Genomic DNA, 134,157 nt, shown 5'->3' with positions numbered 1-134,157 from the left:
AGATTGCCTTTCCCAATGTTTAGTGCAGAGTTTTCATCCTTGAGGTCATCTGACTACTGAAATGTCAGCCATCACCTCTACCTTCCAGATAAGAGGAAGGGTAAAGACAAAGGTCAAATCACCCTCCCTTCCAGCTGAGTCATCCCCTTTGGAGTGATGCACGGAGATTGGAAGCTCCACTCAACGTTTTGCGTAATTCCATTGTCCATCCCTATCTGTAAGGAGGGCTGATACCCAGGATAAGATTTGAGTTCTAAAACTAACAAAGAAAGGGAGCCTGGATGTTGTGGGCAACAAGCAATGTCTGCCCACATAGTAATTACTACCCCTCAGGTCCCAGCTCAAAGTTCATTTCCCAAAGACATTCTTTTTTTGTTTTTTGTTTTTTGGCAGCGTGGCATTTGGGATCTTAGTTTCCTGACTGAGGATCGAACCCACGCCCCCCTGCAGTGGAAGTGCGGAGACTTAACCAGTGGACCACCAGGGAAGTCCCAAAAGGCATTCTTTCTTGATGGCCCTCCTTAGATCAAGTTCCCTTTGGCTATACTTCGTCGTAGTGTGTGGGCTTCTCATTGTGGTGGCTTCTCTTGTTAAGGCGCACGGGCTCTAGGCGTGTGGGCTTCAGTAGTTGTGGCTCGCAGTCTGTAGAGCACAGACTCAGTAGTTGTGGCACACGGGCTTAGTTGCTCCACGACGTGTGGGATTTTCCCGGACCAGGGATCGAACCCATGTCCTCTGCATCGGCAGGCAGATTCTTAACCACTGCACCACCAGGGAAGACCTGGCGGTACTCTTTAACACTGTAGAGTAGATAAAATTTCCCCTCTACCTTTCTAGGGTCTCTGGCTAGACCTAAAAATTAAGCTGACATGACAGACTAACAGGAGGAAAGTATACAAATTTTATTTAGTCATTTTTACACGTGCATAGGAGGCTTCACGAGGAAAATGAAGACCCAAAGAAGCAGTTAGGGCTGAGAGCTTATATACTGGGTTGTTAATGTTGAAATCAATGCAGCTGCACTGTGTATTATGTATGTTGGGTAAATTCATTGTCATGTACAAATCTAAGCTTAGTGTTCTAAAATCATATATGTGAATTTTGTGTTTTAATAAAGTAGTCCTACAAGACACATTCCAATTGGAAGGAATCTCATGTGCAAAGATCACTGACAAATTTATTTTCTGAATGAGATAATAGCTACTATATATTAAGAGTCTACTATGAGCAGAACGTATGCTTAACATAGATTTTTTAACATTGATCTTTTTTCCTATCTCCTGTCTTTTCGTTCTATGAATTTCTTATTTCTGCTATCAAATATTTTAATATTTGATTTTAAATATCCAAGAGCTCTTTCTTTTCTCATTGATGCAATATTTACTATTATTTTCTATACATATTAATTACACGTTCTCTGATGTTTCTTCTGCTCTCTGAATTGTCTCTGTTTCCTCTGAGTCCCTATTTCTTCTTTGTTTGTTTTGGTCTTTGACTTTAATGTTGGTGGATTTCCTCAAATGCCTGCTGATCTTTGGCTGTCTAATAATATTTAAAAGTGGAACACTGAAAGTCTAAGTGGAACTTCATGAGAAGACTGTGGCAATTCGTAGCCATCACCTTAGGGTGATTAGGTAGCACCCTGTCATTTCATTGTGACATCCCCAAATGTCAAAATTTGTAAGCTTTTCCTCTTGGATCCTTTTTCCTCAAAAAGGATCCTTTGGAACTTCCTAGTGGCACAGTGAAGAATCCGCCTGCCAATGCAGGGGACATGGGTTCAAGCCCTGGTCTGGGAAGATCCCACATGCCGCGGAGCAACAAAGTCCATGCGCCACAACTACTGAGCCTGCACTCTAGAGCCCGTGAGCCACAACTACTGAAGCCCGTGTGCCTAGAGCCCGTGCTCCAAAACAAGAGAATCCACCTCATGAGAAGCCTGCACACCACAATGAAGAGTAGCCCCCGTGCCCCGCAGCTAGAGGAAGACTGCGCTCAGCAACAAAGACCCAATGCAGCCAAAAATAAATAAAATTAAAAAAAGAAAAAAAGGATCCTTCCGTTGCTTCTCTGTCCTTCAAGAGCCTGACTGCTAGTATTTTGGAAGCAAGTCAGAAGGAATGTCTTGACTCATATAATTCAGTCCATAGATTTTTGACTTAGTTTATCTATTTTTATTTAGGTGTCTCCTTCCCCCAGTTGGACTTGGGACCCCAACATCTGGAGCATCTCTGACTCAACCCCTTTCAAGAGAAAATCCAGTCTTCTGCTGAGTTGGAGATGTGTTTATGTGGGGGAGAATGAATATAATATGTAAAGATCTATTGAAATATTATTTCAGGTCTCAGATTATATTTTCTTCATTTCTATGTAATTTGGTCTCATGATTGCTCTGTCAATTAAGAATTAAGAGGATGGCTCTCAATGTAACTGGATCACAGACTGAATAGTTTATTACTCCTCAGACCACTGGAATGGAATTTCACTATGTGTAATGATTCACTTGTTCAGCAAATGTTTATTGAATGTCTACTTTGTGTCAGGCCCTAATGTAGGTGCTGGGGATGTAACAATGAACAAGACAGGCAAGAGTGATCTGAGTTATATGAGCCCCAGATTCTACCTATTCACTTCTTCCATTCACTTCATAAATATTTTGAGGGCTCACGATATGACAGGTAATGAGCTGAGCTCTGGGGATACAAGATAAATAAGAGACACAATCTCTGCCTTCACTCAGCACATCATGCAGTGAGGAAAACAACTCAGCAAGGCAATGCCAAGGTTGTGTGCTGAGTGAGGGCTGTGACTGGGGAAATAAAGGAGAATTACGAGCAGAGAGTAGGGGACTCTTCCCTGATTCATGAATCAGGAGAGTTCTCCCAGAGAAATGAACACTGCAGCTGAGACCTGTACAATGAGCAGGACTGATATAGGTGATGAGAATGAGTGTGAGGGGCTTGCGGAAAGACAAGAGTATGTGGATGGTCTTTCAAGGAACAGAAAGAAGGTCAATGTGGCTGCAGTGTACACAGTGAGGGAATGATGGGAGCTGGACAGGTAAGCAGGGTCCAGTGGTAAAAGACTTTTGTTGTACCCTGGGGAAAGTTGATGGTGGCTTGTACCATGTGGTGGCTAAAGCAAAATAAAGAAGTGGAGAATTACCTTCATGTAGAATCAAGATGACTTAGCAATGGACTGGATTTGCAGAGCGAGAGAAGTGAAGTTTCAGAGATGACTCCTGGATTTCTAACTTAAGCAAAAAGGTGGATATGCTTCTTTTAACTGAGACTGAGGACCCAGGAGGAGAAGCAGTCCTGGTGGGGGTTAAGGAAAGAGGCAGTAGAGAAAACAATTCCATTTTACACAAGATGAGTTTGAAGGACTTTGAGACATCCAAGTGGAAATATGCAGTAGGCAGCTAGATGTGTGGGTCTGGAGCTCAGCTGAGACATCCTGGCTAAAGATACTGATTTTGCAAACATTAGCATATAGCTGGAATGAAACCAGGGGAAAGGGTGAAATTGCCCAAGGAGAGTACATGTTCTTAGGGGATATGAGGGCCACATACACAGTCTTAAGCAAGTCAGATGCTTATGGGACAGGTAAAGGAAAAGAGACTGAGAAAAAGCAGCCCAAGAGGAAGGAGGTAAACATACTGATTAGATGACAAGAGTGGTCCATGTGGTCAGGTGCTGCTGAAAGGTCACTCAGCAAGAATAAGGACTGGGAAGAATCCAGTGGATCATGCAAAGTAGAGGCGATTATTTACCCTGGCCAGAGCAGTTTCAAAGGTCTCTTCCATCCTCAGCAGATCCTGTAAAAGTGTAGGTTAGATCACGTTGATCTGTTCAAAACTCACCAAGGTCTTCATATTCTCTCACCTTTCAGACTGCAGTGTTGGACAAGTGATCTGGTCTCTCCACTTCCAACCAGTTATCTCCTGGACCTCATCTCCTTTGACTCTCCCTCCCCCATCAGACTTGCCTCCTTGCTCTTTTTGCAATAGCCAGGATGGCTCCCACCACAAGGCCTTTGCATTGGCTGTTTGCTCTACCAGGAATAACGCTCCCAGACTTCTTTCAAACTCAATCCCTCGTTTCCTTCAGGTCTTTGCTCAAATGTTACCTTCCAGTGCGGCATTACCTGACACTCTATTTAAATCACATTTATTTCCACTCAAGTGCTATCCCTCTTTCCAACTTTGTCTTCAAAGCATTTATCACTATTGAACATACTTTCTGTTTTACTTACTTACTTTATTTATTGTCTGTCTCCCCACCTTCCCCCAAATGTAAGCTACATGAAGGAAGAGATTTTGTTCACTCATATGTCCCAAGAACCTAGAACAGTGCCTACAGCATAATAGGCACTTAACAAATATTTGATGAATAAATTAGTGAATCGAGCAATGGTGTAGAAAAAGGTAGACATGGAGAATATAAGTTAAAGAAAATATTTTCAGGACTTCCCTGGTTGTCCAGTGGTTAAAACTTCATGCTTCCACTGCAGGGAACACAGATTCAATATCTGGTCTGGGAAGTTCCACATGCCACGTGGTGCGGCAAAAAAAAAAAAAAAAAAAGTAAACATTTTCAATAAATTTAGCTGCAAAGAAGTGGAGAAGGATGTTGTTGTACTTGGAGGGGAACATGGGGTCTAGGGAAATTTATATGTTTTTATCTGTTTAGTGTACACTGATATCTTTTCTTTCGAAAAAATTACTGGTTCATGGAAAGTTGGAAAGAAAGTACAGAGAGTTTCCATTTACCCTTCACCCAGTTTTGCCAATGGTTACTTCTACAGCTATGTAACTACAGTACAATATCAAAACCAGGGAGATGACATTGGTATAACATGTGCATATAAGTCTACGCTACTTTATCACATGTGCAGATTTGTGTAACCACTACTGAAATCAAGATACAAAACTATTCCAGCACCAAAAATATCTCCCTCATGCCATCCCTCCTCCATCCTTAACCCTTGACAACCATGACTTTGTTCTCCATCTGTGTAATTTTGTCATTTCTAGAACGTTATATAAATGGAATCATATAGTACGTAACTTTTTGAGATTTTATTTTATTTATTTATTTATTTTTGCGGTACGCAGGCCCTCACTGTTGTGGCCTCTCCCGTTGCGAAGCACAGGCTCCGGACGCGCAGGCTCAGCGGCCATGGCTCACGGGCCCAGCCACTCCGCGACATGTGGGATCTTCCTGGACCGGGGCACGAACCCATGTCCCCTTCATTGGCAGGCGGACTCTCAACCACTGTGCCACCAGGGAAGCCCTTTGAGATTGTTTTTTCTCACTCATCCTATGCTCCTGAGATCCGTCCATGCTGTTGTGTGTACCAATAGTTCGTTCCTTTTTATTGCTGAATAGTACTCCATGGTATGGATGTACCACAGGAGTTTTTAGCCATTCACCCATTGAAAGATATTTTCATTGTTTCCAGTTTTTGTCTGTTCCAAGTAAAGCTGTTATGAACATTTGTGTATGGGTTTTTGTGTGAACATAAGTTTCATTTCTCTGGAATAAATGCCCAGGAGTATGATCACTGGGTTTTATGATACATGTATATTTCACTTTTTAAGAAATGTCAAACTGTTTTCCAGAGAAGCTGTACTATTTTATTTATTTACTTTTAATTAATTATAGTTATTTTTGGCTGCTTTGGGCCTTCGTTGCTGAGTGTGGGCTTTCTCTAGTTGCTGCGAATGGGGGCTACTCTTCGTTGCGGTGCGTGGGCTTCTCACTGCGGTGGCTTCTCTTGTGGAGCACGGGATCTAGGCATGCGAGCTTCAGTAGTTGTGGCTCACCAGCTCTATAGCTCAGGCTCAGTAGTTGTGGTGCACGGGCTTAGTTGCTCTGCGACATGTGGGATCTTCCCGAACCATGGCTTGAACCCGTGTCCCCTGCATTGGCAGGCGGATTCTTAACCACTGCGCCACTAGGGAAGTCCAGCTGTACTATTTTAAATTCCTCATGGTCTTTTTTTTTAAAAGGTGGGGCGATGTAAAGCCTGTTTGGGTGTTCTGGGGAGGAGCCAGCCCCCAGGAAGTGGAAGGATGCAGAGGAGAGAGCTGAGTCCAGAGGAAGCAAGTGAACATGGAGTGAGGTAAAGAGATGCTCCTTCCTCTGGAGGGTGTGCACTAGTTACCTGCTGAAGAAGGAGCGAGGTCGGATGCTGGTGGCTTTATGGGTATGATGGCAGGAACTTAATGGCTTCTCTTCTGATTAAACAGTGAATGAAGGCCATGCTGAGAGTGAAGTGTTTTGACATCAAAGGTCTTTGTGGTCACGCTAGGTTGGGAAATGTTTCTTAATGTCACAGCCTACTTATTAGCACATTAAAAGTTTAGAAAAATCCTAGGGTAGAAAAGAGACCAGTCATACTCTGTGGCTTGAACAAATGAATTTATGTGGTGAAGAATTAATTTTGTTTTGCTCTCCACATGTATTTCTAAACCCTCCTCTCAATTCCCCCACACCAACCCCCAAAGAACAATTTTTCTCTTCACACCAATTTGGAAAGCTCTGGAATAGAATATAGCTACAATGGAACATTGCATGTATTCCATGCAATACATGGAATTTCACCCTCTCCACGAGAGGCATACGTCCAAATTTAAATATGTGTGGGATCAGAAATTAATGATCAGATTTTTAGTAAAATCTTCTAATATGTAAAAAGTATTCCAGTATAATTTAGTTGTTGCACTAATTATGCCAAGCTGATATTTAAAAATGAATTAACATTCTTAGATGAACGCTTGATTTATTATAAAAGTAGAACAGTGGAGAAATGGAGAAAGAGCAATCTTTTAAATAAACAAAGTCCTTCGATTTCAATAAATGAAGCTGGATATCCATATGGGAAAAAGGGAGTATTGACCCTTACCTCCTTTCAAACACAAAAATCATTTACAAGTAAACGTGAAAACTAAAACAATAGAACTCCTAGGAGATAACATCGGAGACTATTTTGATGAATTTGAAGGTAGGCAAAGATTTCTTAAGTAGAGTACAAAGAGCACTAACAATAAAGGAAATGGTTGATGAATTCAATTACATTAAAATTAAGAACTCCTGTTCAACAGAAAGAGAGTGAAAAGACAGACCATATTACCGGAAAAGACATTTGCTATCCATGTAATCAGCAAAGGATTTGTATCTAGAATAAATAAATACTGTAAACCAGTTATAGACAGTGCAGAATGAAAACTGGACTATAGAGCTAGACTGTTACTGACTTCGCTCTGCTTGCTGCATGACAGGCCAATAAATCGGGAGAGGAGGTGTTGAGGCAAGGCATAGAGACTTTATTTGGAAAGCAAGCGGACAGAGAAGATGGCAGACTAGTGTCTCAAAAGAGCCATCTTATTGGGGTTTGGAGGCCAGTTTCTTTTATAGAACAGGGAGGGGGAGGAGGTGGAGAAGTAAAGTAAAAGGCCATAAGTCTTGCAAATATCTCCTGGAATGGCCAGCCTCAGGGATGGGATGTGTTAATTTCTTTTTTTCTTGCAGCCATTCACAGGTGGACAGGGTCAGGATGCTTCCCTGAACAAAGGCACTTTGGTTTACTGTTCAGGCAGAGGGGCAGTGTTCCCTGAGGCAGGCCATTATGTATAGACAGTATCCTTTTAGTGAACAAAAGCAATGGGAAGCAAAGGTTAAAGTAAGAGAAACAGATCCAACATGTAATGAGATTTGGTTCTTCCCTGTAACAAAACTGCCTATAGCTACTTCCTGGTGCGACTTTGGACACATTATTCAATGCTTTCTTGCCTCCATTTCATCACTGTAAATGGGAATAAGAGTATACCCACCTCCTACAGTTGTTGTGAGAATTAAATTAATCAATACAGATAAAACACTTTGAGTACAGTTTTGCACATTAAAAGGGCGCAACTGAAGTTAGCAATTATCATGTGTCCTCTGTGTTTTCAAAGAAAGGTGAAGCCTGATGCAGCGAATTTAGCATTTAGTGTGCTTTCATTATCAGAGTGAGTATCACTGATGTCCCTGACATGTTGCGCCATCACATTTCTTGTTACACAGCAGCCATGTGTGCATGCATGTGCCCACGAGTGAGGTGTAATGCCATTAAATGTCACCCACCCCTTCCATAGTAACTGAGAGGCATTCTGTTTTAACCACCATGCACCTGCAATGAGCTTGGCTGTGTTCTCCGTCACCCAATAACTGTGACTTCTTCTACCAGTATTATATTTGGACAGTTTTCTTACAGATACATACATAATTACTGGAGAATATAAAATCTCTTACATTTCAGGTCTAACGTTACCTTGTTATGAGTTTGCATTTGTACAGATGTTTCTCTGTCTTAAATAAAATGCTTTCCTCAATTTTATCATTTCCAAATGGGTTGTCCTGTGAGTCACTGTTCTCCCCTCTGGGTGGCAGAGAGTCAAGTTCAAGGTACCTCCTGCCAGGGCAGTTTTCTCTAAGTTGTGGCCTAGCTCAACTGGATTTCATTGGTACCAGAAGCACTTGTAAAGCCAGCACATCTCTGGTGCTGTTCTAATTAACCCATCATAACTCCTTGGGAGGTGGTCTGTGTATGAGTATGAAATGATCATTAACAACCAGACCCATGATTCTCAAAGTGTGCTTGTGGTTCAAGTTCATAAAATTCACCTGGGATACTTGTTAAAAATGCAGATTTCCAGGTCTCATCCCAGACCCTCGGAATCAGAGTCTCTGGGACTGTCAATTGAAAGTTTACATTAAAAAAAAAAAAAAAAACTTTCTAAGTGAGTTCTAAAATTTGAGAATTATCAAAATGTATATTACTGAGTCTCACAGAATCTGGTTCTAGAATTAGAGTATGAATGCCCAACAATTCCAATAGGATACAGCAAGATACAAGCTGTGAAAATGGACACTGGTTGAATATGTAAGGATTAAATTCGAGGAAGAAGGGCTGTGTGAAGAGGGTGGAAGAGTGCCCAGAACACTGAGCACTGCACATGTTGTAGTCATGATTTTCTTAGAGCTAACGGAGTATTTTAATTTGCCTCTGAGAAGTGAATTACTCAAAAATAGATTTATTTCATCTTTATCAATTCCAAAAATGAAGAAAAATATGACTGTTTCTGTATCTCAAGCACTTTGTTTAAGATCTGGTACTCTTCTTATCTGTTGGGAGTATGTGATAAGTGTATAGATTCGGGTAATTCTGCTCTTGCATCTGAGCCCCCAGGCTGAAGGTCCTTCTAACCTTATGAACTAACAAGTCTGTCTTGGTCATTCTTGTTGCCATTCACTCGCCGTTCACTCACCGTTCACTCATCTAACTAGCGGTTAGGTGGTCTAGGAGACCTAACTACAAGTACATTCACTGCCTGGGGGTGTCTTGTAACATGCAGTATAAGATTCAACAGGTCTTGGGTGACACCTGAAATTCTGCATTTCTAACGATTTCTTTGGTGATGCTGATGGTGCTGGTCCTGAGGGGGCTATGTTCTAGTTTGGTGAGAATAGGACTGAGTTGACGCCCTGCATTCAATTTGTGCTTTTCCTGGAATTTCTTTTCTGTTCTTTCCGGAGGGGAAGGGCCGAAAAAGGACCATTCCAGGGCGCGGCGCTGGGCTTGCCACATTTGGGAGCGCCGCCTGAAGTTGGGCGCACAGCCTCCCGACGCCCTGCCGTTGGGCTGGTGGAGGCCGCAGCACTGCTAGGGTTGTATCAGTCCTCCTGTTTGCACTATTTCTTTTTGCGACCATGGCCCCGCCTTAAGTATTTCTAATTAAGAAATACAACCTCAGGAAACCGAAACTTAACCAGCCGCTCTCGCTTCTGTAATTACGCCTGCTGACCCCCCCCCCCCGCAACCGTCCAACCAATCAGACGGCGACTAGTGTCTCTGTTTGAAAGTCAACCAATTGGCGACTAGTGTCTCTGTTTAAAAGTCAACCAATCGGCGACTAGTGTCTCTGTTTAAAAGTCAACCAATCGGCGACTAATGTCTCTGTTTAAAAGTCAACCAATCGGCGACTATGTTTGTACCGGTCTATAAAAGAGCTGTACTAAACTCCGCCAGGACCTCTTAGCGTCACCGGCAACGAGTGCGCGGAGGTCCAGGTTCGAACCTGCAATAAATGACCCTTGCCGTTTGGCTTTGACTCTCGACTCTGGTGGTCTTGTGGAGGGGCCTCGCGACCTTGGGCATTTCAGTCCATGGACAACATTGATAGCAGTATTGCTTGTTTAAGAAGCACTGTCTTCTTTCTGGCCTCCAGAAAGGCTTTTCTGAGACTCTCTGGTCCCTGGATATCTCTGAGCTGGACTGCTGGTGGAGGAGGTGAAGACTCCATACGGGCAATGCAGCACTGGACTTTGCTCTCAGCAGCTCCTGACATGAATGCTGTGTTGGCTGCCGATGAATGATAAAGATCCTCTCCCTTTCGTACCTGATCCAGGTCTCAACTGTGAACCTTTTAAACCAGCTAGTTCTTTCTCTGGGAGCATAAGTTTGGAATTCTGGCCTGGCTGCCCCCACACATCTCCTGAACTGTTGATAATGACCATGACTGCCCTTAAACATCTCGTAAGCCTTCAATGGCTCAGTGGTGTCTGAATCCTACAGTAGTTGTTTCTCTTTATTTTCCATTTTTTAAAAAAGATTAAAGTATAATTGACTTACAATATTATGTTAGTTTCAGTATACATCATAGTGATTCGATACCTTTATACATCACAAAATGATTAACATGATAAGTCTAGTTACCATCTCTCACCATACAAAGATATTATCTAATTATTGACTATATTTCATATGCTGTATACTACATTTCCATGATTCATTTATTTTAGAACTGGAAGTTTGTACCTCTTAATCTCCCTCACTTATTTCACTCATCCCCCCACCTCTTGTCTCTGGCAACCACCAGTTTGTTCTCTGTATCTATGAGTCTGTTTGTGTTTTATGTCTATTCATGCATTTTGTTTGTTAGATTCCACATATAAGTGAAATCATACAGTATTTTTCTTTCTATGTCTGACTTATTTCACTTAGCATAAGACCCTCTGGTTCCATCCATGTTATCTCAAATGGCAAGATTTCATTCTTTGTTATGACTGAGTACTATTGCATTGTATGTATATATGTATGTGTGTATCTATCTTTATATATACATTTTCTTTATTCATTAATTTATCAGTGGGCAAGATATGGGTCAATTCTATATCTTGGCTAATGTGAATAATGCTGCAATGAATGTAGGGATGCATATATATTTTTGAATTGGTGTCTTTTTTTTTTCAGAAAAATACTCTGAAGTGGAATTTCTAGATCTTATGGTAGTTTTATTTTTAATTGTTTGAGGAACCTCCATAGTGGCTGTACCAATTTACAATCCCACCAACAGTACACGAGGGTTCCCTTTTCTCCACATCTTCACCAACACTTGTTATTTGTTGTCTTTTTGATAATAGCCATTCTGAGAGGTGTGAGGTGGTATCTTTTTGTTTTGATTTGTATTTGCTTGATGATTTGTGATGTTGAGCATCTTTTCATGTGTCTGCTGACCATCAGTATGTCTTCTTTGGAAAATGTCTATTCAGGTCCTCTGCCCAGTTTTTAATTGGGTTATTTTTTCTTTTGATGTTGAGTTGTATGAGTTCTTTGTATGTTTTAGATATTAACCTCTTATAGGAAATATCTTTTGCAAATATCTTCTCCCATTCAGTAGGCAGCCTTTTCATTTTGTTGTTAGTTTCCTTTGCTGTGCAAAAGCTTTTTAGTTTGATAGAATCCCATTTCTTTATTTTTGCTTTTGTTTCCCTTGCCTGAAGAGACATATCCAAAAAAATATTGTTAGGACTTATTTAAAAGAGAAAACTGCCTCTGTTTCCTTCTGGGAGTTTTATGGTTTTAAGCCTTATATTTAAGTCTTTAATCCATTTTGAGTTTATTTTTGTATATGGTGTGAGAAAGTAGTACAGTTTTATTCTTTTGCATGTAGCTGTCCAGTTTTCTCAGCATCATTTATGAAGAGGCTGTCTTTTTCTCATGGATATCTTGAATCTTTTTTTGCAGATTAATCGACCATCATATGACTATAGGCTTGTTTCCAGGCTCTCTCTTCTGTTCCAATGATCTATGTGCCTTTTCTTGTGCCAGTAGCATACTGTTTTGATGACTGTAGCTTCGTAGTATAGTTTGAAATCAAGGTGCACGATACCTCCAGCTTTGTTCTTCTCTCCCAAGATTGCTTTGGCTATTTGGGGTCTTTTGTGTTTCCATATAAATTTTAGAATTATTTGTTCTTGTTTTGTGAAAAATGCCATTGGTATTTTGATAGGGATTGCATTGAATCTGTAGCTTGTCTTGGGGAGTACAGTCATTTTAACAATATTAGTTCTCCCAATCCATGAGCATGGTATATCTTTCCATTTGTTTGTATCATCTTCAATTTCTTTTATCAGTCTCTTATAGTTTTGCAAGTACAGGTCTTTTACTCCTTTGGTTAGATTTATTTCTAGGCATTTTATTCTTCTTGATGCAATTGTAAATGACATTTTAAAAAAAATTTCCTGGTAATATGTTGTTAGTGCATAAAAACGCAACAAATTTCTGTATATTAATTTTGTATCTTGTAACTTTACTGAATTTATTTATCAGTGTTAATAGTTTTTTGGTGATATCTTTAAGACTTTCTATATATATGTAGTATCATGTCATCTGCAAACAGTGACAGTTTTACTTCTTCCTACCAATTTGGATGACATTTCTTTTTCTTGTCTGATTGCTGTGTCTAGGACTTCAAATATAAATAGAAGTGGCAAAAGAGGGTATCCTTGTCTTGCTTCTGATCTTAGAAGAGACACTTTCAGCTTTTCACCCTCGAGTATGAGATTAGTTGTAGGTTTGTCATATATAATTTTATTATGTTGAGTTATGTTTCCTCTAATCTCACTTTGTTGAGAGTTTTTATCATAAATGGATGTTGAATTTTGTCAAAAGCCTTTTCTACATTATGAGATGATCATATGAATTTTATTCTTCAGTTTGTTAACATGGAGTATTACATTGATTGATTTGCAGATATTGAGCCATCCTTGCATCTCTGGGATAAATCCCACTTGATCATGATATATGATCCTTTTAATGTATTGTTGAATTTGGTTTGCTACTATTTTGTTGAGGATTTTTGCATCTATGTTTATCAGAGATATTGGCTGGTAATTTCCTTTTTTTATGGTGTCTTTGGTTTTGGTATCAGAGTGATGCTGGCCTCATGGAATGTGTTCAGAGCATTGTTTCCTCTTCATTATTTGGAATAGTTTGAGAAGAATAGATGTTAACTCTTCTTTTAATGTTTGGCGACATTCACCTCTGAAGGCATCTGGTCCTGGACTTTTGTTTGCAGGAAGTTTTTTTGTTACTGATTCAATTTCATTACTGGTAATTTGTCTGCTCATATTTTTTCTTTCCTCAGTCTTGGGAGATTGTACCTTTCTAGGAATTTATCTATTTCTTCTAAGTTGTCCATTTTATTAATGTATAATTGCTTGTAGTAATCTCTTATGGTCCTTTGTATTTCTGTAGTGTTGGGTGTAACTCTCCTCTTTCATTTCTAATTTTATTTATTTGAGCACTCTCTCTTTCCTCAATGAGTCTGGCTAAAAGTTTATCAATTTTGTTTATCTTTTCAAAGAACCAATTCTTAGATTCCTTGCTCTTTTTATTGTTTTTAAAGTTCAATTACATTTCTGTTCTAATCTTGATTATTTCTTTTCTTCTACTAAGTTTGGGTTTTATCTGTTCTTATTTTCTAGTTCCTTTAGGTGTACATTTAGATTGTTTATTTGAGATTTTTCTTGTTTCCTCGGGTAGGCTTGTATCACTACAAACTTCCCTCTTAGATCTGCTTTTGCTGTGTCCCATAGATTTTGGATCATTCTGTTTCCATTTTCATTTGTCTCCAGGTATTTTAAAATTTTCTCTTTGATTTCTTCAGTGAACCATTGGTTATTTAGTAGCTTGTTGTTTAGCCTCCATGTGTTTGTGTTTTTTGTAGTTTTTTTCTTGTGGTTGATTTCTAGTCTCATAGCACTGTGATTGGAAAAGCTGCTTGATATGATTTCAATCTTCTTAAATTTAGTGAGACTCATTTTGTGGCCTAGCATGTGGTCTATCCTGGAGACTGTTCCATGTGCACTTGAAAATAATGTGTATTTCTCTGCTTTTGGATGGAATATACTATATATATTAAGTTCCCTACATATGAACAAGTTCCATTTTGAGAGCGTGTTCATAAGTCCAATTTGTTTGTAAGTCCAGCAAAGTTAGCCTAGGTAGCCAACTAACACAATCCGCTATATAGTACTGTACTATAATAGGTTTATAATACTTTTATTATACACAAAAAATGCATAAAAAACAAACACAAAAAATAAACATTTTTAATCTTACAGTACAGTACCTTGAAAAGTACAGTAGTACAGTATAACAGCTAGCATACAGGGGCTGGCATTAAGTGAACAGGCAAGAAGAGTTACTGACTGGAGGAGGGAGAGGAGGTGGGAGATGGTAGAGCTGAAGGATCATCAGCAGTAGGAGACGGAGGGCAAGCTGCAATTTCACTCACTCCTTATGTGATTGGACATGAGAACACACATTTGCACCTTTGAAAGTTTGCAACTTGAACGTTCATATGTAGGGGACTTATTGTACATCTACTAAGTCTGTCTAGTCTAATGTGTCATTTAAAGCCAGTGTTTCCTTATTGATTTTCTGTTCAGATTATCCGTCCATTGATGTAAGTGGGGTGTTAAAGCACTTACTTTGTTGTGTTACTGTCAAGTTTTTCCTTTATATCTGTTAATATTTGTTTTATGTATTTAGGTGCTCCTATGTTGGGTGCATTTATATTTACAATTGTTACATTGTCCTGTTGGATTTTTATCATATAATGTCCTCTTTGTCTCTTGTTACAGTCTTTGTTTTAAAGTCTATTTTGTCTGATGTAAGTATTGCTAACCCTGCTTTCTTTTCATTTCTATTTACATGAAATAGCTTTCTCCATCCCTCTCCTTCAGTCTGAGTGTCTTTAGATTTGAAGTGAGTCTCTTGTAGGCAACACATATTTGGGTCTTCTTCTTCTTCCTCTTTTTTTAAAAATCCATTTAGCCACTGTATGTCTTTTGATTGGAGCATTTGGTCCAGTTACATTTAAAGTAATTATCAATAGATATGTACTTATTGCCATTTTGTTAGTTGTTTTCTGGTTGTTATTTTCCAATTCTTCCCTCAGCTTTCAGTCCTAATGAGCTTTCTGTGCCTCAGACAACTCTGGTTTTAATTATCTATTTTACCAGGACTCTCACCTGGGCAACTGGCCTCCCTTCCATGGCTGCTGTCATTCAGCCTTAGCAGGGAATCCAGTCCTATGGTTTGTTTATAAGAACCAAATTCCAAGTTCTCTATACTTGAACGTGTGTCCACATGCCTTTTAAAGAACTTCCTTGGGACTTCCCTGGTGGCACAATGGTTAAGAATCCACCTGTCAATGCAAGGGACACGGGTTCAAGCCCTGGTCTGGGAAGATCCCACATGTCGCGGAGCAACTAAGCCCGTGCGCCACAACTACTGAGCCTTGCTCTAGAGCCCACGAGCCACAACTACTGAGGCCCATGCACCTAGAGCCCATGCTCTGAAACAAGAGAAGCCACCACAATGAGAAGCCCGTGCACCTCAACAAAGAGTAGCCCCCGCTCACTGAAACTAGAGAAAGCCCGCGTGCAGCAACAAAGACCCAACATAGCCAAAAATAAATAAATAAAATAAATAAATAAATAAAAAGAACTTCCTTGCATTCTTCTGCCTCCATGAGCTAAGAGTAAAGAAGATTAATCCTTTTCTCTTATTCTCATATCTATCAGGTCTGAGATCTTCCTTCAGTAACCCCAGAACTTTATCTTCTTGGAGAATAATCTTCCTTTGTAATATAAGTGACAGTCCTGTGAGATGCTGTAAGGTGCATTTTTTTGTTTGTTTGTTTTTACTGTGAGGGTCTTTAGTGAATAAGAACTCTCATTTCTTTGTTCAACAGTTTGTTCATCTTTATACACTTCCAGAGAAAAACTGTTCTGAGTAGTTGAGTAGTTTCAAATAAACTGTTTTTCTTTAAAATATAGATTTAAATGTATTATTAGAGTTGTCAATGTGTCAACAGTATGCCTTTCACAATTTTTCTTATTGCAAAATGATTTTTTTGAAAAGTAGTTTAATTTCAATTTGGTTTCCACAAGTTGGGTCAATTAAATTTAAGTTCTTAACCATTCAGTTGCTCTATATTTTCCATGGCATCACCCACATGCCGACTCTAAAGTATCAACTGGGGGACTCAGAACAAACATGCACACACACACACACACACACACACACACACACACACACTCAGGGATCCACTGTCCTATTCTTTTCCCTTTCCCTCAATAAATTCTGATTTAGTTTTTAAAAGCTCACTAGGTAATTTTGACTATCAGCTAGCTTTGGAAACTATTGAGATGGTTTCTTGTGTATCTAACTCTCTATCTCTCTATCTATCCATCCATTATCCTCCTTTCCTTATTCTAAAAAAGATTTAAGGTACTGTCTTAATTAATATAGTCACGTAGGAAAGTAACCATTTAAAAAAATAGACAAAAAGATCAATAATAGTTTAATCTTTATCTACTTTCTCATAGTTTTATGTTTTCCAAATTTTCTTACCATGTATTATTATAGCGATAATAACTTTTAAAAAGACTGAGTTTTTTATGGATTAAAAAATTGATCCAGTTACTTATCAGGGTTGCCCTGCTTGTGTACTATTTTATGGTTAGTGAGTTGTCAATTAACCAAGTATTTTAATTTTTAGGACTGTCTGTTCCCCAGAGGACTAGAAAGGAAAACGTTCACACCTGTTACTTTACAGATTCCTGGTAAGGCAGGAGACCTCTGAAGTTCTAACATTTTCTGTTCTTTAGGGTTCTGCAACACCCCTGGAAGGATGCGTATTATCCTCAGCCAGCAATGTTATATAAAACATTGGAATTTGAAATTGTAATCTAGCATATTGGAATCTGTGTTGGAAGAACCATTTAAGGCTCCCTGCCCAACCAGTAGTAACACCCCAAGGGCACAATTTATTTATTTCAGTGGATTGCTTCCCTCTAGTGGTGAAAGGTGGTCATACCACTTCAATTTTAGTGTAAAGTTTTTAGTCTCACATAGTTTATAAATTATTTTACACCATGGATTTCTTTGATGACAATGATTGCAATCTATGCTTTTGTGATAATATCACGTAATATCTATGCTAAAACCATTAGCTCATGATTTTAACAACCAAAGCAACAACATCTAAGAAGTCGTAGCCTGTTCTCTAATTTCTTTCTGACTCACTAATTGTTTCAAATGAAACAACTTCTCTCTGATTTATAATACTCCTACTATTAAGAAATCTTACATAAATGCATGTAATTGTTCTCAGTCAGCCCTTATCACTAGACAGCATTATAAGTCAGTATGATTAAGTTTCTAGAAACACAAATTTCCATCATGTGGTTCTAGCCTTTGGTGACAAACAGAACAAAACCAAAGAAGGATTGTGACAGTTTTCTACCAGATCCAGGATTTGATCAACAATTCATGCCTAGAAAACACTTTGTCATTTTGAGACAAATTGCTTTTAAGAAACTCAATGAACTCAGTAAGTTTTCTAGATCATCCTTTGATGTCCTTTTCTTTTTTTTTAAACATCTTTATTGGAGTACAATTGCTTTACAGTGGTGTGTGTTAGTTTCTGCTTTATAACAAAGTGAATCAGTTATACATATACATATGTCCCCATATCTCTTCCCTCTTCTGTCTCCCTCCCTCCCACCTTCCCTATCCCACCCCTCTAGGTGGTCACAAAGCACCGAGCTGATCTCCCTGTGCTATGCGGCTGCTTCCCACTAGCTATCTGTTTTACACTTGGTAGTGTATATATGTCCATGCCACTCTCTCACTTCGTCCCAGCTTACCCTTCCCCCTCCCCATGTCCTCAAGTCCATTCTCTACATCTGCGTCTTTATTCCTGTCCTGCCCCTAGGTTCTTCAGAACCATTTTTTTTTTTTTTTTAGATTCCATATATATGTGTTAGCATATGGTGATGTCCTTTTCATCTGAACTCTCGACAACTCTCCAAGGTAGAAGGGAAGGTATTATTATCCTACCTTATTTTTTTTAATGGTTGAGGAAACTGAGGCTCAGAGAGCACACAACAAAACAGTCTCAGAAATGGGACAAGAATAAGAACCATGGTTGTCCCGCTCTTTGTGAGATGCTTCAGACTCAACATTCAGTGTTTGGCTGTGCATTTTTATTTGGACGTCCACTCACATGCTCTCAGATGTAACTCAGCCTGAGCAGCTCCTTCTCCAGGATCTCTGTCACACTGAGTGGCCTTGCCTCCACTAATCTCATCAAACGAGAAGTCTGGCAGGCCTCCTGGCCTTCTTCCTCTTCCGTCCCCACTTGTAATCAACAAGTCTTGCTGAGTTTCGTGACCCTCGTCCACATCCTGTTTCAACTTCATGTTACTGTCCTAGAGCTGCCATAGCGAAGCTCCACAGACTGGGTGGCTTAGACACCAGAAATCTATTTCTCGCAGTTCTAGAGGCTGGAAGTCTGAGACTGAGGTGTCAGCAGGGCTGGTTTCTTCTCCTTGGCTTGTGGACGGCCATCTTCTCACTGTTTCTCCACATGGTCTTCCCTCCATAGGTGTTTGTGTCCTAATCTCCTCTTCTTCTTTTTTTTTTTTTTTGCTGTACGCGGGCCTCTCACTGCTGTGGCCTCTCCCGTTGCGGAGCACAGGCTCCGGACGCACAGGCTCAGCGGCCATGGCTCATGGGCCCAGCTGCTCTGCGGCATGTGGGATTTTCCCAGACCGGGGCACGAACCCGTGTCCCCTGCATCGGCAGGCGGACTCTCAACCACTGCGCCACCGGGGAAGCCCTAATCTCCTCTTCTTAAGAGGACATCAGGCATATTGGATTAGGGGCCACCCTAATGACCTCATTTTAACTTAATTACCTCCTTAAAGACCCATCTCTACGTATGGTCACATCCTGAGGGTCAGGACTTCACCATAAGAAATTGGGGGAGGGGTGCAACTCAGCCCCTAACGACCCTGTTACAGCTCTGGACTGGCTGAGGGATGCCTCCCTTCATCCCTGCACAATGCAACCTATTCCCACCTGGATCCTCTGCCCCAATTCACTGTCCACAGGTCTGATCCAATATACAGGTCTGATCGTGCAAGTTCCCCTGCTTCTAATCCTTCAACCGAGCCCCATTCTTTCACAGGACAAGAGAAGACCTCTTGGACCTGGCCCTGCCTTTCTCACCTGCCTCTTTTCTCTCCGCACCTCTTGTCTCACACTTGACCTCCACTGATGCTAAAATGCTTCGTGACCAGGCCATGCTGCTTCACGCCTCAACGCCTTGGCTTATATTTATGCCCTCACCCTAAGACCTTCTGCCTGCCTCTTCCTCATTCTTCCCAATGGACAGAAAATGGAAGCCCCTTCTGGTTCCTTCAGGCGGATTAAAGCTCTGGCCCCCAGAGCAACCTGTGGGCATGAGTGCCCCTTGGTACATTATGAGGGACTGAATAGGGGAAGATCAATATCACTGATCGTTGGAACAGTTTGTTAAGGAAATGATGATCCAGGTCTGACACTGGGAACTCACCGTCCCAAAGAGCTGTCCCCCTCACTTCTGGAGGTGACAGCTGCCCTGGATCAGGTGGCTTGTATGAGCCTCTGGGCAAGGGAGGCTTCTTCATGGTTTCACATAGACGCCTCAGTTTCTTCCCATTTATGGCTGGCTACATATGTATTTCTATTTTATATACATTTTAACTTAGACTCATACCTGTGAGGTTGGTACTCATTTGTGGAGATATTAATTTATATTTCCTTTTCCCCAACCCTTTCTCTTTGTCCTTTCCAGCCGATCGCAGGCCCCAGATCTCCTGGCTTCAGGGGTGGATCGTGACAACATGGAACACAGGAGGGTTATCAGGGTGGATTTCCAGTCCGGGGGTTTTCCAGGCTGTGAATCATGCCCAAGCATTCAGTCAGAGAAATGGCTCTGCCTTCACATTTTAACCAACTCCTACCTCATTATAGTAGCTCCTTTAACCCCATATAACCTTTAAAACAATATCATGTAAACACTTCCACACCAGCAACTTTATCGGAAACGTTACCCCCTCTCCGGCATGTGATTACTATTAATGATTTTATTTACAAACCCCACTACCACCCGCGTGAAGCTGTGTCAGGAACCAACTTTGTCCATCCCCCAGCCTCGTGCTGTAATTAAATGGAATATTTGTGTTTTGTGTTCCTGGTGTATAAACTGCCCAGACAATGTCCTATTCATCTTTGTGTCCTCAGGACCCAGCGCTGGACACAGAGTAATGTTCCCCAAATATCTACTGCAAATAAAGTTAACATAACCAGAACTATGGGAGAACAGGGGTGTCCAAGTAAATATTTCCAAGGAGTTTTAGTGAGAAGGTTTTGGTAAAGGAGGTGGGGAGTGGAGGTGAAGGTACACATCGAACAAGGTTAGCTAGGAATTGATCGTCATTGACGCTGGGTAATGGGACTGCATTATAGTAGTCTCTCTGCTTTTGAATATATTTGAAATTTTCCCTAAAAAAAAAAAACCAGAAAAAAAAAAACACCCAAGAAAGACCTGTTTGTTCATAAATAAGCATGAGAAAGAAAGCTTTTTCTTTTCCTTTTTGGGATTTGTCATAATGGTCCTTAGTTGAGGAACAGGGCAGTGACTTCCATCTCTTCCGGGGAGAAGCCAGATCAGGATGTCGCTTGTGTGGCTAGTCAGCCCTTGAGGTGGTGTTGCTAATTCCTGAGAATAAAACCTTCATTTAGCTGTAGAAGGGAACAGTTGAGTAATACAGTGATCGCTGTCATTGGCTCAGATTTTGTAAGCAGCTTCATTTTTTTTTTTTATTTTTTAATTTTTACGGTACGCCGGCCTCTCACTGTTGTGGCCTCTCCCGTTGCGGAGCACAGGCTCCGGACGCGCAGGCTCAGCGGCCATGGCTTACGGGCCCAGCCGCTCCGCGGCATGTGGGATCTTCCCAGACCGGGGCACGAACCCGTGTCCCCTCCATCAGCAGGCGGACTCTCAACCACTGCGCCACCAGGGAAGCCCAGCAGCTTCATTTTTAATGATGGCGTGAATGGAAGATTACAGGAACTGGTGGGATTGTCTGAAATGTCAGGACTGGAATCTTTCATTGCAGGGGGATGCCGTGAGACTTGACACTGATATATTCATTAGAAGTCACAAAGAAGAAAGTGGCATAGAAATAAAAGAAGAGATTTGACATTTCTGTGTGAAGAAAGGGGGATGAAAATAAGTACATGATGACATACAAAAATTACAAGGTTGGGACATTATGTTACAACATGGATGAACCTTGGAAACATTAGGATGAGTGAAAGAAACCAGTCACGAAACCCACATATAGTATAGTTCCATTTATATAAAATGTCCAGAATAGGTAAATCCATGAGACAGAAAGTAGATTAGTGGTTGCCTAAGGTTAGGCTGGGAAGACAATGGGCAACTGACTGCTAACGGGTAAGAGGTTTCTTTTGGGGGTAATGAAAATGTTCTAAAATTGTAGTGATGTTCGTACAATTCTGTAAATTCACTAAAAACCATTGAGTCATACATTTTATTATTTTAAAGAAAGATTTTATTTTTAATTAATTAATTAATTCATTTTTGGCTGCCTTGGGTCTTTGTTGCTGCACGCGGGCTTTCTCTAGCTGCGGCCAGCGGGGCTGCTCTTTGTTGTGGTGTGCGGGCTTCTCATTGTCGTGGCTTCTCTTGTTGCGGAGCACAGGCTCTAGGCACGTGGGCTCAGTAGTTGTGGCTTGCGGGCTTTAGAGCGCAGGCTCAGTAGTTGTGGCGCACTGGCTTAGTTGCTCCGCGGCACGTGGGATCTTCCTGGACCAGGGCTCGAACCTGTGTCCCCCGCGTTGGCAGGCGGGTTCTTAACCAATGCGCCACCACGGAAGCCCCCCAATGCCACACTCTAGTAACCAGGGGAGCTGTGATTCAAACTGAGGTCTCTGTCTTAATGCTCCAAAGTCTGTATTCTTTACACGTTGAGGGTTCCATAGCTGGCAGGGGACAGTACTCTAAGAATTTTCTTCTGACTTTTTTTTGAAGCACTAAACGGGGCCAGCTGCATTTTTTGGAGTAATTAAGAAATGTACACCAGAATCACAGGGGCCACTTATTCAAAATAAATAGGACCAGGACCTAGGCACGTGTACTTTGCAAAAGCTCCTCAGTGGTTCAGATGCACACTCCTGGTTCAGTCCCCTGGGTCTCAAGCCTCTGTTTGGAGGCTTCTGAGGATGGTGATGAGTGAGTACAGAGCCTGGCACTTGATATATGAGAACTATCATTAAGGAGTCCACTGTTTGGTTTGCAGGGCAGAAATAGAGACACAGATGTAGAGAACAAAGGCATGGACCCCAAGGGGGGAAAGCGGGGGAGGGGTGGTGGGCGGGTGGTGGTGTGATGAAATGGGAGACCGGGACCAACACACACACACCAGTATGTATAAAATAGACAACCAACAAGGACCTGCTGTATAAAAAAACATAAACAAAACAAAATTCAGTAAAACAACAAAAGGAGTCCACGGTTTAATTCCCAGTCTTGCTATTAATTTTCTTTGGACAAGGCATTTCCCTGCCCAAGTCTCAGTTTCTTCATTTGTAAAACAAGAGGTTTAGATGAGAGAAACAGCTAAGGACTCTACCAGTTAGACATCCACTGATTATGGGACCAACAGTCTCTTATTTGCGTGAAGCAAATTACCTCTCCTCTCTTTTTTCTTGAATTAAAAAACCTAAATTTACCCTGAACTTTGTCTTGAAAAAAAAGGGGCTATGGGAAGAGGGCCAGGGATGGTGACACACAGACTTCTGATCGTGCTTACTACTTAGTGCACTCTTTCCCTGCAGAGACAAGGCCAGTATGCCCCTCCCCCCGGAGCCAGCAACATTTGGGGACTCGAGGCATCCGGACACGTGGCAGCGCTGGGGCCTGGCTGCCCGGGACACTGTAGATCGGGGACCCAGCCACGTTTCTGCCGCCTAGTGGCGGCCAAGCTCAGTATGTCCCTGTCCCTGAAGGGCTTCCCATGCCCATCGCGGCAGGACTGACCATACCCCAGGCTGCCACCACCCCAGAGGCCTGGCTCACCGCCTTCCAGCTGTTACATCTCTTGGGTGAGGGCCACCTGACCCCACCCTATGCTCACTCCATACAGCATGGTTCAATTTCTTCATGACTCAGCACCTGAAAACCCAGCAGTCCTGCAGGGCAGCTTTGATCTGGCCACTGAACCACACCCAACCCCAGCACCTCAGCCTACTGTACCACCAGTAGTATCAGGTCCTCATACTATGTAGCAATACTGAGGCTGAAAATCACGGTTAGCAGATAGAAAACCTGGAAAGCGCTGGATAGAAGACCTGTGAGCGTCGTCACGCCGTAAGCCCAGCAGTAGTCCCAGCTTCTCAGTCATGCTAAGCTTCTCTCTGGGAGCCCTAGCGCAGCAGAAGGAGCCATTCGATCAACTCTTTAATTCCTCCCCAATCCCACTGAGGCCAGCCAAGAGCTTACATGAGGGTCCCTGGCTTTGGGGAGCTCAGCCTAACTGACAAGACAACCATAGTGTTTGGAAGGGCGGCCCTGTCTCTAACTACAACAGAAGCTCAAGATGGGAAAAGTTGGTGTGGGCAAAGGTGGTCAGAGAAGGCTTTCTGGAATAGAAGGACTTGAAGGGTGGTAGAGCTGTGATGGACAGGTGGCATACCAAGATGGCCTAAGAGGGTCAGAGATCGGCTGCTTCACTCAGAAGTGAAGGATATCAATTATAATTTGTGAAAGATGAGACTGGGACTAGATTGTGGTAGCCTTGAATGGCAGGCTATGTGGACCGGACACAAAAGCCAATCAAGAACCAGTGGACATTTTGAGGAGGAAGGGACATATTGAAATCTCCATTTCAGGAGGAGCCTGGCGTCTGGGTGTGGTGTCTGGATTTGTGAGACTAGATGGAGGCCAGTTTCAGACTGAAGAGGGACTGGCTTCAGGTGGCGACAGCGGGAATGGTGGTTCTTCTTACTCATTCAGGTATAGGTCAGAGATACGTTTTGGTATTATTTCATAGGTAAAACAGAGATTATAGATGTGGCTGCTAATAACTCTGTTTCCAAAAGTTGTTTCCTACTTTGACCAGAGGCAATAAGACAAAAAGTCAATATGTTCTCTTAAAACAGCAAGAGGTTTGACATTTGGTGGTCCCAGGCCCAGGTGATCATGGTAGAACAAGCCTATGTGGAGAATGTGTAGCAGTTGCAAAGTAAAGAAAATGGTTCCTGTACTTTCTGTCACAGGAATTGTTCAGCCTGGAGACCCTGTGATAACCCATGCAGGAGCAAGTGATGTGGGCACAGCTGCCATCCAACTTACCTGGATGGCTGGAGCTATTCCTCTGGTCACAGCTGGCTCCCAGCACCAGCTTCAAATGGCAGAAAAGCTTGGAGCAGCCGGGTGCAGACCCATCTCTCACAGCTCTCGTGTTTGGTTTTCTAGCAGATGCTGTGCGGTCTGCTGAAGCCACCTTCTCTCTCCTCTGTTGCTTTGTCAAGGAAGAGGTTGGCAAGTAGAGTTCTCATGCTAGGCGGTCCTCCAGGGTGGATGATCCGTCCCTCATCCCAAATGGGAGTTAAGTCTGTTTCTCCAAATCACCACGGCAGCCCAGTCACTATTGTAATAGCTGTTCGCTTGAGGTTTCGTCTGGTGGCAAAATGTTGCCGAATTGCCTTCGTTCTCCTGATACCTGTAACTGCCTATCCAGCTTCTTGAGCTTCTGTGTCTCAACTATAAAATAGGTACAATGGTAGTAGCTCCCTCAAAACAGAGCCGTGCTGATCCCAGGGTTGGGGAAAGTACTACAAGATGAGATCTTCCTGTGCCGTAAAGAAGGGCTCAGAGAACAGTGTGGACATGTTAAAGGAGGAGGAGCTAGTCAGGAGGCCCTCTCACTGGCCACGTTTGGGACAATTGAGCATCAAAATAAACAATGAAATAGTAATGATTAATAAACCCTGGAGTAAAATAGGAATCCATGACTCTATACTGATATAAATATATGAATAAACACAAATAAATTCTTCCTTAACATTGGAATGCCAACTAATAAGCATAGAGGGAATAATGGAATTAGAAAAAAAAAAACACATTTTGTAACCACCATGGCAACAATTGTTTCAGGCAGGAACCATCAATGGATGTTAAAACTAGTGGGTGAGAATTTGATGGGAGATAAGATATTTACATAGTCTCAAGGTATCTCTCATCCAGATACAGATTAATTAGAACATGCAAAGTAGTAACTACAGTGGAGAAACCTGTCAATACCACTCTCCAAGTGGTCAAAGTTAATACCACCAGTAATAGGATATAAAGATAGCAAGTGACTCCTACAGGATTCTCTGGGACGGTCCCAACAGCACTTTGGAGGTATTCCTGCGAGGAATGCACAGCTGCATCGAATCTTGAGGAGACATCAGGCAAACTTAAATGGAGGGACATTCTGTAAAGGAAATGTCCTGTGTTCAAAAAAAATCAAGGTCAGGAAAGCCAAAGAGGACTGTTCCAGTTTAAAGGACACTAGAGAAACATGATGACTAAATGCAACCTGGACGCTATATCAAGGTTAAAACAGAAAAGAACTATAAAGGACATAAGGGGAATGATTGACAAAATTGGAATAAGATCTGTAGAGTAGATAACAGAACAGTGTCGATTTCTTGATTTGATCTTTGCATTGTAGTTATGTAAGAGAATGCCTTAACATTTTTTTTTAAAGGAAATACACATTAAAGAGGTAAAGCGCTAAGTTGTCTGCAACTTACTCTCAAATGGTTCAGCAAAAATTTATGAACACAGACAATGCACACACATGTCCCCACGGGGGACAGCACCCCTCCCCAGCTGTTCCCCTCTGGGGCACCCGGCCACCCCCCATGGGGGACAGCCCATTTACCATGTTACAGGGTTGTTGTGAGGATTAAAGGAAACCAAGAGGGCAGTGGCTCCCACCAGGCCTGGTACTTCGTGGGAGGGACAGGCAGCGTCTGCTGTGGCTTTTTAGTGTTACATTCATTCCTTCCTAGCTGCCCACACGTGGGAAGAGTTGTTATGTCCCAGGTACCCTGAATCCCCGGTCACCTCCTCTCTGAATCGAGCATGGTTTACTGAGTGCAGGTCTGCTCTAGCCCCTTTGGAGACTCAAAGAAGAAAGCAGCCCCTGCCGTTCTCCAGAGCATTAAGGATGCTGGGTGGCTACCTAGGCCATTGGATGTCCCAGGCCCATTCTCTGCTCTGCTGAGCCCTCAGCACGAGTGGCCCTCGCTTCCTGCATGTCTAGCTCCTGGTTGAGCTGCAGGCCCAGCTCGGATGCCTGCTGCTATGAGTCCCCTTCCCCCGCTTCAGCTGGGCTGGGCTGGGGCTGCTTTGTTCTTGGAGACTCCAAAGGGGCTAGAGCAGACCTGCACTCAGTAAACCATGCTCGATTCAGAGAGGAGGTGGCCAGGGATTCAGAGTACCTGGGACATAATAACGCTTCCCACGTGTGGGCAGCTAGGAAGGAATGAATGTAACGCTAAAAAGCCACAGCAGACGCTGCCTGTCCCGCCTACGAAGTGCAGGCCTGGTGGGAGCCACTGCCCTCTTGGTTTCCTTTAATCCTCACAACAACCCTATGACCTGGTGAATTCGTTTCCTGGGGCAGACGTAAGAAGGTACCAGAACCTGGGAGCTTCCAACAATAGAAATGTGCTCTTCACAGGTGTGGAGGCCAGAAGTCCAAGATCAATCCTGGACAGGGCCATGGCACCTTCTGAGGGCGTTACATCTGTTAAGACCTTATTTCCACATAGTGTCATACGAGGTACTAAGAATAGGAATTAAATATATATTTTGGGGGACACCATTCAACCCATAACAGATAAGTAGTGCTATAAATATCTCATTTTACACATGGGGAAAAGAAGGCCACAAACATAGGGATTCTGTGCACGACCACTCACTCAGGTAATAAACTTCTGGACAACAGTGGCAGGATGGCCAGCCGGAGTTATCAAAGAGGATCTGGGCTCTAGGTAGACAAGAAAAGTAGCTTTTTAATGAGCCCCTTCTGAGTACCACACTGAACATTGCTCACACTTCCTATGGCAGCTTGTTTCTCCTGCAGATAATTCTGTGAGCTGGGTGTGGCTTCTGGAGATTCATGTGCAGAGACCAAATCACAGAGGAGTAGATGAACTGTGTATGGAGCATGAGCTAGTGCCCATAGAAACAGGGTTTTATCCCTGCTTTGTAACCCTGAGCACTTTTTAACCATCAGAACTTGAAAAATGGACTGTACCCTTAGTGTGAGGTGATGAGCTCCCTGTGTCTGGGGGCATTCAAGCAGAGTTTGAGAGAGAATGGCTGGCAGGTCCTGGCAGACCGAGTCCTGCCTTGAGGAGGGGTGGGATGAGAGTGCAGGCAGGTGCCTTCTGGAAGGCAAGTTCCTCAACCCCCTGTGGCTTGGGAGGTCAGGAGGAATCTTGAGGAGGATCCCACAGGAGGAGATCTTATCCAGGAACCAGTGAGAGAGAGCAGAGTGCGGGCAGCCACGACACTCAGGTGGGGACTAGGGAGGGGAGCCAGGGCAGCTGTGTTGCCTCTGGGCCCTCACTCTGTTCCCTCCAGGTTTGCAGGCGCTGCAGTTCGTGTGGCAATGGTCCAGGTCCCAGCTGGCACAGCAGGAAATCTTTACACACGTCCTGGACCGGTACAGCTATTGCTCGTGAGCACTTGCCTTGGGCCAGGCCCTGTTCCAAGCACTCTCTTTGTATTACCTCAGCCACAGCGCTCAAGGCCACCCCTGAGGTTGACTCACTGAGCACTGATCTTACAGAAAGAGCAGCTGAGGCCTAGAAACCCAGCCAAGTTCCCGTGGTACCTGGGGCAGCAAAGCTGGGCTCAGGCGGCAGCTCCAAGGCCTTCGAGTCTCGGGAACAGCCCTCCTGCGGGCTGTCTGGTTGGACGACCCGGGGTTCCATCCCCTTCTGCTCCTTTGTACCTGTGAGGCCGCAGGCAGGGGGTGAGCCCCTCTTTGAACAAGGCAGGTTGACAGGCAGGATGAAGGGGCAGCTGGGAGAAGAGGCCAGGTGGGGACTTATTACCAGGCTCTGGACGCCTGGCAGGGTGATGTGCCCGAGGTCCCAGAGGGCTGAAACGTGGCGCCTTCTGTCCACAAAGCTCTCATCTGCCCACCACTGACCTGTCCGTCCAACTGATGGGAGGCGGAGTTCCCGAGCAGGGTCTGCAGTCTCAGATACACTGTGGCCTCGCAGGGCCTTGCCTGCTCTCCCGGCAGGGTGGCCCCCTAACACTCCTTTCTCTCTCAGTGAAAGGTTTTACTAGGATGGAGAACCTGTCTTCACAGATCCACCCAGGGTTGGGATGTACCCCAAAATGGAGGTATCCATCACTCAGGGTAACATCGAATGCTATGCTGACATCCTGGTTTACAATGTAAAGTGATGGGCCACCTGATTCCAGGCATCGTACGTCTTCTGGCCTTGGGTAAGTCGGGGGTCCCAAGCCCTGGTTCCTCAACTCTGCCCAGGGACTGCTGAGATGGGTCCGGCCCCTGTACCTAGGACCACCCTGGACTTGTGTCCACCTCTAAGCAGGCCAGTCTCCATCCAGGCAGTGGGCCAGGCAGCCATCCCAGACGTGGCTCAGTCCTTCCCTGCACCCCCCAAGTCTCCTCACCCACTCTACCAACTCCTTCCCCAACCCTGGATCATCCCCAGACTCTCCCACCTGAAATGCAGTTCCTCACCCAAGCGGGCCGCCAGGTTCTACCAAGCTCTCTCCTCGTTTTCCCTTTGCAATGCTGGGAACAGAAACCTCAGCCTGAATCCTGGCTCCCTACTCATCTGCTCTGAGACTTAGGACCCTCTGAGCCTCAGTGTCCTCATCTGTAAAATGGGTTGATGACAGGACCTGCTTCACAGGCTCAATTTGACGTCAAGTGGGAAAGGCATTCCCAGGGGACGCTGCCCGACACCAAGCAGTCATTGTTGTCATAGCTAAACTGTATGGTGCACCTATTGTGCACCAGGCACTGTTCTATGGGATATATTTGTCTCACCCACTTAATGTGCCCCACTTGGCCCAGGGCAGGCACTATGGTATCACATTTGCACATGAGGGAACCGAGATCCAGAGAGGTTAAGGAATCTTCCTGAGGCCACACAGCTACTTAGGAGGGCAGCTAAGAAAGTGGAATTTGTGTTCAGACCCCATCAGATAAGCTTCCCAGACTAACTTTCTTTGCTCTTGACTGCCATTTTTTTTATACTGTTTTAGTTTTTTTGCTGTTTTTGTTATTACATTTTTATATAGATGCGTATATTAGTAAAACATTTTTTAACCAATAAAATTCTATACATTAGGTCAATAGGCCAATTGGTATGACACATTAAGTCAAAATATATAAATTTATATAACTTTATCTGTGGTTGAGGCATAACTGAAAATATCTGTAGGCAGTAAAGACACAAAACAATGAAATATTTACTTTCTCAACAGTTCAAAATAGAATGTGATATTGGCAAAAGGAAAATAGAAACATCTCCCTAAAATAACTTGGGTCCAGATTATAAAATTTTATAAATACCATTGTGTGAGCTTCTACTTCTGATACATTATGAAGACTGTCAAAGTGGGGTCCTATAGGATTTATAAATCTAGGCTTGCCTGATCAATATATTATTCCAGTGCTTCTTTGTGGAGATGGCTCTGAGCACCCCTGCAGGCCTCCCTGAGATCCAGCCATGACCTTCTCTACCCTCTGACCAAAGCCCTTGACTTGGAGTCGGGCAGTTTCTCTGGGGCTGCTTCAGCTCTGTCTCAGGGGTCTGTCCACCTGTGATAGGGAAGGTAAGCTGTTTATCATGCTGTCCATCCTCATCAGTTTTTGTGATTAGCTCATAACAAAATTCAGAAGAAAGGTGATATAGACCTTATGAATTTATCTCTTTAGCCAGCCTGTGAGCCGATAAATTCTGAAGGTCTCATCACTCTGGCCACTCATAGGACTAATTTTGCCTGGGCTCACCTGTCAAAACCTAAAGAGAACTTTCTTTGCTCTTATCTTGTTGTACTCATGAGAGTCAGATAGAGATCTCCTCTGCAAAACATTTGTGAACCAAGAGTTGCAGATTGTAATATATCCAATCAGAGGTGGCTGGGCATCAGATTGGGTCCAAGATTTGAGGTACACATGCAATGCATATGAACAACTTTATCCATTGCATGGTTTCCTCTCAGTCAAAATTAAGACTTTGCCTCCCGTGAGCCCTGCCTCTTACATACATTCTCACCATAATTCTATTTTATGTATTCTTCTAAATGGCAAAATTTAAACAAAGATAATTTAGAATACTGTGACTATTTGGGGGAACCATTTTTATACTGTAGCTCTCTCTTTTTTATTGAGATATAATTAACATATAACATCATCTTAGTTACAAGTGTACATGATAATGATTTCAGACATGTATATGGAATACACGTATACGTGTATTCCATGTATGGCCACCCACCATGGGGGACATCACACCCGTTGATTCAATCGGCTTTCTTAAATATGGTGACTCTAATCTAATCAATCATCCTATTTAATGGGTGTCAGGAGACTTAAGAAACCAGATTGTATTAATGGGGTCAGGAAACCTAAGGGTGTTGGTTGTTTTAATGAAAGTCAGGAGATTTAAGAAGGCCAATTGATTTAAATGGGTTAACAATGTTTAAGGGAGCTGATATAATCAATGGGAGTCATGTGATTTAGGAGGCTGATTGAATCATTTACAGCCCATAATTTGAGGGGACTGACTGAATCAAAGGCAAACACATGAGTTAAGGGGGCCCTTTGTTTTAAGGGTGGTCAGGAGATTAAGAAGGGTGATTAATTTAATGGGGTTCAGGAGAATTAAGAAGACAGAATGACAATGCAGGTCTGGAGAGTTAAGAAGGCAGATTGATTGCTGGTGTGGGTTAGGAAACTTAAGAGGTTTAATTAGTAAAATGGGTGTCAGGAGATTTAAGAAGAAATCTTTAATGGGGGTAGGGATATTTAATGGGGCTGATTGAGTCAATGGGAGTCACCTGATTTATGGGGACTGATTTAACAATAGGAGTCATGTTCTCCAAGGGGCTGATTGAATCAGCCCAAGCACCCATCACCCCCAGCGGGACAGCACCTACCTATGTTTGCAACTGTGTATAGAATATGTGTACACAAAGGAACTTTGTCGTATACACGACAGTTTACATACTAGTGTCCACAAACTGTGGGTACACGCTGCATATACACAACCGTATACATACAATGTGTCCACAAAAAAACTTTGGGTACACACTGCATATACACAACAGTGTACATACTATGTTTCTTCAAAGGAATTTTTGGTACACAGTGCATATACACAACTGTGGAGATTCTATGTTTCTCCAAAAGAACTTTGAGTACACAAGGCATATACACAGCTGTGGACATACTATGTGTCCACAAAGGAACTTTGTTTACACAATGCATATACACAACTGAGTATAACAGGTGGGAGCCTGCGTCCCACTTCAGGGGCGCCTGGCCAGGGCGGTACCTGGGCCCCATCACCGGGGTGCCCAGCCAACCTCCATACTCACATAGAAAGAGGAAGAGAGATGGGGAGAGGAGGGAGAGAATATGATAAAGCAAATGTAGTGAAATGTTAATGTTTGGGGTATCTAGATAAAAGATATATAGGGATACTTTGCATGACTTTTGCAAATTTCTAGAATTATGTCAAAATAAAAAGTTTAAAAATTTCCATGAGAATTAAATGTGACAGTACAAGTAAAGCAGTTAAAATATTGTACTTAGCATAGTACCTGGCACATGGGAAATACTTGCTGCACAATAGCTAGTATTATAAATGTATCTTCCTATATACAACCTTCCAAACTTTCCAGTCCATCTGCCCACTGTCTGCAGAATACACCCTGTCATCTTTCCGGCCCTGCTTTCTTGGGTTTCTGACTTTGCCTGGCATGTACCCTGTAGTCTTCCTGGTTAGCATGAAACAACTTTAGCTGAGCCCTAAGAAATTCTTTCTGAAGAAACTATGGCTACTTTCTGTACCCTTCTCTCCCTTTCCTGAATTCCTATAGACAAATTATAGATCAAAAAAGCACCAGCTCACTTCCTGTCATATGTGATTTCCTCTTTGTAAAAAGAAAAAGTTATATTGTCCAACCTATTCTTTTCCGGAGAGGAGGTGCTTGACTAGAAATATATAAAATGCAAATTACAGAACAATATGTATACAGATAATCCATTGTGTAAGAAAAATAAAGTAGATGTATATTTAGAAATGGTTACCTTTTGGGAGTAGGATTGAGGGGGAAAGGAGAAACTTTCAAAAATGTTTTTGTGTATTTTAAACTTTTTGTGGTAATTGAAAAATAATTTTGTAAATAATTTAGAAACAGCTCTTGGTGCCTGAGATACATCCTGAACAAAAAACTTAGAAGGATCCTTGTCCTCATTAAGACGACATTCTCGGGCTTCCCTGGTGGCACAGTGGTTGAGAGTCCGCCTGCCAATGCAGGGGACACGGGTTCGTGCCCCGGTCCGGGAAGATCCCACATGCCGCGGAGCGGCTGGGCCCGTGAGCCATGGATGCTGAGCCTGCGCGTCCGGAGCCTGTGCTCCGCAACGGGAGAGGCCACAACAGTGAGAGGCCCGCGTACCGCAAAAAAAAAAAAAAAAAAAAAAAAAGATGACATTCTCATGGGAGAAGACAGGCAATAAGCAATAAACATAATACATATATAAACTATGCAGCATGTTAAATGAAAGTAAAAAGAAAATGTAGAGCTGAGTAGGGAGAATCAGAAATGCTGGGAAGATGCAAGACAGGTTTCAGTACTACACTGGGTGGTCATTTAGGAGATGATATTGGAGGTGAGACTTAAGGTCATAATGTGTCCTCAAGTCTTCCGAGAAGTCAATTCCCAAAGTTTACAGGAAGGCAATCCCTAAAATTGTGACAGGTGGTAAATTATTTACTTGGTGAGTAAGCATCTTTTGCTCTGACAAGATTTAGACTTAAGCACAGAAATATTCAAAAGAAGCAAAATCGAGATATTGATATTTTGGGGTTTAAAATCTGTGCATATTTATTATTTTAGGTATTGGTGATAATTAAGAGAGTTGGTCTGCTAGAGAAACAGGTCAGTCTCGCAATTTCTATTGATTTGGAATCATACTGTGTTTATAGACAGTGTTGGAAATTTGTCTAAAACAGGCACAGGGACCTCTCTTTGTGGCTGTGTCCCTCTCCAGCATTGTATCCCCAAATTGCTTTTCACTTTTGTGATTCCCTGTGTCTTGCCTAGCCTCCTTCTACCCACTTATGATTTCCAAATATATACCTGGCATAATATATAACTTTTTGAAATTCATATAGGTAATATAGGTAAACACTCCACTCCCAGCAAGAATTTTCTAAATTTTGGTGCCTATATATTAGTAATGATTAATAATACAATATTTTGTTCTTTTATTTGATATCAAACATTATATTTTCAGGAATACTGTTAGAACAAGAAACACTGAATTTGAGAAACACTGTTCTGGTAGGTAGAAAAATGCCCCCCAAAAGATGTCCTGGATTATCTGGGTGGGCCCAATGGAATCACAAGGATCCTTTAGAGAGGGAGACAGGAGGGTCCCAGTTATCAGAATCATCACTGTATGACCGAAGCAGAGGGTGGAGAGATGAGATTGCTGGGAAAGGGCCAGGAGCCAAGGAATGCAGGCAGCCTCTAGAAGCTGGAAAAGCAAGGAAACAAATTCTCCCTTAGAGCCTCCAGAAGGAACAAAGACTTGCCCACAGATGTATTTACCCCAGTGGCACATTTTGGACTTCTGACCTCCAAAACTCTTAAGATAATAAATTCTTGTTGTTTTTAACTATCAAGTTTGTGTAATTTGCTACAGTCAGAAGAGGAAACGTATCCAATTGTCATTAGGATTATGTCGTAGACTTTTGTTAAAGCAACGATTAGCCCTGTTCATTTATCACCTACTGCAAAGTGCCCTTATGATTTAGAAAATGAATTTTGTTTAGAATGGAAGAGCTAGTATTTTTTATTACATGCTTTTGTAAGTACGAAAAATTGTTTAATTAAATTTTCATAGTGTTTCATATTTTTCTCAAAAGAGAAAGAAGCATATTGTAATATGTCTACTCTGATTTGATATGGAAGGGTTCTTGCCATCCCAAGAATTAATATCCCAATATTAATTGTATATTTTATTGGTATATTTTTATTAATGAAAATGTGATGTGAATTGGGAGATTGGGATTGACATATATGCACTCATATGTACAAAATAGATACCTAATAAGAACCTGCTGTATAGCACAGGGAACTCCACTTCTCTGTACAGTAGAAACTAACACAATACTGTAAAACAACTATATCCCAATGTGATGTGGACTGTTTGTATCCCCCCAAAACTTAACCCCTAATGTGATGGTATTAAGGGGTGAGGCCTATAAGAGGTTAGGTCATGAGGGTGACATCCTCATGAATGGGATTAGTGCCCTTACAAAAGAGACATGAGAGCTTGCTCTAGCTCTCTGCTCTCTGCCTTGTGAGGATACCATGAGAAGGTGGCTGTCTACAAGCCAGGAAGAGGGTCCTCACCAGACATGGGATCTGCTGGCACATTGATTACAGATTTCTAGCATCCAGAACTGTGAGAAATAAACTCCTGTTGTTTAAGCCACTCAGTCTATGGTGATTTGTTAGAGCTGCCTGAATGGGCTGAGACATCACATGTTACCCAGATTTCACAGAGTGAACAGAGAGTAGGACTTCATCTCATGGATAACGAATTACTTCTCTGAATTACAGTTTAAGTTTCCTTGGCTTTGGTCCCTACAGTTAGTGTTAGTAATCATCTGACAATGTATGCATATGATAGTTACCTTTAAGGGACATATGGAAATTAATCATCATTATCACAAGCTGATAAACAATGTCATAAAATAATATTATGGTTAAGAGTTTGATTTTACATGGACTGGGATGAGGCACTGTGATCCCACCTGACACCTTGGTGAGCATGAGGAAAAGGCACCCTCTCTGGGTGGAAGCCTCTGGAGGGTTCAGGCCATGAGAAGCCAGGGGAGGATGTGCTAGATTTGAGCTGTTATCCATCCCTTGGATGAGGTGCAACCTGCACAGCCATCTGCCGGAGCCCTGGGAAGGCGCCTTAGAAGTCCCGCAAGAAGCGCAATCCTGTAGTGGGAAAATGGTGACCTTGACATTACATAGATGGGAGCTGACTCCTTTCTCCATTGCTTATTAGTAATGTGGCCTGAGCAAGTTACTTATGTTCTCTGAACCTAAAACGGCCCATCTGTAAGATACAGACAGTAATATGTATCTTGAATAATTGTGCTCAAAATTAGGGACAAAGTATGTCAAATGCCTGACTCACACTAGATGGTGGTCATTATCATGCAGTATAAGTTTCTCATTTAAAAAATGAGGAAATAGAAGCCTCGAAAGGGCCAGGCTCACCTAAGGCATATTAAGAGGTTTTCCGTGTTTGACCTACAGCCACTGTTGAGCCTCCTTGAAGCATTAAGTGAGTTTGGTGAGGCAGGAAGTGAGTTTGGTGCATTTTTTTTCTAAGTGTGGGAAAAATATAACCATCTCAATGGGCTGTGAGTCTGAGGTTTTACTTTATACCAATTATATACTTACAGCTCTTTCTGGTGATTTTAAAAAACAAAGACTTAATTTTTGTGTGTGTGTTTATTCTTTTTTATTTCTTTATTTTACTTCTTATTAAAATTTTCAAACATGAAGAAAAATAGAATAATATAATGAATATCCGTCATCTGAGTTTAACAATTGTTAATATTTTGCAGAGACTTAATTTTTTGAGTAAAGTTTATTTCATATTTAGACTAGGCCATATCAGCAGCAGGGAACCTGTCAAGTCTGCAATTTTGGGGGAAATAAGAGCCTATAAATCACGTTAGTTACTTCGTGGGAGGGAAGGGAGAGGTGTCTCCAGGACCCCCGGGGCAGGATGTTATGTTGACACCAGGTGAGGCCCCTAGGCTGCCAAAGCAGGTGGGCAGCTCTTCAGTGAAGCCTGGGTGTGGGCCAGAGGACAGGTGAGCCGGAGGGAGGACCTGGTGGTCACTCGGGGGTCTGCAGCTGGTAGGATCCAAGATGAGGACAAGCATTCCAGGCAGTGATCGGGCTCTGACCAGTTGAAAGAAAATTTCATACATTATTCCACCCTCAGGCTGCCCTGGGAAGGCTGGCAGGGCAAGCAGTACCCAGGGGGACAGAAGCCCAATGAGCCCAGCTAGTGCACCCTCCCGCCAAGAACCATCAGGATACCAGGGGATGCTTCCCAGAGATCGGGAGTATATATGTGCCTACCTTCCTCTCCCATAACCCCAGGACCTTCAGGAGAGAGGCAGGGGTGGAAAGCTTATCTGAGGAGCCAGCCATTTTATCCCAGAGAGGCTCAGCATTACCCCTAAGTATAAACAATCAGATCGGGTTAAATGTAAACTGAGTCAGGCATTTATTATTAGCTTTTCTTTATTCGTAAAATGACCAGATTAACTATAGTCAAAATAAATGAGCTACAATTTCTCCATATCTTTGAGTATCACGCGAGTGCATTGTGACCCAGATATGTATTCTCCCTCCCTCCTTCATCCCTTCACGCCTAACAGAAGTCGCTAAATTCCATGTAGGAATCTCTTCTACAGTATCCCTGAGAGATTCAGACCGAACCTGATTATCTCCAGCAACGTGAAGGTTACTACCTGATGGATCAGGGTTTGAAATTTTTAAGGTGTTACAGACGCTTCTGAAACATTTTGTGAAGCTATAGACTCTGTCACTGGAAAAATGCACACTCATACAAAAGCTTGCACTTTGACACCATGGAACGTATGCAGCTTGATCAAGGTTACCACCTTGATAAGATAATTCCATTATTAGAAGCAAAACCAGTTCACTCTGCCGTCACGCCACCTGATGGCCTGCACAGATCTGAGGCAGTGATCAGGGTGCAGGCTACGGCTGGGCTCGGATAACATTTTTAGTAGCTCACATGCCATCTCAGTATGAATCCCCCCTTCCCCCCAGCTGCTTGGAGAATGAAATCTCTGCAGCGCAGGAATTTTTGTCTGTTCATTCACTGCTCTACTTCCAGAAGTTTCAATACTTGTTGAATGAATGAATAAATGGACTAAGACCCTCAGATGTTTATCATATAAACTGTTGCCAGAGTCTTGTGTTTATGTTATTGATTTTAAAGGAAAACTGTCAGCAGGACCTTAGCTTAAACTTGATAGAACATTGACCTTTCCACTTGTTTTCAAGACAGCACTGCAGTGTGTCGTTACCTTTCGGACCCATCTCCTATCATGTTAACTCTCCCTTCCAGCCATGTGCCATCTGCATATTTGATGAGTGACATCAGTCTGCTAAGTAAGAGTGCAGCTGTGTCTGGGGTGGGGATAGAGGGCCGGAAGGGGCAGAAGAACACAGCAGCGAAGCAGAAGCAGTTAGAACAGAAGAGATTCCATGGAAACTTTCTGAAGCTCAGTGTTAAGCAAAGTAGAGTGAGTCCGAATCAAGTGTCATTTTAGATGAAGCTAATCTGGGGGGATTAGATAACTTTTTTTTTTTTTTTTTGCGGTACGCAGGCCTCCCACTGCTGTGGCCTCTCCCCTTGCGGAGCACAGGCTCCTGACACGCAGGCTCAGCAGCCATGGCTCACGGGCCCAGCCGCTCCGCGGCATGTGGGATCTTCCCAGACCGGGGCACGAACCCGTGTCCCCTGCATCAGCAGGCAGATTCTCAACCAGTGCGCCACCAGGGAAGCCCTAGATAACTTTTACTCGGCATGAAGACAGGAGAGCTGGGAAAGGATTCACCCCAGCTGACATGGTGGGAAAATGAATTGAGTTGTGGACCTGCATGAGCGAGGGTTCTCCAAAGAAATAGAACCAATAGGAATGTGTTTGCGTCTGTGTGTGTGTGTCTGTGTGTATGAGAGAGAGAGAGAGATTTATTATAAGAAACTGGCTCACATGATTGTGGAGACTGGCAAGTCCAAAATCTGCAGGGTAGGCGGGCAGTCTGGAGATCCAGGGAAGAGTTGAAGTTTGAGTCCAGTGGAAGTTTGCTGGCAGAATTCCCTCTCCTTTGGGGGAGGTCAGTCTTTTTCTTAAGGCCTTCAACTGATTGGATGAGACCCTCCCATACTATGGACGGCAATCTGCTTTACTGAAAATCAACTGATAAACCCCGTCCAAAAAAAATACCTTCACAAAAACATCTAGAATAGTGTTTGACCAATATCTGGGTACCATGGCCTAACCAAGTTGACACGTAAAATTAACTGTCACAGTACCACTCAGGAAAACCTAACACAAAACATCTGGGTTTATCCAACAGCTGCATTAGAGCAATATTCTAACCCCACTGGGTATTCACATACTTCCAAGCCCCCTTTGTAAATTCATGCCTTGTGTTTCCTCCTCATTACTGACTTATCCTGGAATGCCCTTCTCCAGCTTTGCTTCCTTTACCACTGGAAAAAGTCTCCTCATCTTTCAAAGTTCAGATCAACTGTCAACTCTGAGATACTTTAATACCACATCCTATCCGGAAGCATTAATTCCTTCTCAGGTCCTTTCTCCATGTGCTGTTATAACACGGATCACATTGCCTTGCAATTGCTCGTACACCAAACGTCAGATCAGCAAAGGGGTTAAAAATGTACACTCTGGCTCCAGACTTCCGTCCATTTAATTCCTGACCTCAGCAAGTTATCCAACTGCTTTATGCCTTAGTTTCTTCATCTATGAAATGGGACTAAAGTAGTACTATACCAACAGAGTTGTAGTGAGGACCTGATGACTTACTATATGTAAAACTTTTAGAACTGCATGTAGTAACCACTCCAAAGAATGGTAGTTATTTTCATTCTTACTGTTATTGTTTCTCTCTGATTCCTGTGTCGTGTGGAAAGACTAGGTGTTTCTGGAGGCCAGGGACATTATCATATTCCTTTTTGCATTCCTCCTAATATTGTGCGGGATATACCAAGGGTCTATAGACATTTCTTGGAGTGTACAGTACCTTATACGTGTAGGGTGCTCTACAATATACAAAGGCTGGCAACGTTATCGCCCATTTAAACCTCATTACAACCTTGCGAGGTCGTTAATACCCCCATTTTACAGATGAAGAAACTGAGAAGTAGATATTAAATGAATTGTCCAGTGTCACACACGGCTGGCAAGTGGCAGACTGTCTAACTCCAAGGTCAGTGAGAAAGAAGTGCAGGGATGCCAGAAATTCGGAAAGTTTTCTTTTCTGGCCCAGGTAACTACCCTTCCCCCTTCCACTTCCTTCTTCTTACTGCCAAAACGTAGACATTCAAGACTGTGCAAGCTGGAAAAAAGAAAAAGGAGGTTTCCATTCTCCTAAGAACTGATTTCAGGAGAAGGTTATTAATACAAGATATCCTCGGCCGTGACCGTGGCCTCTTCTATCTTGGTCTTAATCTCCGGGAGGGGAATCTGACTGATGGCCACCACAACCAGGTTAGTGGCGTGGGCTGAGGCGCTGGCCACGCAGATCCAGAACGACTCTTCATACTCTTCTTCCACCACCACAAAGCGGAAGAGTTTCTCCTGGAAGTTGGCGATTCGTTCTGTCAGGTCGTGAAATTTTACCGCGGCCATGAAGCTGGCGATGGCCAAGGCCACGACTCCTCCTGAAACCCAGAAAGGACACCCTCATGCTCAGCTCTTTTCCTTGCAATTCAACCACTAGATGTGAGGTGGCTTTTCTGTGGCACAGGCAACAAACTTGCGGTGTAAAACACGCTTAGGGCAACACAAATTTTAAAATGCTTTTAAAAGCAGCAGATAATCCACTGTGTGAGGGGCGAGAGGTGTGAGAATAAGCTTCCTATCAGATCTACTTTGAGCCTCGACTCTGCCACTTTTTCCCTTACCCACGGCGGGGCAGGGTGTGTGTGTGCACATGTGGATAAGCTCAGTCTCTAAGTATTTCAGCCTGTATATGTAGACCTTGAGGCTTCTGAGGGAAGAGACAAGAGCATCGTACTGGGCAGATTGGGGGATCAGAACGGAGGGCTAGACTGTTCTCTCCTCCTCAGTTATCCTCTTTCCAAGCTTAACGATAAGAGGAGATAAGAGAAGGAGGAAAGGAAAGGAGAAAGGAGAAAACTGGAAGATTCCAAACTTCATGCCGCTTCAGACTTTGGCCTTCCGGGTTCCCTCTGTTTCTCTTTCTCTCTCCATCTTTCTCTCTCTCTTTCTCTCTACTTCTCTCCTGCCCTGATTTTAATTAATATTTAAAAAACACATTTATTATGCCCTTTGTTTAGACTATTACTTCTTATTGAAGAAAATTTGGACGCCAGAGAAAATCACAAAGATGAAAAGACAAATATGCTCTTTTCCTAAAAGCCAAATATAAACACTTTGAACATTTTAGTATATTTCTTTACATTTCCATCTCTTTAATAAAATTAGTATTATGGTACTCTTACTGCTTTACACTTGATTTACTTCCCTTACTTGAATATTTTTCCATGTTGTTAAATATTCTGTTAAAGCACCACTTTAAACTGTGTATGATGTTTTATACTAGCGACACACCTAATTATTTTAAGTTTAATTAAGCGTGACCTAATTTCTGGATATCTAGATTGCTTCCAATTTTTTGATAGTATAAAGTGCTGCAGGAAACTCCTTTTAATATACATTTTTTTGTGCTCTTTTCCTGTTATTTCCTTAGCATAAATTAATGTTTGGAATTGTTTAATCAAAGGATACTCGTATTTTTATGCCTTTTGAGAGTAAAGTTTTTCAAATTGCGTTTTTTAAAATACTCTTGTCAATAGAGCTTGAGAGTACTGTCTCTCTGAGGAAGGGAATTGACAGAGATAAGCATTTATTTCAAAAGCGGCATTGAGCACTTTCTACATGCCAACCACTGTGAGCATTCAGGCAGAGATAAACAAGTCTACATGGGAGTGAGCCACGTTTATAAGAAATTCTACAGGATGGCCACAGTCTGCAAACATAGGCCAATACGTAATAATTGATTTACTGACATTACATTCCAATGCATGATAAAACAACATTACTTGTTTCTATACTTTATGGTCATCCTGTATAAAGTAAAAGGTAGTGAGGGGTTACTGCCATCGGGATATCTTGACCATTTGACCTGGGTTTTCTGAAATCATTCTTGGGATTTTGTTACTTTCATTACAGGTGATTTTTTCAGTGCTGAACTAAATGTGAATTAATTTCTGTATATCAGATACTCTTCCAAATCAACACACACACACACACACATACATTCACACACAACTTTTGTCTTGGAAAATAGGTCACGGTGGTCATAGACGATTAAAGAAAGGACAAAAGGCTTGGACTCAGTTATACCTGGGTTGGAATCCTGCCTCTGTTACTCATCGTTGTGTGACTTTGGGTGTATCTTTTTTTTTTTTTTTTGGCGGTACGCGGGCCTCTCACTGTTGTGGCCTCTCCCGTTGCGGAGCACAGGCTCTGGATGCGCGGGCCCAGCAGCCATGGCTCACGGGCCCAGCCGCTCCGCGGCATGTGGGATCTTCCCAGACCAGGGCACGAACCTGTGTCCCCGGCATCGGCAGGCGGACTCTGAACCACTGCGCCACCAGGGAAGCCCTGGGTGCATCTTTTAACTTCTCTGAGCTTCAGGTTCTTCACCTGTAAATATGGGTCTAATAATACCACCTCATAGAGAGGTTGTGAGGTTTACACAAAATAAGGCATGTAAGCCCCCCAGGTCCCTTCTCTTCTGTCCTTTGTGAGCTTCCTTCAGAATCACAGCAGCAGTCCCACATCCTCACTCATCCCATGGTCCCCTCTTCTTCACCCACAGCTCTCTGTCTTCTCTCTTCTCTCATCCCGACCTTTCTTCGCTGCTCTAAGTCCTCAGCCACTCATGCACGCTAATACTTCAGTTCTTTATGATGACAGAGATTCTTCAACTTTTAGTAAAAAGGATATTCATGCCCATCAAGGAAGTAACAGACCCAGGGAAGTGAAGGCTGAGGTGGGGCATTTTAATTCCTTCATGCCTTCTGCCCACCTACTTGGAACTCAGCCTCCTGATGGCATGGACAGGAATCTGTCTCCCCAGGGGCCTTCCTTACCTGCGAGAACGTTCCATAGACAGATGCCCCCGGGGCCGTTGACTGCCCGGTACGGAACCTGGATCATGTTGAGAATGGCAAAGCCCATGCTGACCAGAGCCAGCGCCAAGGCCAGGAAGAGGAGAAACAGAATTGTCACGTGGAGGCCTGCATTGAGCTCCTTCACCAGGTGTGGGAAGACTGGGGAGAGAAGACACAGCCAAGATGTCAGCCTCAGAGCTTGGCTCCAGTTCGTACGTCCCAGGCTTGCTTACCATGAAGGCTTTAGCAGAGGGGAGTGAGGGCAAGGCAGCAAGTGCTGGGTTTTCAAAAAGCAGGAGACTTCCTGAGATGAATTCATGGCCCCCAGATTTACCACTTATCAGTTGGCCAACAATCTTCGCTTCCTTGGGGTGGCTGCAAAATCAGAATGTGCCCCAGCTGGGCGTTTAAGTTGCATCGGCCTCGCAGCTCTGGGATCTGGTGTGAGCTAATCCGTACAAGCTCCAGATGGTGTTGCTTTAGCAAAGGAGGCTGGCAAGAGAGTCAGTCAAAGAAGGCTGATCGATCACAAAGTTTTCATCTGGGTCAGAGAGTAGCCTTCATTAAATCAGAAAGGTAGAAGCGGTCTCAGGTATATCATGAAGAGTATAGAGGGGTGTAGCAAAGTGAAGCCTAGATCTGGCATCCAAAGTTCCAGGTTCAAATCCCAGCTTTGCTGATTTGCCACAATTATAAAATATTTAGGATCATCTAAACCCTACTTCTCCTACCCATCTTACAATATTGAGGGGGTCAAGTGAAGGGCATAGGAATAATCATAGTGCCCACTTTGTGGGCACTAATGCAAAGCTAGGAGCATCATTTTGGATTCCCCATAATGATTCAGTAAGATAGACATTAATTCCCTGTGTATGATGGACATGTAATTCTCATGTTGCACTTTATTAGAATATTAATTTGCCATATTAATGTGGCAGGATAATTTAGTGAAATATTAATTTGGATTTGTCTTCTCTATATTTCTCTCTATGTGAAGATTACATGATATATCATAGTAGAGTGTTTAAATATTGTCTAGGAAAGAGTCCGTTCTCAAAAATGGCAACTGTGGTTGTTATTTTACCCTCTGACTTGGGAAAAGTCATGTGAGTTCTCAAGCCTCAGTTTCCTCATCAGTATAATGTGGATAGTAATAGTTGCATAGGAGTTGAGTGTAATCAACATTTACCGAGTACAGTCAGGGGCCAAGCCCTTTCCGTCTGTTATCTCATCCAATCCTTGTGACAAGGATATGAAGTAGATTTTATTAAACGCCCTTACCTTACCCACAGGCTTGGAGACACCAAGTTCCTTGTCTTTGGGCAAGGTGATCCTGAACTCTATCCAGGACCAAAGTCCTATATATCACATGGTATATAGAGTTTAGAGTCACTGATTTCAGTTATTGTAAATGAATGATTTAAAATGATGAAAGCTAAAAAACTCCTGGGGAAAACCCCTTCCTCTGCAACTACTCCAAAGTTTCTACTGAATACCTCCTGGTCAAATCTGGGTCCATCTTGTGAATTCCAACCTCCCTGCTTAATTACTTGATACAACTGACCAGCCCGTCTTTGGCCCCAGTTGGGAGCCAGGACTCAAAGCTTTCCGGGTTCCACTCACTCCCTGACCCCGTCCCGCTCTGGCTCCTTTGCTCGCTCACCTGCCCATTTTTATTCATAGAAGGCTGGTGTCTCCCAAGCCTGAGAACAAGAATTTTTGTCCTTCTTCCTTTGAAGTGTCCTTTCCACTCAGAAGTATCCAGACACTCCACAGTTATGTCTTCAGTTCTGATCTAGCTTTCTTTCCAGTTCTGTATTTCCATGTATATTTATCTCTATGTGGTTATCTCATCAGCATCAGAAACTTTACCCCAGAAAGTGAACTCCTTCCCGTGGGATTTTTTTCTGTAGGACTTCTCTCTTCCGTTTCTTGTCCTTACATTTCAGTTGTCCTTTAGATTTTTTTTTTTTCATTGCAAACTCACAGCACTTTTTCATTCCAAACATGGTAGCTTATGCCTGATTACCTAATTGTTTCATAATCCTGTTTCTTGCCATGCAGCCCTTAGGACACATAACCAGCATAATCCTCACCAAACACTTAAAATAGAAAATCATCACCTGTGTGATTGGCAAAGATCAAAAGGTTTGCTAATACACCATGTTAATGAAGGGGTAGGGAAGGAGGCAGTTGTCAACACTTGTAGGGATATTAATTCATACAATGTCCTTAGAGAGCAATTTGGCAACATCTATCACAGCAATTTCATTTCTAGGAAAAGCACTCCCACGTGTGCTCAGAGCTGTATATATCGGATATTCATTACAGTAGCAAAAGATTGGAGAAAAAACCAAATCACGAGTCAATAGGAGATTGAATAAATTAAAGCACGGTCACACAAAGCAACTTATAAAAAGAATTAATCATATCCATATAATGACATGAACCCATCTCCAGGTGTGATTTAATTAAAAAAATTGAGAAATAACCATATTATGATGATGGGGTGAGGGGATTTGGGGCATATGGAGTGATACGGAGAGGGATGGTGAAAGAATACCCAATCCTTAGCTTCCGCAGTAGGAAATGTATTGACTATATTAAAAAAAAAACAAATCTTTACTGATAAAGGGCTGAATCTCATTCAGCCTCCACAATCATGGGCCACACTCCAAGGCTCTAGATCTCCCAGTTAATTGAGATCTTATTATTTTTTACATATGTCATTATTTAGAAATTCAAATCTTCCCTCACGAGTTTTCATGCATCAGTTCCTTCTATTAATAATTTCTTTAAGGGGTGACTCTACTGTTGCTCTTGTCACACAAGTGCCATCCCAGGAGACCTGTTGCCTGCTTGCCTTTCATATTTGTACCCAGTTTCCAAAAGCTTGAGACACGTCTGACTTAAGGATTACATTTAAGTTTCCAGCTTGAAATCCATGACCATAAGAGGATACGATCCATGGTGACAAGTGACAATAGCTACACATATTGAGCGCAGACTGTGTGCCAGCACATATACACTTTCTCTCTTTCACTGCTCACGGCAACCTTCCCTCACGCCTACAGATGCGTAAGTTAGAGTCTTAGAAATGAGAAGTTAAATAGCTTAGTCAGGTCACCCAGCCAGGAAGTGCTGGCTTCAGGATTTTGCCGCAGATAACTTGGATAAGCAAAGATTTAAAAGTTTAATCCTAGTACAGCTGGAGGTCTAGAGGTCTTATTTTGAATTTGAATATATAGTCTTATGGTGTACATATTAAAGCTAACCCACTTGAATCCCAGAAGTGATTAATCATCCTGTCAGCAACTCAAATTAGATAACTATCTAATTATTAAGTAATTTGTTTGCTCCCTACTCCAGAGACGTCCAGCAGTCCCTTTTGCCCCAGCAAGGCAAAAATTAATTTTAAAAAAGAAATAATTGATAAATTGGATTTCACTAAAATGAAAAAATTCTGCCCTGTGAAAGACAATGTCAAAAAAATGACAACACAGCCACCGCAATGGGAGAAAAGAGTTGCAAAAGACACATCTGAGAAAGGACTGTTATCTAAAATGGACAATGGTAAGAAAAGCCTGAGATCTGAAGTCAGATCCAGGTCTGGCTGTTGACGGAATGCTTGGGGGTGGGAGATGAGGGGGGAACCAGTGAATTAAAAATTATCAAGCACATACTTTGTATCAAGCACCACATCAGGTGCTTTTACAGAAATTATTTCATTTATTGATTTCTCTGACCCCCAATTTCCTCATCAGTAAAATGGGCATAAATAAAATCTCTCCTCTAGCGCAGAGTGGGTTGGAGGAAATGAACAAAGAGGTGACAGCTTGAGACATTAATGTGTTACTGCCCAGTGCTCATTTACTGCCTTTCTCTTTCCCAGATGGAAAGCTTCTGGAGGGCAGACACTCCTCTGTTTAGTTTATCCCTGTTTTCCTAAAAGCGCCAGGCCCATAAATACAGTACGGCTGAATAGGTGAACACTGCTAAATTAGCGTTTGTCCCTTTCTTTCCCCAGCCGCTCAAACTGCTAGATTGATTTGTTTTTATTTCAGAAAGTCTGGCTATAAAAAAGGATCTTAATTAGGATTATGCTGTATAGTTCTCTGCTCTTCTCCATGATTGGTTTGGAAATTGACTCTCTTGGGTGATTCTAGGGGAGACCCCTATGAAGGTGCGAATTGAGGCTGTTTGTCCACGAGACCCAATCGAACTTTCCTACTCCAGTTTACAAAGCACTTTCACAACCCCCTTCTCCGCTGATGTGCACATGGGCCCTGGGAGCAGGGATTTTTTTTTTTTTTCTTTCTTCGGAACAACAGTGACAGTAGCAGGAAAATCCTGATTCCAACTTGGGGTTTGGGGGCTCTGATACACCCCATAGCTGCCTCACACAAGTAGGTGGTACTGGCTCTAGGAGCTGTACATCTAAAGGTAGAGAGACTCACCTCTGAGGCTAGAGAATGTGGTAACAGACGCGGTATCCCTGGGTGGCATTGGTGTAAAACCAGCCAAAGCCAGGAGGAACCTGGCCCCAGCTCCCCGTGCAAGTTTTCAAAAAGAATCACATCGTGGTTATACACCCTCCTCTGGGACCCCACCCAGGGCAGCCAGAAATAAAACTTACCTGCGTATTATCCTGCTCAGAACTAATATTAAAAAGTCCTTTATGATTCTTACACAGTTCTGATGTTTCAGAGAGCAGACCACGTTAGATGAACCCAGGGTTTTTTTTCCCATAGTCACCCCTCTGAGAAGGAAGAGGGCGGAGGGAAAGGAACATGTACTGAGTGCCTCCAGTGGGCAAACAGTAAGTGCTCATTTGCTTAGCTTATGGCTTCCAGGGCTAGAGGTAGTTTGCATTTCTGTGAGCTGGGATGGCAGGGGTTTAATTAGCATCACAGTGGAAGGGCCCAGTCTTGTCTTGCCCTCCTTTGAACTCCTCCTTCTGCAAAGCCTGTCTCTGCTTCAGCTGCTTCTCCAGAAACAGTGCTTGTGCTTGGTGACCTCCTTAATTATCCTAGGCCCACCATCTGCCACTCCACACCCTCTGTCATGGGTTGCATTCTGTACCCAGCCTCAAAAAATGTGTTGAAGTCCTAACCGCCATCATCTCAGGATACGACCTTATTGGGAAATAGGGTCTTTACAGAAGTAATCAAGTGGAAATGAGGTCATTAGGGTGAGCCCTATTCCAGTAAGACTAGTGTCCTTATAAAAAAGGGGAAATTTGGACACAGAGACAGTCATGCACAGAGGGAAGACCATGTGAAGAGACTTAGGGAGAATGCCATGTGTAGAGTGGAGTAATGTTGCCACAAGCCGAGGAATGTCTGGGGCTACCAGAAACTGGAAGAGGCAAGGAAGACTCCTTCTAGAGGTTTCAGAGGGAGAACGGCTCTGTCAACAACCTGATTTTGGATTTCTACCCTCTAGAACTGTGAGAGAATAAATTTCTGTTATTTAAGCCACCCCGTTTGTGGTACTTTGTTATGGCAGCCCTAGGGGACTAACACCCCCTCCCAAATGACCCCTCAGTCGTTTCTGACAGGAGCCATCCACCTGCATCCTCCCATCCTGGAGAATTCACATCCATCCACCACCTCCTCAACATCCAGAATTTGCTGAATTCTGGGAGAACAGTAAAGACTACTAGGGTAACATGCCGCCTTGGGAAAGTTGCCAGTCACAGATTCCCGAGGGAACAACACACAATGGAGGGTGGGAACTTTAGGGTAAGACCAACCAGGGTTGGAGACTGGCTCTGGCACTCAAGGCTCTGTGACCTTGATCAAGTTGCTTAACCTCTCTGAGCCTCATTCTTCTATCTGGCAGGTTTGTGGAAGATTAGTATAGCATAGGTCACATGTCTGGCATCTTGTACGTGAACATTCAGTATAAATGAGTTTAAAAGTACTTTATCGATATTCATTCAACCAGTGTTTTTGAATGTGTGCCAGGCACTGTTCTAGGGGCTTGGGATCATCAATGGACAAGATCCTTGCCCTAATGGTGCTATATACCAAAGGGGTGGAGACATAATAAATAATAAACATAACAGATAAATAAATGATCTAGTGTGTAAGAAGGTGGTTATGATGGTAACGTGGTATATCATGCTATATAATTACATAATTATATGGGCTATTTTTATTATGTTCCCTGAGCACTGGCTTGCTTATTAAAGTCTCTGGAGTATTGCTGCTATTGAATCTATTGCTCCCTTGTTCAAGCTTTGGAACTTCCTTCGTGAGGTTTGTTAATTTCAATTCCCTAAAACTTACACAGTACTATATATAAAGTAATCAACAAGGACCTACTGTATAGCACAGGGAACTTTACTCAATACTCTGTAATAACCTATATGGGAAAAGGATCTGAAAAAGAATGGATATTTGTATTCAGTGATACTGAATCACTTTGCTGTATACCTGAAACTAACACAACATTGGAAATCAACTATACTCCAATATAAAATAAAAATTAAAAAAAAACCCTATTATCTGCAATTATTCTAAAAATTGTGCTATTTCCCCCTTTTTTGTGTGTGTATTTGCGGGTTTTTTAAAAAATTTATTTGTATTTGGCTGTGTTGGGTCTTCGTTTCTGTGCACGGGCTTTCTCTAGTTGCGGCGAGTGGGGGCCACTCCTCATTGCGGTGCGCGGGCCTCTCACTGTCGCGGCCTCTCTTGTTGCGGAGCACAGGCTCCAGATGCGCAGGCTCAGTAGTTGTGGCTCACGGGCCTAGTTGCTCTGCGGCATGTGGGATCCTCCCAGACCAGGGCTTGAACCTGTGTCCCCTGCACTGGCAGGCAGATTCTCAACCACTGCACCACCAGGGAAGCCCAATGTATTTGTGGTTTTGAAACAACCTCAAACTTCAGAAAAATTGCAAGAATGGTACAAAGAAATTTTTTTTTTCCTTCTGAACTATTTGAGGGTAAATTGCCCCTCCAACCCTGGCACTTCAGGGTCAATTTCCTCAAAAAGGACCTTGTCTTTCACAACCATGATACAACTATCAAAATCAGTAGGTTAACACTGGCATATGACTGCTGTTTAATCCTGACACCCTGTTCAAGTTCCACCAATTGTCCCAGTGACATCCTTTATAGTAAACTGACCCAGCTCAGAACCAAGTACTGCATACAGCTGTCATCATCCCCTTTTAGCATGTCCTATTTCTTTGTTTTATTTATTTCTTTATGTTAAGTGTGTTTTCAGCTTTTTATGTTATGTTTTTAACAGAGCTTTTCAATATCCCTGGTCCAATTTAATTTCTGGGTAAATATAAATATTCCCAGCGATATTTTTTCTTGCTATACATAACAAATATATATATCCTTCATGTGTATAAATAATGCCAATTTGTATCATTATATTTGTCAATGGTTCCAGCTCTCTGTCTTTATACGTTTAATAAGATACCCTGGTCAGGATTCTAAAAACTACAGTTATGAAATATAGAAATCATATAATGAATAAACCCCTTATCCCCTTGCATTTGCATTATGTTGATTAATTATGATTTTGTAGGATACTGTTCTCACCAGCAATCTAATTGTATGAGTCTAAAGATGTGCAGAATATTGCCTTTTTTGTTTCAGTTGTTCCTTCCCAGAAGATCCTTCATAAGCTGGTCTTGGATTCCTGCTCTATCTACCTGCTGAGCAGCTCTGCCGTGACGCTGGATGGCCGCCCGCCTACGTCAGTACCTGCTCACGTTCATGGACAGCAGCCTCGCCCGAGGTCTCCTTGCCAGGAAATATCCGGGTTGAGCTTTGAACCCAGATAGTCTGATTCCAGAGCCCAGGCGCACAGCCCTTTTGCTTTTTCGCAGACTCTGAAGCATTTATGTAAATAGAAGAGGAAGGTTCATTTCAGCAGGTCGTCTACACCCTCAGGCCACACTGGCTGAGCATACCCAAGTTGTGTGACCTGGGTCTAAAGTTTTCCGCTGGGTGACCTCAGGAAAGCTTTTAACCTCTCCAAGCCTCAGTGGAGTCCTCTGCAAACTGGGAATGTTAATAATTCCTTCTTTATAAATTTGTTATAAGGCTTAAAAGAGACAAACCATGTAAAGCACTTAGTAGAATGTCTGAACACGTAAGCACTCAATATTTTTAGTGATTATTCACAGAGGTAAACTACAAAGATATACAAATCCCTATTTCTAATGTTTCCATAAGCCTCCACAGAAATAAAAGGTCTCTTCTGGGTGCTGAACAAGAGTAAGTCCATGGCTTACTGTGGATTAAGCCATTATGCCTTAGACTGTAGTGGCACTTGAATTTCGCATTCAGATACAAGCATCCTTACGAATATTTAAAAATAAGTGTTCTAAAGCAGGTTTCGTGCCCCCCAGTATACTCACTCGTGAATTGGGACTGGCGGCCCCCAAGCCCGCATTGCCGCACCTTACAACCGCGGAAGAGTCCGTAGTAAATGTCCCCAATGAATTGGACCAGCTCTGGATCTGTGGCATTGACAAGATCAACTCCAGTCTGACAAAGGATTTTCCCACTCAGCCAGTGGGGCAACGCCAGGGCAACGATGATCAGGATAAAGGAGGAGAGGCTGAGTAAAGATGCCAGCCCATACCACGTCTTTTTGAACCATCCAGGCATCCTGGTGGGTGCAGGTCATGCCCCAGGTGTCTGAGCAACAGCGGGGGTCCTTGACATCTTCCAGACACTCGGCAATTCCCTGCTCTAGGGTCAGCTCTTCCAAACACACTGTTTCAAGATTTCAGGTCCATCTCCTGGCCCTCCCTCAGCGCCTGCCTCCACAGCCCATGTTTACTACAACTGCACTGGAAGTCTCTACAGAGACGTCTTCACCTGACTGGAGTGTAGAGGAGTGTGTTACCGAAGGAAGTAACCCTATATCCCCCACTAGACTAAGGTTTCAGCAGAGGGCTTAATTGTTCCTCGTTTCAAGTATTTGAATAACCCTGGTGTGGACCTCTTAATGGCAAGGAAGTTATTAGCAGGCGTAACCAGGTAGATCTGACTATAAAGAGATGCTAACCGGTCTCAAAAAATGCATACGGTAGAAGGAAAACAAAAATGGAATGATTAGCACTTGAACATTGACAACAATGCACCGTATCAAATGATGATCTCTTTGATGCATGCCCTGGCATTTCTTTCTCTAAAATGTCACTGCTGTCAGAATCCCTAGAGGTGTTATTAATACCACAAAATGACCTCTGTTCTCAAGCCTTTTAATTGAAATGTGTAAACAAGGCTTTATGATTCTTAAATTTATCACTGGGTGAATCTGCTGCGGGTAAAATTGCAGCCTGAGTCAGAGTTAATTTGTGACTGTTGGGGAAACCTGGACCCCAACACGTACAGCCCCCCTTTATCTCCACCCTTCCCCCCTGCCCCCACCTGTTGTGTCACCTGAAACGGGAAAGGAAAGTGTTTTTCTAATGTGTTAGCAAATAATAATCTCCCATCACCCTGCTGGGGTCTTTGTCTCTCCTAAGAGTGAAGATCTGTCCTTTTCTTTTGATTTACTGGCACAAGGAATGAAATATTCCACGATTTCTATCTTATACTGTGGCTTTAAAAATTTAACTTTTAGTCTATTGCTGAATGTCAACTTCACATCATGTGAGACTGGTAACAGTCATTGTCAGTAGCTTTGGGGGCAAAGTGGGGCAGAAGTGGCAGTGAAATTCCTTATTTGGTCACAGAGCTCTGGAGGGAGTTCAGGAGGTTGCCCTGTTAACCAACAGGACTTCTGGGAATCTCACTTGGAGAGCACAGAGGGGCAGAGAGACATGGTGATGGAAATAGTTTTCTTCCCTCTAATGGGGGTTCACTTCTGTGGTCTCTCCGCAATGAAAATAAAGAGTGTCTCCACAGCTTGTGCGGTGTACAAAGGCTCTTACCGTATGCTTGCTCACCCCTGATGGTGCGGCAACCCTTTGTGGTAGGCAGGGGATGTGCTATTCCAGACATTTCTCTCCTGAGAAAACTGGATGTCAGGGTTGGGGCTGGAGATCAGGTCTTTGAAATGCAACAGCTGTCTTCATCACAATAACCTTGACATTACAAATGTTTTTCTAGTAATGAACAACAAAATACTTATAAAAGGCTTACGAGAGTGCTTGGCACATTAGTAAGTGATCAATAACATTCGTTATCCTTATTGTAACATGAAGCACGCTTTGAGAAGGCAGGCCATGTGTAATACCTTTGCATCCTATCTCTGCCCCAAATGATGGACCTATGTCAATTTTTGGTGTTTTAGGGGTTAAGCAGTTATCTTTCGAAAAATTCTGGGGGAATCGACGGATCTTCAACAAGCCCATGCTCCTCCAGGCTGAATGGAGGTGTGGTTAGGCAGAACCCTGTTAAAGACTTGGGTTCGAATTCCTACTCTTCTGGGCAAGCGGCTGAGACTCTCCTGTTTCAGTTTCCTAACTTGTCATAGGCTTGTTGTGCACACTAAAATGAAACGGCACTTCGAGATCACTTCTCGCCGTGCGTGGGTGTTTATTTGGGGCTGGGGCGGGGCAGCGGGCGGGGGATGAGGGGGCGCGGCCCTGCTCGCCGAGTGTGGCTGCGCGCTAGGCGGCGGCAGCGGGCTCGGCTGCGGGCGCGGCAGACGCGCGGTCCCTCTTGGCGGGGTAGGCGGCCGCGGCGGAGCGCCACGTTCGTGCTCAGGGCCTTTCAGAGCAGCGGAAGCCGAGCCGGAGGAGCGGGATGGCGGCGGTAGCAGGGGAGACGCGCCGGGTGCTGGTGTACGGCGGCCGGGGCGCGCTGGGCTCCCGATGCGTGCAGGCGTTCCGCGCCCGCAACTGGGTAATTCGGCGGGCTGCGGGCGGGCACCGTGGTGACTGGGGCCCAGAGGGGCGTGCCGGTGCAGCGCCGGAGCGCGGTCTGGAAGGAAGCTGGGGGCCCCCGAGCACCCCCAGACATGGGTGATTGCACATGTATGCACACGTCCACACGTCTGTTCTGTCTCCGAGTGCGTGCGTACCCCGGGGCCCGAGGTGCAGGGCCTTTGCTCTCCAAGGAGAAGGGTTCGGGGGCATGCGGCGGCTGCTCCGTCGGCCTCTTCCAGGCCCGGAAAGTCTGGCATGACTCGAGAGAACAGAGACGGAGGAAGAGGTAATGAGAAGGAAGGATCTGGAATCACACTGCTTGCCTGGGGTTACTAGCCCTATGACCATGAACGGATTGCTTAACGTCAGCGAACTTGAGTTTCCCCATCCGTAAAATGGGGATAATAATAGTATTTATCCCTTAGGGGAGTTACGAAGATTAAATGAGATGAATGGCGTCGTTGTGCATAAATTGTAAATTGCTTGACTCGTGGTAAAAGCTATTTAAATGTTAGCTATTATTGATATACATACATATATATTATTGATATACACCTCTGTTCCATTTGCTTCCGTTATATGTGATACTTTGAAGCCCTGCAAATGCCTTTTGTTTTGCAAAGATTACTTCTACTACTTTGCATAATCAGTAGGCACTCCCCAGAAAGCAGCAAGGAAGAGACGACTGAGCTTGTGGCGGGGTCAGGGACCCTGACCCCAGCAGCCACAGGGCTCCGCGCGCAAGCCCACAGTTTCTTCTTGCTGCAGCTGTTTCTTACTCAGGGACCCCACTCTGGGGAGCTTTCGTGGGTGTTTACTTAGCAGCAGCCTGAGCAAGGGTGCGCTGGGACCAGAGAGAAAGGGTGCCAGGGTTTTCTTCTTACTCACAGTCTGGTATAGGAATATGCTTTGAAGGATTCTAAATACATCACCTTCCCACCACTTACCTGTCTTAGGGTATCTTCCCAGGTCTGCAGCCGTGGATGGTGGTGACAATGGGAACACTTAAGGACTGCCAGCCAAAGGCCAAGCACTGTGCTCCTACATACTCTTAGTTTCCTTTCCTGTAACTTTAATACAGGGCTCCTGTATCCACCTACATTATAGATACAAGGGCTGTGCTTCCTCCCGGTGCGGGCACTTTGGCCCTTTGACTTGGTGAATCTGCGGAGCTGATTTACCTGTGACTCTCCTGTCTTTCTCTGCCTTTCTTCCTGGGGGCTCTGGGAAGGCGGGGATAGAACCTTTTCTTTGTCTCAGTATCCCCCATGGCTGTGACACAGAAGTAGTGAGTGTTTTGAAAGGATGCTGTGTTCTTCAAAGCTTGTGGCGGACATGCTTATCTCTGGGACCTTCAGTCCTTACCTTCAGTCCTTACCTTCAGTAGGAACCATGTGTCACCTGTGCCAGCAGCTGTAGAATCTTACATTTCATTTACCTCTCACACTAACACCGTTCATTGTTGACAACCCCCCATTTTACAGGTGAGGAACCTCTGCAGAGTGGGTGAACGAGAAAGCCGCTATAGGGCAGAACCAGGATTCAAAGCCTGATCTAATTTCTGAACCCACAGTCATCCCTTTATGCTCTGGGGCAGTGGTCAGAAAACTCCAGTTCTCCGTGGGTTGAATCCTGCCTGATACCTTTTTTCATAGAGCCCAAGAGCTAGAAATAGTTCCCCATTTTTAAATGGTTGAAAAGAAATCAAAAGAAGAGTAATATTTTGTGACATGTGAACATTATATGAAATTCATAATTCAGTGTCTGAAGTTTAATTGGCACAGAAGCCACGCTCATTCATTGATTCATTTACTGTTGTCTGTGGCTGCCCTCCAGCTATAATAGCAGAGTTGAGTAGTTGCAACAGAGGTTGTATGGCCAGCAAAGCCTAAAATATTTACTCTCTGGCTCTTTACAGAAAAGGTTTGCAGACCCCTGGTCTAGGGGGTCTCTGCACAATCAGGGTTTGGCTTTCAGAGGTGAGAGTGGAGGAGGAAAAGGTGTTTGGGGGGAGAATGGGCTAGCCTGGGGCTCAGTAAGGGGTACACTGGCTGAAGCCAGATGCCCTGCAAAGAGTGCAAGAGGTCGGTTGCTAGATCCTTTCTCTAGGGGGTTTTCATGTAAAGCCTCTTATGTGCCTCCACTCCCCGAGTTCCTGGGCATGGATCTTTAACAACTGACTGTCTCTTGACCGAAGCTTGTTTTCTCCTTGATCCAGTGGGTCGCCAGCATCGACGTCGTGGAGAATGAAGAGGCCAGTGCCAGCGTCCTGGTTAAAATGACAGACTCGTTTACGGAGCAGGCTGACCAGGTAAGTCTAGGGAAGGCCCTACCGCGCATGTGGTAGGGGAACGCTGGGGATAGGGTTCCACCGGCTGTGTGCTCTTCCTTTTTTTCAGGTATTATTTCTCTAATCATGAAAGCCATTTGTGCTCATGGAGGGAAATTTGGAAAAAATGAAAAAAACCACAAAGATAAATAGCCCATAATTCATGTCTAGTTAGCTCACTAGTTAGTTCACATTTTGGCCCATTTTCTTGTCTTACAAACTATGCGTACTATATGTTACTAGTTTTACAAGTTGAAATAAATTCGTATTTTGTATGTCATGGTCAGCTTTTTTTTAAAAACTTAACCTTTAACTTAGATACTTATTCAGATCACTTAATAAAACCTGTTGACATGTAATTTTTCTTTGTGTGGATTGGCCACAGTTTGTTTGGTTTGCACTTAATTATACATTTAAGTTTTTTGCAAATTTTTTTTTTACCATTATCAAGAATACTGTGGTGAACTTCTTCGTCTCTATCTCTGATTATTTATTTAGCATACATTCTAAAAAGTGGGCTCCCCCCGTTCAAAGCAAGAATACTAACAAAGCAGGTTGTTTCTAATTATAAAATCATAGGCTTTTGGGCTTCCCTGGTGGCGCAGTGGTTGGGAGTCCCCCTGCCGATGCAGGGGACTCGGGTTCGTGCCCTGGACCGGGAGGATCCCACATGCCGCGGAGCGGCTGGGCCCGTGATCCATGGCCGCTGGGCCTGTGCGTCTGGAGACTGTGCTCCGCAATGGGAGAGGCCACGGCAGTGAGAGGCCCGCGTACCACAAAAAAAAAAAAAATAAATAAAATAAAATTATAGGCTTACTGTAAAATAAGAAGTTAAACAAAACTATACAAATATATAGGTAAATTGTGAAATACCCCTCTTTCTCTCTGTGATAGTATCACCTCTCCCTGCCCAGAAGGAAGCACTGTTAACAATTTGATGGATATCTTGGTATAAATATCTGAGATGCTCTTAAGCGGTTCTGCCTTTCTGAAAGAGCTGTTCCCACCAGCTGCATGAGGATGTGCTTTATATGGTTCTCATGCCAACCCTCAGCTATTTCTTAAAACAAATTTAAAAAATTTTAAAAGTAGTGCATGTATGATATAGAAAATACAGTAAAGCAAAAAGGAGAAGGAAATCATTTCTGTTCTCACGATGCAGTTAATATTTTGTTATATTTTCTGACAGTCCATTTCTCCAAACATATACATGTATAAATCTAAAAATGTTTTAAAAACCCTGGGACTTCCCTGGCAGTCCAGTGGTTAAGACTCTGCACTTCCACTGCAGGGGCCCTGGGTTCGATCCCTGGTTGGGGAACTAAGATCCTGTATGCTGTACAGTGTGGCAACCCCCCCCAAAAAATCCCAAATAAATTATGACTATACTGTAACTGCTCATTTGCTCTTCCTAAAGCATCAGTTTGACATAGTTTAGAATATAGGAACCCAGCTGACTTATTCCAAAATGTAGATTTTTGTTGTCCTTACTTTTTATAATATGCTCTCAATGTTTCCTATATTTAATATTATTGTCTTTAATGGACCTAATAGTAAAACTTGACGTGGCTTCGTTGTGTGTTAGATACCATACTAAGTGCCGTATTTGCATTTGCATTAACTCAATCTCTGTAAAACAGTTTCTCATTTTATCTTCCTTTTAGAAATGAGGAGTCTGAGGCATAGAAGTCCCTGGTGTTTGCTCAAGGTCAAAGCTCGTAGGTGGCAGAGCTAGGATTTGAACCTGGGCAGTGGGGGTTTGATGTCTGTGCTCTTAACTGTACCTTAAGTTGATTCTCAGCAAAATAGCTTCATGTGAATAAAGTAATGAACACTAAAACCAAATGCTAGGAAGGCATCTGGGCTTGGATAGCAGCATCTCCTCCAGACGTGGTTCTCTGTAATCAACGTCTCTCCTGCTCCTTTAATTGCAGGTTTCTGATGTCTGTATCCCTTTTTGAATGTGAAGTTGTCCGCATCTGAGTCTTGACCATACAGTGCATCTTTACGATGAAGATTGGGAAATGCCTTCATTATTATAAGCTTAGCTTTTAAAATCTTTAACCATTCCTGTAGGATACTCTCTCATCCCCCAGTCACTCAATTAAGAATTTCTGGACAAAAACATGACATCCAGTTTTTGTTTCTAAAGCTCCAGAAGAGGAAGTTCAATCCTAATACATGTAAAATTGGCCCCCTGGATTGGAAATTCACGATGACAGTGATAAGATGAAGAAGTGAGAGAAGTACTAAATCTTTAGAAGACTATTGGGCAGAAAGCAGAATTTAAGGGGAAGGAGTTTTAAAATGCCTCGTTTTAATTTTATTATAAAAATAAAAGACAGAGGTTGTAAAAAAACAAATCAAGCAGGTGCATTGTTGGTACGGGCTCCATGCTTCCCTAAAAAGTAGAGAGCACAGGTTGTGTGCCTGTACAGAGGTCAGGGGAAATGATCCAATTTCTTGCAGCTGGGATCTGGGCTCTTGGCAGCAGGGTGTGGCTTAGAAATCAAGGGAGGGGCAGCCGGGGAACCAGGGTAACAGGCAAAAGGTCAACAAAAGCTAAATCAGGATTAGGTGAGATACTTGCCAAGGGATATTCAGAAATCTTCTTAAAATGAAAGCTTTAGGTATAGAATGTACGGAGAGAAAAGATTGATTTCCATTGCTAATGCAGTCTCTTTGGAAGAGTAATTTTTGTTTTTGGCTGGGCCTCATGGTTTGCAGGATCTTAGTTCCAGGGATTGAACCTGTGCCCTGCGTAGTGAAAGTGCGGAGTCCTAACCACTGGACCGCCAGGGAAGTCCCTTGAAAAAGTAATTTAAGGCTCGGAAATAGTTAGGGAAAGCAGTCAGAGACTGAAATGTTACTGCTGGGAGAATTACACCATTTACACTTAACACCATTGTGTTAAGTCTTAAGAAGATTGATCTTAACAAAGCTATTGAGAGGCTGTGGTCCTTTCAGCCATTCCAGAAAAAATATGGTATAGTGGTGAGCATAGATGCCTTCCAGAAAAACATGGAAAAGGGTCATGGGTAATGACCAGGATTGTCTGTCTTGTCAGACTTTTGTTTTAATAAATTGTAATAAAAGGACATGTATATGTTTTCAACACTTTAAACATTTTAATCAGACAGAAATAGAGAATTAAAATGAACCCCCATGTACTCATTATTTACCAACATTTTGCTGTCGACTATTTTTTATTGTTTTTTAAAAAAAAATAATTTCTCTTTGGCTTTTTTTTTTCTTGGAGTTGCAGTTAATGGGATACTTGTATTCCAAGGAGAGTGGAATTGATTATTTCAGATTATGATTCTGTGATTTGCAAAGCAAGTCGGCAAAGAAGTATACCAGAAGGCTAGCTGTAGGCAGTGAAGCCCTAGGTGATTTTTTTTTAAAACTTTTCCTACTTTATTTATTGTTTTATTCCAGGGATGCATATGTCTCCACCCTTTAGATGTTCAGAAGAAGACTGGGTTGTTTTATAAAAATCACACTGAAATGTAGTCGAGCTTCACTATCCAAATGTCCATTATAAATTGGTCCTGCATCTTATTTTCAAAGTATTAATTGCCAGGTACTGTGAACTGACTTAAAAAGAAGTGAAAAATAAATAGAGGTGACTGTAAAGATGTCAGCCTGCTGCGGTTTACCTGACTGTTTGTGCATCTTCCCAACCCTTTTATTTCAGGTGACGGCTGAGGTTGGAAAGCTCTTGGGTGCAGAGAAGGTGGACGCGATCCTTTGTGTGGCTGGAGGATGGGCTGGGGGCAATGCCAAGTCCAAGTGTGAGTCCTTTTCTGAGTTAGTCATTTTGCTCTTCTCTTTGTCCAGGTGCGTGGGGTTGGGTCTATACTACGTGTCAGGTCAGATGTTTTCCTGTATGTCTCCCAGAAGCTTTACTGTAGCTGTGAGGTAGGGATCAACACCCTGTTTTACAGATAAAGAAAAAACTTCCCATAGAAGGGGGTTAGGGCAGAGGGACCTTGAGATTGACATTTAAAAAGGAGACGAAATGAAATCAGCATTGTTTCTACCCCAGTCTTTCAGGGCTTATTACTGGGAGTTGGGGGATGTGAATGGAATGGAGAGATCATTCTGAAGGTCAAAAGGACTCAAAACTGAGCTTTTGTTAAAGCTGAGTATATTTTCCATTTTTTATTATGAACATTTTCAGATATACAGAAAAGTTGAAAGAACAGTTCAACGCACACCCTGATGTCCTCTGTCTAGATTCAATCCTTGTTAACATTTGCTATACTTGCATTCTCTTGCTTTCTTACATGTGTGTCCTCTGTGTGTGTATTTTGTTGTTGTTGTTGATCATTTGAGAGTAATTTGACACTTCACTATATTTCAACATGCGCCTCCAAAGATGAAGCTGTTCTCCCACATTATCGTAATACCATTCTCATACCTAAGAAAATTAACAGTGATTCTATAAGATTAATAGTATCAGCTCATGTTCTGATTACCTCAGTTTATTCCATATCTTTCATAGTTGTTTTCTCTAAATTTGTTCCAGTCAGGGTTTATGTACTGCATTTTATTGTTGTTTTTAGTCTCTTAATCTAGAATGGTTTTTTTTTCCTGTGACAGACTTGGCAGGTCCAGGGCAGTTTTCATATAGACTGTCACCCACACTGAATTTGTCAAACTGTTTCTTTAAGGTATCATTTACCTTGTTCCTCTGTCCCTGGTATTTCCTGTGAACTGGAAGGTAGGTCTAGAGGCTTGCTTAGATTCAGGTTAAATATTTTGAGGTGAGAATGCTTCCTGAGTGATGTGGACTTCACACTGCATCACATAGGGAGCTTACCATGTCACATGGCCTTCTCCATCCAGAGGGATGCCAAATTTCATGCTTGGTTAAGGTGGCAAGCTGATAGATTTCCATCATAAAGGTTCATTTTTCTGTTTGCAATTATAAGTGACCTATGGGATAGTACTTGGGCATCGTGTATGAATATCCTGTTCCCAAACACCTTGAGAACCCCAGATTCCCAAAACCTAATGGTTATAAGCATCCATTGGTAATCTCTACCTGAGTCAGTCATCCCATTGGGGATTGGAAAATGGTAGTTTTCTAATTCTATCATTCCTTCTACATTTATCAGCCAAAGCCATTTAAAAAGGAATTGATTTTCTGTGAACTACACTTAAATGTGAAATTGGTATTTTGTGTGGTGATCAGGTTGGCAAAACACCCTGATGGCCTTTTGTGTATTTTGGTAACAAGAAGTGATACATGTGGGTCCATCCTTTTTTTTCTTTTTTTTGTAGTTCTTTTTAGCAGGGAAATGCAGTACCTTGGTTGTCACCTACTGAAGACCCCTCCTCCTGTATCAGGAGGTCTCTCTTTCTGGGTCATGGGCGCAGCATCACTGGGTTCTGTGTGTCCTGTGAGGGAGGAAGGGGACAACTGTTCAGCTGGTGATGTGACACTCCTTACCACTTATTCCTCCTCACGTCTCTGGAAGGCCAGAGGGTTAAAACAACTGCAAAATGGTTGTTATTTCAGCTTTCTTTGAAAGCGTCTTTAAAGCTGACATTAAACTTTCAGCCATAAAAAAATGTAGCTCCCTAAAAGCCCTCTTTATGTCCAGATGGTAATAGTCCCTGAGATTTTCATCACAGATAAAACCTGACTTAGATATATAGGTTCTAATTATAGATCTAATGCCCTTTATGAAGTAGGACAATGTTTGAATTAAAGCCAGTCCTGCATATTTTGTCAACAGTCCTCATTTATCGGCTGACGTTTACCAGTTTACAGGTGAGGAAGTTGAGACTCAGGTGATCACGTGGCCTGGATTCGAACCCGTGTCTCTGACCGCAAGCCCTGGGCTGTTTGTATTAGATCTCCTTGTAGACACAGAGTGGCTGTGAGGGCTTCCTGGAGTGTCGGGCGCCATGAGCCGAGCTCACCTGTCATTTTCTTCCCTGTGAACGCTCACCTCATGTGTTTCTTTGCTCAGCTCTCTTTAAAAACTGTGACCTGATGTGGAAGCAGAGCATTTGGACGTCGACCATCTCCAGCCACCTGGCCACCAAGCACCTCAAAGAAGGAGGCCTCCTGACCTTGGCAGGGGCCAAGGCCGCCCTGGATGGGACTCCAGGTGAGCCTCCATTTCCCTGTCTGTGAAATGGGGATGCTAATACTTGCTTGCTGGGGTTGCTGGACACTTCCGTGAGATGAGGACAATTAAAGCCCTTTACCGTCTCAGGTGCTTTACAGTTTGATAGATTTTGCTTCCTTTTAGGCCCAAATTTTTTTAGGGGAAAAACTCCTGATCTTTTCATTTGCATTGTCCTCATGTTCGCGGTGGTGAAGGACCGCTGTAATCTGGCAGCCCCTCATCTTGTTTATTTATCTGTGATGCACCCAGGGAATGAATGGTGTTGCAGTAGCTATCAGCTAGGTAATAGTCACATTGTGTTCACGTGTCCCAAGGATAGTGTGAGCTGTAGAGCGAGAGGCGCTGAGGTAGATTCTTCACCCTAGCTGTGTGGCCTAGAACAATCATTTGTTCTCTTTGACGATATTTCTGCTGTAGTTTCCTTAATTGTAATGTAGTGACAGTAATATCTACTTTGAAGGTAGTTATAGGGTGTTAGAGGTATTAATATGTACAAAGTGCCCGGCACATGGTAAGTCTTACTATATATAGTCATTTAATCCTGGGGTAGAGGTCATTATTATCTTTTTCATTTTACAGATAAGGAAACTAAAACTTAGAGAGGGTAAGTAATTTGTCTGGGTTATGCAAAAAATAAGTTGCAAACGTACATTGAATTGAAACCCTGATCATTTTTAAATTCTGTGCTTTTTCATTACATCACGCAGATCCAAGTTCCCTTTGCATTTTGTACTCCCTGTGTTAGCTTGCTAGGGTTGCCATAACAAAGTACCACAGACTGGGTGGCATAAGTATTTTCTCACAGTTCTGGAGGCTAGAAGTTCAAGATCAAGGTGTCAGCAGGGTTGCTTTCTTCTGAGGCCTCTCTCCTTGGCTTGTGGATGGCTGTCTTCTCCCTGTGTCTTTGCATTGTCCTCCCTCTGTGTTTGTCTGTGTCCAAATTGCCTCTTCTTAGAAGTATACCAGTCATATAGGATTAGGACCCACCCTAATGACCTCATTTTAACTTAATTACCTCCCATCTCCAAATACAGTCACATTCTGAGGTATGGGGGGTTAGGACTTCAATATCTGAGTTTGGCTGGGGGGCACAGTTCAACCCGTCACTCTCCCTTTGAGATCGGGCTAAGAGAATTTAAGCAGGGGGTCAGGGAGTTAGCACAGGGAGGCAGAAACTGTCTTATCTCGACTACCTACATTGAACTCTTCTTAAAAAAAGGGGGGGGGGACTTTTTTGGGATCTCTTTAGTAAGTGGTGGAAACCTTGAGCACCTTTTTCGATTTTAATGTAACTAACTTAACTGTGAGGCTGTTACAAATTAATAATTTCTTGCCACTCATTTTCTTATCATGTTTCTCAGAGCATGTGATCTTACAAGTCCGTGGCTATTGCAATGATTAAAGCTGTGCATATGTTAGATGCTAGTTGGGTTAAGATCTGATTTTTATTAAAGGTGACATAGAGCAGAGGTACTAGAAAGTAAATAGAGAAATGAGTAATAGCTTGACATTGAAAAAAAACCCTAGGACTGAAAGACTAATTTTTCTGAAGGACAAAAGAGTCTTCTACTTGCCTTTGGTTTGTAAATATCATTCTTTGCTTATAGTTTCAGATGCTGATTAAGACTATGGGATCTGGAACTACGTGGGTTGATTTTGTATTGTGGTTTTGCCATTTAGTTGCTGTGCGATATTTGGCAAGTTACTTAACCTCTCTGAACCTCAGTTTTGTCATCTGTAAAATGAAGGTAAATAGTAATACCTCCTTTATATGGTTAGTTGTGACTTGTAAACATCTTAATGGATGTAAATGGTTTAGAAAAGGTATTAGGTCAGTAGTAAATGTGAACTATTATTATTATTTACTCCAGGCTTACTTTTGCTCAGTTACTCTTGCTTCAGATGTTAATAAATTTGTTCATCTTTCAGCTTGTTAGTTAGATGTTGTTAAACTTATTTGAGTCATGAAATCTTTTAATTGATTCGGACCCCAGAAAAATATGGGGGAAATCTGTGAAAGCAGGTGATGAGCAGGCTTAAGAGTCCTTCAAACCCAAGAAGAGTTGTTCAAAAATAGAAAGTTTTTCACTTGGAAAGATACTGAGAAAACCCTCACCCTCCTATGTCAAAGGTTGTATTTGTAGACTGTCCACTGGAGCATAAACTGTATGGAAGTGATGGTGATCACTTTTGTTTACCATTTAAGGATGTGTTTTATGTTTGGAAATCAGTCCTTAGGGACTACACGGATCATTTTGTAATTGGAAAGACAGTTTTTATCTTCTTAACGATATGCATTTTTTTCCATATCTTGCTAATGATGCCCTTACCCGCATTGTGTAGAATTCTGTGGAATTAAACCATTAGGGCTGCTGGCTGCTTGTTTCTTTCTTCATCCGATTCCCTGCTTTCATGCTGTTTGAGTGGAATGAAGAGAGAGTCCTAGGAGTTTGCTGGGGACAGGGGCTGAACGAATGAGATTCATGCACTGGTTTATTTTAATTACTATTAGATCTTCCTGCCATTGTTGGCCTCCTGCCCCTAATTAAACAGAGAAGCCAGGTTTGGTGAAATATTCTTCTTGTACTTCTAAATAACTTTTTGAAACCTTGACCCTCTTTTGCAATTTGAGGTTACTGTGGAAGCGGTTCAGTGATTGGTTTCTTGGCTGGGCTGTGAGCCCCACCTCCCCCTGGACCTCTGATGCCTCCTCAGTTGTTATTCTTTAAACAGCATGCCTGCTGGGGTTTTTAAGGGCACTGCTGACCTTTGGAAGTAGTGGTTTTCCGAAGGTGGAGGGGTGTTGACAGCAATTAACCATTCTTTGTTACTGTGATAACTGCATTTAGTGCACCTACAGCTGGGTGCTGTGGGGAACTTTGGAGAGGAGAGAGACCTCGCTTGCCATGTGTCTGGGGGTTCAGACGGAAACCTGTCCTAATAAGCTATTGTATTCAATATATAGACTGGATAAACAGCAAGGTCCTACTGTGAAGCACAGAGAACCATATTCAACCTCCTGTAATAAACCATAATGGAAGAGAATATTAAAAAAAGAATGTATATAGATGTATAACTGAATTACTTTGCTGCACAGCAGAAATTAACACAACGTTGTAAATCAACTGTACTTCAATAAAAGAAGGCATGCCTTACTTCTGTTAGCAAGCATTTGCTGACTCATGGGAGGAAAGGAAGGCTAATAGGTAGCTTGTATGCCCATATGTCACAATTGCTCAAATGGTATACTTTATTTTTTTATTTTTTGGCTGTGCTGCGTGGCTTGTGGGATCTTAGTTCCTGGACCAGGGATCGAACTTGTGCCCCATGCAGTGGTAGCGTGGAGTCCTAACCCTGGACCACTAAGGAATTTCCCCAGATGGTATACTTTAAGTCCAAGGAGTTGGACTCCAGGCCATAGCACTTCTATTAATCTGATGGGAAACACTTATGGAAGTCCTGCCCTGTCCTGAGCCTAGAATTAAGTACTTTATCCCCATTTTACAGATGGGATAACTGAGGATTAGAAAGGTTTTGAGAACCCGCCTGGATTTCTTTAGTGGTAAGTGGAAGAGGTGGGCTTTGAACCTGCTCAGCCTGACTCTAAAGCCTGCGCTTCAAATGACTGCTCGGTTTTGCTGACCCATTGGGCACCCAGGGTGGATGTGTGCAGGCTACTCACAAGCAGTTGTCGATACAAGGGTTCAGAACTCTTGCTTGGCTTTTAACCTCTCCATTGGCCTCGGTGCGAGTCTGTGTGTGAGCCTGGGCATATTACTCACCCTGTCCGAGCCTCTGTTTCCTTAGCAATAAAAATAGGATTAACCTCATGGCTTCTGTGATAAATATTAAGTACCAGGCAAATAGAAGGTTATGTCCCTTCCACTTTCTCTCCATGGACGTCCCTGGTTCTCTTTTCCCGTCCTCTTCTGGACCCTGGCGTGGTGTTCTTTGGACATAACAGTGGCGGCCAGTGGTCACTGAAATGCTTTCTCCTTATTTCCCAGGGATGATTGGCTACGGCATGGCCAAGGGTGCGGTTCACCAGCTTTGCCAGAGCCTGGCCGGGAAGGACAGCGGCATGCCGTCCGGGTCTGCTGCCATCGCCGTGCTCCCGTAAGTGCTGGGGAGTCTCCCCCACCTCTGCCCCACGGCTGAGAGTTCACATGTGTCCTAGAGTCACTCTACACCAGGGGTGTGTGTGTGCCGTCACCTTGGCTTCTGAACTTCACCAGAGGCGCTGAAGGTACCTGTTTAGGTTTTGGATTGTCCTGGGCTTTCCAGAATGGTTGCTTGGCTGATGGGATAGGTCTCTCTTGCCTCTTTCTTGTTTTTTTCCTTCCCTCTATCTGTCCCTCCCTCCCTCCTTGTTAAAAAATAGTTTACACATTTAATTTTATTATTTGTAGTTCTGTCTTTCAAGTCATTATAAGGTCGGTGTAGAAGAGAGACTGTATTAGGTTTGTGGGATGGGCGAGGGGGAGCCTGGGGAAGAATATGGGAAACTACGGGGAGACGTTTCTGGAGGGATTCCAGGACCAAATGGCTTGTCTCTTAGCTGTGCTCCTATAAAGAGGATGTCTGTCTGCTAGGGGACTGGGCTGTCCACGTATTCATTTGTGGGCTTCTGTGATTCTGTGACTTGGTCTCGCGGCTATTTTGAATGATTTCCGAGGCCTGAAGGTTCTTGGGAAAGTCATACATATCTGAATTCTGTATTCCCTTGCTGAAAATTGGAAGATTTCATGGAAAACAGCCACAAAATGAAGGATGAGGCTGTCTTTTCCCCATATTTAAAGGAATATTATGATTACACATACAAAAACCTGAGAAATGAGTCTGCCACATTTCAGGGAGTGAATGGAGACATAAACAGCAGAACAGTTTACTTTAGTAAAGACGGTGTTTTAGAAAAAAGGCAAAACATGGCCCTTTCATTTTGTTCCTGTCTGCCCGAAGGGTGAGTTCTGAAGCGCTTGGTTGAGTCAGGCTGGGATGTGATCTCTGTAACTGTGGACGGCTTCCTGGCCTCTCCCTGATTATCTTCGTGTGATCTCTCCACATACTTTCCTGGCCAAGGAGGGCCGGGCAGCTGTTGTTCTGAGGGGGAGGCACATGTGACACGCTTATCTCTGTGCTCGCAGGGTTACCCTGGACACACCGATGAACAGGAAATCAATGCCTGAGGCCGACTTCAGCTCCTGGACACCCTTGGAATTCCTGGTCGAGTGAGTATCACAGTCATTTCAGTGACTCAGCAGCTTCCATTCTCTGCCTCTTGTGGGAGAAAGGACAGGCCCGTGTTATCTTGGCTTATCAGCTTGGGTGGTTCCTAAGGACCTGACCTCCCAGGGCACCTTGCACCTCATTGTCAGTATCACGGGGTGGAGGGGTTGATGGTGCCGACCTGAATCCTGGCTCCTCTACCCACCAGCTGGCCAATCTGAGCATGTTGTTTAACTGCTCTAGGCCTCAGTTTCTCCGTCTGTATAATGGGGGTCGGTGATAATTGTTAGGAGGGTAAGACGTGGAAGTGTGTGCCAAGGTCTCAGCACTGTGTGTGACCCATAGCAGGGCCGGGTAAGCCTGGAGCCTGTAAACCGTGTTCTGTCTGTTAAAGAGGAGTAGCTGCATGGAATCTGCCGCTGATCTAGATGGAACATCTGGGCCCACATGCCTGAATTAGTGCCACGCCACAAACCCACAGGAAGCATCCTTTGTCCCCGAAATCATATTCAGCCCTTTGTGAGTATGGGTGGCACTACAAGGTCACAGAGAGAGTGAGCTCTTTTGTGTTTGCCTAGATCTCAGTTTCCCGCTCTCCTCTATTTAAGGGGGTGTTAAGCATGTGTTCACTGAGCACCCATTCGGGCCAGGGACTCTGCTGGGCCCGGGGACGATGAGGAATAAGATGCAGGCCCTGCCTTCGTGGAGTGGGGACGGACTCGCCCAGCAGAGCCGGTGTCTGAGACGGCTGTTTGCACAGGATCTTTCTAAAGCTTGGGCTGAGAAGAAGCTTGCTTCTGGCCTGAGGTTACATCTTATTTAAATGGGATTGGGAGCTATTTGGGACTTCTATGTTTGGAATAAGCACTTACATAGCACTTACATGCCAGGCACTGTTTAAGCACTTCATAACCATGATCTTATTAAATGCTCATAGCAGGTCTGTGAGGGAGGTGCCGTCGTCTTTTATTTAAGGTTTGGGGGCTCGGAGGCATGGGGAGTGTGGGCCTAAGGAACTTGCCCAAGGTCGCACAGCAGAGCCAGGATCTGACCCGGGCAGTGTGGCTGCAGAGCCCTTGGTCTTAACCACTGTCCCGACAGTTACTCCTGTCTTTACCGGGTATCATGCTTAATGCTGGATCTGCAAAAGAAAAAACAATTTGAAGTTGTGGAAGGAACAACTCTTGAATGGTGTTTGCATTTGAGTTTCCTTTTAAAGGCCACTACTGCCAGCAATGTCTCTTGACAGAGACATTGACCCAGGACCCTGGATGGAACATCTGGGGCCATGTGTGTAATCCAGTGCTGGGCCACAACGGACAGAGGGTGGGCTGGGACAGCCATGCCTTGCCCCAGAAATCATGCTCACCCATTTGTGGTATTTGAAAACTCACGTGACAAGTTGACATAAAGCTGGCTTTGCAACGTCTGTGAGCACGTTACCTTCTTGGCTGTCCATGGTTAGAATGGCGTTCTCTCCCACCCACTCCAGACGGCTGACAAGGAGGAGGGAGAAGTAAGACCATCTATTAACCTGCCTAAGTAACACATACGCCTCTGCACATCCAGCTGTGACTGGTCTCCTTCAGAACTGTCCCCTGAGCCCTGCCCCCAGAGAGGACTCAGGACACATGACAGTACTTTAGGGAGTTGGAGCAGCGCTTGGGATTTTGAGCCTGCGTGACTTCCCTTCACGTGTTCAACCCCCAGAGTGGGAGCTCGAATGACTGGACAGCTGAACATCAGCTGTGGTCCAACAGGTTGCTTATCAGCATTAAAGATCCCGGGAGCTCCTGCGAGTTCTCTGGCGAAGGAAGGGCCAAGGTCCCACCTGGGGTTTGTTGGAGGGGATGGTATACTCAGCACCGAGAGTAAATATTCTAAAAGTGATCAGCTACTTGTTAAACCTTGTGAATTCCTTGTGCCCTTCGTCATTCCTCTCTTCTTAGACGAGGTCTCCCGTCTTCCCCAGGCACGGTTGGTTGGCCCTCCCCACACAGAGTTGGTTATTAAATGCCCCATTCCAACACCGAACGCGTTTTATTGTAATAGTCTGTTCTTTCATCTTTTCCCATTGCTTGGCACAGCTGTGGGCGCTCCATAAATCTTTGTTAAAAAAATAATAAATTTTTTCTCTTTCTTCTTAAATTCTGGGAAGTGATATAAGCTAAGTGTCAAGTATTGTGCCCATGTCTGTCTCTTAGAATGAACTAATTAAAATCTATTTTTAATCACATGAAATCATACCACCGTGTTATAAAGGATTCCAACAATGCAGAAAAATAGCAAAAGGAAAACCTTGCCAAATCTAGCCACTCAGAAATTAGGAGTAAAGTTCTGAAATCATCAGGGACCTGGGTTTGTGTCCATGAGACCTTACAGGCGTTTTTACAGCTGCTGCTGTGCCCTCACCCCCCACCCGCCCAACCAGTAATGTGACTCTAAGCATGTGTCCAGATTTTTCCTTTTAAAATGTAAAGCTTCTCTTCTTTGTTCTAGAACCTTCCATGACTGGATCACAGAGAAAAACCGACCAAGCTCAGGAAGCCTAATCCAGGTGGTAACCACAAAGGGAAGGACGGAGCTTACCCCAGCGTATTTTTAAGCTACGTTTCATTGCCTGTGAGGTGCCTGTCAGAAAAGTCATTAATCTATTAGCATGGCCACATCCGGCCTTGCATTTTCTGTAATCCTGTTCGTGGTACGAGACAGTGAGTCCTATCTTTCTCTCATCTAATGTGCATTTGTTCTCCTAGGACAGGGTAACAGGTTTATGTGAAATAAAGACATGTGGAGCCCACAGATCGATAGCACTGTCAGTCTGTGTTAACCACGGAATTTAGGAGGTCTCAGGACGGCTCCCTCCGCTTCAGCGTCATGTTGAATTGATTTTGAGGCTCTGTTTCTGTGTCCCTGCCAGTGGCTGTGTCGACCTGACTAGTTCAGAGATTTGTTGGGTCAGGGACATTTGGACCCTGAGTTATTTTTGAACGTTACGTTTATGTCACAGCCGTAGTTTTTGTAGCCTCGAATTAAACTGCCACAGAACTCCTTCTGTAGTGTAAGCAAAATCCCGTGGACTCTGTTAAGGTACCTTTGTCCTGTGCATTTGCCAAGTACGCAAGAGAACTACTTGTGATTGTTTGGAGTTTATCTTCTTAATAAATGGACTTCATTTACTGTGTTGTCTTCTTTAATCAAAACGCACCTTATAAACAGTCATAGATGAAGGTACTAGAATCATAGGCTGCTAGTGGTCTTTAGCCTGATGTTCTCGGAAAGGGGGGTGGATTCAAATCCTGAAGTAAGTGTTCTCAGCACAGTGACAGAGGCACATTTCCTTCTTGTGCGTATCAGAATCTGAAAGCTGGGGGGATGGCCCTGTGTATTTAGAAGCAGTGCCCCACGTGAATGATACCGGCCGTTCTGATTGAGAATTAGTGGTCTAGTGCACCCCATCATTCTACAGATGAGGAAACTGAGACCCAGAGCAATGACTTTCCATCCTTATGGCCAGTAAGTGGCAGAACTAAGCCCAGAACCCAGTCACTAGATGGCTGCTATTCATAAAGGCTTTTACCATGTGTTTTCTTTTTCAATTCTTAAAAAAAAAATTTTTTTATTGAGGTAAAATTCACATAACATAAAATTAACCATTTTAAAATGAAAAAATTGGTGGCGTTTAGTCTACTCACAGTGTTCTGTAAACATGTTCATCACCCCAAAATCCAGCCCCATACCCACTAAGTAGTCACTCCTCATTCCCCCTGTCTCCAGCCCCTGGCAGCCACCAATCTGCTCTCTGTCTGTGAATTTACCTGTTCTGGATATTTCATGTAAATACTATCATGCACTCTCTGGCCTTTTGCGTCTGGCTTCTTTCACTTAGCATGTTTTCAAGGTTCATCTACTTTGGAGCAGCTATTAGCACTTCATTCCTTTTTGTGGCTGAATAATATTCCATTGTTTGTATATACTACACTCCATTCATCCATTCATCTGTTGATAGACGTTTGGGTTGTTTCTGCCTTTTGGCTGCCGTGAATAGTATTGCCATGCATATTCCTGTACAGGTATTTGAGTACCTCTTTTCAGTTCTTTTGGATATATACCCAGGTGTGGGGTTGCTCAGTCATCTGGTAATTCTGTGTGTAACTATTTGAGGAGTCTTTTTTGATTCTTGACACTGCATTTCAAGGAGATATTATCCAACTTTTATAGGAAAGAAGATGAGAGCTCTGATTGATAGGACTCATTTCTTCAAAGTCACCCAGTGCTGTGGTCTGAATGTTTTGTGTCCCCTCCAAAATTCGTACATTCATATCTTGAAATCCTAATGCCCAATGTGATGGTGTTAGGAGGTGGGGCCATTGGGAGGTGAGCCCTTATGTATAGGATTAGTGCCCTTTTAAAAGCAGGTCCAGCAAGATCCCTAGCCCTGTAGCCAAGTGAGGACAAAATAAGAAGTCTGTGACCTGGAAGAGGGCTCTCACCCAACCCTGCTGGCACCTTGATCTCAGACTTACACGTTCCAGAACTGTGAGAAATCAACTTCTTTTTTTATCAGCCATCCAGTCTTTGGTATTTCGTTATAGCATCCCAAGTGGCCCAAGACCCCCAGCCAGAGAGCAGTACAGCTGGAAGTCACAGCACCTCACATGCCCACTCTTCCATCTCATCCTCCCCAAAATACCTGAGATAGATGGTTGCCGTTTTCAGATGAAGAAACAGTCCCATAAGTTAAGTGACTTGCTGAGGATACAATTAATTTCAGGAGATGTTTTCATTCCATTTAGAAACCAGACCTTATCATTGATTATTTAGATGTGTTTCTTTTCCTTTCCTTAGGCCTTACAATCTGGTGACATGCCAAGAGAATGCAATGGGATCAGGTATGAGGAAGGTGGGATGTTTTTTCTCTTATGCTTTAGCCAGTCATTCAACAAGTAAGTTTTGAGTGCCAGCTATGTAATAGGCGCTAATGTATGACATCTAGTGAATGGAGTAGGCAAAGCCCTCTGTCTGCCCTCAATAGAGTTTCACTGAGGGCAGACACGATAAACAATGAAATATAGCCTGCATATAAGTTAGAGTAGGTGAAAAAGGTGTGAACTGTGAGGAAAGAAGAGCAAGGTAAGGGGGTTAAGGAATGTTGAGGAGGTGAGGTTGCAATTTCAGACAGTGTAGAGTTATGGACTGAATGTTTGTGTCCCCCCTGCAGATCCCTATGTTGAAACCCTAAGCCCCAATGTGGCTGAAGATGGAGCCTCTAAAGAAGTAAGTAAGGTTGATTGAGGTGACAAGGGTGGGGCCCAGATCTCCTACAATTAGTGTCCTTATAAGAAGAGACACCAGAGAGTGCTTTCTCTCTGTCTGTCTCAGTGCACACACCAAGGAAAGGCCACGTGAAGATACACGTGAGAAGGTGGCCATCTGCAAGCCAGGAGAGTCCTTATAAGAACAAATCACCTGGCACCTTGGTCTTGGACTTCTGACCTCTAGAAAATTAAGTTCAGTCCTTTGGGCTGCCCAGTCTGTGGTATTTTGTTATGGCAGCCAGAGCTGACTAAGACAGTGAGGGAGGACCTCATTTGAAGAGATGACATTTGAGCAAATCTTAAAGGAGGTGCAGAAGTTAGCCCCTTGGATATCTGAAGTATGAGTGTTTTAGACAAAAGCCCCACCGCATGAGTGTGCCAGGTATGGCTGAGGAGCTTAAGGAGAACTTGGGGACTGGAGTGGAGTAAGGAGGGTCAGTAAAGGAGCCGTTGTAGATGAGACCAGAGACGTGACCGTGTGGCGCAGAGGTTCCCAAACTTCTAGGGTCCGTGGTGCCATTAGTGTCTTAGCAATTTTTCATGGTGCCCCTACATCAAAGGAAATACCTAACAGTGGCTTTATAAATAGTTAGATCCTAACAATCTAATAGTCACAGTGGGACAGATATCGCTGTGTTAACCTAGGAGATGGAAACTATCCTGTGGTGACCCTGTGAATTCCCTGGGGTGCCTGGTGCACAGTTTGAAAATGGAAAATGTGAGGTGCTGTGCATTTTAAGGACTTTGGCTTGGACTTTCGGCAGCCGTTGTGGGGATTTTGAGCAAAGGCGTGACATGATATATTTTAAAAATTGCTCCAGCTGTTATGTTGAAGATAATCCTGAGACCGTTGTGATGATCCAGGCAAGAAATGATGGTGGCTAGGGTGGTAGCGGTGGAGGTGGTGAGAGGAAAGTGTATTCTGAAGGTAGAGTCAACAGGATTTCCTGGTGGACTGAATGTGAGGGTGAGAGAGAAGAGTCAGAGATGACTCCCAAGGTTTTTGACATGAGCAGAAGGAAAGATTGAGTTTTTTGCCAAATGTGATGGAGAAGGCTGTGGATAGAGCAAGTTTTGCTGGGAATATCAGGAATGTAGTTTTGGACTTACAGGTTTGCTCTTTCCTATCCCGGTGGTGATGTCGAATTGTATTTTGAGCCTGGAGTTCAAGAGAGAGAACTGGGATGGAGATGAAAACTTGGGGTCATGAGCATACAGTTGACATTTATTTATTTATTATTATTATTATATTTTTTATTGGAGTATAATTGCTTTACAATGGTGTGCTAGTTTCTGCTTTATAACAAAGTGAATCAGTTATACATATACATATGTTCCCATATCTCTTCCCTCTTGCATCTCCCTCCCTCCCACCCTCCCTATCCCACCCCTCTAGGTGGTCACAAAGCACTGAGCTGATCTCCCTGTGCTATGCGGCTGCTTCCCACTAGCTATCTACCTTACGTTTAGTAGTGTATATTTGTCCATTCCTCTCTCTCGCTTTGTCACAGCTTTAAAGCTAGGAGACTAGCTGAGATCACTAAGGGAGTGTGTCAATGGCATCTAGGAGGTGGAAACCACACCGTGATGAAAGCAGGGCAAGTTTAACATGAAGAATTATTGAATAACAAGAGATTAACTATAAAGGACTAAAGAGAACCCCAAAGAATACCTTTTGGCTGGGGGAGAGTACTCAAGGAAAGACACATTTGGAAGACAGACCCCTCCCCAAGGCTGGGATCTGAACCTCATTGGAGCCAGGATGGTTGTGGCTCCGTGGATGGCACATGCCACATGCCACATGGTTGTGGCTTCGCTGGGTTTCCTGGGCCAGTGCTGCTCTACAGTCACTGGGGAAGCAGGAAACACCCTGTCAAGGTGCAGGGAGACCGAGGCTAGAAGCACTCCCACTGGGGTGCCTTTGAGACTCCCTGGGGATCCTGCCCATGGGGTGCTGCCGAAACTCAAGGCAAAGCTGTCCCTGGGAGTGCTGCTTCATGTCTCCCACACGCACGTGGTATCCATGTGGCAGGAGCAGAAAGGAAACACGCCAGAACCAGGAGGAGGAACCCCTTCTTCTTACAGGGTTTCCAGCACTCTCTGTTGGCAAAACTTTGCGTGATGTCAACTGCGCAGGAAGGCTCACAGGGTCTACCTGTGAGCAGCCCATGAAGGTGACCTTGGAGCAGTGCGGCAAAACACTGGCTGTTATGGACTGAATGTTTGTTTCCTTCCAAAACTCGTATGTTGAAAGTCTACCCTCCCAATGTGATGATGTTAGGAGGTGGGGCCTTTGGGAGATAATTAGGATGACACGAGATCATTGGGTGAAACCCTCATGAATGGGATCAGTGCCCTTGTGAGAGTCACGGGACAGCTGGCTTCCCTCTACTCTGCTCTCTTCCACGGGAGGACACAGTGAGAAGTCAGCATGCTGCAGCTGAGAAGTGGGTCCTAACCAGGACCCCTGATCCAGACATGCTGACCCCCTGATCTCAGGCTTCCGGCTTCCAGAACTGTGAGCCATACATTTCTGTTTTTTTATAAGCTACCCAATCCATGGTAGTTTGTTATAGCAGCCTGAACTAAGCCACTAGCAAAACATGAAATGTGTGCAGAGAAGATGACCATGGACTGAGCTCTCTAAGATGGGGAAGAAGAGGAAAAATCAACAAAGGACGCTGGAAGGAGCAACCAATAAGGCAGAATGTGCAGTCCTGGGACTAAAGTGAAGAAAGTGTATCGAGAAAGAAGGAATGAACAGCAATGCCACATGCTGCTGGGAAGTGAAGGAAGATAAAGGCTAGAAACTGACCATTGGACTTAGCCGTGGGGAGTTCACGGATGGTGCTGACAAGCACTTTCAGTAGATCAGTGGGGGTCAAAGATTAGAGTGAGCTTAAGAGAGCAGGGGAGAAGGGGAATGGGTGTACAGACGCCTTTAACTCAGTTAAAGGAGTGAACTTTGTTAGAGTCTTCTAAACTTTATCCTGGAACAGAATCTAAAAAAGTCTACCAGGCTTTTGGGTCTGCTTTGTTCTCATAGATTTACTTTATTGCTGAAGCCCTTTCTCAGGGAGCTGATCTGAGGCATGTAATTTGCAGCCTGGTTTATGGCATCTTCTGATTGCCTTCACCTGAGCTCACCTGAAGTGCCCTTGTCCCAGGTGCCCATTTCCTGCCACACTCCAGAGGTCGGCCTCTGCTCCCTCCGCAGATGGGCTCTCACCAGCTCGGAGGTCAGCCTCTGCATTCCTGGTTCGTCTTCCTCATGGATTCTTAAGGGGTTCACATCCAGGGGCAGTTTTTGCAGGGACACATCTTTTCCTCTCTTGAGGTCCTTGCCACAGGAGGCTGAGGGATTTATCCGACTGGAGAGACTGGGCATAAAGAGTGACTGGCTGGCCATAGGGACCAGGGGCCAGGCCACCACATGGACTGTGGGCAATGTAGGTCTCCCACTCCCCTGCCCTCTCGCCTTTTTGTCTCCTTTTGCCTGTTCCCAAAGGTTAGGAACTTAGAGGAGAGGAGGGATGAAGGTTAGATTCCCCTGAACTCCTAAAGCATTATTTTCCATTTTGCATCGCCCCATCCTCACTGTTGAGTAAATGTTGAAGGAGTGGATGAAAGGCAGGCTTGGAGAAGTTAACTAATCAGTGTGCTCCTAGTACGTGATGCAAGTAAGTGATGGAGCCAGGTGTCCATAGGTCCCCACCCCTTGTTGCTTGTATGATACCCTGGCTAGAGACATAAGACTGTCATTTCCCTTCCCACAGCCAGTTTTTAAACCATCTTATTTCTTCCATCTGCTATTTTGTCCACCTCTCATCTCCCCTGTTGCCTCTCCCAGGCTGGTGGACTCAAGTGCACCTTGTTTGCATAGCTGGCTCTGCCACATGGTAGTGGCAGGACCATGAGCCATGGGCCAGAACTGGTCTCTTTTCTCAGCCCCGTTCCTTGCCCTTCTCTGTCCTGCTCTGTATTGCAGGGACCTGCCTTTCCCAGGCTCCCTTGTGGAAGACTGAAGGGGGCCAGAGGGGAGAAACCACAGTGTGTCCATGTTCCCTCCTGCCTCTGGTGGCATCTCTGGGGGCAGTGGCATCTTTGGCCATGGCAGGATCACTTCCACAGCCCCAGCTGCCACTGGCCAGCCCCTCCCCTGTGGGTCACCTCACCATCCCACTTTTGGATTCTGGATTTCTCCACCTCCCATATGGCTTATTTCCTTTATTAAATCCCCCCCTGTTTGAGTAGTTTCTGTTTGCTGGCTGGTCCTCGTCTGTGAAATGGGAACGATCATACCTGCCTTTTGGAGATTCAGTGAAATAGTACATGATTATTTATTCTTATTATCATACTTAAGTGGGAGATAGTGGGCCTATTTTAGGAAAGAGTATGTTTTGACTTCTGCATTTTTAATTTGCCTCAAAGTCATTGGTCCTCAAGTTCACTTCTCACTCAAGGGAGGTGGTGGCAGTATCACCACTCACCCTTCCGGACACTCCTGAGGGGCTGGATCAGTGTAGCCGAATAACCTGGGACTGGAGAGAGACCCTCCCAGTGTGCCCATGTTCCTTCTGTGGCAGGTCAGCTCAGCCGGGGACCTGGGGAGAGCAGTGCTGCTACTCTAAGCCTGTTCAAGTCACAGCAGCTTACAACCCTAGAAAATGGAAAGGCTGAAGTACTGTGTCTAAGGAAAATGCGAAGGCAGACACTTCATCCAAAGTGCCGCTGAGAGCCTCTCTGGGGGCTTGGAAAGAGGGCTGGGAAGGTTCTGCTTCTGGGTCTCTGTTGGTGGAAAAAAATCGGAGTTGAGTCCAATTTTTTCCCCATAGATGAATTCTATTGTGACACTCTATCACTTAGATTATAAAATACATACCATTTGGGACACTCTAGGGGGAAGAAGCTCCACGGAGGCTAAGGGAAGCACATTAGCTAGAGAATCCTACTCAGCCAGAGGCTTCTGTTGTCTTGGGGTCCAGACCAGCCTGTGTGCAGGGGACTATGGGTAGAAACCTGCTGTGTTTCTAGAATGTTCTTAGCATTGAGAGACTGTGTCCTGAGGAATACTCCCAAGTTCAGCAAGTCCCTTTCTGGCCTCTGCCTCAGTTTCCTAGAGATACATTTGCTCCATTTTCAGGGAGAATTTCTTACTAAAATTTTTGCCAATTACGTTATCTCTGGATAAAGTAATTTGGACTAGAAGTCTGACTGAGAGAAAAATTAAATGTCCCACTTGACTGGTTCTTTAAGAAATGCAAACTGAAACAATGAGATGGCAGTCGTACTAGGTACATGCAGGGGAGCAGATTTGCCAGGGAAACGTGTATACCTTTGGCATGAGGATTGTTTTAGGCTCATTATCTTTAAGAAGAAGAAGATTCAGGAATTCCTTCTTTTGACCTCTCCCTTAGCTGCCTAAAGAATTTAGATAAAGGGACTGTTCCCAGAATAGAGCTACCACCAGAGATATCTGCAAAGAATAAGGGCGGGGTGTGGTGGCAGAGAGATCAGAGTCCACTCTGTGTCCCTTGTCTCTGCAGGGCCTAGCAAACATTTGTTTATCACACATTTTCTTTTTCATCTTCATGTGAATTGTCTTTCTCCCTTTTGAAGTCCCCAACCACTACCCTCAATGTCCTCTTTTGTGTTTAGCTAAAGATGGTATTTAAGGTGAGGGCTTCGGCCATTTCGGTGAGTTACTACTATTTTCCTGGGTCTCTCCCATGTGTACATGTTATTAAACTTTTATTTGATTTTCTCCTTTTAATGTGTCTCATGTCAATTTAATTCTTAGCCCAGCCAGAAGAACCTAGAAGGGTAGAGGAAAATTTCTTCCCCCCCACGCCCCGACACAAGCTAGCAACTAGTTTTAAAGCATGTGCTGACATATGTTTTTGAACCCTGTTGGTGGGAGGGCCACATAGAACTGTTTAGGAGAGTACCTTGATACTCTATCAATACTCTTAAAACTTTTCACCATTTGATCTAGTAATCCCATATCTTAGATTCTATGAAATGATCAGAAACAAGACAGAATGGATAAACAGCAAGGTGCTACTGTATAACACAGGGAACTATATCCAATATCCTGTAACCATTATGGAAAAGAATATGAAAAAGAATGTATATGTTGATATATATGAATCGCTTTACTGTACAGCAGAAATGAACACAACATCGTAAATCAGCTATAGTTCAATAAAATAAAAAAAGAAACAAGGACAAGTAATATAACAAATATGTTAATTCCTGCATCATTAATTACTGCAATCTTTGAAACAACTCAAAGGACCAACAATAAAGTATTGTTAAGTAATCACTGTAGCTAACATTTATTGAGCACTTTCTATGCTGTAGGTACGGCTTTACAAGGATTAACAAATCCTCACAATTCTATTGAAGAAACTCCTATTTTTAAGTCCATTTTACAGTTGAGAAGAATGAGGCATAGAGAGAAGTTACTCACCCAAGTTTACACAGGAGGTAATGAGAGCCAGGATTTGAACAGGCATTTCGACTCAGCGTTTGTGTTCTCAGCCACTACTACAGCAGCCTGCAAATAAACCATATGATTAGCACAATTTAGTTATGCCAATAACAAATATAATACCATTATCAAAGACCACATTTTCAAACAATTCTTATTGATATGAGACAATCCTCAAGGAATGTGAAAATTATCTGTTGTGGAGAAATAGATTTTCGGTTAATAAAGACTTCATGCAGAATGCTTTTTTTTTTTAAGCATATTTATTTCCGTGGGCAGAAGCAGACCCAATATTTTGAAGATACTTTTGCAACATCACTTTTTTGTAGTGTTTGTTCCGAATTCACAGTTTTCCTGTCTGATCTTCTGAAGCAGACTTCTCGGGAGGCAGATGGAGGGGCTTGCAGTTTAGGAGGCCAATAGCTGGTTAGCAGCAGAGAGGCAAACAAGTTCTGAATCAGCATTTCAGCCCCTGGTGACGCTGGGCTTTTAGCTGCTTGTGACTTCGAGTGTAGAAAAGGGAAACACTCAGATGAGAGGAGTTTTTGAAATGTCCACTTGGTGGAGCTGTCAGCTTAGGTGGAAGTGTGATTGGCTTGCTTACCTGCAAGTAATTTTCAGTGCTATTTCAATGACTCTTGGAAATGGATGCCCCAGACAACTCCTAGCTCCTTCAAACCCAGATTCTACAATGAGAACTAAACAACTTGCAACGAGAAGATGCGTAAGTTCTGGGGATCTGATGCACACACAGCATAAGGATTATAGTCGATATTGCTATATTATATACTTCAGAGTTCTAAATGAGTAGATCTTAAATGCTTTTACCACGGAAGAGAAATGATAATTCTGTGATGTGATAGAGATATTATTGAAAGCTATGGTGGTTATCATATTACAGTATATAAGTGTATCAATCAACATGGTGTACACCTTTAACTTACACAATGTTATATGTCAGTTATATTTTGATAAAAACAAAATCCCAAACCCTAATCCAGTATTTGGTGTGATTATTGCCTGTTGCACCCACAGGACTGTAAGCTTCATGGGGGCACTGAATGTCAGGGCTCCCAGATACTGCCTCAGTCCGCTTCTTCCTCTAACTTTAGTTAGTTGTCAAAAGGACCATCTAGGGAGCTTATTACAAATGGATTCCTGGGACCCTCTCCAGATCTGAATCATAGTTGTAGGGTAGAGTCATGTATTGGTTGTCTGCTACTGCATAACGAATAGTGGCTTAAAAGAAGAGTACTTATTATCTCCCACAGTTTCTGTGCGTCTGGAATTTGGAAGGGGCTAATTTGGGGATTCTAGCTCAGGGTCTCCCATGAAGTTGCTGTCAGATGTCATCTGGAGGCTTGATTGGGACTGGAGTGTCCACTTCCGAAGTTGCTGGGAAGTTGGTTCCAGGAACGGTACAGGACAGGAAGGATGTGCTGGACTAGTTCAGATATATTCAGCTACACGTGCTGAATGGCAGAGTTTTAAATGCTGGTTCTTTTGTTGGGTGCATCCCTGCTGGAGTCCTCTGACCAGCAACCCTGAATATAGTTTGTTCCTTGAGCAGGTGTAACCCTCGGCTGCTAACCTGCCATGGTTCCCTTCTGCGCTGGGCCACTTTGTCTTTCCAGGCCATTCTGCTGGGCGGTGTCCTTTACAAGATGCCTCGAGCTTGGCTCCTTCTCACATGGCCCACATCTGGCCTGTGGGAAAGCATGAGCCTTTGCCTCCTGTCACTTACAGAGAAGGGAAGGGAAGCGCCATAGCTCTCCAGTAGTTCTCACCCAGGACATTGTCTCCGCCTCTGCAATCTCTCCTCTGTCACAGACTGGAGGTGGGTGTCCAGGATTCTGGTAATGACTTCCCAGGCTCTCGATGGGCCCTGCATAAATGATCTAATGCTGTGTCTGGGCATGTGGGGACCTAGTACCTATCACGTTCTCACCTGTGGGCATCAACAGAAAAACTGACACACCAGGTCCCTTTCAACATCCGGTTCCATCTCTCCATACTCCAGCGCTAAAGCTTCCTAGGAGCTGCTTCACCTTTCCCACTTGGGTGTCCCAGAGGTAACTTGAACATGATATGTCCAAGCTTAGTATCCATCCCTGTCTTAGTCCATTCTGGCTGTCTTGGTTGGCAGGGGCTGGATCATGAAGGATCTCTGTTCAGTGAATTTTGTCTTGCAGGCATTGGGGAACCTCTGAAAGCTTAAAACATTTTTTTCCACTGTGAGGCTTTCTGCTTCCTTGCATTTTAGAAACTCCAAGCAGTGTGAAGAACGTCCACAAGGGGGCAGGCGTTGGCAATAGATGGGAACATTGGTGTGGAAAAGCAGCGTGTGAAACTGGTTCAATTTTCATTTCCTTGTGGGGCCTCTGCTCAGCTCTCTGAGTAGGTCTAAGATGGACACGTAACCTCAAGCACTGGAGACTAGCTGCTGTGCATCCTGACTTTTTTCTCTCTCCCTGCCTTCCTCCTTTCCTCTCACCCTTTCTCCCCTGCATCCTCTTGTGTACTTTCTTCACTGAAGTGGAAAGTCAGGTTTAAAAAAGTAGTAGATACTTCCTAAACATGGCCAAGCTTGCAACGTCTTAAAAGCCCAATCTCCATGCAAACAGATGACGACACACACACGAGAAACAACAGTTCAAATTGCTAGAATGTACACAAGCCACTGGGACAAGGACCTGTTCCCTGTCAGTATGTCAGGAGTCCCTGTAAAGTTCCCATCACCTGTACACGCTAGGAGATGGTTATTGATTCCAATTCAGGTCTCACTGACGTTTACTGAATGCCTACTGTGTGTCAGGTTAGGTGCTGGGAGATCGAGACTATGTTATTTCACTGAATCTTCACACCAGTACTTTGAGCTCAGTAGGCCTTTCCCTATTTACACATAAGGCAATTGAATCTCAGAGAGATCATGCCGCTGGCAGGTCACAGAAACATAATGTAAGGCAGAGTGTGGACTTCTTACTCTAGTGTTCCTGCCCACACTGGATTGCTTGATTTAGCCCCATCTCCCAATGTGAGAATGATTCAGGGTGACCAGTGTGGGGAAGAGAGAGGCAGCTTTTTCTTCTGATGTCAACTAAGCTCAGTGCATAGATGCTCCAGAGGGAAAGAAGAGGCATGAGGGGACAGGGGCTGTCATTGTTCTTTTTCACTCCAAGTCAGTCAGAGGCTGGAGGGCTCAGTCAGGGGAGCAGACTTAAGGGAGCAGAGAGTGAAAACTTTGGACAACTTGGTGGTCTGTGACCCTTTGCTCAGCCAGGGACTGTCCTGGATAGTCCTGGTGGCCAGCATAGGGCTGGGGTCCAATAAATATTTGTTCCATCGAACCCCTTGCACAGATGAGAAGACAAAAGACCAGGGGTCTGGCTATGACCAGATTAAGATCAATGAATGGTCGAGCAAAGTGTGGAACTCTGGGGGCTTTGAGTGTTTCCTTACACCAGTTTTTCAAAGTATGAGCCATTCCATCGGGGCATGTGTACAGGGAGATGTGGGGTGGGACACAGGAGAATGCTTTCTATTTAATAATCATCTATTTTATATAAAAAATATATAGCAAGCTTTCAATTCCATGGATATTATGGCCAGGATGCAACTAAATTAGATAGCAAGTAAAAAGTGGATCGATTTAAATGTTACATAAAGAATACACCAGGATAGCCAACACAATATTGAAGGAGAAGAACAAAGTTGGAAGACTGATGCTACTTGACCTCAAGGCTTACTGTAAAGCTACAGTAATCAAGACAGTGATGTACTGATGGAAGAATAGACAAACAGATCAATGGGACAGAATAAGGAGCCCAGAAATAGACCCCGATAAATACAGTCAACTGATCTTTGATAAAGGAGCACAGGAAACACAACAGGGCAAACATAGTCTCTTCAACAATGGTGCTGGACCAAAAAAATTAATCTAGACACAGTCCTTACATCCTTCAGGAAATTCACTCAAAATATAGGATCATTTCCCCATTTCACAGGCTTAAATGTAAAATGCAAAACTATAAACTCCTGGAAGATACCATAGGAGAAAACCTAAATGACCTTGGTTATGGTGATGCTTTTTTAGATACACCAGCAAACACATGATCCATGAAAGAAATAATTAATAAGCTGGAGTTCATTAAAATTAAGAAGTTCTGCTGTGAAAGGAAATGTAATAGAGGCGGAGCTGGCATGCAGCTGTTATCGCGAGACTCTGAGTCTCGCGGGCGGAGGTACGGCTGTGCAGGCAGTCAGTGTGGGTCTCGCGGCAGAGAATGCGGGAAGAGGCGGATTGCAGCCTTCTCCCCGGGACCCTCCGGGCCCTCTGGCCTTGAGGCCGGCGGGTGAGCTGGGGGTCCCGGGGAGAGCCTGAGGGCTGTGTCCTATAGAGCTCCAGAGCCGTCACCACGGCCACCGCCTGGCCGGGCCTAGGCCTTGAAGCAGCGGTGACCCTTCTCCCCCCTCCCCACCTCGTCGACCTAATGGTGGTGGCAGTCAGCATGGGTCACAATCCACGGAGGCCTCAGCAGCTGGAGTATATGGACACGGCCATTAAGGTAACATTTTCAACCAGCTTCCGTCTCTCCGTTCAATTTTCAAAAATTGGTACAGCTGAGATGAGTTGTCTGCTCCCAGGAGGTGGCCAGAGGTCAGGGTTAAGGTGTAAGGACACTGCACAGCATTCCTTGAGGTCCACCCCTGTGGTTAGGGCTTTTCTCAAAGAAGGGCCTCTGGGAGCTGGGAATTCACCTGCTGGGAATTTGCTCCATTTGAGCCTATACAGGTGATTCTCTCCAGCTTAAATGAAAAGCCTAAGGACCAGTAGATCCTGGGTGCCTGGCTCCCTCAGTGATGACGGCTGGGCAGGGTCTGGGGACCTGGCCCTGAGGGCGCCGACAGCTGAGATCTGCCTCTTTAGTCAGGCCTGGGCCCGTGCAGGAGGATCAGACTGGGTGCTGGACGAATGCTCCTGGGCTGGGTACCCGGCCCGTGCAGCGACCCTCTCAGCCAGGGCCTGGACCTCAGAGGGGAAAAGTTGAGCCTTGGGACCTTGCCCCTTGTCAGAACAGAGAATAACCTTTGTTTTGGAGGAGATTTATGGGAACTGTGTGACCTGACCTTCAAAAAAGGCTCTGACGCCAAGAGGTTTGCAACAACTAACCGTGCCCCTCCCTCACCTTTCCTATAAAAGGGCTTTGCTGGAAGCTTTCGAGGAGTGCAGGGTTTTTAAGGCATGAGCACCCGTCTCCTTTCATGGGCCTACAATAACCCTTTCTCTGTTCCCAGCTCTGACATTTTGGTATTGTTTGGTCTCACTGTGCTTCAGGCACATGGACTTGTGTGTGATAACAAAAATATCAAGTGAATTAGAAGAAAAGCCACAGACTGGGAGAAAATATTTACAAAAAACACATTTGTTAAAGGACTGTTAGCCAATATACCAAGAACCCTTAAAAAACAACAGTAAGATAACAAACAGCCCAATTAAAAAATGGACCAAAGACTTCAACAGATGCCTCATCAAAGAGGATATACAGCTGGCAAATAAGCATATGAAAAGATGTTCCATATCATATGTCATTAGGGAAATGCAAGTTAAAACAATGAGATATCACCACACACCTATTAGAATGGCCAAAATCTGAAACAACAACACCATATGCTGGTGAGAATGCAGTGTGGTACAGCCACTTTATAAGACAGTTCGGCAGTCTCTCACACAACTAAACATACTCTCAGGTACGATCCAGGAATCACCCTCCTTGGCCTTTACCCAAAGGAGTTGAAAACTTAGGTCTACACAAAACCCTGCACATGAAAGTTTAGAGCAATTTTAATCATACTCGCCAAACCGTGGAAGCAACCAAGATGTCCTTCAGTAGGTGAATGAATAAATGAACTGTGGTCCATCCAGACAATGGAATAGTACTCAGTGCTAAAAAGAAGTGCACTGTCAAGCCTGACAAGACATGAAGGAAACTTAAATGCATATTATTAAATGAAAGAAGTCAATCTGAGAGGGCTACAGACTGTATGATTCCAACTATATCACATTTGGGATAAGGCAAAACTATGAAGGTAATAAAAAGATCAGTGTTGGTGGCGGGGGTGGGTAGGAGAAGAGATGAATGGGCAGAGCATAGAGGATTTTGAGGGGAGTGAAAATACTCTGTATGATATCATACTGATGGGTACATGTCATTACACATTTGTCCAAACCCAAAGCACCCTTAGATAAACTGGATTTTGAGTGATTATGATGTATCAATGTAAGCTCATCCTCTGTAAAAAAAAGGTACTACTCTGGGGAGTGATGTTGCTAACGGGGAGGCTATGCATGTGTGTGGGCTGGGAGTTTATGACAAATCTCTGTACCGTCCTTTCAATTTTTAGGTAAACCTAACCCTGCTCTTGAAAAGGTAGTCTTGAAAAAATACATTACCTAAAATAGGTTTCCTATTGCTGCTGTACCAAATTACCACAAACTTAGTGATTGAAAACAACCCAGATTTATTATTTTGTAGCTCTGGAGGTCAGAAGTCCTAAAATTAAGGGATCAGCAGGGCTGCATTCCTTCTAGAGGCTCTTGGGCACACAGCATCCCCTAGAAATTCAGATTATCAGTTATTCCTTTCATGAACTGTATCTTTGATGTTTTATCTAAAAAGGCATCACCATACCTATCATCTAGGTTTTCTCCTATGCTAGGAGTTTTAAAGTTGCATTTTGCATTGAGGTCTGTGATCCATTTCGAGCTAATTTTTGTGAAGGGTGTAATTTGTTTCCTTGCCTTTTCTAGATTCTAATCGTGCCTTTCTTGACTTGAGATCCCTTCCTTGCATCACTCCAACCTCTGCTTCTGTTGTCACGTCTCCTTTTTCTGACTTTGACCTTCTCGTCTCCCTCTTATAAGGCGCCTTGTAATTACATCGGGCCCACCCAGATAATATAGGATAATTTCTTCATTTCAGGATCCTTAATTTAATTACATCTGCAAAACCCCTTTTTCCATGTAAGGGAACACATTCATAGGTTCTGAGATTAGGACATAAATACCTTTTGGGGACCATTATTCTGTCATAGAGTAGAGATGGTATAAATATATGGGGAAATCACGAAGGTCTTCTCTGAATGACTGAAGTTTGGGAAATACTGTCTCCCATCCCAGCTGCTTCCTTGGAGAACATTTACAGCCATGACACCAGCTTCCTTAGGGATTTGTGTATTTGAAGGGTCAGGTAGAGGAAAGCTTTGCTATCTGAGGGCATAATTGCCTGTTTTTTTTAAAAAAAATTATTTTACTGAAGTATAGTTGATTTACAATGTTGTGTTAATTTTTTCTGTATAGCAAAGTGATTCAGTTATACATATATATATATATTCTTTTTCATATTCTTTCCATTATGGCTTATCACAGGATATTGAATATAGTTCCCTGTGCTATACAGTAGGACCTTGTTGTTTATGTATAATTGCCTGTTAATGAGGGCAGGTCGTGCCATGGGAAAGCCCTTCTGAGAGCAGGTAGACATGGAGTTTAATTTGGAAGTGGGCGCTGGAAAAAACTGACTTGTTCTATGTAAAAGCATGAGAAGAATTACTGGGAAGGGTGATGCACAGCCTTGTACAGGTGGTGTGAGGCTGAGGTACATTTAAAGAACAGGATGTTGATATCTAATCTAGAGTTGTTTTCATTCTTGCCTTGTCACTCCTTCATCTGGTCTCATGCTTGGGGTGGGATAAACATGCTTTATACATTTGTGAACCTGAGCCTGAAAAACGTTATTGGCTCCCACTGGCCAGCATTTTATCCCCGGCCCCTCCTCTTCCTAAATAAGGGAAAGACTGACTTACACGTCCAGGTCTTGAGGGACAGATTGTGAACAGAACAGGTGTCAGGACAGTGTTATAGGTTGGACCAAGTAGAGGGACCCGAGAGAGTAAAGCCTTTGCAAATATCTCAGGGGAAGTTTTGGTCTTCCTTGTGGATTATCTCACTTAATCCCCACTAGACACTCTGAGACCCAGAGACATTATGCAGTGGACTTAATGGACCAGCTGGGTCTTTAGTCATGTCTGTGTTGGCTTGAAGGCCAGTTCTCAAATTGGTTGTCATGGGCAAACATGCCTGGTTATAGCATTTTAGAGATAGGGTGGTCTTGAAGCTAGAGCTCAGGCCTCACCTGAAACTCATTGTTACATCAATTATATTGTCCAGTATCAAATTTAATGAGTTTGCTCTGAAAATTTATAATGTATGGATAACTATGCCTGTAGGTGGGGTATGGGGCATTGTAATGGATATGCACCTGCACTCTTTCCCAAAGTGTGTTCCTAAGAACACCATTGTCTCAGGGTGGTAATAGGTCTTCGTGACAAAAAGCGTTCCTACTCAACCATAAAAAAGAATGAAATTTTGCCGTTTGCAGCAACATGGATGGATCTGGAGGGCATTATGCTAAGTGAAATGTCAGTCAGAGAAAGACAAATACTGTATGATTACTTATAGGTAGAATCTAAAAAATACAACAAACTCCTGAATGTAACAAAAAAGAAACAGATTCACGGATAATAGATAACAAACTAGTGGTTACCGGCTAGGAGAGGGAAGGGAGGGAGGGGCAAAAAAGGGGTAGGGGATTAGGAGGTATAAGCTGTTATATATAAAATAAGCCACAAGAACATATTGTATAACATAGGGAATATAGCCAATATTTTACAATAACTATAAATGAAATATAACCTTTAAAAATTGTGAATCAATATATTGTACACCTGTAACTTATATAATACTGTACATCAACTATACTTCAATAAAAAAGAGATGGTAAAGATATTTTTAAAGTTTCCACAAGTAAGGAAAATACTGAGAATCAATTTATCTATCCATCCATCCATCCATTTTTTGCCTCTCTCTCATTTATCTGTCTATGTATTTCTTATAGAACTTCTTAGAACCTCTAATATATGCAATGGGAATCTCTAAGAGGGAGATATAGCATACAGCATTTCCTTGGGGATCAATATTTAGAGAGAATGAGTGCCTGACACAGAGCAGGTGCTCTGTGAATGTGTGTGGCATGAATAAACCAGTGGGTGAATGTTACAGATGATGTAAGGAGTTCCAGGAGGGGAAAGAGAACTTCTCTGATCAATACTCAAGACTATGGTAATGATTGAATCCCAAAGTATTTATCAAACATTTACTATGCCAACAGCTACCATTTACTAAGCACCTACTGTGTGCCAGGCATGATGCTAGATGCTTTCTTATATTATCTTTTTTAGTTAAAATGGGATCAAGAGATATAATCAGTCATCTGGGAGGACTTCTGTAGGGTCGGCCAATAGAAGTAAGTTTTACAAGGCAATAGTGGTAGCCCCACAAAGACTTAACATAACCTGCAATCATAATAGGAAGGACTAAAGACCAGGTGACCCTTCAAGCCACTTGAAATACTAGCACTTAAAAGCAGAATGTTATGCATAATTAGACAGGACTAGTGTGCAGCTCTTTTAAAAATGCAGCATTTACACTGAATGTCAGTATTTCCTTTGGTCAGGGAACCACCAGTGTATGTACGTTGTTAAGTGAAAGCAAGCAGCCAAGTTAAATTCTAATTAAATGTTACCATTGTTATTTGAAAAATAACAGGTTAGTGTTGGTGTCAGATTGGCTTTTATCAGCGGATGGAATTAGAGCATTTTGTCATTTTAGGGTTGTCAAATACATGTGAATAATGTTGCCCAAGAAGGCTTCCTTGACTTTAGTTAAGGTTGAAACAAAGAGAATTAATTTGGTGAGGATGTAAATGAGAGTGTAATTAGCACAAGAAAAGGATTATGTTGTATCTGGTTTTCTTTGAGCCTCCGCAGATGCTTTGTTAGCGGACTGGATGTTTTCCTGTGCTGTGAATTCCAAATGTAGCTCGTGTTCGTGGTTGGCAGTGCAGTGGACAAGCAGATCTCCTTCCTGGGTACAACTTCCCTAAACCGGCTGTCTGAGCAGGGAAATGAGAAACTTTTCCCCAGGGGCAGAAGGATAAAATATGAAAGAGAATTTGAGTTTTAAGAGAACAGGTACTTATCAAGAGGACAAACTAATCAAGAGTCGTTTTAGGATGGGAAGTGAATACAAGGCAGAGTTTCAAGTCTACAAAGCTGGCAGGGAGTTGGCATGATGCCAGCACTGGGCATCAGCGATCTATTAGTGGTAACTGGTCAGTCCTCCTGTGTGCCAGCACTGCGTGGTTTCCTGGTGATTCAAGACAGTTACTGCCTTTGAAGACCTTAAGATTCCAGAACAGTGGGGAAGACCTACAGTGGAATGTGACTCTGAAGTGGATGGCAGAACCCAATTCCCAAGTCTTTCCGCTTCTATCTATGTGAATTTGGACACATGACTGCACCCCTGTGATTCTCAGATTTCTCATCTGTAAAATGGGAGCACTGACACCTACCTTACAGGTTCTTTGTGGGGATGAAATGATGAACTGTATTGATAGTTTCCTGCACACACATAGCTGGCCTTCAGGAACCTGCTAGTTTCCCTTCTCTGAATGCCTCCCTTCTTAGATTAAAGAATGACATCAATTGGACCTGTAAGAAGAGGGTTGCATCAAGACAAATAGGTCACGCCAGTTCCTAGTTGCTGATAAAGAATGAGAAGGCAACTCGATCAAGGGGTTTTGTCTCTTCTCACTGGGGCTGACATTTAAGCACATCCCATTCCATTTTTGTGAATGATCTCAGAACAACGGTATTGTCCTGTTTTATTGTCAACTTAAGTCACCAGTGAGTGTTGACATCTTTCATTCTTTTATTCCACAGACATCCATAGACTACATGGGTGGTGTGGGTGAGGGACGGGTGATTGACAGAGAGCTGGGAGGGGCCAGTGCTCTGGAGTCAGGCTACTTATTGGTGACATGCTTAGGAAAGTCGCTTAACAACCACAATACATGAAGAATAATTTCTACCTCATAGGGTTGTTACAGTGCTTAAATGAGACAATACACTGTATGGTTAAATGAGACAATATATGTTGTGTAATTCATCTGTATAGAATATATATGTGCATATGATAGAGAAAGAAGTTGGTACCCAAATTTACATGTAATATTATAATATATCTTCAAGACTGTGAGCTTCTAATGCACAGGCTGTGTCTTATTTGAAAAGCACTGTACTATTGTGGTTAAGTGCATGTGCTCTGAGTCAATCCTGGAGTTTAAACCTTGGCTCTGATACTTACCAGCTGGTGTTCTTGAGTAAAGTGCGTGTCTCTGAAACTCAGTATCCTAAAATTGAAAATTAGGATAATGATGCCACCTCACAGGGTTTTGCGAGAATTCAGTAGTACATAATGAAATTCTGCTGAAGGATGAGGGCGCAGCTAGCTGATAAGAGACTAACCCTGCCAATAGCAAAAATAGCCACGCTGGAAAAATTACAAAAACAGCTGTTTGAAGGCATCAGAGGACAACCAAGGCAGCAAATAAATTTTGGTAATATCCTGTTTCTTGATCCAGGTAGGGGTTACCTTGTGTAGATTGATAGAGCTGTACACTCATGGGCTTTTCTGTAAGTCAGCTATATTTCAATAAGGACATTTACAAAAATATGGGATGGATTGTTAGAAGCACTGACTATGGCACTAGAATGGAGTGTGTGCATCCAGATGTTATCTGGTCTTTTTTTTTTTTTTTTTTTTTTACGCCCAGGCCTCGTCCTGTCCTGTGACCTACACGTAGATGTTCAGTAGATTTCTGTAGAGTCTAACTGAACTGAATGCTCTGTTTTTTCTTGGTGCCTTTTGAAAATCTATTTCCTCTCCTTTGTTTTCCCTCTCACTCACTGGCATATCAATGTCCTCTTCTATTGTTTATAGCAAGTTGATTATTTTGGCAGAAACTTTAATCGCACCCCTTGTTCCTGGGAGGCATCAATAGAATACTGAGGTTTGAATATGAAGAGATGTAATTTCTCCAATACTCTGAAAGTGTCTGTCAAACCCAGGGCTGAGTTTTCAACACACCCTGAACGTGACAGCAAACCCCTGTGTGATGTCCTAATGACCATCATAGCCAGTCACCAGTGGCTTCTCCAAGCAATGTGCTATTCTCACCAAATCACACCAAAATCAAGGGCAGCAGATTTCTATAAAGTAGAGAGAATCTTGAGCAGGTGACCATTTTCCATATTCGTGGTTAAGCGAAGGAAAACAAATGTTGATACAGTAAAGAAAGATGAGCTGTTTCCTTAAAATGAGTGCACTGCTCTACTTTTTAATCCTTGAACTAAAACACTGAATTGGGAAGAAACCTCATGTGAACTTGGAGCTTGGAGGTATTCTGGATAAAACATCTGAAAGCAAGTAGGCTTCATCACCCAATGGGAAGAGGGGTCACAGAGTCTGGGTTTCACTCTAAGACCTTCCACTCACCTTCCCCCCTTTCAGATACTCCCCTTCTGAACAGCAAATTAATTTCTAGTTCTTCTCTACAAGTGAGTTATAGCCCTTTGTAGTACCAGCTTTATATGTAGCTTTATATGCAGCCAACGTTAGAAAGGGGTAAAAATAATAATTGGCCACCTTGAGCAGACTTGGTTTTGCCTCCCACTCCTTCTTCCCAGCCCATCACCCAGGAAAGTTCAGGGTCTGTGGGGTGCAGCAGAAAACTTCAGTGAAAGTTTTAGAGCTCAATTACCTCTTGTTTTTGTCTCATTTGTTTTTGTTTCTGTACACTCCTTACATCTGTCGCAGCTTACCTAATGATGCATTTATTTATTTATTTATTTTAAAATAAATTTTATTTATTTATTTATTTATTTTTGGCATCATTGGGTCTTCATTGCCATGCGCGGGCTTTCTCTGGTTGTGGCGAGTGAGGGCTACTCTTCGTTGCAGTGCGCAGGCTTCTCATTGCGGTGGCTTCTCTTTGTGGAGCACGGGCTATAGGCACGCGGGCTTCAGTAGTTGTGGCACACAGGCCCAGTAGTTGTGGCTCGCAGGCTCTAGAGTGCAGGCTCAGCAGTTGTGGCACACGGGCTTAGTTGCTCCGCGGCATGTGGGATCTTCCCGGATCAGGGCTCGAACCCGTGCCCCCTGCATTGGCAGGCGGATTCTTAACCACTGCGCCATGAGGGAAGCCCGACCTAGTGTTGCATTTAAAAGATACTTTTTAAAGATTTCATTTCACATTTTAGTGATTCTTCATTGGAAATGTAGGTCAAAGTACCTCATCTGCCATCCTGCCAGAAATAAAAGTCCCATCACTGTATCATCCAAAAAACAGGCAGTTCTCTCCCCAAGAAGAGCTCAGCTCCACCTTTTGAAATACTTTTCTCTCACTGCCACATCTCTTCTCCTATGTAGATCTGGTCATTTATTTATTCATCAAATATCTGCTGAGAGCCTACTATGTGCCAGGTACTGCTTTGGATGCTGGGACACAGTACAAAACTACACACTGGCATTATCCGAAGAGTGTGTATAGTGGCTACTGAAAATGGGTATAAAATCAAATGTAAGAAAGTCTAAACATCAGGCTTATCTAGTGTAAGGGACGGTTTGTTCTCGAAAAGTCCAACAATATTATTTACATCTTGTCCTTTAGTCGGAATTTTGCCAATACATTTCCAACATTTCAGGATGTTTCTGAATTTGTTTTTGCTCTTCCATGATTGAACCCACCATTGCTTATGTTAAGCTCATGAGTCTGAAGCTAAAGACTTGCTGCTTTAGACACATGTATAATGATCTCCATCTCCATCTCAGTTCTATCAGGTTTATGATATTTATACTTCTACCAGAGTATTAGGATTTTATTATTTTCAGATTTTTACTCATTATATGAGATAAGTATCCAATGTTCTACAACCTTGCCAAATAACATAATAGTTGATCTTTTTTATAAACTGCTTACTTTGTTATGGACACTTTGTTAAGTGAGCATGATTTCATTTAATCCTGGGGTTGGAGTTACATGGCATCTCTGGATCATATAATAGAACTGCATTCTGTTCAGTGAGTTATTTGAGAGAAAGGAAATTTGATGTAGTTGAAAAGATCATCATGGCATAATGAATAGTACACAAACAAGATGATTAACATTCTTTCAAATTTCAAATAGAACTCTAGTTATTCCAGTGAATGAATAATCTCTTGATTATACTTTTCAAGTATATAAAGTCTAAAAATCAGGCTGTAAGCCAACAACTTCTAAGTTCTAATTAATTTGAAGTGAATATGTGGGATTCCCTTATTATGAGCCAGATAGATGTGGGTTGAGATCCCCCTTTCCCACTATTACCAGCCATCATCTGGGACAAACGACATAATTCTTTGAACCACAGTTTATTTGGCTCTACAATGGGAGCAAACATGACAACCTCAAAGTGTGGTGCAAAGGATAAAATAATTTATTATTTGTAAAGGGCATACACTGTGAAACTTGGAACATCATAGTTGTTCAAAAAATGCGTGGTTCTCCTTTTTATGCAGTCAGGTATATTGTAAGTATTTATGAATATTTATTGGAGGTTTTGAGTTATGATATTAATAATCAAAATAGGGTATAACGTTAAAATAAAATTAGTTATTGAAGTTGGAAAGAAAGCTGAAACCTTTCAAACTTAATTCTTTCTTCCTTTCTTGGTCATGGAACTCTTCAAGGCCATATGTCCTGGAAGGGGCAATTATTCGACTACTTGCTTTGTTTCTAACTACCCAGCTGGTTAGAACCCCTCTGTCACAGGAACATGACTCCAGGTAAATAAGATCAGAGATGAGAAAAGGAGGGGGATACACTTCTTCCTTTCGCTCTGTGCAGTTGCGGTGTCTGATTCAGGAGATGCTGAGGACAACTTTCCTGGCTTCTTAGGTGTGTTTTAGGACAGAAGGCAAAGGTGAGAGAAGCAAGCTGCCTCTTCCCTCTGCCTTCCCTCTGCCAGTTATGTATAGAGGTTCACAAGGGGAACAGGCTTGATAGGAAGGGCACTTGCACATTTTTAACATATAAAGTCCTTGTGAAGCCTTGGAAGTAGATTGCACCAGAGCTCACTAATATCTGGTTTCTTCTCCTTCCTGGGTCCACAGAGGACAGCGCTTCCCAGCCTTCATGCCTATTAGTGGGGTTACCTGTCTAGTTTTGGCCGAGGGGCTGTGGCTGAAACAGCATGTGTCACTTCTGAGTCAAAGCAAAGGACGTGCAGACATGAAATATCCATGCTCTCTCTTCTTCACCTTGTCTCAGAGGCACCGGGTGAGTCACCTGCATCATTGAGTTAATGCATTAGTCACAGCTGCCCTGGAGAATTGCCTGGACCCATAGTGGACTTTGCAAAAGTGAGAAATAAACTATTAAGGTGTTAAGGCCCAGAAATTTATTGATATTTGTTACTGCCTCATAATCCAGTTGATCTTGACCAGCAGAGACTCTTTAGGAGGGTTTTAAATAGAGTGGGGAGCATTCTATGCTATCAACAAAATATCTTATATCCAGACAAATAGTCCTGTCTTATGTTACGGGGGATCAAGGCTTGAGGTGGGAGGTGAGAAGAAGGGAAGCAATGAATCAAGATAAGCTGCAAGAGAATTACAGCATTGAATAGTGCCTGATTATTTCTTCTGGGTTTTGAATTACCATATAAACTTTCTGCTTTCTGGAATCCTCAAATAAATTCTGTACTCTTTGCCCAACTCAGAAGAATCCCCCTGAAGACCACTGTTTTCAAAATGCCTTGAAGATGGCTCACAGCAGAAAGCAGCTGAGTGCCTGTCTGTGGCCAGGCTCCTTTTCAAGCTGGGAATGATAATCGGGAGACTTCAAGCTCCTGTCCTTCATTCACTTGAAGTGAACAAATTTGGCTCAACATGTATGGGTTGGGGGCTTACCACATCAAGTCAGATGTCTGGCTCTGGGATGCAAAGATGAATGAGGCATGTACCCTCCCCTGGAGGAACTCACAGTGCAGTGGGAGAGAAAGATGCAGACATAACTAGCTACAAAACAGGTTAGCCTGGGTAAGTGCTTCAATGGAGGCATAAACAACAGAAAGCCAGGGTCTAGAGGAGAGAGAGATTCATTGATGGGGTGAGGGGGCCGGAGGGCATGGTGGGAAGACTATATGTTTGAGCTAGTGCTTGAAGGATGAGAAATAGACCTTGACAGCTTTCTGTGAGAAATGAAGAACAGCCAGTGTTGTATCTCTAGCTTTTTGGATTTTTATTTCTGTGCTGTGGAAACACTAGTGCAGAAGTTGTGCAAGTTGGCCATTTTCAAAGCCAATGTAACCAGAGATCTGGGCTAATGGGAAAATCGTTGTCACTGAATGCAAGAACTTGTTGATATATTTTGCTAAATTGCCCTTATTAATGATTCATCAGATCTTTTTTGCTTTCTGCACTAAAAAAAATCTTGCTGTAGAATTTAACCCGCACGTATACGCACCCAGTTGTTGGCCCTTGGCAGCCTTCCTAAGCAGTGTGCTTTCCAGATGTGGTTGTTGACAAGCGAATTTTGGAATTCCACAATAACGAATACGTACAAGGGGGATACGAGGCTCAGAACAAGTCTACAATATACAAAGATCAATTTTTCTTAAACTGTGGTCCCCAGAACATTATTTTTGGAACTATGAATAGATGTAATAAAAAGGGTTTATGTGGTGTGTTTTAAGTCAGCGCTCTCAGTTCCGAATTCACCCTGACTACTACTAGCTCTGTCATGGAGATTTCAGTAATTCTCCTTTGTAGCGGCTGTGATATTCAGCTTTGTCAGTAGAGAGCGCAGGAGAGTCACTGCAGGAGGAAGGAGATGCTCTTGCGTTTGTTTCTTCTTGCTTCTGATACACCCTTGTCAGCAGCACTCATTCCCCAGCTGCAAGCCCAGAGCATGCGGTTCCCCTGCAAGCTCACAGCCCCTGATGAGCCTGGTGATCGCCTCACACAGTCGTCCTGATGTGGACACTCTGCACTCAGGGTTTGTGCTACCTGCTGCCCGGACAACCTTGCAGCCTGCCCCTCTGCTCTCTGGAGGGGTGTTTCCTGCTCACCTTGAGACTGTGGGCCAGCTCTAGCCCAAGGCCTTCTTGGCCATCCAGTGTGCTTCAGCCACAGCTTTTCCTCTGAATCCCAGCTGTGGGGACAGGCCCTGTCTTGCAAGATTTTGTCCTTCCTTCGTTACTCTTCCTTGGTCTAGGGCATTATTTAGAGTTCTTGGTTCATTTTTATAGTTACTCCATTATTATGTTGAAAAATCCTTTATGGTTAGTAACTTTTATGTTAAGCTTTCCCTGTTCAAGTTTCCCGTGGCTTCTGTCTCCTTCATGGCTCTTGACCTTGACTACACAGCAATAGTTCTTAAACGTTGATTCTCAGGACCCCTTTATACTCCTAAAATTATTGAAGACCCCAAAGAGCTTTTGTTCAAGTACGTTGTATCTATTTTACTTACCGTATAAAAGTAAAACAAAACTTAAACACATGTATTTATTAATTCCTTTAAAACGATAAGCCCATTCATTCATTACATGTTAAATCATGTTGAAAAATATTTATAGAAGAGTAGAATTGATTTATATTTCTGCAAATATCTTTCATAGCTGGCTTAATGAAGACAGCTGGATTCTCATATCTGCTTCTACAGTCTCCTATGATATGTTGTTTAGTTTGAAATTTATGAAGAAAATCTGGCTTCTCACAGATACATAGTTGGAAAGGCGGGAGTATTTAAGATAATTGTGGATATTCTCCTCTGATGCAACATAAAAATTCAACAAGTGGTAGTTTTCAAGAGGTTAGTTGCAATGTGAAATCTGAAATTAAAATTCATTGATCTCTCTTGTACTTTGAGTGTATTTTACCCATGCATTTCCAATTTCAAAATTGGTCATTTGGAAAATACTGGCTCACTGAGTTATACCTATCTTCCAAGTGGCGACATATTTCATTATACAATATCAGAAAACCACATTCATTAATATTACCACCGATCTCATCAGAAAAAAATCTTTATTAGACAAGTGTCAAGATCACAGTGACAGATACAAGCTTAAGAAAATTCAAATACTCACTTGAATACTAATATTCTAATATTCTAACATTAATGTTCTAATATTAATTGAATTCTAATATTCACTGAAGTGTATTATTGGCAAGAAAAATCTGACAATTGACTAAGTCTGAATAACCATAGCTTGTCAGTCATCCTTTCAAATAAAAAGAATTTTTTAAATGAAAGAGTGGCTAATTCAGCTTGCAACTCAAAACAATTACAAGTGCCCTTCCTCACAACACAGCCTAGTAGTTTGGTATGCAGCAAAAGAGCTTTTTGCGCACTTTCCATTTCATCACAAAGAATATTAAGAAGATGTGTACTCAAGGGTGAGATTTAATAAAATTAGTCCTTTTTTCTGTTCCATTAAGTGATAAAGTGAAACTTGTATTTTTTAAAACTATGTGTGCATGGGGGTGAAGGATACCATGAATACTAGTACAGTTTGGTGTTGCTGCTCTGATTTGTGATAAGGACCAGCTGTTTTACCCACCATTACTTTTCCATCATTAATGTAAGTGTCAACATGGTGGAAAAGGCAAACAATGCCTTAGTATTATTATTAAAATAGTTTTGACTTCTTGGATACACTGAAATCGAACAGGAGTTGAGGACCACACTTCAAGTGTGTTATGCCTTGATTACAAATGATGACAGAACCTCAGGGGCTTACACTGCAAAGGCTCTTTTTTTAAAAAAATAAATTTATTTTATTTATTTATTTATTTTTGGCTGCGTTGGGTCTTTGTTGCTGTGCACGGGCTTTCTCTAGTTGAGGCGAGCAGGGGCTACTCGTCGTAGCGGTGCGCAGGCTTCTCATTGCAGTGGCTTCTCTTGTTGTGGAGCACGGGCCCTAGGCACGTGGGCTCAGTAGTTGTGGCGCATGGGCTTAGTTGCTCCATGGCATGTGGGATCTTCCTGGACCAGGGATCAAACCTGTGCCCCCTGCATTGGCAGGTGGATTCTTAACCACTGTGCCACTAGGGAATTCCCAGGCTCATTATTTCTTGCTCATACTACATGTCCATATGGAATGGTTAAAGGTTTGCTCTGTGTCATCTTCACTTCAAGACCCAGGAATTGGAGCAGACTGTTTCTGGAATATTGATGACTGTCCTGGTAGAGAGAAGACACAAGAGGAGCTATGAGCTAGCTTTTAAGACTTCTGCACAGACATGGCTACAGGCAGTGATAACATGTCACTTCCATCCACATTGCACTGGCCAAACCAAGCCATATGGTCATACTTGAGCTCATCAGTGTAGAGATGTATATTCTTCCTTCAGGGAGGGAAAATGGAAACATGGCAAATAATTTTGCAATCTATCACATTAGTCATAAGAGATTAGAAAATATTGCATAATATACTTCTTCCCTGGAGATTCACAGTAAACGAAGGCATTTTAAGAAAGACATGGAGAAATCCTGCAGTAAAGAAACTCTGCCTTTGGTTTAATTGAGAGGAGGGGTGCTGAGGGGATAGTTTAGAATTATGCCCTGGATGCTCATTTCCCCTTTACTCTTTTACTCTTTGCTGTTCCTGAGCTGAGAAAATGCCAACCTTGACTAGTTCTCTCCCCCAGGCTCAGCAACAGGTGCAAGAACACTGGGGTCATTACTCAGTGACTGACCAGTAGGGCTAAGTGACTGACCAACCGAGGCTCACTCCAAGACTTCCCTAATTCTTACCCACTGCTGTGCTGGTCAGCAAGAACCCTGGATGGGACTACTTGTATCCCAAATACTGTTATTAAAACAACTAATGAGATTTGCCACCATCATAGTTTGGGGGACTTCACAGGTGGGAGTGAATCTGAGAAGTTGAATAGCAAACCTGTGTCAGAGAGGGGATGAGCCACCAGCTTCTGGAAGGGCTTCATCTGTGACACCCTAGTCCTGTGACCTGCTAGGGGTCACCACCTGTTGGGACCTAGAAGCCATCATAATTGTCTTTGGTTGTCTGATACCCTCTTACAGGGCCCCAATATTTAGATAACCTAGTTTTTAGTTCATACTCCTTTGATCATGATAAATCTTGATTATTGCCTATAGCTCAATCAAGTCCTAACTTCTCTCCAAATCTAAATTAAACCCTTCCCCATACTGGTTGCCCTTTCTCATAGCACTTTGCACAGCACTTATAACACTTTGAATGATCTCTCTATTTGTGTGACTGTTTCCAGTACATGTCTCTACCTAAACTACAAGCTCCATGATGACAGAAGTCATGTCTCTGGCTCGTCACCGTGCCTAGCTCTGTGCCTGGCGTGTGGCAGGTTATTGATAAATATTCCCTGAATCGATAGATGAGTAAATGAACGGACAGCTACCCCTGAAGTAAGATTTCTCTTTTTGTAGACATCTATGGCATTTCTTGTTTGCACCATTGACGTGGTACTTATTATTGGAAGTCCAGTATCACCCTAACGAGTGCCAATATTGCCCTAATAACTGAACAGTAAATTGGTAGATAGTAAAACTCTGATACTTGTAGATGGTGGGGAGTATTTGCTAGAATAACCCAGTAAATAACAGTAGTTTGTTTTTCTTTTCCCTCCAAAATAGTGGAAGCCTTTTGAGATCTTGAGAACAGTTTAGAACATATATATATGTGTATATATATACATATATATTAGAATTTATATATATATATATATATATATATATATATATATATAACGAAAACCCATTATTGGCCCGATATTTGATGTCGCAACGTGGAGAAAGTGGCCACTGCAGCAGGAAATGTTGCAGAGTATGGTTGGACAAATATGAGCCTCCTTTATTTCCACCATTACATGGATCTATGTGGTATCAAATCAGTGGTAATAATAGCTGCAGCTTAGAAATATGGATGCTGAAGCCTGTGAGCAATGGCCGAGAGAGAAACAGAGAATTTCTCTCAACGAGCTGGTGAAATGCTGTGCAATGTAGCCATCCTTCCAGTGTAGTCTGACATATGAGTAAACATGGGAATTAAAGGAAGGTCCTTGAAAAATGTTGAACAAGGAACACAAACAATTGGATCAGGACAGGGACGTTTTTTTCCCTAAGGAAATAGTTCCCTAATAAGGAGAATTGTAGTTAAAGCCAGAATTGCACCATAGTTAAATATTTCTGTTTTGGTCATTTAGTTGTATATAAATAAGCTCAAGAAAACTATGTAGGAAACTGTGTGTAATCATCATTTCATTGATGAGTTTACTTTTACTCAGCTACTGTCTTCACTGTTCTTCAGAATGTAAATATTGAAAAAGAGCCATGCCAGGATGTTTAAAGGAACGGATAGGAATTAGAGTGACTGCCTATCATTTATATTCAAGATTCTGAATGGGCAGAATGGATAAGCTGCACTTCTTTACAGCATTGCACCTATTCATGTTTGGATGTGCGAAGTATTACATGATTCTGAATTAATTTTTTAACATTTATAGATTATATCAATAATTCTTTAAGTTCCTTGAAAACTAAGGATTTGTTCCATTCTTCTTTTCTTTTCTACATGGCACCAGTAGAGTTGCTTGGGCTTAATAGGCGCTAGGTAGATATTTGATACTTGTTGACCATCTCTTTGGCCCTTTCAACTGTTCAAGCCTTTAAAGTGGGCCTTGAGTTATAGCTGCATTATGAAACGCACTGTGTGGATAGCAAGATGGCTTCACAAATGCCATTTTCATTCCTGCCTTGAACTTTGCTCAGGCTATTCTCTGTCCTCTCTTCTTGCTCCTCTCTCTTCAAAGTCTGGTTCAGGTTTTACCTTCTCCGTGCAGCCTTTTCCCACCAATGCAGCCCATGGTGATCTCTGATGCTGCTAAATACCTCGCCTGGGTGGTTATTTTATCATAAAAAGCTAATGACCTTTAGCGCAAAATGATCAACTTAAATTGTGAATGGACTCCTGGTTTGACTTGTTTTCCTAAGAATATAATTAGCTTCATGAAAGCTAGGACTAAGTCTCATCTATTTCTGGGCAGAGCTGGACCCGCTGCTCAACTGACATCATCAGGAATCAGGTGGCTCTGCCTCTCTGTGTTGGCTTTATTCTCAGGCAGGTTATTTCTACTGGTGACAAGATGACAGATCCAGCCCAGCAACCCTAGTGGAGAGAAAGCAGCTCTTTTCTGAGACTTCCAGCAGAACATCTGGAGCTCATTCTCACTGGTTCAACAAGAGTCATGTGTTCACCTTTGAACCAATCACTGTGACCCAGAGGTTGCAGTGTTCTGATAGGCTGGAAGTTGTGCCCACCTCTATGTGTTCTGGTTTGCATGAGATGGCCCCCAGATTTATACCTGTTGGCTTTCCTAAGCGGTTTAGTATTTATCCTTGTTTCTTTATTTTTAATAAAATATTATTAACAGTGACAAAAAAATGGATTTGGTAGATCTCCACTTTGCACTTCTACTTTTTACCATGGACTCCTCTAGTTGTGTGAGAGAAGCATATATAGTGAACAGACTTTTGACTTTAGCCCATGGCTAAATTTAAAAGGCACCCAGTCATGATGATTCTCTAGTCCTGAGCCTTTTCTAACATAAAATAACTAACACCCCCTCAAGGACTGCAAGCAGGATGCTTGGAGAGGAGCTGCCAGGGCTTGCTAACTTTTTTGGTCTTGGGTGGTAGTGGGGTAAGTATTCCATGCTGCTGTCCCTGCTGGTCAGGTGGTTTATAGGTACCAGACAGAAGTGCTGTGGCTTGTGCCAGGCCTCCAGCTGGCGGGATCAGTGAAATTATAAGTGAGGTTTAAGTGAAGTAATGTGGAGGAAGCGTGTGTATAGCACAGAGAGTAATCTGCATGATCTTGCTACTGTGGTTTTTTCAGTTATTGTGTGGTGGAATCTGCAACTATTTATTTCATTGTCAGGTAATACTTTTCTGTTTTACGATGATATTTACATTCTTTTAACAACAATGAACTTAAAGGGAATGTTTAACGAAAAGTTAGAAAATGAATTTCCATTTCTCAAGAAAGTTGATGATGAAGGTTAACTTGTACCAGATATTTGTTGACATTTATCATTCACAATGGGGGCCATAATATTTCCCTGACTACATGATGACCAGAGGTACAAATCTGCTGGAGTATCAGAATCTACTTCAAATGTTGGTAGTTGTTTTAATAATAATGTGGCTAATAATGATGAATTGATGTGTGCTGTGGCCATAGGTGCTTTTGCATATACTCTGTGAAGCATGGCTCTTCATTTAGATCAAGTGACTTCTCTTCTAAACGAAACTTGCTCATCTTTTTTTCCAGGTTTTCCCGTGCAATAGAAAAAGTAATACGATAGCTGTTAATGGGTTGACTCCAATAAAAGGACTTTGCAAAGAGTTAAGTGGTGCTAACTTTATATCCATGTCCTGAGATGCTTCAAATAGAAAATTAGTTAATTTCTGTAATGGTTTGAATTTTTTACCCAAATTATTGGAAACTAAATAAATTTGGAAATTTATTTTAATGAAGGTGAATCATATGATATTATGGTGACTCTTGTTGTAAATTAAGTTCAAAAGTTCAACATTAAAAATAAAATGATTTGTCTTAACATAGTAAGACAAATACAATTTTTGGTGCCACACAATGTCAAGGCAAAACAATATTTTTACTAACTTATGAAACCATGGAGCAAATTTTTTACTCAGAATTGTTTGATTGTATACATGATTCAAAATCGCATCCAAATAAGCTGTGATATTCTACTAATGAAAATAGAGCTTTACTTGTGAAATTTTATACAATTCTTTTGTACATACACTGTTTGAGTAACTGAACAACCCAATTTTTTATAATTAAGTTAGTGTTAGATTTAAAAAACCCTCAGAATATCAGGACATACCTTTTTTCTTAGCTGCCCACTAATAATCAGTATCTACAGACAAGTGTCAACTGAAGTGTTCAACAATTTCAAACTGATTAACCATATAATGCAATTTGGAAAAATAGGACAGGCAATTTTATGAAAACATTAAAAATGATAAAACCGTTAATTATTTAGAAAATAACTTTAACATTTTACTAGAGACAGATATGGTTAAGAAACTGAAGTATTCAATGTGTAAAGAAGAATTATGCTGTCTGTTACTTTGAATGTTCAGAAAATCAACATAAAGAAAATTTCTCCCATTTTACTCTAATGGTCACAAATTTTTTTTTTAGAAAATATTTCTATATCTGTGACTCTAGGGGGAGGGATAAACTGGGAGATTGGGATTGACATATACACACCACCATATATAAAATAGATAACTAATAAGGGCCTATTGTGTAGCACAGGGAACTCTACTCAATAGTCTGTAATGACCTATATGGGAAAAGAATCTGAAAAAGAGTGGCTATATGTGTGTGTATAAACTGATTCACTCTGTTGTACACCAGAAACTAACACAACATGGTAAATCAACTATACTTCAATAAAAATTTAAAAAATAAAGTATTTACTTTTGAAAACAGTTTTTGAATAGGACAATTTTATAGATCCACCAATTGAAGAAAAGCAATTTGTTGGTCAGTAAATAAATATTTCAAAAATTATGTAATTGTCATCTTAAAAAATTTAGTCTCCAGAATGCCCCAGTTTGTGACACTGCAGAAATACAAAGGATCATGAGAAATTACTACAAGCAACTCTATGCCAATAAAATGGACAACCTGGAAGAAACAGACAAATTCTTAGAAAAGCACAACCTTCCGAGACTGAACCAGGAAGAAATAGAAAATATAAACAGACCAATCACAAGCACTGAAATTGAGACTGTGATTAAAAATCTTCCAACAAACACAAGTCCAGGACCAGATGGCTTCACAGGCAAATTCTGTCAAACATTTAGAGAAGAGCTAATACCTATCCTTCTCAAACTCTTCCAAAATATAGCAGAGGGAGGAACACTCACAAACTCAATTCTACGAGGCCACCATCACCCTGATACCAATACCAGACAAAGATGTCACAAAGAAAGAAAACTACAGGCCAATAGCACTGATGAACATAGATGCAAAAATCCTCCACAAATTACTAGCAAACGGAATCCAACAACACATTAAAAGGATCATACAACATGATCATGTGGGGTTTACCCCAGGAATGCAAGGATTCTTCAATATACACAAATCAATCATTATGATACACCATATTAACAAATTGAAGGAGAAAAACCATATGATCATCTCAATAGATGCAGAAAAAGCTTTTGATAAAATTCAACACCCGTTTATGATAAAAACCCTCCAGAAAGTAGGCATAGAGGGAATTTACCTCAACCTAATAAAGGCCATATATGACAAACCCACAGCCAATATTGTTCTCAATGGTGAAAAACTGAAACCATTTCCAGTAAGATCAGGAACAAGACAAGTTTGCCCACTCTCACCACTATTATTCAACATAGTTTTGGAAGTTTTAGCTACAGCAATCAAAGAAGAAAAAGAAATAAAAGCAATCCAAGTTGGAAAAGAAGAAGTAAAGCTGTCACTGTTTGCAGATGACATGATACTATATATAGAGAATCCTAAAGATGCTACCAGAAAACTACTACAGCTAATCAATGAATTTGGTAGCAGGATACAAAATTAATGAAACCTAGGGGCAGGACCAGAATAAAGATGCAGACGTAGAGAGTGGACTTGAGGACATGCAGAGGGGGAAGGGTAAGCTGGGACGAAGTGAGAGAGTAGCATGGACATATATACACTACCAAATGTAAAATAGATAGCTAGTGGGAAGCAGCCACGTAGCACAGGGAGATCAGCTAGGTGCTTTGTGACCACCTAGAGGGGTGGGATAGGGAGGGTGGGAGGGAGACACAAGAGGGAGGGGATATGGGGATACATGTATATGTATAGCTGATTCACTTTGTTATAAAGCAGAAACTAACACACCATTGTAAAGCAGTTATACTCCAATAAAGATACTAAAAAAATACCACTATAAAAAACAAACCAAAAATACCCCAGTTTGAAGGATAAATTATGTGGTTATTCTTGGGATGGGCATGATCAGTCCCACTGGAAATCCACAAGCTGAGAACAAGAGATGAGGGACTCTAAGGGAGATTAAAGATGGCTGCTGGGTAGGCAAAACCAACTGTGAATACCCACGTTCCAGATTAGGACTTAGGTTTTCTGACTACACCTTTGATGCTCCAGAAGCAAGTTTCATTTTCCATTCTCCTCTACTCTTTCAGGTTATAACATACATTCCCCTTGGCCCTTTTTTTGCCAGCTCCTTAGGGCAGCTCCAAAGAGCACAGCTTCCTTTAGTGCCCTGACAGCAGCCAAGAGGTTTCCTCTTTAAACATTTCTAAAAACTGCAACAATCATGTATCAGTTCATTGCAAAACAAATTCATAATGCTTAAATCACTGTTCTTAGCAACGTGAGTAAAAATGGAGCAGCGGCAGCAGCTTTCAAAAAAAGCCTCAGGAAAATGAGAAGACTCTATAAAGTACTTACTGTATTGTTTAAGTAGTATATGTCACCTGCTTCTCCCATTCTCACCCTGTAGGGGTTCCCCACTTGCATAGTAAGTTGTAGCTGCCAAAGCAGAGCAGTCACTCCATTAATTATAAAGTAAGGAAAAAAGTGGATATTGATCTTAAGCAGTTCCATTCTACATATTCAGTATTAATTGAAAGTTATTCCTCTGATGCCACTTAAAAGAAATCTGAGGCACTCTAGAAAATAATGTTTAAAATATTCATTCACGGTTAAGTGAACTCAGAGTTGAGCTTCTATAAGCAAGATATTTAAAAATCTAAACTGGATTTTATGTGAGTGACAGTTGATTTCCGAGGTCCCTTCAGATCTCACGGTTCAACAACTTACCTGCTTATGTGCATGCCTGGGGGTGGACATAGTATATCTCTGCCAGTGCAAGGGTAACGCATTGCCCCTTACCCAGAAACTCTCCTTGTGAAAGCAACTTCTGTTCATTCACTTACTGATTTATTCAGTCACTCTTTCTGAGCACCAGGATCTTGGTGAGACAGCAATTGAGGTATAACATTATGCCAATCTGGGTATAATACACCAATCTAGGTATAGACATATACCAATCTGGATATAATATTTTGGCTAATGCTTATGTTATGCTGACTACATGTAATGTATTGTTCTGAATGCTTTATACATATTAACTTATTTAACCTTTAATACAGCTTATGAGGGAAATACGATTGTCAATACCTCCGCTTTTCAGAAGAGGAAACTGAGCTATGAAGATAACTTGCCCAGGGTCACATATCTGGTAAGTAGTACAGCCAAGATTTTGACCTAGGAATCCTAGTTTTAGAGTCTCTGCTCTTAATGGCTACTCTATACCATAGCTATGCAGGTTATATTTTCTATCTGCAATAATATCCAAGATGTTCTTTGATGACTTTAAAACGGTTTGTTGAGAATTTCCATCCCCACGGTCTGGAACAAGAACTGAACACAGCCAGTGTAAGGATAATTTTATATAATGACTATGATGCAGTGGACTTTTGAGAAATACTTATTTTCCATTCCTTTTTCAAAGAATTGGTGAATACCTTTATGTAGAAATGGCTGTCTGTGTAGGTCAGTCAGTTCTGGATCATGTTTTTTTTTTTTACATCTTTATTGGAGTATAATTGCTTTACAGTGGTGTGTTAGTTTCTGCTTTATAACAAAGTGAATCAGTTATACATATGTTCCTATATCTCTTCCCTCTTGTGTCTCCCTCCCTCCCACCCTCCCTATCCCACCCCTCCAGGCGGTCACAAAGCACCGAGCTGATCTCCCTCTGCTATGCGGCTCATGTTATTTTAATTTTTTTAATGGAATCCATGTAGATTTAGGAGTAAGAAAGACCTAGTTTGCTATCCAAGCTCCACCACTGGTTTGCTTACTAGTAAAATGAGTATATCTATGTCAACTTTGCTGGGTTGTTTTGGGAGTTAAAAGAGACTGGCGTTTCTTGACTCCGGGGACATTCTATAATTTATTTTTTGCTGTAATTCAGTGCCTCACTTAGTGTCTGTTATATCACAGGTATAATAAATGTTGATATAATAAATATATTATATATATTATATAAATATAATATAATATATATTGTAATATAATATAATAAAAATAATATAATAAATATCAATTGAGTGATGAATGAAAGTGCCTGGAACACACTGTATTTCATTGGCTCTCAGAACACTCCTTCACATTTTAACTTCTCCAAATTTGGGATATATCCCACAGTCAATGGAATATTACAGTAGATCTCAGCCAGATGGCTGCTGTGTTGTTGTTGCCCGTAAAGCTATGAACCTGGTTGTTATTCCAGGAGCATTCAAAGAGTGAATATAAGTCCTGGTTGCCATTTGAAAACCTTCCATCGATACCTTTTGGTAAAAGATGCTTCAGCATCAGAATGACAGAATGGGTATCAGTGGTTTGGAAGAATATCCCCACGCACAACAGTACACCACTCTTTCAAGAAATGCTGTATCATCAATGTATTTGATGGCACAGAGGATGATCCTATATGGGAAGGAAAAATGGACATATCTACTCTGAGTCAAAAAAGGATTAGAAGAGTTGAACACTTAATGTAAGCACATTAAGTAATACTTTAGGCAATTTATCATGTCTATATATTCCATTTTGTGGTTGTATAGGAATGATGCAAGTGAGTCCATGTTGAGATGAGTCTAAAAAGAACTTTCAAATAAAATTATAAGTAATAAGGAAGCATAGTGCTGTTTAATTGGCAGTGTTTTTTTCTTTTTTAGTGTTGTATATGTTAAGAGGTACATAACATGGTAGGTTTTACAATAATCCCATGTTAGATTCATGAATATTATAGTACAAGCTTAATAAATTTTAGCTATTATTATTTTAATTTAATCATTATGTAATGGATTTGTATTGAAAACAGATCCTCTAGTATGTATAACCTGTACATGCAGCATATTAACATTTTGCCAGTCAGGAATTTTCTGTTTAACAGTTTACTACTTTCCCACGTGTCCTGTTACCAAGGAAGGGTCTGTGTGGAGTTCAATCCAGAAATAATCAGGCCTTCAGATCATGCTGTGATTGTCTACAGTGGGATCCATGTGATGAATTTGTCTCCCACTTTTCTGAGATCTCAAACATGAGGCCAGTGGTTTCTAACCTAGGGTCTAAGAATATTATAATATGGACATCCAAGTGGTTCAGAAAAACTATTGGACAAAGGAAACCATAAACAAAACAAAAAGACAGCTCTCAGAATGGGAGAAAATATTTGCAAATGAAGCAACCGACAAGGGATTAATCTCTAAGATATACAAACAGCTTAAGCAGCTCAATATCAAAAAACAACCCAATCAAAAAATGGACAGAAAATCTAAATAGACATTTCTCCAAAGAAGACATACAGATAGGCAGAAAGCACATGAAAATATACTCAATATCACTAATTATTAGAGAAATGCAAATCAAAAGTACAATGAGGTATCACCTCACACCAGTCAGAATGGCCATCATCAAAAAATCTACAAACAATAAATGCTGGAGAGGGTGTGGAGAAAAGGGGGCCCTCTTACACTGTTGGTGGGAATGTAAATTGGTACAGCCACTATGGAGAACAGTATGGAGGTTCCTTAAAAAACTAAAAATAGAATTACCATATGACCTAGCCATTGCACTCCTGGGCATATACTCAGAGAAAACCATAATTGGAAAAGATACATGCACCCCAATGTTCGTTGCAGCACTGTTTACAATAGCCAGGACATGGAAGCAATCTAAATGTCCATCAACAGAGGAATGGATAAAGAAGATGTGGTACATATATACAATGGAATATTACTCAGCCATAAAAAAGAATGAAATAATGCCATTTGCAGCAACATGGATGGACCTAGAGATTGTCATACTGAGTGAAGTAAGTAAGACACAGAAAGACAAATATCATAAGATATCACTTATATGTGGAATCTTAAAAAAATGGGTACAAATGAACTTATTTACAAAACAGAAGTAGAGTCACGGATGTAGGAAACAAACTTATGGTTACCACGGGATAAGGCAGGGAAGGGATAAATTGGGAGATTGGGATTGACATATACACGCTACTATATATAAAATAACTAACTAATAAGGACCTACTGTATAGCACAGGGAACTCTACTCAGTGCTCTGTAATGGCCTATGTGGGAAAAGAATCTAAAAAAAAAAAGAGTGGATATATGTATATGTATAAGCGATTCACTTTGCTGTATACCTGAAACATTGTAAATCACAACATTGTAAATCAACTATACTCCAATAAAAATTTAAATAAAAACAAAACAAAAGCTATTGGACATTTACTAACTTGGAGGCAGTGAGGCCGCACTCGAAAGACTTCATTTCACTTTAAATTTTGAACAATATTTTTGCTAAGTATAGAATTCTAGATCGATACTTTTTTCTTTTGCTACTTTAGAGATGTTGCCCCAATGTCTTCTCACTTGCATTGTTTCCAGTGAGAAGTATGCTCTAGTTATTGTCTTTGTTCTTTTGTATGTAATATGTCTCTTTTCCCCTTTGGCTGCTTTTAAGATTTTAAAGTCCTCATCTATTAAGTCTACCATCTGTGTCATTTCTGGGTCTGTCTCTGTCGATTAATTTTCTTCCTCATTGTGGGTTATACATTTCTGCTTCTTTGCATGCCTAGTAATTTTTTAAAATAAATATTTATTTTTTTAGAGCAGCTTAGGTTTACAATAAAATTGGGAGAAAGGAACAGAGATTTCTCATATAACCTTGCCTCCCACAAGTGCATAGCCTCCCCATAATCAACATCACTCAATAGAATGGTGCATTTTTTCACCAAGGATAAACCTACATTGAAAATTATCATCACCCAAAGTCCATAGTTTACCTAAGGGTTCACTCTTGGTGTTCATTCTATAGCTTTGGACAAATATATAATGGCATGTGTCTACCATTATAATATCACACAGAGTATTTTCACTGCTGTGAAAATCCTCCGTGCTCTGCCTGTTCATCTCTCTCCCTTCCCTACCTCCCACCCCCAGCAACCACTGATCTTTTACTGTTTTGCCTTATCCAGAATGTAACATAGTTGGAACCATACAGTGTGTAGCCCTATAAGATTGGCTTTTTTCACTTAATAATATGCATTTAAGATTCCTTAATGGCTTGATAGCTCATTACTTTTTAATGCTTAATAGTATTGCATTGCATTGCCTGGATGTACCACAGTTCATTTATTCATTCACCTATTGAAGGACGTCTTGGTTGCTTCCAAGGCTTGGTGATTATGATTAAAGCTGCCATAAACATCCATGTGCAGGGTTTTGTGTAGACTTAAGTTTTTAACTCCTTTGGGTAAATACCAAGGAGGGTGATTCCTTGATCATACCATGAGAGTATGTTTAGTTGTGTGAAAGACTACCAAACTGTCTTCCAAAGTGGCTGTACCACGCTGCATTCTCACCAGCAGTGAATGAGAGTTCCTGCTGCTCCACATCCTCCCCATCATTTGGTGTTGTCAGTGTTTCAGATTTTGGCCATCCTAATAGGTTTGTAGTGGTATCTCATTGTTGCTTTAATTTACATTTCCTTGATGACATATGATATGGAGCATCGTCTCATATGCTTATTTGACATCTGTGTGTCTTCTTTGATGAGGTGGCTGTTGAAATCTTTGGCCCATTTTATAGTTGTTTTTTTTTTTATTGTTAAGAGTTCTTTGTATATTTTGGATAACAGTCCTTTATCAGATGTGTCTTTTGCAAATATTTTCTCCCACTCTGTGGCTTTTCTTCTAATTTTCTTGGTAATGTCTTTCACAGAGCAGAAGTTTTTAATTTTAATAAAGTCTAGCTATAAATTATTTCTTTCATGGATTGTGTCTTTGATGTATCTCAAAAGGTATCATCATACCCAAGGCCATCTAGGTTGCATTTAGATCTGTAATCCATTCATGCCTGGTAATTTTTGATTGCATGCCAGACATTGTTAATTTTACCTTTTTAGATGCTAATAGTAATATCTGTAGTCCTGTAAACGTTCTTGAGCTTTGTTACGAGATGCAGTTATGTGGAAACAGTTTGATCTTTTCAAAGATTACATGTAAACCTTGTTAGGTAGGACTAGAGGAGACGTTAGGTCTTACTACTGAGGCAGTATCTTTCTAACCACTCTAGCTGATGCTCCATGACGGGCAAGACTGTGGAAACAAACTATTCTTGGCTCTTTCTGAGTCCTGGTAATGATCCCTGTGCTCCTTTAGAGCATTTATCCTCCCAGCTTCAGGTTTCCTCAAAAGTATCAATAATCAGTTGAAGATTTCGTGAAGAGCTTGCATAGATCTTCAGAGCTCTCTTTCTCTGTCTCTATCTCTCTTTGCCTCTGTCTGTCTTTCTGTCTCTCTCTCTTCTTCCTCTCTCTCTCCTCCCTCTCTCTCTCTTTGTGTATGTGAAGTTCTCTACTTTCTGGTACTCTGTCCTGCAAGATCTAGCTTTCTTGGCCTCCCTGGACTGCCAGATTTATCAACTCAAATCAGAGATACTGCCAGGCTTCTCCTATCTTTCCCCTTCCTACACTGCAGCCTGGAAATTCTCTCCAAGGGGTAAGCTGGGGCACTTAAAGGGCTTGTTTATCCTTTTCCATGGATTACTGTTCTGTGCTGCCTGATGTCCAAGAAAACTGTAATTTCATATCTGTTGTCCATTTGTTTTAGTTCAGGGCTTTGGAGTTAGATAAGCCTGGGCTTGATCCCTGGTCATAGTGCTTATTATCAGTATAACAGTGGATTATTTATAATTATCCTCATTGACCATGTTTCCTCACCTGCAAAATGGGAATGATAACACCTCCTTTGGAGAGTTATTGAGGGGATTAATGAGATAATAATGTATGTAAAACACAAAAAATAGCTCATATGAATTAAGCAGTTATGTGTTAGGCTTTTTATAGGTATCAAACAATTTAATCCTATAACAATGTCATGACGTAGATACTATCATTTTACAGAGAAGGAAACAGGGAGTTTGTATAATCAGAGCCAACTTTCAAACCCAGGCCATCTTGCTCCAGAGCCTGTGTTCTCAAACACCACCCTCTACTGCCACTCTAGTCATATAGCAATTACTTAAGAAATGATAACTGTTATTATCATTCAGGGCCTGGAGTATCCAATTTTTATTTGGAATTACAGCATGTTAAGAAACCCTAATTGGTGTAGTGATGAATAAAAATGTATAAAAAGAAATATTACTTACATAAAGCTTGGAAATTGAGATATTTCAAAATAAGAAATCCACTGGGGGATACTTCCTCTCCATTTATGCTGTCCCAATCTTAGTATGGGTCTGGGCTATGATAAGCTCATGTGGTTATTTAAATTAAAATTAATTAAAATTAAATTCAGTTCCTCAATGGAAATAGTTACATCTCAAGAGCTCAGTAGCCCCATGTGTCTACCGGTCATCACATTACAAGGCATTTCCATTATCACAGAAAGTTCTCTCGGACAGCACTAGTCTAGGTTTTTATAGTTTCTCACTCATACTGCCATCTCCTAAGTGATGTCCAGGTTCTTAGTATGCCTTCCTAGTTCATTCAGTAACTATTTATTGGGCATCTCCTATGTGTGAGATATTGGGGGATGCAATGATGAACAGGATCAGACATGGGCCACCTCCCAATTCTTACAGGCTTCCTCCAGCCTCGACAATCTCCTACAGGTCATCTTCTATTGGCTTCCCAAGGCATCTGTTTTAGAATATAAGTCTGAGTGTGTCTCTCTTCTCCTTGGAACATTCTAGAAGAACCTCTTTAACCACAAAATAACCTCATGGCTCCTTAGCATGGAGCAAAGTCCTCTAAGATCTGGCTTCTGACTTCTCCAGCCCTCAGCCTTCACTAGTCGAGGGGTTCATGGATTACCTGCTGCCAGGGGCCCTCCTGGGTGCTGTGACTCCTGGCACCAGCGTTTCAGACTATGCTAAGCTCTGTGGGTGCAAAGCCAAATAAGACCAGTCTCTGCCTTCTAAAGAGTCCACTGAGCCACAAAATATAATATATAATGTGACACACAAGGTAATGGAAGGAACATAAAGCAGGGAAGTTGAGAGATGTTGTTTAGATAGGGGCAGTGGCTCATGGAAGACTTCTGTCTAAACACAGTGTTTGTCACATAGTAGACTTTCCATAGATAGTTGTGGAAAAAATAAGTGCATGACAATAATAGCCAACAGGTATTGAGCACACATTATGTGTCCAGCCTTGTGGTAAGTGGCTTTACATGCATTTTATCACCTGTTCTGCATAACCATTTGTGAGTTATGTATACTGATACCATTTTACAGGTGAGGAGACTGAGGCTTAAGTCCTTTGCCCACAGTCACCCTAGCTAGTAAGTGCTGGAGCAGCGTATCAATCTAGGATGGTCTGACTTTAAAGTTTGGCCTTCTCATCACCGTGCCAAACTCTTGCCCATTATGAATGCAGTAGGGTTTCGTAGAATGAGTAGGAGTGTCTCATCTGGACAGCCAGGGTGATGGGCATTGAAGGTGGAGGGAAAAGCAAAGATAGTCTAAAGGTGAGGCTCAGAGAGGTTAACTAATTTGCTCAAGGTCACACAGTGGGGATTGAGAGTTTGAACATATTTCAGAGAACTCATTAAATGTCAAGGCTGGAGATGATGAAATGAAAAATGGAAGAAGTTTTTCTTTTCTTAAACCCCTTTTACTCTCCCACTTGCTATGTAAAAATGAAGGGACTATTGATTGGTCAGGCCGAATGTGCAAGTAGTAATAAGATTCCCTCTGAAAATCCTTTAAAGTCTCCATAATTAATTTTATTTCGGAGGTGAGACAAACCATGCACGTGAAAAGAGTTAAAATTATTAACAGGCTTGCACGGGGTCCATTGCCCGAGGCCCCCTGGCCCGATGCAGGGCACTGGGATTCACATCCACATACTGCATCTCCATCGCCCTTGGAATCATTCTCTGAATCAATTATTGATCACACCCGGGGTTCAAGCAGCCATCTCTTGCTCAGCCACAGCAGCTCAGCTCTGCTGTGGCTTCTGCCCCTGTTCTTGCCCTGCTGGGTAGAGCCAAGAGCAGGGGGTGTGGAGGGGAGGGCAGAAGCCCTTCAAGTCAGGCTCAGAACCCTCTACCCCATTCTCCTATTGTTGCTTCTGTGAGTATATCCAGTGGAAACACATGTGATCGCAGGAAATCTGGCTACCGAGAAGCCTCTTATTGCACGACAGGATAACCTGGTTTAGAAATGATGCATTAAATTCAAGAAAAGGCAAAACTAATCTATGCTGATAATGTATCTGGGTGGGTGGGGTGTTGGCTGGGAAAAGGACATGGGGAATTTTCTGGGGAGATTGAAATGTCTGCTTTGATCCTGATGGCCTCCTAGTACAGCTAAAGTTTGTGCATTTTATTGTATGTGAATTATACCTTTAAAAAGAAAGAAATGAACTGTGTTTTATAACCTGTCTTGTTTTCTTCCAGTATAGAAAGGTAAATAATAATAATAATAAATAATGGCTAGCTCTGAATGCATACTTTATGCTGGGCATTGTTCCAAGAGTTTGTTAATTTAAAAATTATTAAGACTTTATTTTATAAGAGCAGTTTTAGGTTCACAGCAAAATTGAAGTGAAGGTATAGAGATTTCACATATACTCCCTGCTCCCCTCCCCTCCAATGCTCCCCCATTATCAACGTCCCCCACCAAAGTGGTACTTTTGTTACAATTGATAAACCTACAGTGACACATCATAATCATCCAAAGTCCATAGTTTACAGTGGGGTTCATTCTTGGTGTTGTACATTCTATGGGTTTGGGCAAATGTATAATGACATGTACCCATCATTATGGTATCCGCTTTTTGGTTTTTTTTTGTTTTTTTTTTTTACTGCACTAAGAACTTCTGTTCTCTGCCTATTCATTCCCCCTCTTCCAATTCCAAGCATTTAAAAATCTGTCTAATCCTCAAAACAGTTCTGTGTGGTGAGTTTATTATTAAACCCATTTTACTGATATCAAGTCACAGAGAGGTTAAATAATAATCTTGCCTAAGGTCATACAGTGACAGAGCCAGGGCAGGGACCCTCCCCTGCTGTTGACCGTTATGCTTCCTGTGACCCTGCTAACCCAGGATTGTGTGCCTCGTTGACTTACTGTCCCAGGGGACAATTAGCAACACCGTGTCCTCCAACACCAGGTAGTAAAGCTGGGGCTGGCTGGGGAGAGGGTGATGTTCAGGGTGGAGACGAGAACTCCACCCCCGGGAGAGTTGATCTGGGTGATGGAGAGGTGAGGATTATGTGCTCTATCCCCCAAACAGCACACAGTTGGCAGGACCTCCAGCAGAGGGACTGCATGGATGCCAGGGTACCGGACATCTGCAAGCAGCCTGGACCCAGTCAGGGCAAAGGTCCCAGACTTGAGTCTAGTGCTGAGAGACTAAGTGTTATGGGCCGTAGAGCTGTCACCTCTCGTCACACCACGCTGGCCTGAATATTGAGCATCTCAGGGGCCTCCACGAGGAGCTGAGGACCTGAGGCACCTCCCCGGGGTTTCCTGCTAAAGCCCTAGGACCCTCATTTGTCCAAGTGAGGGTAAGCCTGCCACCCAAAGGCTGGGATTAGGATTCCCATCAATGCTGAGATATAAAATAAGAAACATATTTTATCTGAGTGCCCCAGAAAAAATCATACAGGTTACATGGTTTTGCAAAGCTTCTTTTTTTTTTTTTTTGCGGTACACGGGCCTCTCACTGCTGCGGCCTCTCCCATTGTGGAGCACAGGCTCCGCACGCGCAGGCTCAGCGGCCATGGCTCACGGGCCTAGCCGATCCGCGGCATGTGGGATTTTCCTGGACTGGGGCACGAACCCGTGTCCCCTGCATTGGCAGGCGGACTCTCAACCACTGCACCACCAGGGAAGCCCTGCAAAGCATTTTAACAAATGCCATCATTTAATCTTAACAGCAACCCTGCAAGAGAAGGATTATCATTCTCATTTGACAGATGTGGAGAGAACAAAAGCTTAAAGAGGTGGACACTGGCTGAGGCAACGTTGAAATCCAGGAGCCTAACTGCAAATCCATTGCTTGCTTTCTGATACCACGGTGTCAAGGGCATCCTTTGAGGAGACAAAAGAATTGCCCAAAAGTGTCCCATGGGAAATCATCTCGCTACAGTGCTAAATCTAAGGGAGGCTGTCGCAAAGCTCTTATAATAGAAAGGCTCAGGAACCAAGTTAAGATGCTTGAATCACATGGTTTAGTGTAGGAATTTAAAACACACAGTGCAAAGCAAGAGGAACAGGGTGGGTATTTGATGCGTTTAGGACAGGTAGCAAGTAGGGGAGAAGGACCACATTGCCCAGCAGAGCCCCCATGTCCCATCTCTGCCTGCTTCCTCAGCCTTCCCTGCTGATGGAATGGTTACAAGGAGCAAAGTTGAGGCTGAAGAGGAAGCTTGACAAATGAAAGGGGCCTGGGACCAGCACAGTGTATTTGTTCTATCGGAGGGATGCAGGAGCAATTACGCCTGGTTCAAAGTTGCAGCTCACCAGTTACCCTGATAAGCAGCTATGGCTTTCATTTGGCAGACGATTCTTGGGGCCCGAATGGGAGTCACCAATGGGTGGCTGATTTCAGACACCATAAATGTTGAGTGCCTCGTGTATATTGAATATATTATGAGTATTTGAAACCTCAGGTGCCTCATGTATATTTAGTGAGTCACAAATATTTTATGCCTCTTAGTCTTTCATCCCTTTCTATGTTCAGCACACACATGCTCTCCTTACTTTATCTATGCTAATATCTCCCTATGTAACTTATTTATATATACTTAACGCATCTAATGAATTCTGCTTGTGTCTCACAAACTATTAGCTTGGCCAAGAAGTTCGTTCGGATGTTTTCCCATAACAGGTTATGGAAGAACCCGCACGAACTTTTTGGCCAGCTCAATATTTGCTTCTATGCTTAGTTTCGTTTATTTCCCTTGTTTGTGTTTCTGATTTTACGTAGCAGAATTGAATATCTTAAATAATACAGCAAACACATTACAAATGTGTAGGGGAGTGGGTGCAAGAATCTTTGTGGGGACTGGAAAGTAGGAGCCTTTTGGACTAATGGATACTCAGAGGCAGTCAGATGCAAGGAATGTCCGTGAGTTTTGGAGTTAGACCTGGACTTGAGCCCAGCTCCATCACTGCTTGGGTCACGTTGTTAACCTTGCTGACCCTGTTTCCTCATGTGAAAAGGGTATAAGTACACCTACCTCCCAGTGTTGTTTGAAGATTTAATAAGGTAATGTATTAAGCATTAGCACAAGCCTTGCAAATGCTCTATAAGTGTAGTTTTCGACTCTGATAAAGGATTCACCTCTTTCCTGTGCCTTTTAAAAAAATTGAGAGATAATTGACATTTAACATTAGTTTCAGGTGTACAACATAATGATTCAATATTTGTGTATATTGAGAAATGATCACCATGATAAATCTAGTTAACATTTGTCATCATATGTAGTTACAATTATTTTTCTTGTGCTGAGAACTTTTAAGATTTACTCTCAACTTTCAAATGTGCAATACGGTAGGGTTTTTTTTTTTTTTTACATCTTTATTGGAATATAATTGCTTTACAATGGTGTGTTAGTTTCTGCTTTATAACAAAGTGAATCAGTTATACATATACACATATCTCCATATCTCTTCCCTCTTGCGTCTCCCTCCCTCCCACCCTCCCTATCCCAGCCCTCTAGGCAGTCACAAAGCACGGAGCTGATCTCCCTGTGCTATGCGGCTGCTTCCCACTAGCTATTTTATATTTGGTAGTGTATATATGCATGACTTAGTTATTTTATAACTGGAAGTTTGTATCTTTAACCCCCTTCACCCATTTTGCCTACCCTCTATCCGCAAGCTCTGGCAACCACCAATATCTTCTCTGTATCTATGAGTTTGCTGGTTTTAATTTTTTTAGCTTCCACATATAAGTGGGATCATATGGTATTTGTCTTTCTCTGTCTGACTTACCTCACTTAGCATAATGCCTTCAAGGTCTACCTATGTTGTTGCAAATGGCAAGATGTCCTTTTTTCCTATTTTTTCTAATATTCCACTTTCTGTCTATCTACCACATTTTCTTTATCCATTGATCCACTGATGGACACTTAGGTTGCTTCCATGTCTTGGCTATTGTATATAATTCTGCAGTGAACATGGGCGTGCATATATCTTTTCCAGTTAGTGTTTTCATTTCCTTCAGATAAATATCCAGAAGTGGAATTGCTGTAATCATATGGTAGTTCTATTTTTAATTTTTGGAGAAACCTCCATACTGTTTTTCATAGTGGATGCACCAATTTACACTTCCACCAACAGGGCAAAAGGGTTTCCTTTTCTCCATATCTTTACCAACGCTCATATTTCTTTTTGCTAATGCCCATTCTAGCAGGTGTGAGGTGATATCTCATTGTGGTTTTGATTTGCATTTCCCTGGTGATAAGTGATGTTGAGCACATTTTCATGTACTTGCTGGCAATTTGGATATCTTCTTTGAACAAATAACTATTCAGATCCTCTGCCCAGTTTTAAAAAGAATTGTTTGGTTTTTTTGCTGTTGAATTGTGTGAGTTTTTAAAAATATATATATTGGGGATATTAATCCCTTATCAGATATGTGATTTGCAAATCTTTTCTCCCATTCAGTAGGTTGCCTTTTCATTTTGTTGATGGTTTTCTTTGCTGTGCAGAAGCTTCCTATGTCTTATTAACCCCACTTCTAACTCTCCTGAAGAGCAAGATTTTAGTTACCCAAGGTTACTTTTCCAACCAGAGACTATGACAGAGAGGTGTTTATATTTGTTGAACCCAGAGCCGCCATTCTAGGTGCTGTGTGCCTACTGTGTTGCTATGGTCCCACTGGGGAGGGATGCACTGGTGTTGTGTGGACACAAGTTACACAGTCAGGAGCAGGCGAGCTCTGAGTTGAAATTTGTAGGCTGAGCAGGCATTGGCTGATTAAAATTGGGAGGTAGGAGGTAGGATGTCCTCCTTTAGGCAGATGGAGTGGCAGTGGTAAGGACTGAAGTCAAGCCTAATGCATGGTAAAAACCTGCAGGTGCCTCCCGCGAGGGGCATAATTGACAAGTGACTTCTTGCCTCACATGGGCCAGTCCTGAACTATGGAAGGTCCAAAGATGGAGGTAGAGTTGAAAAAATTATATGTGCCTTTATTCAAGTCTAAGGAGTAGGAACTGCAGTGAAATTAGGAAAATGGATGAAGAGGAGGAGTGAGAAGTGTTCGTGATTATGGAGATTTCATTTTTTTAAATGTGTGAGATGGTTCTAGCCTCCAATGAATACTACCCAATGTAATGGGTCTAATTTTATGTCAGGAGGGTGGTAGGAATAGAGGATCTGAGATGTCTCTTCCAGGATTCTTAGTTAACATGCATGAGACTGAAAAGACAAGGTACCTATTCAAACCTGGCAATGGTGGAATTAAAAGGCAGCTTCATTTTTTCTCCCCCAAGGGAAAGTAGGAAGATGGAACACTTAGCATCACTCAAGTTCATTCTGATTTCTTCCTGTTGGAACGTATCTCCTGTTCAGTTGCAATAGAAAGTGGCCTTGAGCGATGGAGTGGAGGTTAGTTTAATGTTTATGTTAATGTAAATAGAACTTTAAAAAATTCTTCCAGGAAGCAGCACTCAGACAAACTCTCTGACAGGTCTGAGATTTTATTGTATTAAGTGTTTCTTCCTGGGAAAGACACAAGTGACTCTGGTCACCTCTTACCCTAACACAAGCTTTCTTCAGGAAGGGACACACGAAACTTCATTAGGGAAAGCAGAAGGCCCATTACGAATCACTTTAAAATAGCTTTTATTTGGTTGGCCATTTGTTAATTTAATAAAGATTGCATACGCCCAGTGGCTGATACTCAGAAATCTGAGATGTCAATCCCTGAAGGGCTCACTGGAGTAGCTTAAAAGAAAGCTAAAGATGCATATTCCAAGTTTTAGAGAGGGAGGTGTGTCTGGCTCATGTTCAGAAGGAAAAGGCCATGAGGACCAAGAGAACAGTGGACCAAAGACACTGTCGGGGGTTGGAGTCCTGACTTTGACATCTTCAGGTTATGTGACCTCTCTGGGTGACTGTACCTCTCTTGAGTCTTAGCTACCTAATCTGTAAAATGGATATAATAATATCTTCCTTCTAGAACGGTGAGCATTGAATGAGATGAGGCATATAAAATGCTTAGCTTTATGTTTGCAACACTAAGTCTTTGCCTTCAAGTGACTTGGCACCAAAAGAGGAAAATGAGGGTGTTCTGGGACCCAGTGCACAGGATGGAGAGCCTTGCTAAGGTGGATGGCTGTGGCCAGATGCCTGCAGCCATGAGCACTGTTCCTGATGCAGGAGTGGGTGGAGGGGCTTGCTGAAGAGGCATGGGCAGAGTGGGAGGGGCCACACCTGGCTAAGGCTCTTCTGCCTTACGAGGAGCAATTTTAGGCAAGAAAGAAAGTCCAGTCAGGCATGTTGGTGAAACGCAGCACCTAAGAGGTCAAGGAAAAAGTTCAAGTGCTCTTTGGTGGCAGGGAGAGAGATGGAGCCAAGAGTTGACCGGGAGACTGTGCTCAGCTGCAGCATCTCCAGGACAGCTGGAGCTTCAGAGGTGTTGACCAGAGGCCATGGTATCCCTTGATGTAGTTGATGTAGTGTTCAGTTTCAGAGTCATGATGGCGGGGGGGATGTGCCTCTAGGAGTGAGGGTGGGGGTTCAGGCAATGTGTGATCCCCATGGCCAGGTGCATATGGCCAGGGGAGAAGATAGTGTTAGGGGAAGGAAGGTTAGGACCCTCTGATGGAAGCTAACTCCTGCTTAAAATGAGTGAAATTACAAGTGAACTGCTGAGTCAGTCAGAAAATGCAAGGGATGGTAAAATTTATACTCTAGAAACTATAGATAATAGAACAATCTAAGAAATGCTTTCAAATGAGTACATTTATAATCTTCAACGAGATAAAGGAAGGGATAGAAACCGGTAGGAAAGAACAGGGCATCATGGCAAGGTGAACCTGAGGAAGAACCAAATAGAGATTAAAGAAACAAATATGCAGTCATTGAAATGACAAAAAGGACTCATTAAAAGGTAGACGAAAATATTCGAAGGGATAAGTAATGAAGTGGAAGATAGAGCTAAGTAAATGAGTAAAATGAAACACAGATATGAAAGAGAAATTATTAGAAAAGGAAGATAGATCAAAATGATTAAAAATATATTTAGTCGGAAAATTAGACTGGAGATACCGGAGAAGAGGTCCCTCCTCACGGTAAAATGAAGGAGAATTTTTCAGTTTCAGAGAAATCTGTAAGGTCTTAATGGAATCCTTAGAGTTTTAAAAAATACAAATGAAGCAAATTAATTTATAGCCGTATCTTAGAAAACCAGAACACGAAAGAGAAAGAAAAATATTAAATTTTATAAAAGAAAGAAATTTATTAAAAATGCATGCTTATCGAAAATTTGAAATATAAAATATAAAGTAAAGAAAAGCATCCTGCGTAATTCAGTTACAGTCAACTACTGTATTTTGGGTGTACTTCTTTCAAGACTTTTTTTTCCCTGTGAATATCTCTTTTTAAGAAAGTTTAACTCTTCAAGTACATATGATTTTATGTCCTGCTTTTTCATTAACCTATCACGAATTACCCAATATTATTTTTTAAAACAATTTTTAACATCCAGAAGTCTCAAGCCTACAGAAATGTTGTTGCAAGTACAGGAAAAAGAGCCTCCCGTTCCCCGAGCCCTTGAGAGACAGTTGCCACTGATGCTCTATCACCTCCAAGTACCTTAGCGTTTATTTCCTACAAATAAGGACATCTTCTCATATAACTACACTACAGTGATGAAAGGTAGACAATTAATATTAACGTATTGCACTTAATCCTCAGACCCCACTTGAGTTTTGTGGATACAAATGGATCCAGCTAGTTCAGAATCACACATTGCATTTAGTTGTCGGTCTGGAACAGTTCTTCCATCTTTTCTGGACTTGATGACCTCCACACTTTTAAAGATTAAAGGTCACTTATTTTACATGATGCCCCTCAGTTTGGCTTTTGCTATTTCCTTATGGCTAGATTAAGGTTATAATTTTTTGGCAGGAATATCACAAAAGTGATGCTATGTTGTCATTGCACCCTAGCAAGTGGCATAGAATTTCAGTGCTGTTCAGTGATTAGTGTGCTGTTGGTCAGGCTTCTTCATGGTAACGTTACTCCTTTTCCTTTTGTAATTAATAAGCATTTGATGGGGAGGTATTTTCAAACTATGTAAATATCCCATTCCTCACCAAACTTTCCTCTCTCAGTCTCTAATTCTCCTTATCTACTTATATCAGAGGGACTCATTGTTTCTTGTTCTATTTAGTGGGTATAATCTACAACTATCTTTTTTTTTAATGCTAAAATTTCACTGATTTAACCAGTGGCATCCCTTCAAACTGGCTCCTGTGTCCTTCGACATGTTCACATCATTGTTGGAGCATTTCCTGATTCATATTGTACTTTTCTTCCTCCAGTCCTGGAATCAACCACTTCTTCAAGCACCTCTGATGCCTCTTACTAAAAAAAATGACATTTAGAAACCTAGATCTGGACACTAAGTGTTCTCATTGTTTTTAGGATATTGCTGTTTCTGGGCATTCTCAGTGGACAAAGCAAGGTGACATATGTATACATACATATCCATCTATCTATGTATCTGTTTGTTGGAAACCATGCATTCACACCAATGCCTTCAGTTCCAAACCAACAATACACAGTTCATTCTTATTTTCTCCCTTACTGCCACAGAAGGAACTTATACATATTAAAAGGGAGAAAACAAGAATGAACTTTGTATTGTTGGGATAATAATATATTATCCCTAATATATTTACTTATTCAATCAGTTACCCAGTACGTAACCAATCTCCATTGCAGTAGCTGCCCCTTCCCTGTGCAGATGCCTTCCTTGCCCCACAAGAGCTCACACTCCTGCCTAGGCTGCTGCCTCTACTCTCTCCAGCCCCACGTGGAAGTCCTCCTCACCCAGCCTGGGCTCAGACACCCTGTGATGTGCTGCCCTCGCCTATGGACTGTCTCTTTCCCAGATTATGATGATTTTTATTACTGTAACTTTTTTCAATATGATAAAATATACGTAACTTAAAACTTAGCATTTTAACCATTTTAAAGTATATAATTCAGTGGCATTAAGTACATTTGCATTGAAGTGCAGACATTACAACGATCCAGCTCCAGGACTGGAGCTATCCATCATCCCAAACTGAAACTCTGTACCCATTAAGCAATAACTCCCCAGTCCCCGGCAACCACCATTCTACTTTCTGTCCCTATCCGTTTGACTATTCTAGATACCTCATATAAGTGGAATCAGACAATGTTTCTCCTTTTGTGTCTGGATCATTTCATTTAGCATATTTGCAAGGTTCATCCATGTTGTAGCATGTATCAGACTTTATTAACTTTTAAGGAATACTACTCTAATATATATATGTGTATATATACATATACATCTGTCTCTATACATATACACATATATAAGTATCTCTCTCTATATATATATTACACATATATGTATATAATTTTGTTTATCCATTCATCTACTGATGGATGTTTGGATTGCTTCCTTTTTTGGCTATTGTGAATAATGCTGCTGTGATTATTGGTGTACAAATATCTTTTTGAGTCCTTAGTTTCAATTCTCTTGGGTTTATACCAAGAGGTGAAATTGCTGGATGATATCGTATTTCTATTTTAAATTTTTTGAGGATGCTGTGGATGCACTGTTTTAAATTCCCACCAGCAATGCACAAGAATTCCAGTTTCTCCATCCTAGCCAATACTTGTTATTTTCTGTGAGATTATTTATCTATCTTTTGATAATAGTCATTGTAATGGGTAAAGTGATATCTAATTTTTGTTTTAATTTGCATTTCCCCAGTGATTAGTGGTGTTGAGCATCTTTTCACATGATTATTGGACATTTGTGTTTCGTCTTTTGGAAAAATGTCTACTCAAGTTCTTTGCCCATTTCCTTAATGGGCTTTTTGTTGTTCTTGCTGAATTGTAGGAGCTCCCTATGTATTCTGGATATTAATCCCTTAGCAGGTTTATTTATTATTTATTTTCTTTTCCCTCCCTTCCATTCAATAATTATTTATTGATTAATGCTAATATAAAAGAAATGGTACTGGATATTACAGAAACCTGAGACACATCCATAAGAATCAAAGGAATAATATAAAGTGGAAGTAAATTATAAAATGTGCCCAATAATTAAAAAAATCAATTATGTTATTTCAACCTTTGCCATTTGATCTTCCCTCACCCATTTTCTTCTCCATTTTCTTTCTTTTTTTTTTTAACATCTTTATTGGAGTATAATTGCTTTACAATGGTGTGTTAGTTTCTGCTTTATAACAAAGTGAATCAGTTATACATATACGTATGTCCCCATATCTCTTCCCTCTTGTGTCTCCCTCCCTCCCACCCTCCCTATCCCACCCATCTAGGTGGTCACAAAGCACCAAGCTGATCTCCCTGTGCTATGCGGCTGCTTCCCACTAGCTATCTATTTTACATTTGGTAGTGTATATATGTCCATGCCACTCTCTCACTTTGTCCCAGCTTACCCTTCCCCCTCCCTGTATCCTCAAGTCCGTACTCTGGTAGGTCTGCGTCTTTATTCCCATCTTGCCTCTAGGTTCTTCATGACCTTTTTTTTTTTTAGATTCCATATATATGTGTTAGCATACGGTATTTGTTTTTCTCTTTCTGACTTACTTCACTCTGTATGACAGACTCTAGGTCCATCCACCTCACTACAAATAACTTAATTTCATTTCTTTTCATGGCTTAGTAATATTCCATTGTATATATGCACCACATCTACTTTACACATTCATCTGTTGATGGACACTTAGGTTGCTTCCAAGTCCTGGAAATTGTAAATAGAGCTGCAATGAACATTGTGGTACATGACTCTTTTTTTTTTTTTTTGCGGTACGCAGGCCCCCACCGTTGTGGCTTCTCCTGCTGCGGAGCACAGGATCCGGATGTGCAGGTTCAGTGGCCATGGCTCACGGGCCCAGCTGCTCCGCGGCATGTGAGATCCTCCTGGACCAGGGCACTAACCCATGTCCCCTGCATCGGCAGGCGGACTCTCAACCACTGCGCCACCAGGGAAGCCCCATGACTCTTTTTTGAATTATGGTTTTCTCAAGGTATATGCCCAGTAGTGGGATTACTGGGTCATATGGTAATTCTATTTTTAGTTTTTAAGGAACCTCCATACTTTTCTCCATAGTGGCTGTATCAGTTAACATTCCCACCAACAGTGCAAGAGGGTTCCCTTTTCTCCACACCCTCTCCAGCATTTATTGTTTATAGATTTTTTGATGATGGCCATTCTGACCCATGTGAGGTGATATCTCATTGTAGTTTTGATTTGCATTTCTCTAATGATTAATGATGTTGAGCATTCTTTCATGTGTTTGTTGGCAATCTGTATATCTTCTTTGTAGAAATGTCTATTTAGGTCTTCTGCCCATTTTTGGATTAGGTTGTTTGCTTTTTGATATTGAGCTGCATGAGCTGCTTGTAAGTTTTGGAGATTAACCCTTTGTCTGTTGCTTCATGTGCAAATATTTTCTCCCATTCTGAGGGTTGTCTTTTCATCTTGTTTATGGTTTCCTTTGCTGTGCAAAAGCTTTTAAGTTTCATTAGGTCCCATTTTGTTTACTTTTGTTTTTATTTCCATTTCTCTAGGAGGTGGGTCAAAAAGGATCTTGACAAAAAGGATTTATGTCATAGAGTATTCTGCCTATGTTTTAGAGTTTTATAGTGTCTGGCCTTACATTTCGGTCTTTAATCCATTTTGAGTTTATTTTTGTGTATGGTGTTAGGGAGTGTTCTAATTTCATTCTTTTACATGTAGCTATCCAGTTTTCCCAGCACCACTTATTGAAGAGGCTGTCTTTTTTTCACTGTATATTCTTGCCTCCTTTATCAAAGATAAGGTGACTATATCTGTGTGGGTTTATCTCTGGCCTTTCTATCCTGTTCCATTGATCTATATTTCTGTTTTTGTGCCAGTACCATACTATCTTGATTACTGTAGCTTTGTAGTATAGTCGAAGTCAGGGAGCCTGATTCCTCCAGCTCCGTTTTTCTTTCTCAAGATTGCTTTGGCTATTCGGGGTCTTTTGTGTTTCCATACAAATTGTGAAAATTTTTTTTCTAATTCTGTGATAAATGCCAGTGGTAGTTTGATAGAGATTGCATTGGATCTGTAGATTGCTTTGGGTAGTAGAGTCATTTTCACAATGTTGATTCTTCCAATCCAAGAACATGGTATATCTCTCCATCTGTTTGTATCATCTTTAATTTCTTTCATCAGTGTCTTATAATTTTCTACATACAGGTCTTTTGTCTCCTTAGGTAGGTTTATTCCTAGATATTTTATTCTTTTTGTTGCAATGGTAAATGGGAGTGTTTTCTTGATTTCACTTTCAGATTTTTCATCATTAGTGTATAAGAATGCAAGAGATTTCTGTGCATTAATTTTGTATCCTGCTACTCTACCAAATTCGTTGATTAGCTCTAGTAGTTTTCTGGTATCATCTTTAGGATTCTTTATGTATAGTATCATGTCATCTGCAAACAGTGACAGCTTTACTTCTTTTTTTCTGACTTGGATTCCTTTTATTTCTTTTTCTTCTCTGATTGCTGTGGCTAAAACTTCCAAAACTGTGTTGAATAAGAGTGGTGAGAGTGGGCAACCTTGTCTTGTTCCTGATCTTAGTGGAAAAAGTTTCAGTTTTTCACCATTGAGGACGATGTTGGCTGTGGGTTTGTCATATATGGCCTTTATTATGTTGAGGAAAGTTCCCTCTGTGCCTACCCTTATCAGCTTTATAATTTGCAAATATTTTCTCCCATTCCATGGATTGCCTGTTCACTCTGTTGATAGTGACATTTGGTACACAGAAGTTTTAAATTTTGCCAAAGTCCTATTTTACTTTTGTTGCCTGTGCTTTTGGTGTCATATCCGAGAAATCATTGCCAAAGCCAATGTCATGAATATCTTGACCTATGTTTTCTTCTAAGAGTTTTATAGTTTTATCTCTTACATTTAGATCTTTGACCCATTTTTTGAGTCAATGTTTGTATATAATGTAAGGTATCCTATATTATTTTAAATGCCTTATAAACATAATTTAAAATAGGAACCAGAGTTATCTTAAAAATTGCTTTTTTTTGACCTTCAGAATCCTTATTTATTTTTGCTTTTATAATTTTATCACATAAAACCTCGAGCATTTCCTAAATTTTGGTACTCCCTGATGTCTGAGTGGCAGGTGGGAGACAGTGTGTCTCAGTTGAAGGCAGCAGAAGGAGCAGAGAACAGCAAGGTCAATGGAGGCTAGAGGTGTGGAGGGAGGAGGTATTGTGGGTTGGCTGCATGCCTCTAAATCTCTTTCAGCATCAATTGGTAAGAACCATGTCCCCTCCCATCCCCCAGCTCCCTCCTTTAGTCACTGCCTGCCCTTGATTTACAGGTGGCCTACAGAATTTTATTCTCCCATGAGAATGATTTTATTCCCTCATGATTATTTTGTGGCCATAGTGAAAGTCATTGGTCCTCAGGGTGGTACCAGTGGTTTCGTTGGAGCCCAGAGGGCCAAGGCCACTTAAAAATAGCCATCCCTAGAGATGTTGAGCAGGGCGAACAGCACGGCCAGAGAGGAAATGGCATCCATTATTTAACCCACGATCTAGGGTAATGATATTTTCCTGAGACATCTCCCAATTAGAGTGCTTAAGGAAGTTCAATTGTAACTGCTTGCCATTCTCTGATTGATTTGAAAAATGAAAAACTATTGCTTATTGCAGACTTCCTCTATAAATGGAGGTCAGTGGAGAAAATCATAGACTATTGGACAAATAGAGATGAAAGGACCTTGGAGATATCATCTAGGGTAGTGTTTTTCAAAGTTTTTAGCCACTGGATATTTTTCCCCAAGTGCAATCAATCATATGATCAATCCCAGTAAATGAATAAAAATGAAAAAATGCCATCTGCTCAAACTTCTCTCCCCCTTCTGCTGAAAAGCCCATCTAGTCCAACACCCTCAAACTGAGGCTCAGAGAAAGGAGCTGATGGGTTCAGAGTCACCCAGCTTGTGATTGGTAGGGTGGCTTGGGACCAGAGCCCATGGTTCCCAATTCTTAGGTCAGGGCTCCTTAAACCAGGCAAGATGTGGCATGTTCTTCTGAGGTCTTTTGTTCATCTAGAGTTCAGATGAAAAGAGAAGGAGAAAGAAGCAGCAGATTAATCTGGTACCTTGAGGATATCCTCCCAAGTCAGCAGGGAGTATGACTTAGCTAAGGCCACATAGCTGGCCCTGGTGAGAAGGCCTCCTAGCAGGGGTTGTCTGAGGGTGCCTCGGGGTCAAAAATAAGGCATCTCCAAGGACTGGGAAAGAGATACCCTAGGAAAACAGTGCAAACTGGTCTGAACTGGAGACATGTACAAACAGATGGAACATTCCTTTCACTAGAGAGTCTCCACTAGAATTCCTTTTGCAAAAAGCAGGGGGATTCACAACCTCCCTTTTGTGGGGTGTGAGAGTGAGTTGGGTGGTAAGGAGCCCTTGTTCTCCCAGCTGGAAGAAGTAAGCCTCCAGCAAGGACTTCCACTCTTTTGAATGTTGCTGTTGGGATGTGGTGGGAGGAGAAGGCTGTGCGATGGGAGGGAGAGGTGAGAGGGAAAGGTTTCTGAGCCTCTGTGATGACTGAGAAACTTTAGGCAAAGGGAAGTAGAGCCCTGTGGGCTAAATTTTATAGGGAGATTTGGAGGATGATTAGAGCTGGAGAAGAGAGCTTTTAGCAGTCACTGTCAGAGAGAGAATGTTCCTGGAGTAGAGTAGAGTCAACTGCTGGATGAAGGAGAGAGACAGCATGAGGAGAGAGACTGACCAAAAGAGCTCTACTCAAAGGATATTTAAAATATTTTGCTGTGTATGGAGAACGCACTGGCCACCTTTGTCGTTTCCTCAAGTGTCTGAGTAAAGATTTGAATTGGTTTAGAAGACTTTTTTTTTGATTGCTGGACTCTGATTCTTTGAAATGCAGAAATTGCAACATGCATGGCCTTGACTGTGTTTGGAATACTTATGCATAGTGATATGGTGGAGCTAGGAAGGGATCTTGGGCAGAGGACCTTGGCTATACTTGACTATACTCAGATTTAAGGAATTAGCACATCTTATGAAGCAATGGGTTAACTTGAAGTAGCGATGATCAGAAGGCTATAAAAATATAGTGGTGGAGAGGCTTGTAACCATCTGTGCCTGCTGACAACTGGTGGCTGAATGAGTGATGGATGGGCTGAGGCGCAGCCAGAAGTCTCTTCGCTGGCCTCCTCACTGTCAACCCACTGGGGTTCTCTCAGTCCTCAATCCTGAGCTTTTTCTGGAATCCAGAGTTTTAGTTTTTTACCCACTCTGCCTTGAGGCTTCCATTTGAGCATAGAATTGTTGCTAGCCAGCTTCTGTTCTGATTGCTCCATGCCCATGCAGGTCTGGTTGTTAAATATTTAGAATATCACCCCCAGTTTATCCTACTTCCCAAGTGTGCTAGTGTAAAAATCTATCCTCCTGGTGAACATATGAGATTCTGTTGCAAAAGATGTTGAAATCTGGACAATTTGGAGTGCTGGGTGTGTATGTGGGGTGTGACTGCGAGATGGGGGTTAGTGAAATTGACAGGCTAGAGTCATAGGAAGACTGCAGGCTACATGTCTATGTTTAGGTTCTGCATTCTTGCCTCACAGGTTTTGGCTGCAAGACCTTGTTTCCAAATGCAAATACGAGTTTCTTAGTAGCCCCTCTAGGTGATAAATAGTATGAACAATTTTTACATTTATCACATCTCTTCCCACATCTATTCTGTGTTTGAAATTACACTAGAGCTGTAACTTCACATAATGGGCGCTCAGGCAAGTTTGCCAAATTTGTGAATTAAGCTTTTCTCAAGGGTAGTTTTTTGGATTAGTCAGGATTCTTGATTGCAAGTGACAAAAATTCTAGTTTAGGTAAAAGGGAAATTTATTTTCTTGGGTAGATTAAAAGGGAGCGGTATGGCTTGGGGCAACTGAAGCCAGGGACCTTTTTCTTTGGGCTTGACTTCTTTCTGAATATCAGCTTTATTGCTCTTACTACATCCAGGCTTCTTAGGAGGAGAAGGAGCAACAATTAGTAGCTTCCAGATGCAAGTTTCCATAGTGTAGCCTAAGAAGAAAGGACCCTTAACTCCAATGTAAGAAAATCTGGATACGAATTCTGATTGGCCAGATATGAGTCATGGGACCTGGTTCTTGGACCAATCACTGTGTTCAGTCAGGTTAAGATACTAAGATTGGTTCAAGATGGATCCAACACCCACCTCCATGACCAGGAGGGTCAGCCTGCTATGATCCACTTATCCAAGGAGCTGAACTGGTGGGGGAGGTGATGAGAGGAAGCTGTTCACTAAAAGAAAAGTGGTATATTTCCCATATCACAGCAATGTTGGCAGACAAAAGAACTGCTGCCCACTTTACACATACAAAATTTAAAAAACAATGGATTGAATTGGGAGGTACTAGCTCAGAGCATTAATTATACAGATGGGAGAGATGAGACTTGAGAGTCATCTTCCTGGAGAAGATGAGACTTGAGCCCGCTGTTGAAGGTTGGACAGAATTTGAGTGTAGGGAAGAGCAGAGACAGGGTGAGGGAAAAGAAATAGATCTAATTAAAATCATAAGGATGGAGTTTGGGAGGAATAATAAAGCACTAACACCATCACCACCACCAATAGCTAACATTTATTGAGTACTCAATATGTGCTCATACCATGGAAAGTACTCTATATGCATCATCTCACTTAATCCTCACAACAACTCTTTGAGACAGTCATTAAAGCAAAGGAAGATGGAAGATATGAGGTAGAGAGAAATGGGAAACATTTTGCATAAGAGATTTCTAAACTATTTCTTAACTAAATAGTAGTTGAGAAAAACCAATTATGCAATATTCAACAAATATTTATTGAGCCCTGATTAGGTCCTAGGCTGTGTACAACTTTGTTTTATAAAATTTAAAAAATTCTCTTGTAAGTTGGCTCTGGTAAGCTTTGCCTTTAATATCCTATATTAGTCAGGTTAAGATAAGGGATGCTGCATTAATAACCCCCTCCCCGCCCCCAGCCAAATCTCAGTGGCTTAAGACACCAAAGTATATTTCTTGCTTACTCAAGTCCACTGAGCGTCTGGACAACTGTCCAGGACAAAGCTTCAATGGCGTGGCTCCTCCATCCCATCACAAGGCTTCTGATTCCCGTATGATTATCCCAGCAGGGGAAGAGAACACAGAGGGGCCTGTGCCAGCAATTAAACATTTCAAAGCTGACTTGTTACAGGACCCCACCCACCTCCAAGGAAGGTAAGGAAGTGTGAGCCTTCTGTGCCTGGAATAAGGAACCTGGCTATGAAGCACACTAGAACTTCACCATATTTCCTGAATTAAGATACATGGTTATTTTCTTCCTCCCTCCTCTTCCTCCCTTCCTTCTTTCCACCCTTCCCTCTCTCTCCCTCTTGCGTCCCCTCTCCCTCCCATTTGTCTTCAGGATTGGCTCAAGACTTAGAAATAAGTCTAGAAATAAGAAGTCTTAGAAATAACTCTTGAATGTGACTCTCAGAGACATCTGAGGGACTGACCTTTGTTTTAGCTCTTACAGCTCTAAATTCAGTTAACATCTGGACCAGGTTGCATTGGTCCGGGGAGGCTGAGGGTGATTAATGACTGTGCTTGTGTTTGAATATACAGTATTGTACCATATTTTCAATCATATTGTGCATTCCATAACTCTAAGATTGATGAGGTTCACCTGCTCCAGGTGCAGTGGCCTCCAGGAAACACCCAGAACTGCTCCAGGCTGGGGCAGGGCAGCTGTGCCACCAGGAAGTCAGATGTCTTTAGCAGTTGTTCAACTCTGAAATGCAAACTGTGGGGAAAGTCTCTCAGGAAATAGGATTCCTTTTTAAGGCTTTTTTAGCAGGGTTGGAGTCTCCTGTGTATGATGCCCAGTCTATTATGCATTTTTTTGTTGCTTTGAAGTGACAATTTTAAGATTACCTTGGCAACTTCTTCATCTGATAGAATAGGATCCATATGTCACTGCTTTATTGCTTGAATGATTTCAAACTCCACTCCTGGATGGTCCTCTGTGGTGGCCAAAGGAAGCAACAGTGACACAAAAGCATAGTGTTCTCAACACCCCAAAGAGACTCACATCCATTTGCCTACCATTAGGTAGCACAGACACATGAAACCATAACATTTTTTCTTTTGTTAGATGTATACTGGCAGAATAACATAATGCTTAAAACTGTGGCTCCCGCAGTCAGACCTGGGTTTGAATTATGGTTTGGCCGCTCACTGACTATGTGACTTTAAGGACACAGCTCTCTGAGCCTTGATTTTCACATTGATAAAAATGGGAGAAATAATAGTCCTGATCTCATAGAATTGTTATGAGTATTCAGGGAGTTAATGCATAGAAAACACTTAGCATAGCGCCTGGCAGTCAGTAAGTGCTCAATTTACATTGGCTTTTATTATTAATAAGTCTTATCTCAGGCTGTTCTTACAGATGATAGATGTTACTCTGCTTCTTTGATTAATAAAACTTTGGAAAATGAATAATTACTTAATAAATAGTATTTATTGGATCTGTTAAAACCTCTAAGTAGGAGAAATCAAAAGGGGCTTTTGGTGGTGAAAAAAAGGTTAGGAATCACTGCCCTGTACTATGAAGCAGTAGTTGCAAACTACAGCCCACAGGCACATGTGGCCTCCAGAGGAGTTTGATTTGGACAGTGTTTGTTTTGGGTTTAACTTGATTTGGCTGCTAACGTTTAAGAACCAAAAGGTTCCCCATAAAAATTAGCATCTCCTTTTGGGCTTGTGTCTGGCCTGTTTTACTCTTACCTGCTATGGAAGATGGAATAATGGTCCTCCAAAGAGGACCATTATTGTGTCCTAATCCCTAGAACCTGTGAATGTGTTAGGTTACATGGCAATGGGAAATCCAGGTTGTAGGTGAAATTAAGGTTGCTGTTCATCTGGCCTTAAATAGGGAGATTACCTGGATTGTCTGAGTGAGTCCCATGTAATCCCAAGGGTCCTTATAATTGGGAGAGGGACGTAGAAGAGGAAAGTCAGAGGGAAATGTAGTTATGGAAGAATGGTTGGAGAGATGCAACTCTGTTGATTTTGAAGATGCAGGAAGAGGCCATGAGCCAAAGCATGTATGTGGCCTCTAGAAGCCGGAAAAAGCAAGAAAAAAATTTTTTTTTCTTAGAGCCTCAGAAGAGGGACACAGCCCTGTGACACATTGGTTTTAGCCCAGTGAGGCTTATGTTGGACTCCTGACCTCCAGAACTATAAGATACAAAATTTGTGTTTATGGGAATTCCGTGGCAGTCCAGTGGTTAGGACACCACGCTTCCACTGCAGGGGTCATGGGTTTGAACCCTGGCTGAGGAACCAAGATCCCACAAGCCACACGCATGGCCAAAAAAAAAAAAAAAACAAACAAAAAACCACATTGTCTTTATTAAGTAAGATATCAAGTTTGTGGTAACTTGCTACAGCAACAATAAAAAAAATGAATGCACTGCCATATTCCTGTAGGATGAAACTATTTTTGCCTGTTCTTGATCTTTATGTTTTGAACCTAATTCTTTTAAGGTGCTTCATAATCCCGGCAAAGACACTAAGCTGAACAGAGCAACAGAAGCTCCCTGACTTTTTGCTACTGGAAAATGTTGATCAGTAAGAGTTCTTGCTACCTTTGATGTCAGGCATCTGGGCTAGCATCTATAAAGAATGATACTTTCGGTATTTAAAAAAAAGTATTAAGTGACAATAATTGCTGTGGAATGGTTGTACTCCAGACCGTTGGGATTTTAGCACTGGATTTTCACATGGTTTGGAAGAGTTCAGCATTTTTCTCAAACACAGAT

General features: G+C 42.2%; 2 protein-coding genes and 1 long non-coding RNA gene across 3 annotated transcripts; 2 read left to right on the top strand and 1 right to left on the bottom strand.

Moving 5' to 3' along the window:
* Positions 1 to 39,822: 39,822 nt before the first annotated feature.
* Positions 39,823 to 51,205, bottom strand: CLRN2 (clarin 2). The gene is made up of 3 exons (XM_030864339.2): positions 50,953 to 51,205; positions 42,549 to 42,728; positions 39,823 to 40,088 (listed from the first exon to the last, which is right to left on the bottom strand). The coding sequence occupies exons 1-3, from the start codon at positions 51,203 to 51,205 to the stop codon at positions 39,823 to 39,825; spliced, it is 699 nt and encodes a 232-aa protein (XP_030720199.1).
* Positions 51,206 to 53,191: 1,986 nt separating this feature from the next.
* Positions 53,192 to 70,298, top strand: QDPR (quinoid dihydropteridine reductase). Its single transcript, XM_030864283.3, has 7 exons — positions 53,192 to 53,395; positions 55,637 to 55,729; positions 59,445 to 59,541; positions 61,732 to 61,872; positions 65,901 to 66,009; positions 67,038 to 67,121; positions 69,619 to 70,298. Exons 1-7 carry the CDS (start codon positions 53,297 to 53,299, stop codon positions 69,722 to 69,724), a joined length of 729 nt encoding a protein of 242 aa, XP_030720143.1. The 5' UTR covers positions 53,192 to 53,296; the 3' UTR covers positions 69,725 to 70,298.
* Positions 70,299 to 70,950: 652 nt separating this feature from the next.
* On the top strand, positions 70,951 to 106,938 carry LOC115857310 (uncharacterized). Its single transcript, XR_009563858.1, has 4 exons — positions 70,951 to 72,011; positions 72,341 to 72,396; positions 106,155 to 106,243; positions 106,733 to 106,938. It is a non-coding gene; the product is annotated as an uncharacterized lncRNA (long non-coding RNA).
* The last annotated feature ends 27,219 nt before the right edge of the window (positions 106,939 to 134,157 follow it).

This window comes from Globicephala melas, chromosome 5 (genome assembly GCF_963455315.2).
Source record: "Globicephala melas chromosome 5, mGloMel1.2, whole genome shotgun sequence".
NCBI classification, from domain to species: domain Eukaryota; kingdom Metazoa; phylum Chordata; class Mammalia; order Artiodactyla; family Delphinidae; genus Globicephala; species Globicephala melas.
This window is presented reverse-complemented; position numbering and strand designations above follow the sequence as displayed.

Excerpts from the sequence above, each read along its gene's own strand:
- CLRN2 (XM_030864339.2), bottom strand. The coding sequence starts at position 51,205 with ATGCCTGGATGGTTCAAAAAGACGTGGTATGGGCTGGCATCTTTACTC. Across the intron at positions 42,729-50,952 it reads CCGCCAGTCCCAATTCACGA|TCTTCCCACACCTGGTGAAG; the intron begins GTGAGTATACTG and ends TTCTCTCCCCAG. Across the intron at positions 40,089-42,548 it reads TCTATGGAACGTTCTCGCAG|GAGGAGTCGTGGCCTTGGCC; the intron begins GTAAGGAAGGCC and ends TCTGGGTTTCAG.
- QDPR (XM_030864283.3), top strand. The coding sequence starts at position 53,297 with ATGGCGGCGGTAGCAGGGGAGACGCGCCGGGTGCTGGTGTACGGCGGC. Across the intron at positions 53,396-55,636 it reads CGTTCCGCGCCCGCAACTGG|TGGGTCGCCAGCATCGACGT; the intron begins GTAATTCGGCGG and ends TCCTTGATCCAG. Across the intron at positions 67,122-69,618 it reads CCCTTGGAATTCCTGGTCGA|AACCTTCCATGACTGGATCA; the intron begins GTGAGTATCACA and ends TCTTTGTTCTAG.